General features: G+C 47.5%; 1 protein-coding gene across 1 annotated transcript; it reads right to left on the bottom strand.

The window, feature by feature from the left end:
* Window positions 1-37904: 37904 nt before the first annotated feature.
* Window positions 37905-142853, bottom strand: LOC135393793 (chorion peroxidase-like). Its single transcript, XM_064624065.1, has 15 exons — window positions 142608-142853; window positions 69524-69727; window positions 66254-66454; window positions 63904-64121; window positions 59326-59496; window positions 44132-44299; window positions 43458-43559; window positions 43246-43368; window positions 42914-43155; window positions 42666-42798; window positions 42455-42582; window positions 42131-42333; window positions 41649-41818; window positions 40434-40542; window positions 37905-40318 (listed from the first exon to the last, which is right to left on the bottom strand). Exons 1-15 carry the CDS (start codon window positions 142625-142627, stop codon window positions 40234-40236), a joined length of 2277 nt encoding a protein of 758 aa, XP_064480135.1. The 5' UTR covers window positions 142628-142853; the 3' UTR covers window positions 37905-40233.
* Window positions 142854-144179: the final 1326 nt, after the last annotated feature.

The raw sequence follows: 144179 nt of genomic DNA, 5'->3' as shown, positions 1-144179 counted from the left end.
TGCCTCTCGCAGGGTACGGTCGTGTGACTCCTCACTGGTGGGTGGTATGCGTTGATTCTGTATGTAGGAGTTTCATTGACATTAGGGGAAAACAGTAGCCTTGAGGCAATGGAACACAGGGCATTGGTATGCCCGTACCCTGTTCGCCTCTCGCAGGGAACGGGCGTGTTACTCGCCGCTGGACGGCGCGCGTTGATTCTGTCTGTACAATTCCCTTGTCTGCTAAATGAAAAACGGTGTAGCCTCGAGACAATGCGATGGCGTCACGACCAGTGAGCGATGCCAGTAAGCGGGTCCCAGGATTCAGTTAGAGTTTGCCTCTTGTAGGGCAAGGACATGTTACTCCCCATTGGTGGATGGACCACGTTGATTCTCTGCGCAGCAGTTGCATTTACCGTTAGGGGAAAAATAGCGTACCTTCGAGACAACGGAATGGCGTGACGACCAATTAGCGAGGCCAGCACGAGGGTGCGAAGATTCAGTTCTCTCTTTGCCTGTGGCAGGGTGCGGACGTGTTACTCCTCACTGGGGGATGGAGCATGTTGATTCTGTCCGTAGCAGTTGCGTTGACTGTTAGGAGAAAAAACAGTGTAGACTTGAGACAGTGGGATGACGTCAAGACCAATGAGCGAGGCCAGCATGGGGATGCCAGGATTCAGTTCTCTCTGCCCATCGCAAGGTATGGACGCGTTACTCCTCACGGGTAGACAGCGTGCGTTGATTCTGTCTAGCAGTTGCGTTGACCGTTAGAGGAACAATGTAGCCCCAAGACAATCGGATGACGTGACGATCAGGAGCGAGGCCAGCATCAGTGTGCCAGGATTCACTTCTTCCTTTGCCTCTTGCAGGATACGGACATGTGACTCCTCACTGGTGGATGGTATACGTTGATTCACTGTGTAGGAGTTTCATTGGCCATTAGGGGAAAACAGTAGCATTGAGGCAATAGAACAACGTCACGACCAATGAGCAAGGCCAGCATGAGTTCGCGAGGATTCAGTTCTCTCTTCGCCTCTCGCAAGGTATGGGCTGTTACTACTCACTGGTGGACGGCACGTGTTGATTCTGTCTATAGAGTTCCGTTGACTGTTAAGGGAAAAACAGTGTAGCCTCGAGACTTTGCGATGGCGTCACGACCAGTGAGCGATGCCAGTAAGCGGGTCCCAGGATTCAGTTCTCTGTTTGCCTCTCGTAGGGCAAGGTCGTGTTACTCCTCACTGGTGGATGAGCGCATTGACTCTGTCTGGACCAGTTGCGTTGACGGTTAGGGGAAAAACAATGTAGCCTCGAGACAATGGCGTCACGACCAATGAGCGATGCCAGCAAGTGGGTCCCAGGATTCAGTTCTGAAGGAAGTGGCAGGAATGCTTGATAGAGAGGTATACAACAATCAGTTCCAGTCCGAAGGTGCTGTAACGGGTTTCCGCGGGTTTTAGGGCCTTAGAAAAGAAACCGAGCGGCTGGACCTCCCCTTCGGGTGACTTGGTGGAGCACCGCACCCACAGCCTCGGAGGATGCATCGACAAGCAGGACAGTTGGTGTGTCTGGAATGGGATGGGCAAGTACCGCAAGTCTGCGATCGCCTTCTTAATGTCCAAGAAAACTTGTTCTACGGCGGGTGTCCAGTCAAGTGATTTCGACGGTCCGCCGGGGTCTGCAAGTAAGGCACAGAGCGGGTTGAGAAGCTGCGCACAATGAGGCATAAAACGGCGGTAAAAATTTGCCAAGCCCAGCAACTCTCAGAGCTAGCGTCGGGTAGCTGGATGCGGGTAGTAAGCTATAGCGGCGACCTTCTGACGGAGAAGGGTAATTCCGGATGTATCAATGCGATGGCCAAGGATGTCAATGGACGCTAAGCCAAGCTCACACTATGCAGGGTTGATCACGATGCCGTATTCTTGCAAGCGGCGAAACAGCTGTCGAAGGTGATCTTTATGTTCTTTCGCGGAGCAACTGGCAACAAGTATATCATCAAGGTATACAAAGCAGAAGTGACGGCCTCGAGTAACCTCATCAATAAAGCGCTAGAACGTCAAAAAGCATGCGAATGTACTCAAACAAGCTGAAGGGCGTTGTAATGGCGGTCTTGGGGACATCAGCAGGTTCTACCGGGATCTGATGGTAGGCCTTGATGAGGTCGATTTTTGAGAAGGTGTTTTCACCATGAAGGTTGGTGGCGAAATCGGGGAGATGAGGAATCTGATACCGGTCCAGGATAGTCGTAGCATTTAGGGCGCGGTAATCGCCACAAGGGCGCAAGTCCCCTGGTGCTTTCTTAGTGACGATATGGAGTGCCAAAAACCACGGACTGCTAGAAGGTCGAATATAGCCCAAAGAAAGTAGGTGCTCGAGCTCGCGACGAGCCGCTCAGGAAGTCTTCGGGGGCGCGAGTTAACTGGCGAGCCTTTGGTGATGATGTGGTGATTCGTGGTATGACAAGGTAGAGTCGTGATGACGTTGGAGAATTCATCGATGACGTTACGGAATTGCTGCGAGGAAGCGGGTCGGCAAGAGCAGGGCTTATCGGCTTCGTTAGGGCGCGGATACCTTTAACGGATAATCCAGTACAGTTGTCGATGAGCACGCACTTCTTCACATCGACCAGAAGGCCGAAATGCTGCAGGAGGTCGGCCCTGATAATGGCATCGGAAACGTCCGCAATCATGAATATCCATTGGAAATTTTGCCGCAGTCCAAGATTTAAGGTGAGGGAACGCTCTCCGTAGCATTTGTTTGGTGAAGAATTGACTGCTTGTAGTATGTGGGAGGACGATCGCCGGAGGACGAGGAGGAGGCCATGAAGGCGCCTTCAGTGGCTGGGCTGTAGTTTTCTGGCCACGCACAAGGCTGATGGAAGTGGTAGGCCTGTGCACCAAACATCTCATGATACCAGCAATACGATGATTGTACTGGAGAGGACAACGGTAGCGGCGTTTGCGACGCGGGTCATCCCGGTAATAAGGAGGAGAGTGGTGGGGCCTTGAGGTGGAATTGACAACAAGAGTTGTCAGGCCAGACACTAAGTCAGTGAGGTGGTCTACGCTGGACTCGAACGACGTGACGCTGGTAGAGAGGCCCGCGATGGTCGATGCTTGAGAGTAGCTGGCACCGAACTGGGCTGCTGAAGCTGGGTATGGTGGGAAAAAGGCAGGGTCGGGAGGAGCCGAGGCAGCTGGGTCGGTAAGCCCACGGGATCGGATGACGTTCGCCTCCGACAGTTGACGCCATTCGGCAATGCGGTCGGCGACGCCCGCCAAGTCGTTAAGTGACATCTCGCTAGAGGCCACGAGGACGATTAGAGCATCTTGGGGTAATCGTTGGAAGAAGAATGCGTGAAGTTCCTGCAGGAAGCCATCATCTAAATGGGTGTCGCCTGTGAGCTATCTCATGCGGGGCTCAGCTCTGAGGGCTTCTGGTCACCGAGCTCAAGTTGCTGAAGGCGCCGATGAGTGGAAAGGGTGGTACGTTCGAGAAGCTCACGCTTAAGGCTGTTATAGGGTGCTTCAGCTGGTGGATGCAAGATGATGTCGCGAATCTCAGCGTCTATGTCAGCTGGAAAGGCCCTGACAGCGTGCCCAAATTTGGCGGCCTGCGAAGTCACGCGTCGTGCGTCAAAGTGGCTTTCAACCTGGGTGAACCAGAGTTCAGGGTCCTGCGCCCAAAACGGTAGAAACCGGAGGGCGGCAGGAGAGTCTTCTGATGCAGCAGGCACAGCTGCTGTATTGGTGCCTGAGCATAGCAGGGGCATTGTAGGTGGTCCTCCATCAGAAGAGTCAGGCATTCAGCGTTCGGGTCAGCAGTTTGGGAGTGTGACTAAGAGAAAAAGTCAGGCGCGTAGCGGAGAGCAGATGAGTTTATTGGCTGGTGGCCAATGGCTCCCGGGTGGAGAGCGTGGATGGGAGCACGCGCTTCTTTGTTGGTGGAGGCCGCTACAAGGGTGCCAGTTTCCAGTTCACTCTTTGCCTCTCGCAGGGTACGGACACGTTACTCCACACTGGTGGATGGCGCGCCTTCATTCTAGTGTGTAGCAGTTGCGTTGACCGGGGGGAAAGAAACTGTAGCCTTGAGATAGTGGAATAACATGACAACCAATGAGCGAAGTCAGCATGAGTCCGCCAAGATTCAGTTCTCTCTCTGCCTCTTGCAGGGTACGGACACGTTACTCCACACTTGTGGATGGCCCGCCTTCATTCTAGTGTGTAGCAGTTGCGTTGACCGGGGGGGAAAGAAACTGTAGCCTTGAGACAGTGGAGTAACGTGACAACCAATGAGCGAAGTCAGCATGAGTCCGCCAAGATTCAGTTCTCTCTTTGCCTCTCGCAGGGTATGGGCGTGTTACTCCTCACTGGTGGATGGTGCGCGTTGCTTCTGTCTGTAGGAGTTCTGCTGACCGTTAGGGAAAAACAGTGTAGCCTCGCGACAGTCCGATGGCGTCACGACCAACGAGCGATGCCAGCAAGCGGGTCCGAGGATTCAGTTCTCTGTTTGCCTCTTGTAGGGCAAGGACATGTTACTCCTCATTGGTAGATGGAGCATGTTGATTCTGTCCGTAGCAGTTGCATTGACCGTTAGGGGGAAAAGAATGTAGCTTCGAGACAATGGGTTGACATCACTACCAATGAGAGAGGCCATCATGAGGGTCCCAGGATTCAATTCACTGTTTGCCTCTCGCAGCGTACGCACGTGTTACTCCTCACTGGTAGATGGAGCGTGTTGTGTGTAGCAGTTGCGTCGACCGTTACGGGAAAAAACAACGTAGACAGTGGGATGGCGTCACGAGCAATGAGCAAGGCCAGCATGAGGGTGCGAGGATTCAATTCTGTCTTTGCCTGTTGCTGGGTACGGACGTGTGACTCGTCACTGGGGGATGGAGCATGTTGATTCTGTCCATAGCAGTTGCCTTGGCCGTTAGGGGAAAAAGGCAGTGTGGCATCGAGACAGTGGGATGACGTCAATACCAATGAGCGACTCCAGCATGGAGATGCCAGGATTCAGTTCTCTCTGCCTATCACAGGGTACGGACATGTTACTACTCACTGGTGGACAGCGTACGTTGATTCCACCTCTAGGAGTTGCGTTGACCGTTAAGCGGAAAACAGTGTAGCCTCGTCGCAACCAATGAGTGAGGCCAGTATGAGTTCGCCAGGATTCAGTTCTCTCTTTGCCTCTTGGTGGGTATGGATGTGTTACCCTTCACTGGTGGACGGCGGCGGTGGGACGGCAGGAGTTGCGTTGCCTGTTAAGGGGAAAACTGTGTAGCCTCGAGACAATGCAAGGGCATCACGACCAATGAGCGATGCCAGCAAGCGGGTCCCAGGATTCACTTCTCTGTTTGCCTCTTGCTGGGCATAGACGTGTTACTCCTCGCTGGCGGATGGTGTGCATTCATTCTAGTCTGTACCATTAGCGTTGACCATTAGGGGGAGAAAGAGTGTAGCCTCGAGAAAACGGAATAACGTCGCAACCAATGAGTGAGGCCAGTATGAGTTCGCCAGGATTCAGTTCTCTCTTTGCCTCTCGGTGGGTACGGACGTGTTACCCTTCACTGGTGGACGGCGGCGATGGGACGGCAGGAGTTGCGTTGACTGTTAAGGGGAAAACGGTGTAGCCTCAAGACAATGTGCAAGGGCATCACGACCAATGAGCGATGCCAGCAAGCGGGTCCCAGGATTCACTTCTCTGTTTGCCTCTTGCTGGGCATGGACGTATTACTCCTCGTTGGCGGATGGTGCGCGTTCATTCTAGTCTGTACCATTAGTGTTGACCATTAGGGGGAGAAAGAGTGTAGCCTCGAGAAAACGGAATAACGTCGCAACCAATGAGTGAGGCCAGTATGAGTTCGCCGGGATTCAGTTCTCTCTTTGCCTCTCGGAGGGTACGGACGTGTTACCCTTCACTGGTGGACGGCGGCGGTGGGACAGCAGGAATTGCGTTGACTGTTAAGGGGAAAACAGTGTAGCCTCGAGACAATGCAAGGGCATCTCGACCAATGAGCGATGCCAGCAAGCGGGTCCCAGGATTCACTTCTCTGTTTGCCTCTTGCTGGGCATGGACGTATTACTCCTCGCTGGCGGATGGTGCGCGTTCATTCTAGTCTGTACCATTAGCGTTGACCATTAGGGGGAGAAAGAGTGTAGCCTCGAGAAAACGGAATAACGTCGCAACCAATGAGTGAGGCCAGTATGAGTTCGCCAGGATTCAGTTCTCTCTTTGCCTCTCGGAGGGTACGGACGTGTTACCCTTCACTGGTGGATGGCGGCGGTGGGACGGCAGGAGTTGCGTTGACTGTTAAGGGGAAAACAGTGTAGCCTCGAGACAATATGCAAGGGCATCACGCCCAATGAGTGATGCCAGCAAGCGGGTCCCAGGATTCACTTCTCTGTTTGCCTCTTGCTGGGCATAGACGTGTTACTCCTCGCTGGCGGATGGTGTGCATTCGTTCTAGTCTGTACCATTAGCGTTGACCATTAGGGGGAGAAAGAGTGTAGCCTCGAGAAAACGGAATAACGTCGCAACCAATGAGTGAGGCCAGTATGAGTTCGCCAGGATTCAGTTCTCTCTTTGCCTCTCGGTGGGTACGGACGTGTTACCCTTCACTGGTGGACGGCGGCGGTGGGACGGCAGGAGTTGCGTTGACTGTTAAGGGGAAAACGGTGTAGCCTCAAGACAATATGCAAGGGCATCACGACCAATGAGCGATGCCAGCAAGCGGGTCCCAGGATTCACTTCTCTGTTTGCCTCTTGCTGGGCATGGACGTATTACTCCTCGCTGGCGGATGGTGCGCGTTCATTCTAGTCTGTACCATTAGCGTTGACCATTAGGGGGAGAAAGAGTGTAGCCTCGAGAAAACGGAATAACGTCGCAACCAATGAGTGAGGCCAGTATGAGTTCGCCAGGATTCAGTTCTCTCTTTACCTCTCGGTGGGTACGGACGTGTTACCCTTCACTGGTGGACGGCGGCGGTGGGACGGCAGGAGTTGCGTTGACTGTTAAGGGGAAAACAGTGTAGCCTCGAGACAATATGCAAGGGCATCACGACAAATGAGCGATGCCAGCAAGCGGGTCCCAGGATTCACTTCTCTGTTTGCCTCTTGCTGGGCATAGACGTGTTACTCCTTGCTGGCGGATGGTGTGCATTCATTCTAGTCTGTACCATTAGCGTTGACCATTAGGGGGAGAAAGAGTGTAGCCTTGAGAAAACGGAATAACGTCGCAACCAATGAGTGAGGCGAGTATGAGTTCGCCAGGATTCAGTTCTCTCTTTGCCTCTCGGAGGGTACGGACGTGTTACCCTTCACTGGTGGACGGCGGCGGTGGGACGGCAGGAGTTGCGTTGACTGTTAAGGGGAAAACAGTGTAGCCTCGAGACAATGCAAGGGCATCACGCCCAATGAGCGATGCCAGCAAGCGGGTCCCAGGATTCACTTCTCTGTTTGCCTCTTGCTGGGCATAGACGTGTTACTCCTTGCTGGCGGCTGTTGTGCATTCATTCTAGTCTGTACCATTAGCGTTGACCATTAGGGGGAGAAAGAGTGTAGCCTCGAGAAAACGGAATAACGTCGCAACCAATGAGTGAGGCCAGTATGAGTTTGCCAGGTTTCAGTTCTCTCTTTGCCTCTCGGTGGGTACGGATGTGTTACCCTTCACTGGTGGACGGCGGCGGTGGGACGGCAGGAGTTGCGTTGACTGTTAAGGGGAAAACGGTGTAGCCTCAAGACAATATGCAAGGGCATCACGACCAATGAGCGATGCCAGCAAGCGGGAACAAGGATTCACTTCTCTGTTTGCCTCTTGCTGGGCATGGACGTATTACTCCTCGCTGGCGGATGGTGCGCGTTCATTCTAGTCTGTACCATTAGCGTTGACCATTAGGGGGAGAAAGAGTGTAGCCTCGAGAAAACGGAATAACGTCGCAACCAATGAGTGAGGCCAGTATGATTTCGCCAGGATTCAGTTCTCTCTTTGCCTCTCGGAGGGTACGGACGTGTTACCCTTCACTGGTGGACGGCGGCGGTGGGACGGCAGGAGTTGCGTTGACTGTTAAGGGGAAAACAGTGTAGACTCGAGACAATGCAAGGGCATCACGACCAATGAGCGATGCCAGCAAGCGGGTCCCAGGATTCACTTCTCTGTTTGCCTCTTGCTGGGCATAGACGTGTTACTCCTCGCTGGCGGATGGTGTGCATTCATTCTAGTCTGTACCATTAGCGTTGACCATGAGGGGGAGAAAGAGTGTAGCCTCGAGAAAACGGAATAACGTCGCAACCAATGAGTGAGACCAGTATGAGTTCGCCAGGATTCAGTTCTCTCTTTGCCTCTCGGTGGGTACGGATGTGTTACCCTTCACTGGTGGACGGCGGCGGTGGGACGGCAGGAGTTGCGTTGACTGTTAAGGGGAAAACTGTGTAGCCTCGAGACAATGCAAGGGCATCACGACCAATGAGCGATGCCAGCAAGCGGGTCCCAGGATTCACTTCTCTGATTGCCTCTTGCTGGGCATGGACGTGTTACTCCTTGCTGGCGGATGGTGCGCGTTCATTCTAGTCTGTACCATTAGCGTTGACCATTAGGGGGAGAAAGAGTGTAGCCTCGAGAAAACGGAATAACGTCGCAACCAATGGGTGAGGCCAGTATGAGTTCGCCAGGATTCAGTTCTCTCTTTGCCTCTCGGTGGGTACGGACGTGTTACCCTTCACTGGTGGACGGCGGCGGTGGGACGGCAGGAGTTGCGTTGACTGTTAAGGGGAAAACGGTGTAGCCTCAAGACAATGTGCAAGGGCATCACGACCAATGAGCGATGCCAGCAAGCGGGTCCCAGGATTCACTTCTCTGTTTGCCTCTTGCTGGGCATGGACGTATTACTCCTCGCTGGCGGATGGTGTGCATTCATTCTAGTCTGTACCATTAGCGTTGACCATTAGGGGCAGAAAGAGTGTAGCCTCGAGTAAACGGAATAACGTTGCAACCAATGAGTGAGGCCAGTATGAGTTCGCCAGGATTCAGTTCTCTCTTTGCCTCTCGGTGGGTACGGACGTGTTACCGTTCACTGGTGGATGGCGGCGGTGGGACGGCAGGAGTTGCGTTGACTGTTAAGGGGGAAACGGTGTAGCCTCAAGACAATATGCAAGGGCATCACGACCAATGAGCGATGCCAGCAAGCGGGTCCCAGGATTCACTTCTCTGTTTGCCTCTTGCTGGGCATGGACGTATTACTCCTCGCTGGCGGATGGTGCGCGTTCATTCTAGTCTGTACCATTAGCGTTGACTATTAGGGGGAGAAAGAGTGTAGCCTCGAGAAAACGGAATAACGTTGCAACCAATGAGTGAGGCCAGTATGAGTTCGCCAGGATTCAGTTCTCCCTTTGCCTCTCGGAGGGTACGGACGTGTTACCCTTCACTGGTGGATGGCGGCGGTGGGACGGCAGGAGTTGCGTTGACTGTTAAGGGGAAAACAGTGTAGCCTCGAGACAATATGCAAGGGCATCACGCCCAATGAGCGATGCCAGCAAGCGGGTCCCAGGATTCACTTCTCTGTTTGCCTCTTGCTGGGCATAGACATGTTACTCCTCGCTGGCGGATGGTGTGCATTCATTCTAGTCTGTACCATTAGCGTTGACCATTAGGGGGAGAAAGAGTGTAGCCTCGAGAAAACGGAATAACGTCGCAACCAATGAGTGAGGCCAGTATGAGTTCGCCAGGATTCAGTTCTCTCTTTGCCTCTCGGTGGGTACGGACGTGTTACCCTTCACTGGTGGGCGGCGGCGGTGGGACGGCAGGAGTTGCGTTGACTGTTAAGGGGAAAACGGTGTAGCCTCAAGACAGTATGCAAGGGCATCACGACCAATGAGCGATGCCAGCAAGCGGGTCCCAGGATTCACTTCTCTGTTTGCCTCTTGCTGGGCATGGACGTATTACTCCTCGCTGGCGGATGGTGCGCGTTCATTCTAGTCTGTACCATTAGCGTTGACCATTAGGGGGAGAAAGAGTGTAGCCTCGAGAAAACGGAATAACGTCGCAACCAATGAGTGAGGCCAGTATGAGTTCGCCAGGATTCAGTTCTCTCTTTGCCTCTCGGTGGGTACGGACGTGTTACCCTTCACTGGTGGACGGCGGCGGTGGGACGGCAGGAGTTGCATTGACTGTTAAGGGGAAAACAGTGTAGCCTCGAGACAATATGCAAGGGCATCACGACCAATGAGCGATGCCAGCAAGCGGGTCCCAGGATTCACTTCTCTGTTTGCCTCTTGCTGGGCATAGACGTGTTACTCCTTGCTGGCGGATGGTGTGCATTCATTCTAGTCTGTACCATTAGCGTTGACCATTAGGGGGAGAAAGAGTGTAGCCTTGAGAAAACGGAATAACGTCGCAACCAATGAGTGAGGCGAGTATGAGTTCGCCAGGATTCAGTTCTCTCTTTGCCTCTCGGAGGGTACGGACGTGTTACCCTTCACTGGTGGACGGCGGCGGTGGGACGGCAGGAGTTGCGTTGACTGTTAAGGGGAAAACAGTGTAGCCTCGAGACAATGCAAGGGCATCACGCCCAATGAGCGATGCCAGCAAGCGGGTCCCAGGATTCACTTCTCTGTTTGCCTCTTGCTGGACATAGACGTGTTACTCCTCGCTGGCGGCTGTTGTGCATTCATTCTAGTCTGTACCATTAGCGTTGACCATTAGGGGGAGAAAGAGTGTAGCCTCGAGAAAACGGAATAACGTCGCAACCAATGAGTGAGGCCAGTATGAGTTTGCCAGGTTTCAGTTCTCTCTTTGCCTCTCGGTGGGTACGGATGTGTTACCCTTCACTGGTGGACGGCGGTGGTGGGACGGCAGGAGTTGCGTTGACTGTTAAGGGGAAAACGGTGTAGCCTCAAGACAATATGCAAGGGCATCACGACCAATGAGCGATGCCAGCAAGCGGGTCCCAGGATTCACTTCTCTGTTTGCCTCTTGCTGGGCATGGACGTATTACTCCTCGCTGGCGGATGGTGCGCGTTCATTCTAGTCTGTACCATTAGCGTTGACCATTAGGGGGAGAAAGAGTGTAGCCTCGAGAAAACGGAATAACGTCGCAACCAATGAGTGAGACCAGTATCAGTTCGCCAGGATTCAGTTCTCTCTTTGCCTCTCGGAGGGTACGGACGTGTTACCCTTCACTGGTGGATGGCGGCGGTGGGACGGCAGGAGTTGCGTTGACTGTTAAGGGGAAAACAGTGTAGCCTCGAGACAATATGCAAGGGCATCACGCCCAATGAGCGATGCCAGCAAGCGGGTCCCAGGATTCACTTCTCTGTTTGCCTCTTGCTGGGCATAGACGTGTTACTCCTCGCTGGCGGATGGTGCGCGTTCATTCTAGCCTGTACCATTAGCGTTGACTATTAGGGGGAGAAAGAGTGTAGCCTCGAGAAAACGGAATAACGTCGCAACCAATGAGTGAGGCCAGTATGAGTTCGCCAGGATTCAGTTCTCTCTTTGCCTCTCGGTGGGTACGGACGTGTTACCCTTCACTGGTGGATGGCGGCGGTGGGACGGCAGGAGTTGCGTTGACTGTTAAGGGGAAAACAGTGTAGCCTCGAGACAATATGCAAGGGCATCACGCCCAATGAGCGATGCCAGCAAGCGGGTCCCAGGATTCACTTCTCTGTTTGCCTCTTGCTGGGCATGGACGTATTACTCCTCGCTGGCGGATGGTGTGCATTCATTCTAGTCTCTACCATTAGCGTTGACCATTAGGGGGAGAAAGTGTAGCCTCGAGTAAACGGAATAACGTCGCAACCAATGAGTGAGGCCAGTATGAGTTCGCCAGGATTCAGTTCTCTCTTTGCCTCTCGGTGGGTACGGACGTGTTACCGTTCACTGGTGGATGGCGGCGGTGGGACGGCAGGAGTTGCGTTGACTGTTAAGGGGAAAACGGTGTAGCCTCAAGACAATATGCAAGGGCATCACGACCAATGAGCGATGCCAGCAAGCGGGTCCCAGGATTCACTTCTCTGTTTGCCTCTTGCTGGGCATAGACGTATTACTCCTCGCTGGCGGATGGTGCGCGTTCATTCTAGTCTGTACCATTAGCGTTGACTATTAGGGGGAGAAAGAGTGTAGCCTCGAGAAAACGGAATAACGTTGCAACCAATGAGTGAGGCCAGTATGAGTTCGCCAGGATTCAGTTCTCTCTTTGCCTCTCGGAGGGTACGGACGTGTTACCCTTCACTGGTGGATGGCGGCGGTGGGACGGCAGGAGTTGCGTTGACTGTTAAGGGGAAAACTGTGTAGCCTCGAGACAATGCAAGGGCATCACGACCAATGAGCGATGCCAGCAAGCGGGTCCCAGGATTCACTTCTCTGTTTGCCTCTTGCTGGGCATGGACGTGTTACTCCTTGCTGGCGGATGGTGTGCATTCATTCTAGTCTGTACCATTAGCGTTGACCATTAGGGGGAGAAAGAGTGTAGCCTTGAGAAAACGGAATAACGTCGCAACCAATGAGTGAGGCGAGTATGAGTTCGCCAGGATTCAGTTCTCTCTTTGCCTCTCGGAGGGTACGGACGTGTTACCCTTCACTGGTGGACGGCGGCGGTGGGACGGCAGGAGTTGCGTTGACTGTTAAGGGGAAAACGGTGTAGCCTCGAGACAATGCAAGGGCATCACGCCCAATGAGCGATGCCAGTAAGCGGGTCCCAGGATTCACTTCTCTGTTTGCCTCTTGCTGGGCATGGACGTATTACTCCTCGCTGGCGGATGGTGCGCGTTCATTCTAGTCTGTACCATTAGCGTTGACCATTAGGGGGAGAAAGAGTGTAGCCTCGAGAAAACGGAATAACGTCGCAACCAATGAGTGAGGCCAGTATGAGTTCGCCAGGATTCAGTTCTCTCTTTACCTCTCGGTGGGTACGGACGTGTTACCCTTCACTGGTGGACGGCGGCGGTGGGACGGCAGGAGTTGCGTTGACTGTTAAGGGGAAAACAGTGTAGCCTCGAGACAATATGCAAGGGCATCACGACCAATGAGCGATGCCAGCAAGCGGGTCCCAGGATTCACTTCTCTGTTTGCCTCTTGCTGGGCATAGACGTGTTACTCCTTGCTGGCGGATGGTGTGCATTCATTCTAGTCTGTACCATTAGCGTTGACCATTAGGGGGAGAAAGAGTGTAGCCTCGAGAAAACGGAATAACGTCGCAACCAATGAGTGAGGCCAGTATGAGTTCGCCAGGTTTCAGTTCTCTCTTTGCCTCTCGGTGGGTACGGATGTGTTACCCTTCACTGGTGGACGGCGGTGGTGGGACGGCAGGAGTTGCGTTGACTCTTAAGGGGAAAACGGTGTAGCCTCAAGACAATATGCAAGGGCATCACGACCAATGAGCGATGCCAGCAAGCGGGTCCCAGGATTCACTTCTCTGTTTGCCTCTTGCTGGGCATGGACGTATTACTCCTCGCTGGCGGATGGTGCGCGTTCATTCTAGTCTGTACCATTAGCGTTGACCATTAGGGGGAGAAAGAGTGTAGCCTCGAGAAAACGGAATAACGTCGCAACCAATGAGTGAGACCAGTATCAGTTCGCCAGGATTCAGTTCTCTCTTTGCCTCTCGGAGGGTACGGACGTGTTACCCTTCACTGGTGGATGGCGGCGGTGGGACGGCAGGAGTTGCGTTGACTGTTAAGGGGAAAACAGTGTAGCCTCGAGACAATATGCAAGGGCATCACGCCCAATGAGCGATGCCAGCAAGCGGGTCCCAGGATTCACTTCTCTGTTTGCCTCTTGCTGGGCATAGACGTGTTACTCCTCGCTGGCGGATGGTGTGCATTCATTCTAGTCTGTACCATTAGCGTTGACCATTAGGGGGAGAAAGAGTGTAGCCTCGAGAAAACGGAATAACGTCGCAACCAATGAGTGAGGCCAGTATGAGTTCGCCAGGATTCAGTTCTCTCTTTGCCTCTCGGTGGGTACGGATGTGTTACCCTTCACTGGTGGACGGCGGCGGTGGGACGGCAGGAGTTGCGTTGACTGTTAAGGGGAAAACGGTGTAGCCTCAAGACAATATGCAAGGGCATCACGACCAATGAGCGATGCCAGCAAGCGGGAACAAGGATTCACTTCTCTTTGCCTCTTGCTGGGCATGGACGTATTACTCCTCGCTGGCGGATGGTGCGCGTTCATTCTAGTCTGTACCATTAGCGTTGACCATTAGGGGGAGAAAGAGTGTAGCCTCGAGAAAACGGAATAACGTCGCAACCAATGAGTGAGGCCAGTATGAGTTCGCCAGGATTCAGTTCTCTCTTTGCCTCTCGGAGGGTACGGACGTGTTGCCCTTCACTGGTGGACGGCGGCGGTGGGACGGCAGGAGTTGCGTTGACTGTTAAGGGGAAAACAGTGTAGACTCGAGACAACGCAAGGGCATCACGACCAATGAGCGATGCCAGCAAGCGGGTCCCAGGATTCACTTCTCTGTTTGCCTCTTGCTGGGCATAGACGTGTTACTCCTCGCTGGCGGATGGTGTGCATTCATTCTAGTCTGTACCATTAGCGTTGACCATGAGGGGGAGAAAGAGTGTAGCCTCGAGAAAACGGAATAACGTCGCAACCAATGAGTGAGACCAGTATGAGTTCGCCAGGATTCAGTTCTCTCTTTGACTCTCGGTGGGTACGGATGTGTTACCCTTCACTGGTGAACGGCGGCGTTGGGGCGGCAGGAGTTGCGTTGACTGTTAAGGGGAAAACTGTGTAGCCTCGAGACAATGCAAGGGCATCACGACCAATGAGCGATGCCAGCAAGCGGGTCCCAGGATTCACTTCTCTGTTTGCCTCTTGCTGGGCATGGACGTGTTACTCCTTGCTGGCGGATGGTGCGCGTTCATTCTAGTCTGTACCATTAGCGTTGACCATTAGGGGGAGAAAGAGTGTAGCCTCGAGAAAACGGAATAACGTCGCAACCAATGAGTGAGGCCAGTATGAGTTCGCCAGGATTCAGTTCTCTCTTTGCCTCTCGGTGGGTACGGACGTGTTACCCTTCACTGGTGGACGGCGGCGGTGGGACGGCAGGAGTTGCGTTGACTGTTAAGGGGAAAACGGTGTAGCCTCAAGACAATGTGCAAGGGCATCACGACCAATGAGCGATGCCAGCAAGCGGGTCCCAGGATTCACTTCTCTGTTTGCCTCTTGCTGGGCATGGACGTATTACTCCTCGCTGGCGGATGGTGTGCATTCATTCTAGTCTGTACCATTAGCGTTGACCATTAGGGGGAGAAAGAGTGTAGCCTCGAGTAAACGGAATAACGTCGCAACCAATGAGTGAGGCCAGTATGAGTTCGCCAGGATTCAGTTCTCTCTTTGCCTCTCGGTGGGTACGGACGTGTTACCGTTCACTGGTGGATGGCGGCGGTGGGACGGCAGGAGTTGCGTTGACTGTTAAGGGGAAAACGGTGTAGCCTCAAGACAATATGCAAGGGCATCACGACCAATGAGCGATGCCAGCAAGCGGGTCCCAGGATTCACTTCTCTGTTTGCCTCTTGCTGGGCATGGACGTATTACTCCTCGCTGGCGGATGGTGCGCGTTCATTCTAGTCTGTACCATTAGCGTTGACTATTAGGGGGAGAAAGAGTGTAGCCTCGAGAAAACGGAATAACGTTGCAACCAATGAGTGAGGCCAGTATGAGTTCGCCAGGATTCAGTTCTCCCTTTGCCTCTCGGAGGGTACGGACGTGTTACCCTTCACTGGTGGATGGCGGCGGTGGGACGGCAGGAGTTGCGTTGACTGTTAAGGGGAAAACAGTGTAGCCTCGAGACAATATGCAAGGGCATCACGCCCAATGAGCGATGCCAGCAAGCGGGTCCCAGGATTCACTTCTCTGTTTGCCTCTTGCTGGGCATAGACATGTTACTCCTCGCTGGCGGATGGTGTGCATTCATTCTAGTCTGTACCATTAGCGTTGACCATTAGGGGGAGAAAGAGTGTAGCCTCGAGAAAACGGAATAACGTCGCAACCAATGAGTGAGGCCAGTATGAGTTCGCCAGGATTCAGTTCTCTCTTTGCCTCTCGGTGGGTACGGACGTGTTACCCTTCACTGGTGGACGGCGGCGGTGGGACGGCAGGAGTTGCGTTGACTGTTAAGGGGAAAACGGTGTAGCCTCAAGACAGTATGCAAGGGCATCACGACCAATGAGCGATGCCAGCAAGCGGGTCCCAGGATTCACTTCTCTGTTTGCCTCTTGCTGGGCATGGACGTATTACTCCTCGCTGGCGGATGGTGCGCGTTCATTCTAGTCTGTACCATTAGCGTTGACCATTAGGGGGAGAAAGAGTGTAGCCTCGAGAAAACGGAATAACGTCGCAACCAATGAGTGAGGCCAGTATGAGTTCGCCAGGATTCAGTTCTCTCTTTGCCTCTCGGTGGGTACGGACGTGTTACCCTTCACTGGTGGACGGCGGCGGTGGGACGGCAGGAGTTGCATTGACTGTTAAGGGGAAAACAGTGTAGCCTCGAGACAATATGCAAGGGCATCACGACCAATGAGCGATGCCAGCAAGCGGGTCCCAGGATTCACTTCTCTGTTTGCCTCTTGCTGGGCATAGACGTGTTACTCCTTGCTGGCGGATGGTGTGCATTCATTCTAGTCTGTACCATTAGCGTTGACCATTAGGGGGAGAAAGAGTGTAGCCTTGAGAAAACGGAATAACGTCGCAACCAATGAGTGAGGCGAGTATGAGTTCGCCAGGATTCAGTTCTCTCTTTGCCTCTCGGAGGGTACGGACGTGTTACCCTTCACTGGTGGACGGCGGCGGTGGGACGGCAGGAGTTGCGTTGACTGTTAAGGGGAAAACAGTGTAGCCTCGAGACAATGCAAGGGCATCACGCCCAATGAGCGATGCCAGCAAGCGGGTCCCAGGATTCACTTCTCTGTTTGCCTCTTGCTGGACATAGACGTGTTACTCCTCGCTGGCGGCTGTTGTGCATTCATTCTAGTCTGTACCATTAGCGTTGACCATTAGGGGGAGAAAGAGTGTAGCCTCGAGAAAACGGAATAACGTCGCAACCAATGAGTGAGGCCAGTATGAGTTTGCCAGGTTTCAGTTCTCTCTTTGCCTCTCGGTGGGTACGGATGTGTTACCCTTCACTGGTGGACGGCGGTGGTGGGACGGCAGGAGTTGCGTTGACTGTTAAGGGGAAAACGGTGTAGCCTCAAGACAATATGCAAGGGCATCACGACCAATGAGCGATGCCAGCAAGCGGGTCCCAGGATTCACTTCTCTGTTTGCCTCTTGCTGGGCATGGACGTATTACTCCTCGCTGGCGGATGGTGCGCGTTCATTCTAGTCTGTACCATTAGCGTTGACCATTAGGGGGAGAAAGAGTGTAGCCTCGAGAAAACGGAATAACGTCGCAACCAATGAGTGAGACCAGTATCAGTTCGCCAGGATTCAGTTCTCTCTTTGCCTCTCGGAGGGTACGGACGTGTTACCCTTCACTGGTGGATGGCGGCGGTGGGACGGCAGGAGTTGCGTTGACTGTTAAGGGGAAAACAGTGTAGCCTCGAGACAATATGCAAGGGCATCACGCCCAATGAGCGATGCCAGCAAGCGGGTCCCAGGATTCACTTCTCTGTTTGCCTCTTGCTGGGCATAGACGTGTTACTCCTCGCTGGCGGATGGTGTGCATTCATTCTAGTCTGTACCATTAGCGTTGACCATTAGGGGGAGAAAGAGTGTAGCCTCGAGAAAACGGAATAACGTCGCAACCAATGAGTGAGGCCAGTATGAGTTCGCCAGGATTCAGTTCTCTCTTTGCCTCTCGGTGGGTACGGATGTGTTACCCTTCACTGGTGGACGGCGGCGGTGGGACGGCAGGAGTTGCGTTGACTGTTAAGGGGAAAACGGTGTAGCCTCAAGACAATATGCAAGGGCATCACGACCAATGAGCGATGCCAGCAAGCGGGAACAAGGATTCACTTCTCTGTTTGCCTCTTGCTGGGCATGGACGTATTACTCCTCGCTGGCGGATGGTGCGCGTTCATTCTAGTCTGTACCATTAGCGTTGACCATTAGGGGGAGAAAGAGTGTAGCCTCGAGAAAACGGAATAACGTCGCAACCAATGAGTGAGGCCAGTATGAGTTCGCCAGGATTCAGTTCTCTCTTTGCCTCTCGGAGGGTACGGACGTGTTACCCTTCACTGGTGGACGGCGGCGGTGGGACGGCAGGAGTTGCGTTGACTGTTAAGGGGAAAACAGTGTAGACTCGAGACAATGCAAGGGCATCACGACCAATGAGCGATGCCAGCAAGCGGGTCCCAGGATTCACTTCTCTGTTTGCCTCTTGCTGGGCATAGACGTGTTACTCCTCGCTGGCGGATGGTGTGCATTCATTCTAGTCTGTACCATTAGCGTTGACCATGAGGGGGAGAAAGAGTGTAGCCTCGAGAAAACGGAATAACGTCGCAACCAATGAGTGAGACCAGTATGAGTTCGCCAGGATTCAGTTCTCTCTTTGCCTCTCGGTGGGTACGGATGTGTTACCCTTCACTGGTGGACGGCGGCGGTGGGACGGCAGGAGTTGCGTTGACTGTTAAGGGGAAAACTGTGTAGCCTCGAGACAATGCAAGGGCATCACGACCAATGAGCGATGCCAGCAAGCGGGTCCCAGGATTCACTTCTCTGTTTGCCTCTTGCTGGGCATGGACGTGTTACTCCTTGCTGGCGGATGGTGCGCGTTCATTCTAGTCTGTACCATTAGCGTTGACCATTAGGGGGAGAAAGAGTGTAGCCTCGAGAAAACGGAATAACGTCGCAACCAATGAGTGAGGCCAGTATGAGTTCGCCAGGATTCAGTTCTCTCTTTGCCTCTCGGTGGGTACGGACGTGTTACCCTTCACTGGTGGACGGCGGCGGTGGGACGGCAGGAGTTGCATTGACTGTTAAGGGGAAAACGGTGTAGCCTCAAGACAATGTGCAAGGGCATCACGACCAATGAGCGATGCCAGCAAGCGGGTCCCAGGATTCACTTCTCTGTTTGCCTCTTGCTGGGCATGGACGTATTACTCCTCGCTGGCGGATGGTGTGCATTCATTCTAGTCTCTACCATTAGCGTTGACCATTAGGGGGAGAAAGTGTAGCCTCGAGTAAACGGAATAACGTCGCAACCAATGAGTGAGGCCAGTATGAGTTCGCCAGGATTCAGTTCTCTCTTTGCCTCTCGGTGGGTACGGACGTGTTACCGTTCACTGGTGGATGGCGGCGGTGGGACGGCAGGAGTTGCGTTGACTGTTAAGGGGAAAACGGTGTAGCCTCAAGACAATATGCAAGGGCATCACGACCAATGAGCGATGCCAGCAAGCGGGTCCCAGGATTCACTTCTCTGTTTGCCTCTTGCTGGGCATAGACGTATTACTCCTCGCTGGCGGATGGTGCGCGTTCATTCTAGTCTGTACCATTAGCGTTGACTATTAGGGGGAGAAAGAGTGTAGCCTCGAGAAAACGGAATAACGTTGCAACCAATGAGTGAGGCCAGTATGAGTTCGCCAGGATTCAGTTCTCTCTTTGCCTCTCGGAGGGTACGGACGTGTTACCCTTCACTGGTGGATGGCGGCGGTGGGACGGCAGGAGTTGCGTTGACTGTTAAGGGGAAAACTGTGTAGCCTCGAGACAATGCAAGGGCATCACGACCAATGAGCGATGCCAGCAAGCGGGTCCCAGGATTCACTTCTCTGTTTGCCTCTTGCTGGGCATGGACGTGTTACTCCTTGCTGGCGGATGGTGTGCATTCATTCTAGTCTGTACCATTAGCGTTGACCATTAGGGGGAGAAAGAGTGTAGCCTTGAGAAAACGGAATAACGTCGCAACCAATGAGTGAGGCGAGTATGAGTTCGCCAGGATTCAGTTCTCTCTTTGCCTCTCGGAGGGTACGGACGTGTTACCCTTCACTGGTGGACGGCGGCGGTGGGACGGCAGGAGTTGCGTTGACTGTTAAGGGGAAAACGGTGTAGCCTCGAGACAATGCAAGGGCATCACGCCCAATGAGCGATGCCAGTAAGCGGGTCCCAGGATTCACTTCTCTGTTTGCCTCTTGCTGGGCATGGACGTATTACTCCTCGCTGGCGGATGGTGCGCGTTCATTCTAGTCTGTACCATTAGCGTTGACCATTAGGGGGAGAAAGAGTGTAGCCTCGAGAAAACGGAATAACGTCGCAACCAATGAGTGAGGCCAGTATGAGTTCGCCAGGATTCAGTTCTCTCTTTACCTCTCGGTGGGTACGGACGTGTTACCCTTCACTGGTGGACGGCGGCGGTGGGACGGCAGGAGTTGCGTTGACTGTTAAGGGGAAAACAGTGTAGCCTCGAGACAATATGCAAGGGCATCACGACCAATGAGCGATGCCAGCAAGCGGGTCCCAGGATTCACTTCTCTGTTTGCCTCTTGCTGGGCATAGACGTGTTACTCCTTGCTGGCGGATGGTGTGCATTCATTCTAGTCTGTACCATTAGCGTTGACCATTAGGGGGAGAAAGAGTGTAGCCTCGAGAAAACGGAATAACGTCGCAACCAATGAGTGAGGCCAGTATGAGTTCGCCAGGTTTCAGTTCTCTCTTTGCCTCTCGGTGGGTACGGATGTGTTACCCTTCACTGGTGGACGGCGGTGGTGGGACGGCAGGAGTTGCGTTGACTCTTAAGGGGAAAACGGTGTAGCCTCAAGACAATATGCAAGGGCATCACGACCAATGAGCGATGCCAGCAAGCGGGTCCCAGGATTCACTTCTCTGTTTGCCTCTTGCTGGGCATGGACGTATTACTCCTCGCTGGCGGATGGTGCGCGTTCATTCTAGTCTGTACCATTAGCGTTGACCATTAGGGGGAGAAAGAGTGTAGCCTCGAGAAAACGGAATAACGTCGCAACCAATGAGTGAGACCAGTATCAGTTCGCCAGGATTCAGTTCTCTCTTTGCCTCTCGGAGGGTACGGACGTGTTACCCTTCACTGGTGGATGGCGGCGGTGGGACGGCAGGAGTTGCGTTGACTGTTAAGGGGAAAACAGTGTAGCCTCGAGACAATATGCAAGGGCATCACGCCCAATGAGCGATGCCAGCAAGCGGGTCCCAGGATTCACTTCTCTGTTTGCCTCTTGCTGGGCATAGACGTGTTACTCCTCGCTGGCGGATGGTGTGCATTCATTCTAGTCTGTACCATTAGCGTTGACCATTAGGGGGAGAAAGAGTGTAGCCTCGAGAAAACGGAATAACGTCGCAACCAATGAGTGAGGCCAGTATGAGTTCGCCAGGATTCAGTTCTCTCTTTGCCTCTCGGTGGGTACGGATGTGTTACCCTTCACTGGTGGACGGCGGCGGTGGGACGGCAGGAGTTGCGTTGACTGTTAAGGGGAAAACGGTGTAGCCTCAAGACAATATGCAAGGGCATCACGACCAATGAGCGATGCCAGCAAGCGGGAACAAGGATTCACTTCTCTTTGCCTCTTGCTGGGCATGGACGTATTACTCCTCGCTGGCGGATGGTGCGCGTTCATTCTAGTCTGTACCATTAGCGTTGACCATTAGGGGGAGAAAGAGTGTAGCCTCGAGAAAACGGAATAACGTCGCAACCAATGAGTGAGGCCAGTATGAGTTCGCCAGGATTCAGTTCTCTCTTTGCCTCTCGGAGGGTACGGACGTGTTGCCCTTCACTGGTGGACGGCGGCGGTGGGACGGCAGGAGTTGCGTTGACTGTTAAGGGGAAAACAGTGTAGACTCGAGACAACGCAAGGGCATCACGACCAATGAGCGATGCCAGCAAGCGGGTCCCAGGATTCACTTCTCTGTTTGCCTCTTGCTGGGCATAGACGTGTTACTCCTCGCTGGCGGATGGTGTGCATTCATTCTAGTCTGTACCATTAGCGTTGACCATGAGGGGGAGAAAGAGTGTAGCCTCGAGAAAACGGAATAACGTCGCAACCAATGAGTGAGACCAGTATGAGTTCGCCAGGATTCAGTTCTCTCTTTGACTCTCGGTGGGTACGGATGTGTTACCCTTCACTGGTGAACGGCGGCGTTGGGGCGGCAGGAGTTGCGTTGACTGTTAAGGGGAAAACTGTGTAGCCTCGAGACAATGCAAGGGCATCACGACCAATGAGCGATGCCAGCAAGCGGGTCCCAGGATTCACTTCTCTGTTTGCCTCTTGCTGGGCATGGACGTGTTACTCCTTGCTGGCGGATGGTGCGCGTTCATTCTAGTCTGTACCATTAGCGTTGACCATTAGGGGGAGAAAGAGTGTAGCCTCGAGAAAACGGAATAACGTCGCAACCAATGAGTGAGGCCAGTATGAGTTCGCCAGGATTCAGTTCTCTCTTTGCCTCTCGGTGGGTACGGACGTGTTACCCTTCACTGGTGGACGGCGGCGGTGGGACGGCAGGAGTTGCGTTGACTGTTAAGGGGAAAACGGTGTAGCCTCAAGACAATGTGCAAGGGCATCACGACCAATGAGCGATGCCAGCAAGCGGGTCCCAGGATTCACTTCTCTGTTTGCCTCTTGCTGGGCATGGACGTATTACTCCTCGCTGGCGGATGGTGTGCATTCATTCTAGTCTGTACCATTAGCGTTGACCATTAGGGGGAGAAAGAGTGTAGCCTCGAGTAAACGGAATAACGTCGCAACCAATGAGTGAGGCCAGTATGAGTTCGCCAGGATTCAGTTCTCTCTTTGCCTCTCGGTGGGTACGGACGTGTTACCGTTCACTGGTGGATGGCGGCGGTGGGACGGCAGGAGTTGCGTTGACTGTTAAGGGGAAAACGGTGTAGCCTCAAGACAATATGCAAGGGCATCACGACCAATGAGCGATGCCAGCAAGCGGGTCCCAGGATTCACTTCTCTGTTTGCCTCTTGCTGGGCATGGACGTATTACTCCTCGCTGGCGGATGGTGCGCGTTCATTCTAGTCTGTACCATTAGCGTTGACTATTAGGGGGAGAAAGAGTGTAGCCTCGAGAAAACGGAATAACGTTGCAACCAATGAGTGAGGCCAGTATGAGTTCGCCAGGATTCAGTTCTCTCTTTGGCTCTCGGAGGGTACGGACGTGTTACCCTTCACTGGTGGATGGCGGCGGTGGGACGGCAGGAGTTGCGTTGACTGTTAAGGGGAAAACAGTGTAGCCTCGAGACAATATGCAAGGGCATCACGCCCAATGAGCGATGCCAGCAAGCGGGTCCCAGGATTCACTTCTCTGTTTGCCTCTTGCTGGGCATAGACGTGTTACTCCTCGCTGGCGGATGGTGTGCATTCATTCTAGTCTGTACCATTAGCGTTGACCATTAGGGGGAGAAAGAGTGTAGCCTCGAGAAAACGGAATAACGTCGCAACCAATGAGTGAGGCCAGTATGAGTTCGCCAGGATTCAGTTCTCTCTTTGCCTCTCGGTGGGTACGGACGTGTTACCCTTCACTGGTGGACGGCGGCGGTGGGACGGCAGGAGTTGCGTTGACTGTTAAGGGGAAAACGGTGAAGCCTCAAGACAATATGCAAGGGCATCACGACCAATGAGCGATGCCAGCAAGCGGGTCCCAGGATTCACTTCTCTGTTTGCCTCTTGCTGGGCATGGACGTATTACTCCTCGCTGGCGGATGGTGCGCGTTCATTCTAGTCTGTACCATTAGCGTTGACCATTAGGGGGAGAAAGAGTGTAGCCTCGAGAAAACGGAATAACGTCGCAACCAATGAGTGAGGCCAGTATGAGTTCGCCAGGATTCAGTTCTCTCTTTGCCTCTCGGAGGGTACGGACGTGTTACCCTTCACTGGTGGACGGCGGCGGTGGGACGGCAGGAGTTGCGTTGACTGTTAAGGGGAAAACAGTGTAGACTCGAGACAATGCAAGGGCATCACGACCAATGAGCGATGCCAGCAAGCGGGTCCCAGGATTCACTTCTCTGTTTGCCTCTTGCTGGGCATAGACGTGTTACTCCTCGCTGGCGGATGGTGTGCATTCATTCTAGTCTGTACCATTAGCGTTGACCATGAGGGGGAGAAAGAGTGTAGCCTCGAGAAAACGGAATAACGTCGCAACCAATGAGTGAGACCAGTATGAGTTCGCCAGGATTCAGTTCTCTCTTTGCCTCTCGGTGGGTACGGATGTGTTACCCTTCACTGGTGGACGGCGGCGGTGGGACGGCAGGAGTTGCGTTGACTGTTAAGGGGAAAACTGTGTAGCCTCGAGACAATGCAAGGGCATCACGACCAATGAGCGATGCCAGCAAGCGGGTCCCAGGATTCACTTCTCTGTTTGCCTCTTGCTGGGCATGGACGTGTTACTCCTCGCTGGCGGATGGTGTGCATTCATTCTAGTCTGTACCATTAGCGTTGACCATTAGGGGGAGAAAGAGTGTAGCCTCGAGAAAACGGAATAACGTCGCAACCAATGAGTGAGGCCAGTATGAGTTCGCCAGGATTCAGTTCTCTCTTTGCCTCTCGGAGGGTACGGACGTGTTACCTTTCACTGGTGGACGGCGGCGGTGGGACGGCAGGAGTTGCGTTGACTGTTAAGGGGAAGACGGTGTAGCCTCAAGACAATGTGCAAGGGCATCACGACCAATGAGCGATGCCAGCAAGCGGGTCCCAGGATTCACTTCTCTGTTTGCCTCTTGCTGGGCATGGACGTATTACTCCTCGCTGGCGGATGGTGTGCATTCATTCTAGTCTGTACCATTAGCGTTGACCATTAGGGGGAGAAAGAGTGTAGCCTCGAGTAAACGGAATAACGTCGCAACCAATGAGTGAGGTCAGTATGAGTTCGCCAGGATTCAGTTCTCTCTTTGCCTCTCGGTGGGTACGGACGTGTTACCGTTCACTGGTGGATGGCGGCGGTGGGACGGCAGGAGTTGTGTTGACTGTTAAGGGGAAAACGGTGTAGCCTCAAGACAATATGCAAGGGCATCACGACCAATGAGCGATGCCAGCAAGCGGGTCCCAGGATTCACTTCTCTGTTTGCCTCTTGCTGGGCATGGACGTATTACTCCTCGCTGGCGGATGGTGCGCGTTCATTCTAGTCTGTACCATTAGCGTTGACTATTAGGGGGAGAAAGAGTGTAGCCTCGAGAAAACGGAATAACGTTGCAACCAATGAGTGAGCCAGTATGAGTTCGCCAGGATTCAGTTCTCTCTTTGCCTCTCGGAGGGTACGGACGTGTTACCCTTCACTGGTGGATGGCGGCGGTGGGACGGCAGGAGTTGCGTTGACTGTTAAGGGGAAAACAGTGTAGCCTCGAGACAATATGCAAGGGCATCACGCCCAATGAGCGATGCCAGCAAGCGGGTCCCAGGATTCACTTCTCTGTTTGCCTCTTGCTGGGCATAGACGTGTTACTCCTCGCTGGCGGATGGTGTGCATTCATTCTAGTCTGTACCATTAGCGTTGACCATTAGGGGGAGAAAGAGTGTAGCCTCGAGAAAACGGAATAACGTCGCAACCAATGAGTGAGGCCAGTATGAGTTCGCCAGGATTCAGTTCTCTCTTTGCCTCTCGGTGGGTACGGACGTGTTACCCTTCACTGGTGGACGGCGGCGGTGGGACGGCAGGAGTTGCGTTGACTGTTAAGGGGAAAACGGTGTAGCCTCAAGGCAATATGCAAGGGCATCACGACCAATGAGCGATGCCAGCAAGCGGGTCCCAGGATTCACTTCTCTGTTTGCCTCTTGCTGGGCATAGACGTGTTACTCCTTGCTGGCGGATGGTGTGCATTCATTCTAGTCTGTACCATTAGCGTTGACCATTAGGGGGAGAAAGAGTGTAGCCTTGAGAAAACGGAATAACGTCGCAACCAATGAGTGAGGCGAGTATGAGTTCGCCAGGATTCAGTTCTTTCTTTGCCTCTCGGAGGGTACGGACGTGTTACCCTTCACTGGTGGACGGCGGCGGTGGGACGGCAGGAGTTGCGTTGACTGTTAAGGGGAAAACAGTGTAGCCTCGAGACAATGCAAGGGCATCACGCCCAATGAGCGATGCCAGCAAGCGGGTCCCAGGATTCACTTCTCTGTTTGCCTCTTGCTAGACATAGACATGTTACTCCTCGCTGGCGGCTGTTGTGCATTCATTCTAGTCTGTACCATTAGCGTTGACCATTAGGGGGAGAAAGAGTGTAGCCTCGAGAAAACGGAATAACGTCGCAACCAATGAGTGAGGCCAGTATGAGTTCGCCAGGATTCAGTTCTCTCTTTGCCTCTCGGTGGGTACGGACGTGTTACCCTTCACTGGTGGACGGCGGCGGTGGGACGGCAGGAGTTGCGTTGACTGTTAAGGGGAAAACAGTGTAGCCTCGAGACAATATGCAAGGGCATCACGACCAATGAGCGATGCCAGCAAGCGGGTCCCAGGATTCACTTCTCTGTTTGCCTCTTGCTGGGCACAGACGTGTTACTCCTTGCTGGCGGATGGTGTGCATTCATTCTAGTCTGTACCATTAGCGTTGACCATTAGGGGGAGAAAGAGTGTAGCCTTGAGAAAACGGAATAACGTCGCAACCAATGAGTGAGGCGAGTATGAGTTCGCCAGGATTCAGTTCTCTCTTTGCCTCTCGGAGGGTACGGACGTGTTACCCTTCACTGGTGGACGGCGGCGGTGGGACGGCAGGAGTTGCGTTGACTGTTAAGGGGAAAACAGTGTAGCCTCGAGACAATGCAAGGGCATCACGCCCAATGAGCGATGCCAGCAAGCGGGTCCCAGGATTCACTTCTCTGTTTGCCTCTTGCTGGACATAGACGTGTTACTCCTCGCTGGCGGCTGTTGTGCATTCATTCTAGTCTGTACCATTAGCGTTGACCATTAGGGGGAGAAAGAGTGTAGCCTCGAGAAAACGGAATAACGTCGCAACCAATGAGTGAGGCCAGTATGAGTTCGCCAGGATTCAGTTCTCTCTTTGCCTCTCGGTGGGTACGGACGTGTTCCCCTTACTGGTGGACGGCGGTGGTGGGACGGCAGGAGTTGCGTTGACTGTTAAGGGGAAAACGGTGTAGCCTCAAGACAATATGCAAGGGCATCACGACCAATGAGCGATGCCAGCAAGCGGGTCCCAGGATTCACTTCTCTGTTTGCCTCTTGCTGGGCATGGACGTATTACTCCTCGCTGGCGGATGGTGCGCGTTCATTCTAGTCTGTACCATTAGCGTTGACCATTAGGGGGAGAAAGAGTGTAGCCTCGAGAAAACGGAACGTCGCAACCAATGAGTGAGGCCAGTATGAGTTCGCCAGGATTCAGTTCTCTCTTTGCCTCTCGGAGGGTACGGACGTGTTACCCTTCACTGGTGGACGGCGGCGGTGGGACGGCAGGAGTTGCGTTGACTGTTAAGGGGAAAACAGTGTAGCCTCGAGACAATGCAAGGGCATCACGACCAATGAGCGATGCCAGCAAGCGGGTCCCAGGATTCACTTCTCTGTTTGCCTCTTGCTGGGCATAGACGTGTTACTCCTCGCTGGCGGATGGTGTGCATTCATTCTAGTCTGTACCATTAGCGTTGACCATTAGGGGGAGAAAGAGTGTAGCCTCGAGAAAACGGAATAACGTCGCAACCAATGAGTGAGGCCAGTATGAGTTCGCCAGGATTCAGTTCTCTCTTTGCCTCTGGGAGGGTACGGACGTGTTACCCTTCACTGGTGGACGGCGGTGGTGGGACGGCAGGAGTTGTGTTGACTGTTAAGGGGAAAACAGTGTAGCCTCGAGACAATGCAAGGGCATCACGCCCAATGAGCGATGCCAGCAAGCGGGTCCCAGGATTCACTTCTCTGTTTGCCTCTTGCTGGGCATGGACGTGTTACTCCTCTCTGGCGGATGGTGTGCGTTCATTCTAATCTGTACCATTAGCGTTGACCATTAGGGGGAGAAAGAGTGTAGCCTCGAGAAAACGGAATGACGTCGCAACCAATGAGCAAGGCCAGTATGAGTTTGTCAGGATTCAGTTCTCTCTTTGTCTCTCGCAGGGTACGCATGTGTTACTCTTCACTGGTGGAAGGCGAGCGTTGATTCCGTCTGTAGGAGTTCCGTTGACCGTTACGGGAAAAACAGTGTAGCCTCGGGACAATGCAATGGGGACACGACCAATGAGCGATGCCAGCAAGCGGGTCTCAGGATTCAGTTCTCTTTTTGCCTCTCGCAGGGCAGGAACATGTTACTCCTCACTGGTGGATGGAGCACGTTGATTTTGTTCGTAGCAGTTGCATTGACGTTCTGAAAAAATGGTGTAGCCCCCAAACAATGGAATGATGTCACGACCAATGAGCATGGTCAGCATGAGGGTCCCAGCATTCAGTTCTCTGTTTGCCTCTCGCAGGATACGCACATGTTATTCCTCCCTGGTGGATGGAGCGTGCTAATTATGTCTGTAGCAGTTCCGTTGACTGTTAGGGGGAAAAACAGTGTAGCCTTAAGACAACTTGATGTGACGACGCATGAGCGAGGCCAGCATGAGGCTGCCAGGATTCAGATATCTCTGTGCCTCTAGCAGGGTACAGATATGATACTTCTCACTGGTGGATGGCGCGTGTTGATTCTGTGTGTAGAAGTCGCGTTGACCGTTAGGGGAAACACGGTGTAGCCTCAGGATAGTGGGATGACATCACGAACAGTGAGCGAGAGCAACAAGAGGGTGCAGGCATTCCGTTCTGAACACTAAGCTGAACGTTAAACTAAACACTCGATTCTTTTGTAAAAAGTAATGCCATTAAAATTACTGGCTAAATGTAATTAAATTACATTACAAATTACATTATGATAAAGTAATGTATTACATTACAAATTACCAGAAAAAGTAATTCATTACTGTATTATCATTACAGTAATGAATTACTTTTTCTGGTAATTTGTAATGTGACATGTGGCATGTGTAATGACATTACTACCCAGGTATGGTGCAGGCATTCAGTTCTATGTTTGCCTCTTGTGGGTCACGGACATGTGGCTCCTCACTGGTGGATGGTGTGCGTAAATTCTCGTGGATTTTGTGTGGAGCGGACTCACGATATGGACTGTTTTTTATTAAGCACAGTGTATGTGAAAATAGTATGATGCTGAGTGTCCTTTCAACTTTGTTGAAGTTTATTTTTTTAGGCCTACTCTGCCGACGAGTGCTTTCTCTTCCTTTTGTGGTGCTTGATATCGTTTGTTATCTAGCAGTCATTCGATTTTTCCTCGCGTGACGTTATTCGTTGAGCAAGGTCCAGACGTGCCCATCCCATTCCGTCTTATGTTGAGTGTGTAGAGCGAGAAATGAGGCGACCAGGCTCTACTGAGGTTGATGGGTTTAATGACGGTTAATGGCGATGAACCGAAGACGAAAGCTCGGGTCACGCGCAGTGCTGCGCGTAACCGATGGCGGTGCTGGTGATGATTATGACGCTGCTGCTACAGGGCTCCCCCCCGTGGCGGATGACAAAGCTGGCGAGGAGGGCCGAGGTTGGCGGAAAGGTCGGGCGCCGAGGCGAAGGAGTGCAGGAGCCGGACCCGAGGCGGCGGGCGGCTCGTAGTGTGCGAGCTGCGGCGCCCAATGCACTCGACGTGGAGGGGGAGGAATGCTGGAGACAGGAGGTGAGGACGGACGTAGGGAGGGCTGGTCGGGCGATAGCAGAGGTGCCGACTCCAGGAATGCGGGCTTGAGCCTGTCGATGGCCACAGTGTCAGGTCCCCGCGGAAGATCGAGGCGGAAAAACTTCCCGGCTCGCGAGATGACCCTGTAGGGGCCGTCATAGGGAGGCTGCAAGCTGGAGCGCACAGAGTCCCGGCGGACGAAGACGTGGGTGGCTTGATTAAGGTCGGGGCTCACGAACACGCGTGTTGCGGGAGCGGAGCGGGTAGGCGAGGGCTTGAGGTCCCGGAAGAGCTGGCGGAGACGGTCGATGTAGGAGGAAGGGTCGTGCACGAGCGGGGCCGAGGGGGTGAAGAATGATCCGGGAAGGCGGAGCGGGCAGCCGTAGACCATGTGGGCCGCGCTGCAGTCATCCTGGCGGATCGCGGCGCGAAGGCCAAGCAGGACGAAGGGTAGACGCTCGGGCCAGGTTGTGTCGCCGTGGTCAGTGGCGCGGAGGGAAGCCTTGAGCTGCCGATGAAGGCGCTCGACCAGGCCGTTGGCAGCCGGATGGTAGGCCGTGGTTCGGATGTGATGGGTTCCGAGGGCGCTGCACAGGTGACCGAAGAGGGCCGATTCAAACTGGCGTCCTCTGTCCGTGGTTACAGTGGACGGGACGCCGAATCGGGAAACCCAGGAGAAGAGGAATGCGTGGGCCACCGTCTCTGCCGTGATGTCAGGGATCGGCGTTACCTCCGGCCAGCGGGTAAAGCGGTCGATGCACGAGAGCAGGTAGCGGTAGCCTTTGGCCGGAGGAAGCGGGCCGACCAAGTCGATGTGGACCTGGTCGAAACGTGCATCTGGCGGAAGGAACCGCGATGGAGGCGAGATGGTGTGGCGGTAGATTTTGGACCGCTGGCAGGCGAGGCAGGCCCGCGCCCAGTCACGGACATCGGCATTCATGCGAGGTCATATGTAGCGCTCTGCGACGATCTTTTGCGTGCCGCGCACGCCAGGGTGGGACAGCGAGTGGAGGGCGTTGAAAACATGCCGGCGGAAGGCCAGGGGAACGAAAGGGCGCGGGGTACCAGTAGAGGTGTCGCACCATAGACTTGCCGTCGAACCGGGGAGCGAGATCTCCCGAAAAGTGGTGGATGAGGCGGGGGAGGAACGAAGATTGGCGAGATCTTGATCAGCGTGTTGCGCCTGGGCGATGCCGTCCAAATCGACCGCGGGGGGCGGATGGAGAGCATTGACGTCCGGCCGCGAGAGTGCGTCGGCAGCGGCATTGTCTTCGCCTGCGACGTGTCGCACATCGGTCGTGAACTCCAAGAGGTAGCACATGTGGCGGGTTTCACGACCCAAGCAGCACGCCAATATTGGTCCAATATTGGACCCATATGGGCTGCCAAGATTGCCAATATTGGCCCAATATGGGCTGCCAATATTGGACCAATATGGGGAGTGCAACCAGGCTCCATATTGGACCAATATGGGCTGCCCATATTGGCAAGCCCATTTTGCGCCAATATTGCCAATATTTCTGTGATAACACCTACGGGGAGCCCGTGTAATAATAAAGCATTATGCTGTATAATATTCACTACTTTTGTATGATTTTTGCTTTTTTATATCTGCGGATCTAATTGATCCACGTTCACATCACTGCAAAAAAAAAAAGAACGAAAAAAAAGGAAAGAAACACGGCATTGCCCAAACACACAAAAAAAAACGAAGAACAGGTGCTACGCTCGCGTTGAAGATCACAAGCAGTCCCACAGAACTGCCAATACCTAAGATCCCTCAGAAGCCTTCATTGGGATCGCAATATTCGTGGACTAACAATTTCCACACCCGCTCCGAGAATACAAAGCAGCGAAACACTTTCGTGGCGGTGACGGACACACGCCAGAGCAATTTACACTGCTTGCAGCAACTTGAAATCACCTAACTTTACAGAATAGCCATCCCTTCTTATCAAACATTGTGTTTTTTACTTGACCTGCCGCAATTTCGTTACCATTACAGCACCCAGCGACATTTTAGCCCTATGAAACGTCCGTTCGGGCTGTCGCGCATGCGCATTAGTTGTGGGACGCGTGATTACGCTCAAACAACTCGCTTGCTCACAGTCGGCTCGACCGATTGGCATTGGCATCGCGAAGGAAGATGGCGGCGACTTTCAAGACGTGGAATGTTGAGGTGTCGAACTCTAGTGAACTTTACGTTGGGAATGCCAAGTACGTTGACTGTTTCGAACAATGTGTATCATCTGCGGGAAGTTGTTGAATGTAACGATGTAGTGAATAGGGTATTTCACACGCTTCAACGTTCAATCTTGCCGTGCTGCTTGGGCATTTGTGCAACACGGCTACGTACCCTGTTCAGTCAATATGGGGTGTACGCGTGCAATATGGGGCCCATATTCCCAAGATTTTCCCAATATTGGCTCAAAGTGGGCAATATGGGGCCCATATTGCCAGGATTTTCCCCATATTGGCTGAAACTGGGCAATATGGGGCCCATATTGCCCATTTTCAGCCAATATGGGGAAAATCTTGGCGAAACGGGTCCCATATTGGACCCGTATCGCCAATGACCAGCCAATATGGGTCCAATATTGTGTGCTGCTTGGGGAGGCGAGTGGTTGAGGGAGGGCGATCGCAGGGCGAACATGAGAGGCTTGTGGTCGGTGTACAGCACAAACGGGCGGCCCTCGAGAAAATGGCGGTAGTGTCTGCATGCCAGGTAGGCGGCGAGGAGCTCACGCCCGAAGGTGCTGTAGCGTGTTTCCGGACGTTCGGGTCACCAGTTGTAGAGCGAGAAATGAGGCGACCAGGCTCTACTGAGGTTGATGGGTTTAATGACGGTTAATGGCGATGAACCGAAAACGAAAGCTCGGGTCACGCGCAGTGCTGCGCGTAACCGATGGCGGTGCTGGTGATGATTATGACGCTGCTGCTACAAGTGCTTTCCTTTGTTGAGATGTCCAGAACAGAAGTAGTAAGGTGGCACCACCTGGTGTGATGTTTTGCAGCTAGATAGTCACCTTTCTCTGCTGACACTTACATTCTGACATCGACCCATTGATGTCAACGGCCGTTCAGTGCTGCTTTCTTCGAATATGGCATTTATTGTAAATTTAATTACCTCTTTCCACTCTATTTTGATATATTTTTTATGTCCACGACTAGCCCCACCACGTACAAACTCTCTGGACACGAGTTAGATGCTCCCCAATTAGTGTGGTGGCTCACTGAATGGTTCAAATTACTCTGACGGCCCTAATTGCTATTTAATTGCAGTTTAATGACGGGGTAAAGGGGTTGTGGGCTAGGTGTGGTCAGGGATTACTACTGGTCTCTGATGAATAACGATAATTGGAAAAATGTAGGAAAGAAGTCACTTCTTAACTGAAGCCAATGATTTAGTACACCTTGCGTGTGACAGACAAAAAGTAAATACAGAGGTAAGAAGTCTGAAGATTGAGGAGACAAAGGCTAATAGAGCACATGAACAGCACCAGGGTGCCTATATATATTTCCACACTAAGAATGTGCTATACGGAGTATGCTTCGCAACTATGTACTTACCTGTCCCTGAAACAATCGACCCAGCGATGTCAGCGGCCGTTCCGGGCCCCTTTATTTGGAGATAGTGTCATTCATTTTACTTTAAATCAAATTATCTCTTTCCACTCTGTTTCTATCTGGCCTGTTTATTTTTTATGACCACGACTAGCCTACAACGCACGAAGTCCACTGGGCGTGAGTGATATGCTCCCCAATTAATCTGGTGGTGATGCTCCCCAATCAGGACCGGTTCAGACTGGTGGAGCGCAAGAACTCCGCAAGACGACGAAGGCGTCATCTGGTGGGCAGCGTTCGACCACAGTCCGAGCATCTTCGCGATGTTCAACGACCGTTTGTCGATACGTTGCATAGCAAATTCAGTGAGTGTACACTTTTAGTGATATTGCCCATAGGTCAGGATTATGTGGTAAAGGTCGCTCTGCGCTCCACAAGTGGTGCAGAAGGAAGACGAGGTTGAGCCGAGACGGTGCTTAAAGGCAGGTTAAAATGCAACATTCAGCCTCATGCAGTGGGAGAGTGCAGTAAAAGGGCGTGGTAGTCGTGGAGAAATGTCGAGAGCAAGTGTGGGGTCTGCAACAGTGAGAAGGGAGTGGACAATGTCATGTTGCCATTGAGCCTGCATCTGGGGCTGGTGAGTGTCAGAACGAGGTGTCTACACGGTCGCCTGGGGGCGATATTACCGGACAAGGAGCCGCATGCTGATGGGCGCTCAAGGCAGCCCTGTCTGCTTCTTCATTATTGCTGATGCAGACACGTCTGGGGATCCACTGCAATGCGACAGTGTGCTCTGCAACGCCCGCCTTCTTCTAAACTTGCAAGATGTCAATGACAGCAAGACTGAGGACCCGCATATCCTCAAGCGTCCACATCGAAGGCAGGTCATGAGTGTGATGACCTAAGATGACCCAGGACTGAGCTGGGGACTGGCTGATATTCTTTGTAGAGCAAAGAGAATGGTGTAGAGCTCGGCACACGTGAGTGATGTTCTGTGCGGAAGATGGTAACCACAGGGGACTGACTGAGATGGACTGACAAGCGCTGAGGATGAGACATCCGTAATAGATGACCTGATGGTGAAAACTGATGTTGACGTCGTTTATCTATCATTTATCATGCCCAGGGTAACTGCTTGAAGACAAAGCGGGCTGTATCACTTTTCCTTCCGTGCAGGCAAGGAACAGTTAACGTGAAGACTGGGCTTTGCAGAGACTATGGATGTGTACTGGGAGCCACTGTCTTCACCGCAAAATACGGAGCGGCAGGCCTCAGCTAAGCAGTCATCAGATGGACCTTGCAGTGCTTGCGTCTCAAAAGCTTCGGTACGAGCGAGTGCCGCCGATTGATGGGTGAGATGCGGAGGAAAAGTCGGCAGGTCTCACCGTAGCGAAGAACGGCCAGTGGGGTCTCCTTCGCTTCACCAATAACTCCTCGGTTCTCTGCTGCTCGCTGGACTCTGAGGCACGCTCCAGGGGCACTGTAACTTATGGTCTGAAGATGTTGGGAGGCCATTCAGCACCAGCGAGCTATACGCGAGCGACTCTCGTACCTAAGCCCTGCGGACAGCAGCATCTCATGCCTGCCAAGTGACGGATCCCCACCATCCTGCGGTGGATCTTGATCTCCGAGCTCGCAATATTTTATCCGCCAAGAGAGCCCAGCACACTAAAACCGAGAAACCTGCGGTGAGATACGTATTTCAATTATATGCTAGCAACCGAAAATGGAAGAGCCGCATGTTCCCCCTCGTGAAATTGCTGTCTTTTTCGTCGAGACATCCAAGCCTGCCAGTGATAGGTACTGTTGGATAGCGTCGCGTGCAAGTTGGAGGCGCCGCTGGAGGGAAGCACGGAATTTGCCGCTGGTCCAGAGACAGATGTCATCAGCATAGAAGGAAATAGCCACTTTCCTGGCGACGCAACCCCGAAGACCACCAATAACAATGTTAAATAAGTTGGGGCTCAGAACGCTCCCCGAGAGCACACCATGGGTCAACCTGACAAGGTCTTATCACCCTGGCTTGTGCGGACAAACAGTTCGCGTCGATGAAGAAAATCAGTCAGCCTGGAAAGTGCTCTGGAGGCTAGAGCAGCTTCAACAAGACCATGGAGGACAGAAACGTGTCTTACAGTGTCGTACGCACAGTTAACATCGAGAAACGCTGCCAGCACTGTCTTCTTATGCACGTTGCCTTTTCCACAGACGTGATTAGTTCCAGAACCACATCTACTGCTGCTCTGTGCCAACGAAACCCTGACCTGACATTTCTTGCGGGAAAAAGCAGCTGCAGAGTAGGTGTTGTTCCTCCAAATGAGCCCCGACCAGCGATGATGGTATGCCACGGAGAGGCGATGACGGTGGCCTATCTTCATGGTGGAACTGAGGCCGATGCTCCAGGCGACTGGCCATCTTCGGGGTTGTCCACGGCCCGCTGCAGTGCTCCCCCCTTAGACGCGGAGCGGCGAGGAAGAAGAACGAAGAACCACGTCTGCACCGGAGGCAGAGAGCAAGAGCGACGGTGGATGACGCACACTGCTGTATATTTCCAAAGGCCCGGAACATCACAGTTTACTTGAAACTGTCGAAGAGTGGTGAGGAAGCTGCAGAGATTAGACTTGCTAGAGATGATCGGTGAAGTTGTCGGGTGTCGGAGTCGTGGCCTGGGGTGTCGCAACCGGCACGGGAGCGAGACTCCCTAGGGTCGATCCCAGGAATAGCGACCCCGGAACGATGGTATGCCGCGGAGAGGCGATGACGGCGGCTTATCTTCATGGCCGCGCCGGTGGAACTTGTTCTACTTCGTCTCCCTCCGGCATAACGTGGATCTTCTTCTTCTTCTTCTACCAATGAGATAATGGCCGTGAGCCACTAAGGGAGATTGGCCAGGACCATCGTGGCCAGGACAAAAGTGGCGTGAGATGTTTGTTTATGTCTGTGCAGTAATGATGGGGACTAAGGCCAAGTCGGATCCAAGTATCTTATGACATATATGACATGTGATGGCTAATGCAGGAACTGGATATGCACGTATGTAGAATATGCGTATGACGACTATGCAGGGCCAAAAGGATGGCTGTATGAATGTGTATGTGTACGTGAAAGTGTATGAGTGTAGGAAGGAAGTGACTAGAAGCGGTTGGAGAGCACGAGCGGATCTTCGGCGGTGCTCCAGGCGCGTGGCCGTCTTCGTCGTTGTCCACGGCCCACTACAGAGCGATGTTCGAGCCACCATTCCAGTCTGGCGAGTACATGCGCTCCATTAACTTGCCAAGGCAGTTAGTCAGGCTCACTGGTCTGAGAGCTACGGTGGCGATTTACCTGGCTTGAACAGCGGAATAACGCGTGCGCGCTTCCAACTGTCAGGTACTTTCCCTGGCCTCCATGACTTATTAAGTACCTCCAGCATATACTTCACACATTTCTAGTCGAGGTTGCGGAGTGAGGTTGCGCAGATGTGACGTTATCTGACCTGGAGAGGACCGAACCCGAGACAGCAGTAGTGCACTTCTGAACTCGGCTAGCCAGAAGTTCATATTCAGGCCCGGGTGATTGACTGTGGGCGCAGCTTGAACCCATTCGACTAAGGTAGTCACAGGGGCAGAAAAACACGGAGTACATGCAGCCTTCGAAGGAGCGGCAACGGTGTTGCAAAAATCCTGAGGCACCTCAGCTTCGGACTTGGAGGAGGATAACGCAAGCGCAACTAAGGGATGCTGATTCGTGGTAGGTTCGCTCAAACTTCTTGCCACAAGACATGTCTTCGCAGGGTTTTCAAAAGGTGACGACAACGATCCGCAGAACTGCCTCCGGCGTTTACGGTCAACCGCCGCCAGCTCCTTACTGCCTTGCTCGCGCAGCGAGCTTCTTGAATTATTTGAGCAACCCAGTTCGACTTGCTGCGCGCTCGGCACGTCGACTGTATGCCCGCAGCTGTTCAACCCTAGGGTTTGCGCCGAGATGTCCAAGCATCCTTACTTGATAAACGGAGGGCCTCCTCGATGCCTCCTACCATTTCGTCTGCCTAGAGGTTGTGTCGCGCGCTGGAGGAACACGAGGCGCGAATTGCTGACCAATTCGTAATCGTCACAACTTCATGGCGAGCCCAACAGTTTAAAGCAAGTATGAAAATAACGTACAAAATAGTGCATGTGCGCGTTCACCAACGTTTTAAACAATAGGATACCTCGTACTTGTCGTTTGTCCTTTTCACTATATGTTACCTCTGAAGCTGCTGTGCTTTAATTTTCGTTAAAGGGGCGCTTTAAAAATTTGCAAGCATGTCTTTACTGGTCTTGAGACAGACACCTCACATTGATGACAGTTGTACCATGTCTGATATACTTCCACGCCGAATAATTTTACGTATAATTGGCCCAAAGTATTTGATAACCTAAAATGTCTCTTGGGAACCACAACTTCTGACAGCCGAAGAAAACGCGAGACATTTCCACGCCGGCGAAACGCTATATCTCGCTATATTGTAGGCTGTGAACTAAGCGGTTGGTTCAATTTCTCCCGCAGGCGGCGCTGACTCCCAGTGATTGCAGCGCCTCCTGCCAGAGAGCTACAGGCCTATGGGTCCTTCGCGCGGGACACTGCCAATACGGGCCACGGGCTGGAGGTTCCAGAGGAATACGTCGCAAGCAGTATATACATACTTGTTGACACGGCCTACTGAGCATTCAATTGGCTCTCAAATATTGAAGGCCCATTCTGTAGCGGGCCATTTAAGAAGGCCCATTCAAGCATGTGCAGGGTATCTCTGTCTCCGAGGAACATAAATAGCATAACATCAATAGTCTCATTCATGAAAACATTTTTATTTCATAGTTAGTCAACAGAAAACCACACACTTCTCATTTTTCATACAAAAAAGAAAAAAAATTCCCAAGACACACGCTCTCACTCACACAAACAAACAAACAAACATAAAAGAACGGTTCTCTCAAAAAGAAACTTTAGTGCATCCATGAGGGGTCCAAGAAGAACTTGGCTTTCTCACATCCTATTGAAATCTATTACGATGATTTTCTAATCACAAACACTCTAGAGAAGTCCCTACCATTGTCAAAATCAAGGGGTAGACCCCAAACTGTGGCGCATTAAAAGTTCACATACTTTCAATACGGCCACATATAAATATAAAGACTGGAAATATGTACATTGGGGCATGATGCCAGAAACTATAGCAAAAAAAAGAAAAAAAGCACATCACGTGATCACATGAAGGCACATTTGCAAGCACCGAAGTGATTCTCAGTCTGCAGAATCTGGGACGTTTCATGCAGTTTGTAGTTTGGAAAGTTTAAATTGTTCCTTCTAGATACAGAAAATCAAAAGGAAAAGAAGCCTGAAAAGGGGCAGCAGAAGAGGAAACGTAATCTTTGGAACCAGTTCCGGGGAATTTGCTTGAAAATCTATGTACAAAACGTTCTTCGGTGTGATAGAGAGCCAAATACCATTTCATATTTAAAGGGGCTGTGACACATTGAGAGATGTGGTTGTTCACGCGAGCTACAGCAAACCAAAGTATTGAGGGAAATTTTCTACGTGCGTATTGGGTGCGAAGACACTTGAACACACGTACGCGTGAAGCTATGATGTCAGAGCAGCGAGAGCTACGGCCATTCCCTTTGGTAGTCGTAACCACGTGGCCTCTACCGCGCTTCCTCATTCATGGATACGTAAGGCCCCTGTGTTCTAGGGTAAAGACCGTTTTTACCCCCCTCCCTCCCCCATTGTGCATCATCGTTACTTCGGGTGAAACCCGAAAGCTGACTGGCAAGAGTACAATTTCAGCCACTAGAGGACGTTATATTCCGCAGGTCATGGTCATGTAAAACGCGAGAAGCACTCCTTTTCCTTTTTTTTTTTCACTCGAAAATCTGCTTTTCCACATGCTTTTGTCCGATTTTACCCTGTTTCACCGCCCCTGAAATGACACCCGATTTTTACCCCCGATTTAAAAAACAAACCCGAAAACACAGGGCCCTATCATGACACGCCTGCAGTAATATCAGAGCCCGATGACTTTCAGTATTCCCTGTGCCAGTTTTACACGCGTCTTATTTTGCTGTAAAAGTCGGAATGCAGGTTTGCATCGATGCAAATAACAGTCTTTGATTGTTTATCTGGGATAACACGGGACGAAGTGTGGCAACCCCTTTAACAGTTAGAGACGAAGCCTTCATTGCCAGAGAGACAAAACGAAACATAATGTCTATCGGTAAAAGTAAATCAGTCATCTGGATTGAGATTGGGAGGAGGATTTTGATGACTCATGGCATAGGTGGTCTTCATCCTCATAAGGATAGCTATGGTACCTTGACCTTTTGTGACCACGTTTACAGAAGGACACATGTTAGGTACAACTACAGGAAGTGAATCCTATAGTTCTTACACAGCACTGGTATCTTGACTACTTGCACTGTATCTATGGCACAGAATTCTGCATCCACGTCTTCGAGCTCTCATGCAATTCTACATTGGCCCCGAGCTCCAATTTAAGATTGTGTACAAAATGCAACAGTAGCACATGTGCTAGTTATGCAGCTTGCCTTTTTGTCATCATACGGGGTCACTGTAACAATCGTTATAAAGGTAAACATAACTTTATGTCACATTTTCATATTTCTTGCGTCTAAAATTATCATGTTGCACTCTCCTAGATAAACATTTTCTTACAGTTCCATTCACATCCGCATCCTGCTTTGGCAAAGGCAGAGCCCTGATATCTGTGAATACTGAAGGTATTAAAGGCACACAGAATGAGCCCCGCGTCGACGGCGACTCTTTGTTTTAGCATATTCTTCATTCGAAACGTCCAAGACCAAGAGACTCAATAGGCATTCCATCATGAAACACAAGAAACCCCTGATGGCCAGGCCTACATTGAATCATTACGCTTTTGTTTCCTAAATTGCATCCTCGGTACTACATAACCCCACATTCACCACCGACTTTGTTTCGAGCCGGCACTTAATTTCCAGGTTGATGTAGGCTCACCGGCCGCCACTTTGCAAGTTGGTCATTGGCTTGCCGGGGGCCATCTTGGGAATGGCAGGTTTTGTTGGACGTTAGAGGATGCTTCTTAGTTCTAACAATTTTGGTTGATTTGTTCTAGGTGTTGTAAATTACTTTTTAAGGTACGTTGTGTCTTTCCATTTGGTGAAGTCCATCTTGGGCATATCGTCGGACGTACAACCGATCCTTGGGTTTCTGAAAGGCAATAGCACGGAACGTGGTTAGATCTGATAGATACGGGCAGTTATTTTTTGCACTGCAGTCTTTTTTTTACCCACGTGACTCGTGGGTTTATGATTTATGCACTTACTGGTTGGGATCGTGGTTGATTAGAGCTGCAAACTGGATGTCGTTCATGTCGTCACTGTTGTCACAGATAATTCTGCAAAGTCGCATCTTGCGGATTTCGTGCAGTTGTTCTGCGGGAATACAAAACGTTACAAATTACTCTAAAATGCTTTACTTTACTTCAAATATCGCTTGTTGTCCTTCTGCTTGCAATATGTAGTCGTCTCTGTAGTTCTGCCAATCTGCGCACGATGTGCTAACAGACACCTGGGGCCGCTTGCACGGACGATTAAGAGCTTCCTCCGGTGATGTCTTCAGTAGCTTCGGTAATGCCGGCTACAGTCATCAACGCCACTCGCGCGTAAAGCACTACCAAAGCTGCTCAAGACGCCACTGAGGAACGTGTATGCAAGCTGGGGCCCAGAGTCGCCAAAATATTATTCTGGATAGGTACGCGAAAATAATTGCTGACGCGCTCAGCTAAATTACATTGCAACTTCCAATATCGTGGACATCCTTGCACTGTGTCGTTTGTGCAAACTCATTTGTCAACATCGAATGCTGGAATGTTTTAGTTCGGGGTTCGCTCTTCGGTATGTGTCAGGACCGTGTTAAGTAGTGCTGGCCGTGCACAGCGGGCGTGCCAGAGTTGGGGAAACTTGGCAGAGGAATTCCTTACATTGTGCATGTCTGTTACAGCCCCCTGTATTGTTGCTCGTAACTATCTCATGCCGGTGGATGTGTTCCGGACTTGCCCGTCTCTTGCAGGCTACCCCTTTTATCCCTTCCACTCACCCCCACACCGTTTCCATCATGTCACTAATCCCCCATGTGCTGATTTCTCAGCGCTAGTTCTCCTTAGGGCGTTCTGTAACCACCTCAACGGAAAAGAAAGAAGAAAAGGAGTGCCTTACACTCCAGTACATAATGCTGTTACTTTTTTTAAGTAGACGTAAACGAGGAGAACTGGTTGGGATACTGGTAGTGTAGTGGAGGTAAATTGGAGTAGGAGCGTTGAAATGGGGAAGAGGTGCATCACACGCAGTCATATGCTAAACACATTTACCTATTTTTGGACCGTGGGACATAGGTGTCCCACTTCAACTTTAGCATCTCGTTGTTCTTGTTGTCTACAATTGCGTAATCAATATGTACGACACGATCCTATTAGAAGTTTTCGGATAAGCTACGCTGTCGCTTATGCTGTATCTTATTCACACGCAAGAGAAATACTTACCGAGTGTAAAGGAAGATGGCCAGCCTGGGTTTTCGTACCAGAATCGATCTCCACGTCGAATATTGGCAAACTGTTCTGCAATTAGGCATGAGAGAGTAGGACCAAGAACTGCACCCGGTAGAGGGTGTTCTGCAACACCAGCACTCCACAAATCGATGTCGTCAACGTGCCTGCAAGAGGTGATAGTGCTATAGTCTTTCGTACCGCAAATCGCACACTATCACATTTCGAGGATTTCTTGTATTGTCTCCTAAACTATAACGGCACAGATTGCGCACCGTGCTGGTGGGGGAACATAACGTGGCACCGAGAGCAGAAATTATCGTGCCGCTTGTTTGTCGCAGTGTCTGTAATGTTAACGAGTGCTTCTTGTATTGTTCGATGTATGAAGCCATAGGATCTTGTCCGCTTCCTTCTACAAGCACTGCGCACTCTTTTAGAGAGACGCGTATTCTTTCCTCTATTGCTTCACTTGCACTTACTTGTAGACCTGAGTGTATCGATGAATAGTCTTATTCGGCAAAGCACCAGCAAGGTCCCAGAAACCATGAGCCCGAGGAAGGCCGCAGTATTCGCGGAAATCGTTGTAGCCGGGTACACCGGTTTCACGAGCACGTTGAACGTTCAGCGATACCAAGTCCATACCGAAACCATCGCCAGGCTTCTCGAACAGATGGTTCGTCACCTATCAAAGACAAGGGCACCGTAAGCAAGTGGCAAGGTGTGCACTGAATTGTCTGATGAGACGCCAGTGATAGATGATAGACGGAGGCGAAGGCATTGACCTGCCGTGAAAGTACACTTACCTCGGTAGTGATTTCAGGGTCCATCCTATTACACTGTTGGTTGATAAGTCCCATGATGAAAGTGTCCATGACTCCTGGCTTATACAAGTCGTATGGCTGACGCAACAGTCGAGACAGACGAATAGCCTCTGCAGGAAGCATGCGCAGATGCAACGAATAAGTCTCATACGCGTCAACTTTTTTTCTCGTCACGGCGGAAGGCATTTCTTACCGAGCTTCTCGTGGAACTTGTTGTAACGTTCCGTGACATCTGGCAGCAGACTGTGACCGAACCTAAATACAGCGGACTGGAAGGCTTGACGAATGCCAGCGTTCACCTTTGGACTGTAGCCAGTGTAGTAGCCCTGCAGTTATAGTGATATTCCCTGACTGTTACGACCAAGTTTCGTGACAGACTCGAAGCCAGTGAAATCGAGAAAGGTATCTACGAATTGACAATTCCCGACCACCTGGACTTACGTGTTCAACAGGTTCAAGCCCGTACTTCTTCACAGTGTCCGGACCAATGATCATGGGCAGCCATTCGTTTAGAGTGATGTGCTGCACTTCAGCAATGAGCAGATGCCTCGTCTCCTGGTAGAGGGTCTCGTCGTCCCAATGTGGGTTGAGAGCTCCGAATATGGAAGCGATCTTGTTATGCTCTCTCATCCACATGGTGTGCATCACAGTCAAAGCGAGCTGTTCGTTTACACGTTCGTCACCTGCGTATGTGTTAGAGGAACCCCATTTAATTTTCATTATCAAAAGATGCAATTCATATAGAAGGAACGTGCATCTAAACGAGTCCTCACCAGCGTCGAAACAATAGAGGTTTCTTGGCCGAGCCATGCAACCAACGTCGGCTTCGACAGTCTTCATTGGAAGCAAATCCTTCAGGCCGAGATCTCTGTAGAGGGGAGTGGTCTTGAGGCGACCTGAAAACGTTCGTTCAGTTAATGGGGAGTTCGTTGATGTTGCACCATAAAGGGCATGTGTGTAGAAATGTCTCTCATGGGGTGCTTACCTCCTCTGAACTCGCGAAGCCTGCTTGCGATCTCTTGGGTTCCACCGTAGACGAAACCGGCGTCAATGTACGAGGAGAGAGTGTTGATCTGCGAACGTGGGCCTGGAAGGCATTAAAGTGAATATGTTTAAAATGTCGAGATGTCTTATGCAATGCAGTGCGTCTACTGTTCGAACTTGCCCTGCCTCTTTCTATTTGCGACACATGCAGACACACTTGATGAGCAGGAAACCTTGTGGTACGATGTCGCCAGGGTTTTGGGAACATGCTTAGGCGCTATTAATTCGGCAGTGACGGTCCAGGATTGTATAGGACAGTTGTTTTCCAGCAGTGTGAGCGAAACATACAGGTTCTACAGTGTAGTGGGTATTAGCCAGTATAAAATTGAATTTTCGAACGCTCGCTGGAAACCAATGCTACTGTGGCGTCACGGCGCTCGGCCCCGCCACTGGAACAGCTGATTTGAAGCGGGTGGCATCCTTGGGAGACGTCCGCGTGCTCCAGACAACCAATTAGCATTTCGCTTTACTTTTTTTTTCTTTTGTTCGCATCATCGGATGAACGTACACTTGGACGTGAGCAGTGCGCAAGCGTTCGTCTTTTTTTTTTTAATATCATTTCTTGGGAACGTACTGTTCTTCGGCATCTTAGTGTTCACCTTCAGAAATACACACCGAGAGTACAGGAGGGCCGAAGTCCAGCCAGGATCCTGGCGAAGTCCAGACATTTCCGGTTGAAAAACTTGTAGAAAGGATCGTCGTGAGGAATGTCAATCACCATGCAGTTCGGGTGCCTGTGTTCCGGTGGGTACCGACAGCATTCGATATCTTGCCTTTCGTGGTCTGCATAGGTAAAAACAAAAGTATTGTAAAGCGACTGTAGATAGTAGTAGACAATAGATGTACCATCCGCTAAGCGCGCCTTATCTTACTGTTCTTTTTTGAAAAACACCTTAGAAGAAAGACACCTTCGATTACGTAGTAGATTTTTTTCCATTTATCTTATCTAAAAAAAAGTTAAGAAACCGATATAAGATACAGTGCTGGACAAAAGTTTACGGAACACGCTCCGGCGCATTCCTTCCTCAGAATGACACGGTTAGCAGCGAATGGGACCGTACGGGCTTTGAGACGCGTGCCTAGGTAACCCAGTCACCCTTTTGTAAGTCCGTACGATAGCGTTAGATGCCAGCGTTTCACTCTGAGGAAGGAATGCGCAGGAGCGTGTTCCATAAACTTTTGTCCAGCACTGTACAATTGGTGCATGTGTGTCTGTTCGACTCATACTTTTCTCTGCTTTTCACTCCTTTTGTTTTTTCCTCGTGCATGCAAAAACAAAACGGGGCCGGCTTTGGAGGTTCATCCTTCGGCTCTCTTGTTGGTGACCCTATTCGCGGAGGCGCTTACTGGCCCAAGGGCGTCAATATCTGCGTTTGTCTAGCTTACTCGAATGATGTGATCAGTGATGTTTCAGTGATGTTTGCCGCGGCCTAGACACGAAAAAGATGATGTATTGTGACAGTGTCTGTACGGAGCATTGCCGCGGTTGTTCTGCCCGCAACCGTGGATGATCCCCCTTGGCACGGTTCTCTCCTGAGCCCGCAAAAGCGGAACATCCAGAATCGTTACGGACATGTATTGATGCTTGTGATTTATAAAGTTTGTTTGCTAAACACCGGGTACAATGCAATCCGTCAAAGCTTACGCATATTTTGACATCGTTCACCTTTTTAGGTCGTATTGACCCTTGCAACAAGGAAGAATAATAACTCTAAGAGAGGAAAATTGGCGTGATCCATTATCGTTTCGCTTGTCTGTATATTTACGCCTGAGAAGCACTGCATATCGTTCATGTCCGACACATACATATCAAAGGGTAGACCTATACGTGCATGGGGTATTGTAAGCGTACAGGTTATACAGAGACTATAGGCTGAAAGTGCTCGGGGCTTTCCCAGTTGTAAGCTAGCAATTTGTGGTTAATGCCTGGCCCAAATAGTCGTTACCCCCGAATTAGCACCGCTCTCTATCACGTTTTTCTCCTCTCGTGCTGATGCAAATACGAACGGGCAGAAACCTGTTTCGTAGCATATAAAAAGCCCCGAACTCCAACACTGAATGTGTAAAATTGGAACTGGAACGACATCTGGCTAAAGATGTGAGCTTGTAATCGGGGACAGACAAAGGAATTAGCTATGGGAGGCCTCCCAGCGATTATCGCTATGTAGTGCACATCGGCTGTTTCAAGATGATGGCTTTCCTCTCAGGATTATTTTTTGTTCAAGTCGAGTGCGGAAGGAACGACTGCGGCTAGCATTCATCCTCCTAGTATACGACAGAATGACGTAGAAGCGAGTTGACAGAGGTGGCTCTAAAGCATGAGAGCCTAATCGATATGTATACCCATCACAAATATACGAATATCTATGCGAACCCACTCTGTAGACGACGAGGGGTCAACAAGTAATTGCAGAATTTCAAATGCACCGCTTTTACCTGTTGCAACACCACAAAACCCAATGGTGACATTTCCTCTTTCAGTTCGTTTCTCTTCTTTCTATTTAACATCCCCCCCAGTGTTGAAGGAGCAATGCAGACTCCCTCCATAAATTTTTCGTTTTTCGTTGTTGCGTTATTATGCAATATGTAGCATGCGCTCTTGCGCAAGAACGATGCTGTGCTTCGTAACAGGTCAACACCGTGTGACTGGCTTAGGCGATCGCATAACGCTTCCGAACCACAAAGTAGTCGCCCGCCACGATCTCGTACGCCGTACTCTCAATATGCGGACTACATCATCCGCAGGCGGAATCTGTAACTGCAGCTCTTGAACTGTCTCGAAGTATAGTAGCTGACGCTTAGCGCGCGCGACTGATTTGCACGCCTTCTAGATACCCTTCCACTCCTTCAGAGAGCCCTTAAGTGAATGAGGGATGCTGACGTCACTTTGTGACGTGGAGAGTACGCTGCGTCGTGCCCGTAGCAGAATTTCCAGTGGGAAACGCGACCTCGCGGCTGCTCGCTATGGCTGTGTTGTGTTACACGGACAGTAGACAGCACCGGGCCTCAAGTTCACGCAGCACCGCTCATGACTGCTTTCTTACGACGTTTCTGTAAATCCAATTGCGAAGTGATCAGGCACCGTATGTCGATATGGATGATGCGGGGTTCGAAGACTGCGAAACATCGCCTCCTGGCTCCTTCGTGTGACGTACTCAAGCTTAATTACTGTCACTGGCGGCACGGCCGGGATCTGGGCAGGGCGCAACAGTGCGGCTGATACTGAATCGGGAAAAGAAAGTACGACGGCAGAAACGCTAAGCACGATGAACTCACCTTAGGGTGGCTCATTTAAACAATAGAAAAACGAAAAGAAAAAGTAACGCAAGAGGTATAAGCACCCGTATATTATGTACGTGTTTTTACATCATTTCGTATCCGTAGGTATCTTGTTTCTCCTAAACGATGGTTAAACTAACAGAATGACACCAACACCAATAGCCAAAAGGCAACTTGGGCCAACACCACTAGGCCCAAGTTGCCTTTCTGATACACAAGTAAACTGCAGAAGAATCCAATGACAGGAAGTGACGGCATATCTTGCACGTCTTCTGGTACACAAGCAAGCCAGAACTGGCGGGTGCGTCTCCACAGGGGATGTTTACAACTTGGACTGTGTGAGAAGTAGGTTAAGCGACAAAGTGTCATCAATGTACAGCTCTTGCTGAATTGTAAAGGAAATTTCGTTTAATAACCGCGTAGTCGTCCTGTGACGCGATAATGGATGTGTTGTGTTCAACTTGTCACTCCTTCTTGGACGGCAAACGTTCATGTGACGTACGTTATGCGTAACACTTAACCGCGTTCAGGAACGTTAGACAGCATAATTGCGTCCCCTCGTCTCGAGGAACCCTAAGAAGCGAACGAACCTTGTCTTGACCCGAGCAATGGGGCTGGAGTATCGCCTTTGGCGGTGGAACACCCCACTCATTATGACCTCTCTCACGATCATAGTTGTGTCGCGACGTAGAGCCCCGAATTATTATTACCCATCTCGAAAATAAAGCTGTTGCTGCTGTTGTCTCGACCTATGCCTCGGCAATGGGCTCCGCCAATGGTGTGCCTGAGGCCCGCAGTCACCCTTAATCGTTTAAAACCGCCTTTTGAGCCCGTTGGTGCATCATTAATATTGGTAAAAGCGCTAAAAGACAAAGGCCGAACACCGAGCGCCAATCGGCCTTAATCGGAACATGTACTTTGTCTGCGTACAAGGAAGGGTGTCGTTCGCAATCATACCAGTGCATGGTTTGAGTACATGACTTGACGTACTTTGAACGCTCGTGATCGCGAATACTCCACCTTGATGACACTGGACATAGCAGTCATGACTATCGGTCTCTGCTACCGGTTATCTTATATTTTCGCCTGACAAAAAGTAGTGGGCAACCGTTTCTGCACATAGAACGATGTCGTAAAGTCCTCAGAGAAATCAAAATGATAATTCGGAGACCTTACTTCGCGACGTAGTTACCATTATGCGCTACGCCATAGGATTTGATCCGTGGTTTCAATTGACCCTCCAGAGGGCTTTCTAACGTGCGTTGCAAACCTCGTACTTAGCATCCCCTGCTGAAGACGATTTGTGTAAACAACTTGTGCCATGCTGCGAACTTGCTGGCGTCCTTGTCCGCGTTCGAACCCGCAACCTCTGGGTCATAAAGCAAGCACGAGGACATCTTAGAACTGATCTACCGAAGCCGGCAAAGTCCCCCAAGGAAACACTCAAAGGAACAACAGTCGTAGGTAGGATTGTAGGTAGGATCCGCGCTTTGTTTCATCATCATAGCTGACACCGTTTCTCAACAAAGGCAGGATCCAATTGGTATTCGTATAGCCCTTTGAACGTTGCCATATTCTTGCACGACCCGCGCTGACTGTGTCCACACGTGCAAGACCCACTTTTACGACATGCGAGCTGGACTTGTCTTTCACCTCTATATTTAGTTAATTGGCACAGGTGGCTGCGTTGGCACAATACATAACGGAGTCACCAGAACGTGTAATGCTAATTTAGCGTAGATTTACACGGAAGTTAGCACTGCTAATAATTTCCTCCACCCGATGTTCTATGACGGTGGAAGCAATCTTTCTTTTCCCCCACATTGGTGTCCGCCTCTGCCGAGAACGTACCCGAGATCTTACCCTCAGTAAGCCGGCACGCGATCGAGAACATCCTCTTAAGAACAAACACGTTCCTCTTGTCACTGCCATGTGATATGAAAGAAACAAAAGGAGCCACACGTGCGGCCGTGATGCATCCCGATCTTCCACGCTCTCTCCGCAACTTAAGCGGTAATGGGGTGAAGCTTACAAGCGCACTGCCGAGAAACCAGACCGATCGTGAGGGTACATCGGGCGTGCGAAAACAGTAACTTCCCGCCACGTTCCTTCCTGGTGCATAAATAATAATGTGCACGCATAGGCGAGACACACACACCTTTCTACCGGTCACGATACAAATTCATGCGAAGGATAGGGGCATTGTACGTTGATATTGGTTTCATTTGGTCTCTGTAGTGGATTATTGTGGGTTGTGCGCCGTGTAGAGCTTCAGTTGCCTTTGTGCTGTGTCGTGGTGGCTGTGAGGAAGGAAGGTGTATTGTAGCGAGGATTAATGTAAGGGCTATTATGGGCTAGAACGAGTAATGGCACTGTATAGTGCAACCCTTGAAAAGACAGCGAAGAAAGAAAGCAGGTTCAGTTTGTTTGTTTCTTTTTACAGTCTGTACTAGGCGTGTCATAGATTAGTCGTTCGAACAAAGCGATGAGGAAGTCTAATCAAATGACGTTGGCCAAGCTAATGAGATGAGTTTTGAGGCATACAGCCCTGGTTCCATTTTTTTCTCAATGGAATCTGCCTGTGTCGGTGGGTAACTAGTCCACATACAGTAAATGCCCTTTATAACGAAACCGCTTTATTCGAATTATAGATTCATTCGAAGTTATACACAGTCCCGGCCGATATACGTAAGTTTCGAAGCGGATTACTCGAATTGTACCCCGAGACCGTTCCGCTATAGAGTAACACAAGCCGGCCTGGCTAAATCCAGCCCATGTATTTTTCTGTTTTTTTTAAGATCTAAATTAAAAAGCAAGCTACAGAGGTGCTCATCACCAGGATATCCCTTGTTTGAAAACTTGTTTTCAGACTCCCGTGGCGTTACCGCGCGCTTCTGTGGCCACTGTCACTGTTTTTGTAGGACTTTCGCGTATGTCGAATTAGCGCTTATATGTTAAGGGAAGAGCCATAGGACGAGAGCCACCAATATTTCGAACAGGGACTGTTCTTTATCTTCTGCTCAGAAGAAGAAGAACAGTTTCTGTTCGAAATATCGGCGACTCTCGTCCTGTGGCACTACCCTTAATATTTCCTTACCCGTTCGCAGGATTTTTTACCTGTCTACGTACCACTTATATGGAATTTCTTCCGGTGGCGTTGACTTCGTTATAACGAGGATTACCTGTATTTAACTGTTTACTTATTTCATTGTTTCTGTGGGACTTCCGCTTATGTCAAACTAGCGCTTATATGAAGAAAGAAGGAAGTCACTGGAAAGGTTAGCCAGCTGTTAGTTGTGTAGCGCCTATATGTTAAGGGTAGAGAGCGCCGATATTTCGAACAGAGTCTGTACTTTATGCCTAGAAGAAGAACAGAACAGAACAAAAAACAGTTTCTGTTCGAAATATCGGCGGCTATTCTCCTGACGGTCTTCCCTTAACATCTCCTACCTGTCCGCTGGATTTTTCACCTCTCTACGCACCGCTTGTATGGAATTTTCTGCCGGTGCCGTTGACTTCGTTATGAGGAGGATTTACCGTATTTCTTTCGATTCATGCGCATCACTATTTCCCGTAGTTTCACACGAGACTCCATGTTGCCGACGATATTTCCTGTTAGAACAACGCCGACCGACCTGTTTGCGCGAGACTGGAAACGGTTATTTTAGGATATAGGTAAGGTACTCTATCATATATCTGACACTGGTATGGACATCTGATGGTTATGCGTTTCTGACTTCCTTTACCCCGATTATGCACAATTTCTTACACTCATCCAGGACGACTATAGCTATGGCGGATTCCCGCTTGCGGATGACTTCCGTTTCATTACGCTTAATGGCCAGAGCGAGGCCTTACTGTTCATTTGCACGGTGATTCCGTAGTATGTGATGCAACAGATAAACAAATATATGTAAAATCGGCCTGTGTTGGACACACAGATAAACTGTGTTGTGCCCATCCCAATCTGACACCTCACCATCTGTAGGCTCTTTGGAGTTCATTTAGCTTTAGTTTTTTCATTTTTATTTATTCTTTTCACTGATGGTAAGAGAGCCCAGTGTTGACGCAAGCCTGCCTATACACCTGAACACCTACGGGCTATAGGTCATGATGAATCGAACGCAGTCGTCCGAGCAGGCGCCGAGGCCTGTATCTTGTAAGACATTGAACCTTGCCTGCCATGCAACTTTAGTGCCGGTTTTGCCTGTAGTATGCAGATGCCGCCGCGATGAACGTAGCCGAAGCAAGCGCCCAAATAGACGCTGCGATACCGATTTTCTCGTTGTACGGCTTCGAAGTACTGTAGGGCGTCTGATAAATGATCTGCTACTCGGTTTTCTAGGCTTTCATTACATTGTAATTCCCGCGTAACCAGGCGGCCAGCCGTGAATAACATCCATGACTGTGATTCATGGATGCTGATTTCTAAATAAAGTGGGACAAAAAAAAAAAAAAGACCGTAAAATGACCCAGTTCCTGTCATTCTGTAAAGTAAGCTGTACATTTGTAACGACTTGTTAACGATGATGTTAGCACTGCTGTGTACTGTGAAAACAATGTAGAATAACATGTGGCAGGTGTACTAATATTTTACTATTTTACTGCTAATATTTTACAAAGAACCTCCTCTTTTTTTCCCATAGTGAGGGCCTGTAACCGCCCCTGCACTACATCGAGACGAAGAAACGGCTTAATATGAGGTATGTATCATTTAGGTTTAATACGAAATTAGATTATATGTCGTCCCATTACGGTACTTCACGGTGGACGACGGTACGAGTACTGTCATACGTATACGTAGTTGGTCGGTTATGCTGCTGACATATTGACAAAACGGAAGGGAAATAATATTATACCGCGACATTTGTCAAAAAAGAAAGTAAACGTGATCGCAGCCATGACTTGCTTAAACAAGTTCTGCTTAGCCTTAACTATCTGGTGGTCTAGATCTACAAATTGACCGGCATTTTTCGCCCTGTAATTAAATGTGACGGATTCACCTCCGTCAGGAACAGGACACTCCGAAACCAAAATGCGTGCCCCGCTTTAAACCTGCTTGGCTACATAGATGCGCCTCTTCACCCGGAAGGGCATACTTCGAAAGTTTTTCTATAGCTGTCTCTGGGGGGTCGGGCAGCAACCTAAGAACGTTGAAATGTCAGAAAGGGAGACGTTGAGTGTACGGAACGTTTCTTCGAGGAAGCTATGGTTAGCATGAAAGTCACGCATTTTGGAAGACTCGGTTGCGGTTTTGGCGTCAGCTCCGATAAATCGCCCGCGTTTCGACCGCCTTTTTTCCGCATGATCATCTGATAGGGGAGATTTAAATTGATTGCAGAATACTTATCTGATTTGGCGGGCTATGCGGTTGGCGCTTGGTGTGACTACACCCTATCTAAAAGGCGAGTGCATTGTATTTCGTTTCTGGGTGAAACCGTGATCCATTCTTCTAGACGTCGTAACCTTGTGACGATCTACATTTCCTCAATGATAGCGTTACTACCGTTCGTTACCGCAAGATAAATGTTCCCACCATTTTGCGGGAACGACGTAGTAACTGCAGGGAATGGCATTCCTGGCCATATGGCTCAGTTGACCGCGCATCCTTCCTGTGCGCCCCGAGGACAGAGGACCATCGCTGCTGGAGTCTTTCCCCTAAATATTCACCTGGAGATACCGGATTACAGCAATGTTCTGTAGGTTACAAGTAAAATTTTACATCTACGGGCATGCATCCCGGTGGTGAGAACTACCACGCCGCCAAAAATGTCACGGCGGTACCTCGGTGCCATGCTGCACGTATCACCCTCTCATAACACATGTCACGCCTCTAACTCTCCTCCGAGTCTCTGAAGAGGGTCAACGCACTTATCGGTTTCAAAACAGAACAAGACGTCACGCGTTGACAGGCGAGGAAGGGGTACTTAGGCTCAATTACGAATCGTGTTGCTTTTCCTTTTCACTTCTTCCACCGTCTGAGACAGCAAGTGGAGAGGTGTCAAGAGATTCAGAAAGGATCCAGTTCAGGCGAGTTGATCAGTGGCGTGTAGACGACGGGGGGCACTGCCTTCGAGGCGTCAACGTCTCTTTGAGACGCTGCATCTGAAGCACCATAGCCGAGAAACGATGCGGCCATACGCATTCAATCTGCAGTACGGTAATATAATTTTGCCATCCTTCAAAAGCCATCAGTGCCCGTGTATGCGTTAGCTCCAAATGAAGTCAGATCAGAGGAAAACTAAAAATGAAGTTTCTTTGGTCTCCTTTCGGTCCAGGCACACTGGACTTAAGTGCTGGAAGCAGCCCGGTCGGGATAACAAACGATGATGTGGTCTCATTGTAGCGAGCCTCGGATAAACCTTGACAAGCATTTCTTATACTCCATGAGCGACATGGGCGACTCTCGGCGAATTCGATCGGGGGCGGCATTTGTCCGCTCCGCGGTTTGAGGAGGCGTGCTTCACTGGATCTGACTGGTCGATCTTGATTGGATTCGCATGTTTCGCTTGTCGTTGTGAGCTAGACTCGCTTCGCGGCGGAGCACTCTTTCTTGCTGTGCCGAGAAAGCTATGATTCAACCGGAACTCCAACATTTCACCGTCGTCGCTTCCGGATCTTGTGAGGCCAAGCAACTTCGTGCGAGGTTGCCGGACGTGGTTGACCTGTAGCGGATACGGATGCTCGCTCCAGGTTGACAAGTCGGATTCACCAATCAATCAAACTATTGGAACGCGAAATATCCTGTGTAGTATAGCATCGTGCAGTGACACCGGTGTTCTCAAGACCTGCATGTACACGCTTTGTGCATTCGCGGGCTGCTTGACGTCGTCTGCTACGAGCCCACTTTTGCTACTGTTTTCATGATTTCAATACTTTTCGGTTGGCAACACAGGTATAAACGCAGCAACGCTGTCTGCGTTCCTGTTGACTTTACTATACAACAGGTAACAGAGGCAAGGGCCCAAGCACGCAGTACCGACCTGTAGTGGCGCCATTTCGGACGGTACTGTGCGGTTTTGTTTTCACTACTAATCGGACGCAATTACATATGAATAACTAACGTCTGCAAGCTATCTGCCGAACATAGTATTTTGGTGGGGCCCCTCGCTCTGCTTTGTGGACGTTACTGGCACCTGTATACCTAGTAGAACACTTCCATCGTAGGCCTTCTTCGACTTACGGGCCATGGTACCCAGCCTTTTGTTTTTCCTTCTTCCACCCCCATTTTGCTTAGCCATCCAGCCGGTTAATCACCGCAAGCCAGCTGTTCTAAGGAAGCGATAACTTTCGCAACATGACAGGCTGCCTGACTTCCTTCAAATCCTTCTTCGGTGTCCTTCCTCTATTGCTAGAGGCCAGAACAGACAGTGTTTCCTACACCTCCTACTACTGAAGTATACAGCAAGCTTGTCGAACAAAACACACGCGATGATGCTATGGATGATTAGCGCGTATATTCGGAACCCGTAATTGCTCGGAAGCGCTGCTCGCAGAAAACTCGCTCGAGGCATTTGAAATGGAACTGTGACAACGTGAAGGATGACGAGGGAGGGTGGGGCTGCTACTAGTTTTTTATTTTTTTTATTTATTCCCATTGTGTTATTTGCACGACCCCGTTTCTCTCGCTATTTTAGAGCAAGGTTTCTCGATTGCTAAACAGCAGACGCCTTCTTCGGGGACAGTTCTTCTTTCCATCTGGACTCGCGTGTTGAGGAAGTGTAAGAGTTAGAAAGTATGGAGAAGTTGCGTGTGGTGGAGGTTTTTTTTGTTTGTTTGTTCTGGTTCCGGTGTAATTTATGCGTTTTTGCGTCTTGCGGCGCGGCTGGTAGTAGAATGGAAGAATATTTAGAAAGGGAGATAGCGTGGCCGTGTGCTGCATGCTGAAGTGGGGGTCCTTTTATGTGAACGTCCTCACTTTCTGGGCGTCGTTTCGTGCGTTCTTGATGCGTTACTTTTGATACAGGCAATTTTAGAAGAAGAAAAAAAAGTATCCAAGCGCTGTGGATGCCTGATACAAAAATCAAGGGGTGCTGCTGCCCATACCCAGAACCGAAACTGTGTTTTGCGCAACGCGCAGAGACAGTTTCGTCTTTTTTTCAGAGCGCAAAAGTGCTCGGGTACCCTATTCTGAAAGTACCCATCGGCTTGTTGGCGAGACAGGCCATTCCTGTTCGTCTGGTAAAACTGGAGCCTAGAGTTTCCGCACGCTTTCATTAACATATTATTAAAAAAAAAGGAAAAAAAAAGAAGAAAGCATCGTTTTCCTTCTTCTTAACCATTTCGATGCCCAATCGTTTTCTTTTTTTTTTTTTTACGTTTTCGTAGGACAAGTATATTCGTACTTCTCACACATTGTTACTTTCTTGTGTGGGCGATATGTTATCACGCCCCACACTTGTTATAGATATTACTGTCCTATTTAAAGTTATTTCCAAGCAAATATTACCGTGACGTTTCTGCAATAATGTAATCTCTCCGTTGCTGTCCATCACGCCGAACACTGTGCTACAACGATGACATGTAAGTCGACTTAACTCACGCGTTCAACCTGTCAATATCTTTTTTTTTTTTAAAGTTCCGCTCTAGCACCACGGCGTACTGGCGTGCACAGATGTAGAGAGAACAGCGAAAATCAGTGAGAAACAGAGGATAATATATGCGTCCCGGACCGACTTTAGGAGGGACAGGTCCGACATCCGTCCGGAACGTCCGCAGGAAAACCGAGGGAAAAACTCATACCGAGCAGCTCGTGGACTGGATTCGAACCCTTCACCTCCAAGTCTTCAGCGTGAATTTAGAGCTATACCACCAACGAGCGAGTACAGTAAGCAATCGGCGATGCCGCCTCTGGTATCGTGCACTATGTAGGCCCACAACATAACGGAGAGAAAGAAAGCATTATTGACGGCGCTTATCAATCCAATTAAGCTACGCTCCATGAGCGACATAAAAGAGAAAAAAAAGAAGGAAGGAAAAGCAGCATGCACGTGGGAAGAGAACGCGAACACATTCCTCCAGTCATTAATTAATGCCAATTACCCGTATGCTGAGGCGGCTGCGGATTTCACGAAGGTCACTCTGATGCCACGTTTACGTCACGCATTAACTTGCATTATTTTTTCCTTCACGAGTTGTGCGCCCTATAGCAGCACACGTGGCGGTGAGCGATTTGACGACGAGGCCCCCGTTATCCGTTCTATCGTCGCCACCGCACTTACCAGGGCCCAAATGCGGCTGCCCGCAGCGAGTGGCTCTGGGCGAAGGAGTGGTCCGCTATAACGGTATCGCTATTTGCCTTGCCCCAGCACGGCCTTACGAGGTCTCACCAAGGTCGACCTGTTTCCTGTCTGGCGTTCCGGGAGGTCCGCGTTACGATTGACAGCTAGAGCGCAGTATGCGACTGCTAGAAGGTGAGGCCAGGGTGGTTCCATCGAGTCCTGATGAATGGTCTTGTGTGAATGTGCATGCAAGGGCGGGGAAAGTCCTGTTAAAGCGACGAAAGGGTTAAGGCTGGTGATGAACTGGGTGGGCTGTGGGGCAGTGTAGGGTGGATGTAATCGGAGACACGGAATTGGGGTCGAGGCAAGAAATGGTCATGAGGGTATGGGATGAGGGCTTCTTGTGTTTCTGAGAAGAACCATATCGCCGGTTATGCTGGCTGAGGCTTCTCCTGTAGGTTTTCCCGCAGGCTTTTCCCGCAGGCGCAGTAAATGTGAACATGTACACATTTCCAAGCTACAGCTTTCTACTGATATCAAGGAGATTTACGTTGTGGTATTCAGATGTTCCCACCTCTTTGCTGGTGCCATGTATAAGTTGCTCTGGAAGTTTGAGATCTCTGTGTAGTTCTGAAGGAACGGCATTGGGAACGAACTTCTATTACCAATACCGTCGTCGTTCATCACGCACAAAACGAATCTGTGACCTTGCAAACGCGACGAAATTAAAAACTAATCAGTAGAGCTTGTGCTTGATTGGTGTTGGTTCAGAAACGCGGTCGCAATCAGCTTTCGCGACCTTCTATGATCTACAGGTAATCGAACATCGGAACTTATTTATTCATTTTGTTTTACGTGAAAATAGTACTAAAGGTGTCTGGGCTTGTAGATTAGGCAAGATGAATGAAGCCGTGAAAGTGTTTTTATTCTTGACACATCATGGATACAGCGTATTATTTAGTGTCCGTTTTCTTGGGCGGGGCCCGGTACGACTCCGTGTTCGATTGCACGTAAGACAACTGTGTTTGTTAGGCGTTCACGTTCAGTGGGAAAATCCCGGTCGCTGAGGCAATGAAAAGGCAGCATTCCTGCACGTCCTCATTAATAATGCAGGCTGCTGCCTTTGACATGTTACAGGGAGGTGAATTCGAACCTCTTCTTTCGCTCGGAAAGGGAGAGGGTGCTTTTTCCATCGCCTGATCTAGATTCTATCTATGAAAACAAAGTCAGCACGTTGGAATGAAACAAGAGGTATATGTTATACCGACTCTTTGGCCGACGAAACTTTTCCTCTCGACCAAGGAGAATCGCTAAGCGAATATTTATTTAAATTGAAATCGTTTTATTGTCCAGTATAATGAGGGTCTCTGGAGCAAAAGCGTCAGTCTGACGAGGCTCTAGAGCACAGAGTCCGTACTATAAAAAAAAAAAAACTTATAAAAATGAATTGGTTAGTCTACTAGGTGTCGGAGAGATCTGCGACATACTTTTGTTGTATGTTAGGATGCGCGCACATGTTGTTTGTTCTTCACTTCGTGTATGATAGCTTTGACTACTATACTGTGCGGTAACTATACTATAGTTACCGCATCGCATCATAGTCTGATCGGAAGCAATGCCGGAAGCAATGTGAATTCGAAAGACGAGGCGATCTCTCCTCATTCTTTTTTTTTTAAATCTAATCCCATCCAACCCGCTATTCTAAGCCTTCTCGACGTGTTTTCCTCTCGTCATCCTCACTTAGCTGCGTATTAATCCAATTCGTTCCATAAAACGAGCCAGTATATCCGTTCAGCCTTTAAATGTCACTTGCTGCGTGGTGTGCTGCTGGAGGCCACGCGATGTCCTTGTCCAAGTCGAGCGACCTCCGTGTTGCGATGTAATGTGTGCTTTAAGCCAGTGATGTATCTCGAAATATTTTTGAACTTATGGCGTTCATTATATACATTTTATGCACATCATCGAAGATATTTTTGTAGTATAGTTATTGTCTTCACGACTGAGAGTGAAGTCTTTGGATGGATAAACATGACACGGTGTGCCTGGTGCTTAAAAATTTTCCCCCCGCATGAAGAGAACATAAATCCAGAGACAGCCCTGAAATGCGGGGCTGTCTCTGGGTTCAAAAAAACGGTAGAAGATGAGTAAGGAAAGTACTTGGGTAACTTTTCTGCTACTTGTGACTTCGTATTGTGTGCTTCTACATGGCGGTAGCTACTTTTCTACGGGTATCACTGGGAAAAGCAACGTTTTTTTTTTTCTTCTTGTCGTCCGCCTGTGACAAACTGCACGCAGAACTCGCCCATAAAGCTCTTCCGCAAATCAGGATATTTTTGTATTGGCTCCAATTAAATCATTAAGTGAGAATAATTACGGGGTAGTTAAACATCAGCTCTTTGGGGCGAAAAAGGAAAAAAAAAAAAGAAAAGCTAAGTCGTAAGGCAACCTCAGATACCACAGATTCAATTGTTTGCAATCAGGTACCTCTTTGTGGTTCCTTGTTTCCAGGCTCTAAAAAACGCGCGTGGCATTTGGAAAAATGCCACGGGAAGACATACATCCGAGACTCTAGGGCGCCGTGATACTAGCTCCCTCAAGCGTGCTGTGGATGAACGAGACCTGCTGATAGGTTGGGTGCGGAAGCGGAATGGAGGAGGACTGTTCATTTGTTCACAGCACGCTCGAGGGGGCTAGTGTCGCGGGACACTATTCAATTCAGTGCAATCCAATCCAATCCAATCCTTATTGTCTCCTTCGGTAGTGGCTAAGAGCCCGATGTGCTTGACATCCCAGATCCGCGTGATCACGTGGTAACATTTAAATTTCGCGCGTTTCTTACAAACGCACACACAGACACACACAGACACACACACAGAAGGTACTTGACTGCAAGCAACTGAATTCGGTGTTTCTGAAAGCGTTCAACGACTTTCCTGTTTTGTGTTGTTTTTTTTTTTTTCGCGACTCTATAAATTTAATATTTGAAAATTGCAGGATTTATCTAAAGCGATTAATTATTTGGAGCGAGACAAAATAGATACTGATTTGCGCGCGACGACTGCCAACCAAATTTCACCCTCGCACTGCACTTTTTGTTCTAAAAGCTTGGTTCAAGTGACGTGGAACATGACGAGGTAAACACGATGCAAAAGACAAAGAGACGGAGGAGCGGACAGGACGAGCGTCCCTTTGTCTTTTGCGCCGTGTTTACCTCATCATGCACTCACACCAACTAGCCCAATTGCTCGTCGTGACGTCGACCACCCTGTATATGACACGCGGGCTTTCGTGCCATCGATATCTACTTACCGAGTGTGGGAGCAGCGAGAGTGAGGTCGTGGTCCAACATTTGCCCATAGGCCACCAAAAGGTTTCTGACTCGGCGATCGTGTTCGCTCACGTCGTGGTGGATCAAGAAGCTGACCATACGAGGGTTGGGCAGAGGTCCTCCGTCCTTGGCACGACGTGGTTCGGCCAAACCTGTCGAAATTCAACATTATTCTCCTCCACTTCACACATCAACAGCATGCGCCATTAAACTCCTAATCATCATCATCATCACACATCAACAGCGATGCGAAGCTTGGGAAGAGATTGATAGCAATGGGAAAAGATGAAAACAATGAGAAGTAAAGCAAGGAGGAGACAATAAGTAAGCAAGCAAGAATAACTAATAAGCATAAGTACTAATAAGTTGTAAGTAATAAGTAAGAAGAAAACAATAAGAAAAGATGGTTTAGCAGGTTGCAGTTATCACAGCTACAAAACGTTAGAGTATACCGCAGTAAGCAAAAGTTACAAGGGACATTGGAAAGAAATGTCCGGGCTTTCTCAGAGTGCATTCGTCTGTCATGATATTTCTATCAGCATATATTTAACTTTCTCCGCTGGATTCATTAGCTAAAACGCGCGCGCGCACACACACAAACAAGAACTCCCTCGATACCTCTCTAGGTACCTTCCCATTCTCCATAGCATTTCTGAGAGTTTCTCACCGAAGTCTTTCAGTTTAGCCGACACGTTTCAGTTTAGTTTAGTTTCAGTTTCAGTTTAGCGAGACACGAGCCAAGTTCGTTGTAAAACTTTTACCATCAGTTTAGGAAATGACGTTTAACAGTGATTCCTATCGATTGACAGTGACTTCGGTTTTAATTTCGTTTATTTCACGACGAAAAAAAGAAATGAATAGGAAACGTTATACTTTCGTCACACTGACACTCTTCATATCATTGAAACCAATGACCATTGATCATGCGTTCAGGATCACACAGCGTGTAACGCGACAACCCGTAAGGTGTACTGGACCGTATGCTTCCTGAGAGGAGAACACGTTGTACTCTGGATGGCACGCTGGTTGACACGTTGCAGCTCCACGTAAAGCCACTAATCTAAAAGGTGCTTTTCAGTCTCTAGAACATTAATATTTTTAAGACGAGCCTTCTTAGTCTTACGTAAGAAGCCAAACTGTATAACCTATTCTCCAGGACGAGGGGGAAATATCGGTTCACTTAAAAAAACTTTGGAGCTCACTCTAAAGCGAAGCTCTCCAAACTGTAGGGTAACCGTCGACGGCCGGGGAGGTCGACGACCAGGACATGACGCACGCATCAAACACTTAAGGTAGTTGAGGTCACTCTCCTAGATACCGCATCATTATCGTCCAATGTAATTTTTCTTTCCGGGAAGCAGTAAGAGTATCGCTCAATCAATGGGGGAAAACGGCGTTCTTGGTGCCTATGGTCATCGTTCCAGAATCGCACGCAGAAAAGTGGTCAAGAACTGCCTTCAAAAGGGCGTTGAGTAATTGTGTCGCACTCTGCAAAGGACAGGGAAAGTTCCGCGTATTAAAAAGCATGACTTCTACGCAATAGTGGGGGCGAGAAGTGAAACGCGTAAAGGTGCCTTCCCACGTTCCTGGAGATCCGGTCTTTGGGCTCGAAGAATGGAGTGTGTGACCCGAAGAACGAAAATGAGACGTTTGCGTTGCTGTTGCGCTGAGAGCATGTGAGGGTGGACCAGTTATAGAGTTGCGCTTCAACGTATAGGTGTTTGTATCAGTTTTATATGGTGTAGAGAGGAGTGAAACTCGTACGGCGGGAAAGCCTAGCAAAATAAAGACAGTGTCTACGTTATCTGATTGCTGGTGTTTGTCGTAGTCACTGCAGTCTATGCTGCGTGGAGTGCGCACAGAACGCTCTCTTCAGAGGAGAGGGGTTAAGCCGTTTTCTATTTACGGAAGTTTATTCCAATTGGTCAAGAGCACGACGTCACATCCTGGTGCACATATTGTCTGCTCTGCTTTCGCGGTGTTCTACTCCTAGCGAGAACGGGATTTTGATATTGCAAATTTGAATTTCAGGAAGAATGCTGTCGATGATTGATGTTACATTTCTCAGTTTTGTGTTCCATTCTCGTCGTTTGCCGCAAAGACCGTCTGTTTTTGTTTTCTCCGATTCTCTGCCACCGACGTGTCGCATCTTCGTCACTGTCTCTGCACTCATGGGTCGTACCGAGGGAGCAGGCGATAGCTACTCCACCGGAAGCCGACGTTCTCCTACTTACGTCTTACTCTACTCTCTTACTCCTACTTACGTCTACTATAGACTTACGGTTGGCGTCGCGCAATCCCAGCAATGCTCAGTTCACGTAGTATAGAGGACCGGGCTATAGTTTGAAGGGAACGCCTCTTCATTTGCAGCGCATATCGTGCAGATTCAAGAATTTCAGCTGGATGTTGCTAGAGTAAATCGAGTTTCCTACTTCTTAGTCTGCATTTCATCGTAGACGGGTAGGATGAACAAAACTTCGCAGTTTTCAGTTCGGATGTATCAGGTGCTTTTCCATTAGGCTGATTTCCTAGAACCAAAATTTTCGTCCTAAAGGGTAATCTAAAGGCAATCGAGCTCCAATGGGTCCGATGGAAATTGATGGTCTGAGGCTGGAACACAAAAGAAAGGACAAAGCCTCAAGTGCCTAAGAACACTGCCGGGCGGGAGCCCGGAACGGCGTCCGCAACGGCAGAAACGTCACTTGGAGGACGCCGGAGACCCGTTCCCTGGCACCGTCCAAGTCACCAAATACGTCATTGACTAGAGAAAAGCTAAAAGAACACGCAGTACCAATGTTATGATGATCGTTTAGGGCGTTCTCGTGTCTTCTGCGAACAAAAATCGCCTATAGATTCCTGAAGAAGTGATTCCGCCTTAAGTCACAGTTTGCCTTTAGTCATTCTTTCTTTTTCCCGGCCCAGTTTCTTCTCATTGGTATTCATTTTCTTTTTGTTTTCGCCTTTACGGAGGACCATCTTACCCCGCAGTGATTAGATCGGAGTAAGGTCATGGAATTCGACGACCAACCGGAATAAGTGAGACCTTACGCCTAGTAACCGTCGTCCTTGAGCAAACACTCTCTGCATACGGTATGGCCATTGTGTAATCCATACAAAATGTTTGAGACTCTGTTACGATTCTTGTACATCGCGATACTCCGATAACTATGTGACTGAAATATATCCGTCGCTTTGCATGTAGGTGGCGGAAACCTGTAGGCATGCGACAAGATCTGCAGGTGCCATATAGGTCACTGATCGCATTGCTTTCTTTTCTTGCTTTCTCCCTTTTGCGTAGTCAAATCCCATAAAACCGTGAAGGATGGGATCACGCCTGACGTCAGCGAAAACGAGTTCGGAAGGGTTTGATAGGGTGCACATCGAGCATAACGAATGCGAACTGGAGCAGACATTCCTGGCGTGAATTCGTTATAGGTGGTCCCTTCTCTACATGCCAAAGAGTATGCCCCGTTTTACGATGTGATATATTTTGTTTGTTGCGCGCGTGTTATAGCGTTATCTGGTAAATACACGAGGATAAGTAAGGAAAGCACTTGGGTGATTTCACTTTTACGTAAGGTTCGGTAATAAAATTGATACGAAAGGCTATATGTCCTGCAAGCTGTGCTGGTGACTTTTATGGGCCTACTGTGTCTAACGGATTTCAATGAGTCATGAAAGCACAGACAGCGTCGTGGGTGGCGGTACCGCGGAGAAGCACCTTTGAAGCGACATTGTTTCGTCCTGAAGTTATCGTCAAAAATGGCGTTCTTTAGAAAATGATCGCTTCGTAAACCAAGAACCTGCGTGCATTAATCATATTTTTGACTGTCTTTCGAACGCCGTTCATTCGTTGTAATGTGTGGACAGACCGCCTGGTGTGGAATAGTGGAATACAGGAGCGGACTTCGTTCGTTCAGAGCACGCTTGACGGCGCTACAGTCAATACGGGCAGTAACGTGGGATATTCCGCGGGCTTTCTTTATACCTTGACAAAAGGCAGCGTAGGACTGATTAGTGAACTTTTAAAATATGAGCTTCAGGGTCGGGGCGTCAATTGAAAAGTTGTAGAGTGCTTTAAGAAGCAAAGGGCCGAGGAGCTCCCAACAAAGTACGCTTTAGGTGACCTTTATTATGTTGTCTGTTTTTTTGTTTTTGTTTTTTTTGTCTCAAAAGAAGCCAGCAAAATGCAAAAAAAAAAAAAATGCCATATGAAAACGCACCCGAACACCACTGCGTTCATGCGGCGTTCTTTCTTTGTTTTCCTTTTTATTTTTTTTTATTTTTTTTTTGCATTACGCAGCCTTTCTTTGTAGGCCGAAAAGAAAAATACACATACGACGAGGACACCCAGTATGTAGAGGGGGACAGAGATATATCCTAGGTATAAATATACATCTGTGCTATCCATGCAGCTACTTCGAGACCACGATGAAAAAAATGAATGAATGAAAGAGCTACGATGTCACGACGCCCACCGGCAGGTACAAAATACCAACAGTATGTTATCGAAGTCACTCTACTCTTCTTTTACGTTGGAGGAACAACAGTATACTTACCATCAGCGTAGGCGGGCGGGAGGTAGCGGACCATAGCGGCACGGACACTGCCCCACGATGGATTCTGGAGATTGTTGCACATTCCTGTCAGGGTGCGGTACCTGCTCAGCTCGCACTTGACAGGCCTCAGGAATGTGGGACAGATTTCATTGACCAGTGTCTTCGTGGTGTCGATTTGCGGGAGACCGTACACGATTGCGTGGTAGGACAAGGAGAACCTGCAAGGATGCGTCGTGTGAGACCGAAGTCTTGTGTCGGGTTTCGAGGTGTGTATGAGGTCCTACTGACTGCTGCATCTACTGCGATTGATATACATGTTTTTTATATTTTTATATAGTTTTTTTTAAATTTGGCACAGCTTTTTAAATAAAAAATGCTGCGAGAGCAGCGCTGAAGCTATCTTGGCTGGCTGGTTTTGCGGCCAGGCGGATATCCTGTAGAACAGCGTATGCAACTACTGGAAGTCTAATTAGCTAAAATTCATTAATCAACTTATTAATTAGATGTTTTCTGGGAAATGCGATATAGCAGAACTGGAGCCAGTCATTTTTTTTTTTTTTCAAATCCATCGTTCTTATTAAGCACCCTGAGCAGCGAACGTATGTTGAGATATAAATTGCCAAATTTCGCTATGCAAATGAGTCAAAACCAGAACAACGCACTACTGGAACGCAGAAAGAGCGACAGGCAATCCACGTGAGTGGGTCACCCCACGCCACGTGCTTTGGAGCGATGGAACTGATTGGAGTAGGCGCTAATCTGTTGGCCAGATAGACCGATCTCGGACCCAGATAAGGCGAAGGTCGCGTCGTTTCTGCATCTCGAAAAATGCGTACTTGTGGTTTCGACTCATTTGCATAAGGACGACGGACAAAAATAATGACTGGCTCCAATCCTATCTCTCATTTCCCAGAAAATATCTAATTAAGAAGTTAATTAATGAATTTTAGCCGATTAGTCTTCCAATAGTTGCATTCCCAGACTGTCCAACAGGATGTCCGCCTGTCCGCATATCCCGCCTGCCAATATGGCATCAGCGCTGGTCTCAGTCTTTTTAATAAAAAATGTGTCGGATAATAATAATATTTAAAAAACGCCCTGTATATTCGACGATGGATATTACCCACATGCTTGTTTCAGGATTATAAAAAAATGGAATGGCTTTCAACGAGGATTACCTCCCATTTTGCTATCTCGCTTTTTCCCGAAATCCCCTAATTAAGGGATTAATTAATGAATTTTTGCTAACTAGACATCTTGTATGGTCTTGTTCAACTTAAGAACGACATCCCCGGCGCTGAAGTAGAATTATATCATGTATCCTTATTACATTTAAATATGGAAATAAGATTTGTCATAAGTAAATATGACCCGAAGAAATTTTGCTAAAACGTTTCGAATGCTGTGTTGGCTCCTGGCTGTTCAATATAGGGAGAATGGCACCGCCAACGCCGTCCGCGTGGTCCTATAACTCAACTACCAATAAAATAAATAAAGAAATAAAAACCGGCATCTATGCTGTTCTCATGTAGCTTTAAAGAAAATCAGTAGAAAAAAAAAGTATAGTGTAGTTGCAGACGTGCTAACAACCCGGAGGTGTTCGTTTCTCGCTGCTTATTCGTACTACAAAGAGTACTTACTCCTGTGGTTTCATAGCATAGTTAAATTATAGTTCGAAGTGAGGGTAAGTGGACTTATTTGCACTAGCAGCGCCCCATTAGAACAACAAAAAGATGCAAGCACAATGCAAGGGTGCAAGGATGCAAGGGTGTCCAATATCAGGGTAAATTTAAGGGTTTCAAGGACCAGTGGGAACCATGCCATTTGCTAATTCCGACGTATCACATTTACGATTACGCGAAATTCGAGAAAATCAGAGCCCTCCATTGTATTAAACAATGTTACGTGCTGTGCTGTGATGTTCAACATTCAGAAGTCGTCAGTCACGTTTGTGAATGGATCACGATTGAGTAGTCCCCATGTGTTCTCTAGTGTGTCTAGTTCCCTAGTAGGTTGTCGCACACCACCCCCTGTTGGTTGGAAATGTTTTTGTGAATATTGTGAAATATATAAACTGTGTTTCACATCACACATAAAAATGACCATCAGCCTTACGAGGTCCTTGAAAGTCCCCTAAATTTTGGTTACAAAATTCAGTGGGAATCATGGATGGGTATGGAATGTAAATAATAATTATATATAATGATACGAATAATACATATTTGTACTCCGAAATTTGGATATTGAAGTACCCCCGGGTTTTCTCTCGTTTGGCACACCCATGAACCCCTCTCTCTGCTCACAGTGATAAAGTCAAAAACGTAAATGGTTGTCTTTAGAAGAGACTTACTTTCTGGCAAGGACCTTTGATGCCTCAAGGACGATCTCCGCAGGTACGGTGATGTGTTCTGATGTTGGCGAATCAGAGTTGAGCTCGTAGATTTCGTGAGGCACGTGACCGCCGAACTTTGCCTTGGCTACCACGACGGCTTGGTTTACGTCGTCGTAGGTTATGCACTGCTGACCTTCCGTCAACGCAACCGCTTTCAGCCTGAGCAGTGGAAGTGGAAGAAAATGGCTATGGTATCTGTGGTGGCGTTTTGGCGACGAGTTCATTTCTGTACAATGTCTTTCATTCTCAACAAGTTCAAACTGGTCGGACCTTTTGCTTTACCTGAGCTGTTTACGTGCTTCTACTCCAAGTTATTACATTGCAGTTGCAGGATTTGCAGCATCGATAGGGAGTGTTAACCGTGTTCTTAACATTGTCCATAACATTGTTTCTGCTTCTCACAGAAGCTGTACCATTGTTCCACTTGAGTGTTTGAAGCTACGGTGCTACGACACTAAACGCACAGTCCCACCACAGTGCTTCAATCTTTCCGGGTACCTTGCAAGCTGCTTTCCCCCTCACACGTCACTAACCTTATCAGTAATCTACGCGACAGAAACATACGCATAACACCGCAGGAGACCACGCACTCTATGTACCATCATTGTTCGCGCAATTTCGTGGCTAACAGTAAGCATTGCGCTAATTGTCGAGCGTCGCAATACTTATTGATGATTGATCGAAAGTATGACAAAGCTCGAAAGGTAGATAAATGTTCGATGCGATCATATTTGGAGCTTCAATTACTTCGCGCGGCAACATGCACTTACAACCCCATTACCATTATTGATTCATTCGGGCATCTCTTCTCACCTATTATCACTAGCACGTGTTATCACTAGCAGTCTTCAACCACAGTCCCAGTTTATCACGCTTCGATTAAACTTCTGCCATATTAGCCTCTCTTCACCAGCCTATTAAGTCACGCTGAATATCTCCGAGCGTCGGAAACGCGTGCAACGTACGTCACGTCCGTGTACACCAATTATCATTACCACGGCAATAAATGTCACTGAGGTCCTTAGAAAGGGGCTTTGGACACGAGGCCGCGTCTAAACAAGTTCACCCTTGACACGGCAGTGCTGATGAATTGCTCGAATTAATATCGATCGGCTGTTTTGTGCAAGCTGACGATTAGGACAAGTGACGCAAGACGTGATGCGCGCTCGTTTTCATAGCAATTAGGTCATGACAGGAAAGAAACGAAGAAATGAATGTGGGCTCGCCTCCGTCCGACCCGTTCTGTTGCTTCGGATGATTAATTACGAGAAATTAATGTCCTCGAATCGACGAGCTGAGACGACGAGTGAGCGGTGGTCACACGCGACCATTTCGTTTTTCTTTTTATGTGAGGCCACTTACATTTCTTCTTCTTCTTCTTCTTCTTTTTTTGAAGGGGAACACCAAAAAAATTTTATCGTGATGATAATGAGTGACGTGTTTCATCGCCACAGGCGACACTTTGCCTCATTACTCGAGGTAATTTTGTGAAAATATAATGATGAGATTCACAGTGAGGACCGGAGTCCTACAATGTCCAGAAGTGCTAGTAGTGCTTTTAGGACAATGCGATGGGGAAATGCACTTGATCATGGACCAAGCAATTTTATCATAGTGAAGGAGCGAGAGTCTAGCTGATTTAAGGACACTCTAAGTACATAGTCCTGGAAAGATTGTGGTGTGGGCAGTGGAGAAGGATGTGTTCCGGCGACATTCGTCAGTTTTATTGCGTCGTACGCTATCGCCTTTGCGTTATACGTAAGGGATAGTAATGAGCTTTAGTATATCGTACGCGAAGGCGACAGCGTACGATATGCTAAAAACTCACTGGTGTTTTTGATTCTACGCACTGTGCGAAGCCCTGTTTATTGTTTTGCGCGTGCGCAGAACCACCGACACTATCCGTTACGTACGCAAAGGTACGTTAGCGTACGATGCACTAAAGCCCACTATTCCCGAGTTTTATTATACCGTTGGTAACGCCACCGTCAAGTTACTAGTGATATATATGCTTTAGTATAGATATGATAGATATGGTTTAGTGTATATTTATATATCGTACGCTATCGCATTTGCGTACGTAGGGGATAGCGTTAGTGGTTCTGAGCACACGCAATACATAAAGAGAGCTTTGCGCATTGCGCAGAATCACGACGCTATTCCTTCCGAACGCAAAGGCGACAGCGTACGATACTGACCGTGTCTTCACATGAGGGACATTCCCCCAGAAGCGGAAGATGCAAAAAGCGGTATAGCTTTCTGCTGTCACGTGATCACGTGTCTTCACCTACACTGCTGACCGTGGGGAATATCTTGCTACACAGCCACACGATATTCCGTAGCAGACGACAGCAAAATACGCTGACGGTGTCGTCTGCTAAGTGTCGTCTGCTAAATGCCCAGTACGCCACTCCCGATATTCCGGCACCGTCTGAATGGTCAACATAACACGGGTCGGAACTTGGTCTATGTGAGCAGTGTTTTCGCTTTTTCTTCCACTAGAATATTCCGCGAGGATGTCGATCATGTGAATACACGGTCACTATCATAGCTACCGGAACCAATAACAGCGTGCGTGTCTCAGAGTCTTATCTGTTGATTGGGTGGTGTATTCGCGGTATCCTACCGGGCTTTCGGTAGCGGTATACTAAAACTCATTATTAGAGAGTTTTAGTATACCGGCCATAGGCTACCGGTGGGGCCGGTATTGACGTCATGCCTTCTCTGCGCGAGCGGAATACCGGCCTCCCGGTCCTACCGGCCGCCGGTCGGAGGGGCGAAATACCGCGCAGCCTACCGCCAGCGTACCGCTCGCTTCACCGGCGAGATCGACAGCAGCGCCGCCGCTCTCCTTCCCGTCTCCGTGCGTCGCTACCGGTGAAATGTCGCGGTAGAGTCACGCTATACTAAACGAGCCTGTTATACCGGAGCCGGGGACTGCGGTAAGCAAGTCCACCGGTAGCCGCGGTAGCCTACCGGGCACCGGTAGCGGTATACTAAAACTCTCATTATCCCATGCATCAACGCAGCATCCCGACGGGAGATATTCTGTGGTATCTAAAGAGCTAGCGTCGAATGCGCTCTAACGTGTCCTCCATGTATGACGTCAATAACGACACGCTAACGACAACCACCGCTGATGTAACTTCCCCGCATTATCACTCCGTACCGCTGGCAAGCACGCTTTAAGTTGCGTGTCGTTAGCCCCTTGACAAACACACGACTTACTGTGGCACGAAATTTGATATATACTGTAGACCCGCTGGAGATTCTAGACTCGGTTTCTGTATGATGGCGGCGTGAGGTTTCGTCGTCGTCACGATGAGAGCACACTCTGGAGCGTAGTCAGGGCTGTAAGGGGACGGCCTGCCGCCTTCATACACCAAGGAGCCGCCCATTGTTAACAGCGCAGCCGCTGTTAACAGCACCACCCTGCGGAGGAATAAAACGACGTGTCAAATTAGGTGTCCCGGAATGCAACATGTAGCTCGCGAAAAACACATGGAATGGACTGCACACATTTCTTTTGTGACTAACGGTGACCTGCCGTTTGAATCGTGACTTCGTGAGGTGATGACCAGATGACCAGGTTCAAGCCTTGTGGACATGTGTCCGTTTTGATTTTATTTGCGAGGAAATTAAACGAAGTATAGCAAATAAGCTGAAGGTCATAAGAAAGCACATAAAACTGAAGGGTCGGCAGTTCGCAATGTAAAGTGTCAGTACGGACCCGAATAAAGACTAGAACAAACTCTGTAATTAATATGCTTTCTTATGATGCTCATAGTCACCGAGCAAAATTGCTGTCCTGTCCTCTTCCTTTTTATTTATTTTCTATTTTTATATTTTTTAAAGGAATACCAAAACCGACTCTTTGCTTGGCTAACCTTTGTTCTCTTCTTCTTTCTTTTTTTAAATAAACATATCCCCCCTTTTTGCTGTCCTCTCTCCACCTGTCAACGTCTGTATGCCGCTTATAGCCACAGTTGCTTCGTGGCACTAACACGGAATGAAACACGTGCAAAATATTTCAGTTAAATTTGCAGCCAATGCCTTATAACTTAATTTTATAGCGAGCGGTGTCGCAGCCGTGACGCCATTGTGAGCAACTTCTCGTTTCTGTTCTACCAACCAATCAAGTCACTAATTAGAGATAAAACTTGCTGTATTAACTTACTATTACTATTAATTACTATTACTATTAAAACTTACGTATTAACCCATCTCAAAGCCATCGTTTATCATCGTTATTTTAGTCACGCATTCTTGTGAGTCAAAGCGCTGTAGCTCATGCTGACGTCAGCGTGAAACCGAAACCGAAACCACATGTGAACATGCTGTTCGCTTCTCTCGTTCATTTCGAAAACTACAACGCTGTGCTGGATGAAGTTTAGCAAGTGGCATCTGCGCGCAAGTTACAATGGAATACAGTTCTAATCTCGAAATCAGTTGGCAGCTACGGATTGTCCTTTCTAAGTGTCGGCTCACCTATTTGTTCCCGAAAAAAAAAGAAAAAGAAGAAGAGAAAGTGCAACCTTCTTTCGCGATTTCCTACAATAGTGCGCTAGTGAGGTAAAACTCCCCACAGCGAGCACTTTCTCTCAACACACGCTAGAAGCAGTTCAGCAGTCAAATAGACCATGAACACGAAAAGTGGTTGCTCGTAATAACGTGTGTCTTCCTGCTCCCATTTCTCTGCTGAACGGTAACTAGCTATTAGCTAATCACAATTCCGCACATGCACGCTCCTTCCTTATCACTCCTTTCTTAACGAGACCAGGAGCAGCGAAACATAGGTGTCGCGGCGTCTGTGTCACCCAATAACAGTCCGAGAATAGTTAACGCGTGCTAATGACTTTCCTGGATGAACTATGTAACTATCCATCCTGCTATAAAAAAAAACGTGCTTTCTTATCGCGCAGTGTCGCGTCAGTCTGTGCCGGAAGACGGTACAATGACGGAAGAGCCTGCACATTAATGGGGAGTAATTTTAATTGCTTAAGGCACTGCCTGTACATCTGCAATGCAAGACGGAAGCTCCGATAGCTTTTTTTATGCGATGTGCAAGGTACCACGTGTCATGACCTGCTCTTCATGGGCGTGGAGACAAATCTCAGTTTCCGCAGAGCCTCAGGACACTCATGAACTGCATGTGACGCGTCTCTCTTCTTCTTTCTTCCCTTTTCCTTTCTTTTTGTCCTCTTCCGTTTTTTTTTATATTTTTTTGTGGAATAGCAAGCCGAATCTTTGCCCGGTTAATCTATTCTTTCCTAACCCAACCTTCTTTATTTAATTAATACCCCCCAAGATATGCCCTAAGTTTAAAGAACGGCAGTCAATCACATTGACGTTTGCGCAAAAGGTTGTGTTCGTCCATTCTATGACCGTTGCTTAACGTACGGTTCGGCTGATCAAGCAACGGTGATTGGTGATGGCGTAGCCACGCTGTGAAAGGCGATGGCGACGACTTCTCACTGCACGGTTAGAAAGAAACTTTGCCCGTTTTCAAGGTGTTCAGTGCTGCACTATCACATGAAAATGAAACGAGTGTCATCGAATATAGAGTAGCGATTTCTCGACCTTCATGCATTTAATTTGTTAGGCTAGAGAGTGATGGATCACGACGTTACCCACTGATTTTAATATACGCAAGATACATAAGCCGCTCTTGAAAAAAAAAAAAAAAGAAACATCTAAGGCTGAGACACAAACTCGTGCAAAGAAAACCACACACACACACGCACACACACACAAAACTAACGGCAACGTAGGCCAAAAATATCGCTCGGTAAGGACTGCGTATCATTTCTTTTGTAGTACTTTTTAGTGGTACTTTAGTAGTACTGTAGGTACTTTAGTACTCTGAGTAGTACTTTTTTGAACCACCTCTAAGAAGAAAAATTTCACGAATGATGACGGTAGCAAAGAAAAAGTATGGAGAAATTTCAGACACTTTCATTGAACCATGACTTATTTACTTTACTACATTCATTGAAGTTGAGACGTTTTTACGTGAGTGCAAAATGAAGATAATGTGAATACAAGTATGCGGCAAGAGAAAATTAGTACAGGAATATAGGATCTCACAAGCCCCCGGTAAAATTCTCTGCTTACCTAATCAGACTCCTTACAGCTAACGTATTGCCCACAAAGGGACAGTTAATAATAGAGTCACAGCTTGTTGTCACTCGTGAGTGTGACTTAAAAACCAGGCTCGACTCGAGTGTTATGTGAAGTTGGATTTTGTTTGTGCAGATACCACTTCCGGCCATTGAACGATACACGTGCATGTTTAGCGATCGCATTCACCCACCTAATGTTTTTTTTGCACATATGACGATAATGGTTCCCAATTCCGCTTAAAACTGAACTACTTCATTTGTTGTTGGTCAGGTACAACAAACTTGAGACGGAAACGGAAAAGAAGTTGGATGTTAACGTCGAAGTTCGATCAGTGAATTCAAAGCAGATCACGTGATTGACGAGGGGCGACGAACAACATCCCTATTGGCGATAGTTAATGTGTTCGTGGATGTGTGCGCTAGTATTTCTCGTTGTAGAACGGAACTCTTCCTACCGGTTTCCACGGAGAGATTCCCCCACCTCAGAACATCGCTCCGAGGCACGAAATACCGTTTTTGCTCTCTTCGGGTGCTGATGAAGTGAAACCCGTTTTCTCCTTTCTTTCTTTCTTTTTTGTTTCCTTCTGGTCTGGTCTCATTCCATCGTTGCGGCAGTGAGAACATTTCGACCGCTGGGTTACTTCCGGAATCTTCTTTCTTCTTCTGTCACTGTGTTCTGTTTCTCGTTAGACTGACGTCACCGTGTTGACGCGCGACTTCAACACTGTCAGTCGTAATTGCGGCCTCGAAGAGATAATGTGTCGCGTTATGCCTTGCCCGATATAGCAAGGGAAGAGAAAATAGCGAACGCGGAACTGATGTTCTCGTTGTTGCACACACGAAGTATAGGTAATACCTGACCTGGTTAGAACAGGAACGGGTGTATTTCGTTGGGCTTGGACAAAAAAAAAAATAAAGAAGAAGAAGAAAAACTTGTTGGTATGACGTGACGTGTGCCTGGGTGTCTTCTGAGGTTGAGGACACACGGGAGTACAAAGACAGAACTGTCCACTTCTGTCCTGTCCAGTGTCCGTCTCCACTCTCATGTGTCCATGTGTGCTCCATTCTCAAGGAAATGCTGCTTTTTTCGCGTATACGGGGTGTTTGCTCTAACGTGTCCCGAAATTATATTTAAAGCGAGCGATCAAAGAAAAGCAAGTGGTACTTTTCTGCTTCTTGAGTAAGAAACAGGTACTGCTTGACTAGTAGCACCTGTTTCTTAGTTAAGTAGCTGAAAAGTAGCGCTCGTTTCTCTTTTATCGCTCGATTTAAATAAAATTTCTGGACACGTTAGAGGAAAAAACAGTCTCTGTACGAAATATCGGCGGCTCCATTACTGAGGCAAATCCCTCTACCGGTTCGCTGGATTTCTACCCATCTACCCTGTATACATGCATTTTACAAACACTAAAAGTTGGAAGAAATTAGTGCTGAAACCTTACACAGTCTGTGCGAAGCCAAGAAAGAATACGCGCAGGATTGGACGCTGTGCATATGATGGAAAGCAACTGATCCGGGACAAACAATCTGACGAACGCAACAACACGAGCCTCGAGGTGCCCAGCAACATTATGGTTAGCCCACCTGACCGGTAATTAAGATTTAGTTAATTTAGGTAATTAAGCGGATTCGATTCCTGCAGCTCTCTGGCTTGTTCGACGACTACTATTTTTCAATCTCACTGTATCAGTACAGGATGTGTTTTCGAGATGTGGCTAAAGAAAGGGTCATATATATAAGTGACGTGCAAATATGTGCGCATATGCGTACCAGCGACTATGTGCGCACTAGCAGTAGCATCAAAATGTCATCTGCCCGTTCATGCTCCGCAGTAAGTCCCATTTTACAGCTTGTCAGTAGCAGAATGTGCCCTTTCGTCGAAATGCTAATAATAATTACGCACGGCGGCCTGCTTTTGGGTCGAAAACAAGTCCCGTCCTAGTTTGAAATATAGGCGGCCCCTGTCCGCAGTAGTGTTTTCCTGAGTGGCCACGAAAATTACACAAACAGAAGAAAGAAAACCCACCAGAAGAGATTTGAGAGGCCATCAATAATTTGTTAAGGATTACTGGAAACGAACAAAGGCTGTTGTATTTAAGCCTAAAAATGCGCAAGTTATGAATTCAACAATAACGTAATTGAAACAGATTGCATAGAGGTTAAATACGGGGTAAAACTACTCGGGCGTTTATCCTAAAGGGGCACTATAATGCAAAAACAACTTGTTCTCAAGCGAAAGTCGGTGTTTCAGTTAGCATAAAGCAACCAAAAACAGTTCACACAGCGCCACCGTTTAGAAGAAAAACGAAGTGAAAACAGAGCCATCTTTGGTGGTGGTGGTGCTAATGAAAGAGCTCGCTGTTGTCGTCTTAACAGAGGTGGACAACGTCACAACTAACGCTCTGAGGGAATGTGCGTCCTGGGCCGACTTCCAAGGGAACTGTGGCGACATACGTCTGACAGCGTATGAGGAAAACCCAGTAACAACCTCAGACAGCTCAGCCGGCAACGGGATTCAAACCCGGGTACCTCCCAGTCTCGACATGACATGGCCAGTACGCTGACCACTGAGCCATGCGAGCTTGTGAGCCGTCTTTGGTGGTGGTGATGGTGGTGATGATGAAAGGGTGAAAGGGAAAGGGTGGTGATGACCTATCGTGAGTTTGTCTCTGTGTCTGTGCTGCAGAGGATGGCTGTAGGCTGGAGAGGTAGCGGAACCTGTCTTAGTTGTGCGATCTCGAGGACAGCTTTGTTAGGTTAAACATCCGGCCTATATTTATAAGCTTTATACCTATATAGGCTCTATCTCGTTACAGAGCTGATGTGATGTCTCATAACCATAGTTTTATTGATGTACTCAGACAAAAAATTTCTAAAAGTTCCTTATGATGCACGTGAAGCACCATTGTTGAAAATACCCTACTGCAGTGCTAAGTATAGTCGACAGAGCATCGGTTATCGTATTGCCAGTGGAGATATATAATAATGCTTCCATAATTAGTGTTAGAAAAAGGAGCTCGGAGAAGTGTTATTGTTTTAATTTTTCGTGTCTTTTCTGCTGTTTTCTGTTTTGTTTGGTTACTGTTTTTAAGTTTTGTCATTTTCTTTAGGTTGTCAAACGTGATGTATTTTCTTTACCGAGTCGGATTGTTAAAGTACCCCAGCTTTGGTTTTGTTTGCTACCAGAACTCCGACCACCTCTCTCCGTCCCCTTCGCGCTCACCATTAATTCACCCTCTCATATTAACCTATTTGAAGTGGGGTAGGGTACTGGGGCTATCACGGGGAAACATCCCATGTCCTCGTCACTTTTCCATCATTTATTGTTGTTGTACTGTACCTTGCTGCTGTCACTGCCATTTTCTGAGACCTGGGACCTTGTCAAGCTGCTCTGAGCAGCTTGCTTGTCCCGTGGTCCCACACTGTAGAAATATATTTACAGTTAAACCAAATAAATAAATTAAATAAATAAATCAAGAAGGCATTGTGCACGTATTAGAGCAATGTGCATGTGTCACTGCGCTTACATTTAGCTCTGTGGCCAGCAAGCGGGAGAGAAGGCACGGACCAACCTCCTTGGGCAGTACAAAGCTAGTTAGTTCGTTTAAAGAAATAAAAGAAAATTATTGGCAGGTAATATAAAGCTGTTCGCCACAGAAACTGGTGCTTTGTGGCTTCGCAGTGTAACACGTGGAACGGGGGATCACAATATAGCCGATATGCTTGCTGATATATAGCTGATAATATAGCTGATATGCTTAGAACGATATGATTTCTTCAATGAAAGCATATTCTGTCCATCGTGATGCATGTAGCTGTTGTTGTCGTTGTCCTATATATTCACGCATGTTGATTGTACTTTTTTCTCCATGCGTCGCATACGTTAAAGGTACTGTAAAGCAGCAGAGGCAGAATTTCATTTAGCGTGGCTATTCGATAGTCCAAGCCATCAGTACAAAAACGGCACAAATTTCATTCCAATCGGTGGTGCAGTTAATTAGAAAATTAAATCTAAAGATTACGGGCAACACTGTATTAGTATTCGGAAGGGATCCATACTCTCAGCCGCGTACGGCGGCAACCACGTTGCATGCGTACAACACTGGGCCCAACAGCCGAACAGCGCTGCGTTTCTTTTTGATTTTATTTCTAAAAAAAACACACTAAAAATGGGTCTCTGCATTCCTATTGAAATATGATACGAAATAATATAGCCACGAAAAGAACAAAACGCGACAAAATAGTGCTACATACATAATACATATTCGACAGTGTTGCCTGCTGCACAGGGGGTCGTTCGACACCAGGCGTCGCGCCGCTGCACAATGCCGGATTTTTAATGATAAATTAAAAATATTTAGAGAGCGTTGTCGGTCGTATGGTTCCGCATATGGGTTTTACAAGCAACAAAGTCTCAAGCCACGTCGCCAGCATATCCTGCTTGTGTACTGCTTTACAGTACCTTTAACAATCAGATGATTGTAGCTTGGATTTTGTTTCGCGTGACTTAGGCCCGGTTTCACCAGCTCCAGTTAACACCTAAATAGAGATTAAACTTCGCTAAAGTTTGTGTTAAACGACAACCCTGTTCTACGAACGGCTCTATGTGACCCTGTTTGACGGAAAATATCGCTGTCCCGCACTGGCGCAAGAGGATTGACAATTAACACCAAGTTTGAGGGAAGTCTAGCCTCGATTTAAGTGTTAACTGGCGTTGGTGAAACTGGGCCTTAATGGTTTGTTGGCAGCAACTGTTGAAGAGGCGTTCACTATTAAGCTGACCCACTCTCGGTGTGCCTCACCAATCTTATATAGGATCGCTCTCTCGTATCTTCGAAAGCGGAGAAGGAATTAACATTGTGAGTGGCCTCTGCAGTTGCCCAACATTTTTCAATTTATTACCTCGTCCTAAAATCCTTTTAAGCGGGAGGGTCACGTGAACGGGAGGAAACTTTTATTAGAATGCAGCCCAGGGGCTGCTGTCCAGCCAACATCCATTAGTCTGGCGAAAAAAGGCGGAATTGCATAATACGTGAGCGTTGAAACTTTAGAAAGTAGGTTATAAACGATCGACAAAAGGAGATCGGCATTGACCTTCGCGGCACAATCTAGGCCGAAATGTAGATCCGCAAATAGACCAGCCGTAGTATGGTTGCAAAAAAACTGGGACTGTGGGAAGAAAAAATATCTCAGTTGATGTTATCTCTCATTCTGTCTGGTGATTATCCGTTACGATGGTAGTTTCAGGTTTTCGTGTGTGTGTGTGTGTGTGCCTCCTTTCTGGCTCATTGCATAAGCAGCAAGCGAGAGCTTCTGCAGGTCCCGTCCCTGCTCGGAATCGTTAAAAGTGAGCACGGTTATAATCACGAGTTCCTTGATTTCATTTGCACTGTTACTATCAGGTTGTACGCTGATAATATAAGATTTGTCACCGTATCGTACATTCATCATCATTCGTTTTTCGTGAGCTCCTCCTTTCTTTTTCGGTCGTATCCTCGTGGTTGATTGGTGCGTTGCGCCACGTGATCGTCGACCAGTATTGAGTGCCGATATGACGACATGTTGCTCTGGGGAATCGTATACGTCATGACCTGGGTCGGTTTCTGTAGAGTCCTAGCTCCCACGGAGGCTATAACACCAGGGTTGTTTGTCACGACCATTCTTCATATTATTATTCCTTACCATTATTCTTATTTTCCTTATTTTGCTGACACCCCACCAAAGTTGTCGATGTTGTGGTGCTCAACATCAACATCATTATGGCGCCATCACTTACTTTCTCCACTGCGCTTCCCGAAGTTCACATGTCACCAGGCTTAGCTATAATCTCCAGACACGAGAGCGGAATAATAACACACTGTCACGCAGACCATGTCGTGCATGACTTGCGTCGACGTTCTTGCTTGCAGTTGTCCAAGCGAAACCTGGATCGGTCATGTTTCTACTTCCAATGGAGGCCTGTAATTTGAACGCAGACGCAGGATGCTAACGGCGCCTCTGTACGGAATGCCAGCACGCTCCGGTAGGGCGACCGATGGGGTCATGCCTTTTACTTTGGTTCCTGCGTTCAGGATGCGATGAGCGGGGCCGACCCGATGGTGCAAAAATTGGGACAGGAAGCCCAGATGATGAACCCCTTAGGGGATACTCTCTTCCAATCTCCGCAAATGCGCACGAAAGGGCGGTCGTTAAAAAGATAATGCTTGGACAAGGTAAGGTATGGAATAGACGTTTCGGACAAGGAAAGGTGTCCCGAGCGAGAGTAAAACTGGAAATATTGGTTGTTTTTGTAGTGGAATTTCACCGCGTGCTCTAGGTTCCTTTGCTGTCTTACAGTAGAGTCTCGCTTCAGAATGCCTGGCAGGCAAATCATTGTTGAAATGTGGAATGTCCTTCTACATGAGCGGCAGACGTCGCAGAATATTCCCCCTGACTTTCAAAGACATCAATGGTTCGTGCATGAGCTATGTCGCTTTGTTTACGTTGTCCGTGACATGGCGTTGTTTTTAGTTCGTTTGTTTATCTTATCGTTATTTCTATATACTTGACGTCGGTAAACTTTTTCAAAGCCCCACTGACTTCACCGTGTCGTGTGTGTTGCATTCTTTCTTGCTCGTTCAGCGGGACAACGGTGACGTTACAGATCTTCTCCTATCAGAGAGGAACAATCATCAAAATGAGGTGAAAACTACGCAGAGACCGAGAATTGTAATTCCTATCAGACGACGAGACCCTGCGGGAGGTATTCAAAGCAGATAAAATGCCGACAGCCAGTGCTCCAGTTCTTTCAATGGCAGGACATCGTGTCGTCTGCTTCAAACAGGAAACTTGAGAAAACATGTAACTTGCAGTGCCGTAGTTGAAATATTCCCCCGCAGTCGTAGGTTGGTATGTCACTACACGATAAGATCACCGCGACACGGAGAGACTAGAGACGTGCTTGGAGAGGCGCATGGCTAGCGAAGTTTCGCCCGTGTCCACGGAGTGGGCAATGGATTTCCGCAAGGTTATTGACGATGTAATGTCCGTGTGGGAGCTAGCGATTCGTCAGAGTGGTCACTGGTTCGGTTTCCGTTTCTTTCTTCCTTTTTTCTTCTTTTTCTTTTGATGCAGTTTGTGACGGTTCTGAGGACATTCGTAGTTTTCTCGAACGAAGTCTTGGACGCGCGTTGTGAAACTTTCAAGTCTCGTAATGATCGTGATACACTACCGCTGTTCCTCGCCTCTACTTTTTCTTTTCCGTACACCCCCTTATTTTTTTCGCGTTAGCAGATCACTTCAGGATATTTAGCCATAGCACAGACGACAATGTAGTTCGTCGGGTCAATGAACAAATACGTATTATAAATGTAAGCACTCGTTGGATATCCTCTATTTTTATTTCTCTGTGGTACTGTACACTGTTCGAACATAAGTTGACCGCGCAACATGCTCCCCCCCCTCCCCCCGCCTTTTTTTCTTCTTTTGAGTTGGAGAATTGGTCGGGTGCCGAATTCAATATCTCCATATTTTTTTTATATTTATGACGTTTTTCTCTCTCTCCCGATAAAAAATCGGGAAAACGGAACCCGTTTTAAACGGAAGCCGTACCCTTATTTCTTACACTGACGTATACTTTGAACAAGTGTCAGGAACAGACGTACGGCGCCGCGCTTTCCGCCAATTAGGAACGGTATCCTTCTGTGCAATGATCGGCCTTCAGCGTGCTACGTGGTAAAGCAGTTCACAAGGACACGGAAACAGCATCGACAACCGCAAACATTACCGGTCCAGATCGGAACGAAGCGCAGAAGTATGCAACTTAGTCAGTGGCGTAGCCAGACCTCCGAGGTAGGGGGGGCTCGATACGAAAACTCGCCCCACTCCCCCCCCCCCCGCTGATCCTTGGTGCGACAACACACACATACTCACGCACGCAGCAAAATGCGGTTCAAAAAAACAGAACGTAAATAATTGATTTGGACGTGCACAATACGATTACATGTACAGGCTGTCGTGTTCAGTGAGGTGGTGTCACGAAATTGGAAGGATTTTGAAAAGCTCATACTTTGAAAACCATTCAGGAGTGCTGCTTAGACGCCATGAACTGTAATAACTTTCGCGATCGTCACACTGCCCCCCCCCCTATATATTATTTTCTCCTCGGATTTACACGATTTTCGTGGGTCCGTCCGTGGCAGGTAGGGGGGGCTCGAGCCCCCCCTAGCCCCCCCGTGGCTACGCCACTGAACTTAGTAGTAAGCGGAGTCTATACCTACGCAGAATTGCTGGCATTGTCTGTCATTTCTCTTTTTGAAGGAAGCTAAAACTATCTTCCCTGTTTAGAACACAAGCACTGTCCTCACGCAATCTGTATTCCTCCAGCACCTATACCCACGAGGCCCAGTTATCCTCTGCCATCACCGCGTGACAATTGAAACCAATCCTCTTTCTAATGCACATTTTTTTACGGCCTTGTCTTCCTCCAACGCCTCTAAGTCTATACTTGGCAACGGCTGGCCATTGACTGCATGCAGGCGCCTCAACGTATACGCAGATGGATAAGAGCCGACTGGGCGGCAATGAGAGCAGTACAAACATGCTTAGGCGATTTGCAAAGCTGCAACACAGCATACGAAAGAGGCGATCTCCTGTGCAGATGTAACATTTACTTGAGGAAAAGCGCGAAAAAGAAAATTCTGGGTAGCGTTTCAGTAGGGTGATACAACGGTGCTTTCTCTGAGGGAATCCTTGGTTTCGAGGGCACGCTGTTTTGAACGTTGCACGTTGCATCTGATAGTACCAGCGGATATCCGATTTGGAATCGCTTAGAGGAAGCGAGTGCGCCCTCGTATTAGGCCCACTGGGGATTTAGATTCTTGTGACGGGTCGGTATTTCCTCTTTCGTGTCAGCTGCTCGATTCGAAATATTTGCGACGCTGTCGCCTCGGGGCCCCACGTGGGCTGTCTGTCTGCTGGTTGCTTAGCAGAGGAGAGGTACGATTTTCGAACATTCGGACTTCCGCTAAATGCCACTTCTGCATTTCGAACTTCTGCTAGAATTAGCAGGACGCCTGGTAATTGAAACAGTAGTGGCAAAAAGAGACAGGAAGAGAGAGAGAGAGAAATTATTAAAAAATGTTAATAATAAAATAATAAAAATATGAAAAATATGACGTGCGTACTCCGTTTGCAGGGGGGGGGGGATTTTAACGGCCATCGACACGGCACAGATGAAATATGAAAGTCACTGAAAAGGTTAGCCAGCTGTAGGGATCGAACCCACATCTTCTGGATTAGTGGATTCTGGATCTTCTGGATGTTTGTTCCAGCCTCAGAACATCAGTTTCTCTCTTGTACGGCACAGATCTTCAAGACGTACGAAGAATTACCAGCTACACTATTTTGGTGCGTGCATTTAATTCATATTTCTTGATTTTTTTTTCTCTTTCTGCTATATAGCCCGTTTACAATAAACTAGCAAGCTGGGTTAACGTTTCCGTAATGGAGTGGTATCATTCGGTGAAAACGAACGTATCAGCTTACGTATCAGCAAACGTATCAGCAGTAGGAGGTGCGCAATGAAAATACTGCAGCTGTTTATGCAGCTTCCTTCTGCAACCGATATGCTTTCGTTTATTTTATTTATTTTCATCTATTTATTTTCACAGATAAACTTTCATTTAGTGCAGAATGTGACACGAAATATAACAGAATCACAGCGGGACATGCAAATAATGCTGTACCTAAAAACTGGACAGGACGAAAAAAGAGATTACAAATATGTCCAGCGATCTGCACCCCATGCGCAGCGAGACACTGGCGAAAGGGGAAAAAATAACGTCATCCGTTATATCTGGTTACATCTCGTAACCAACTAGATCTGGAGTAGCTTGTCCAGCGGTGAGCGCGCCCACATCTCCACATTTTTTTTTCTCCTACCATCGTCATCATCATCATGTAGCCAGAGCTTGAGTACCGGTCATGTGCGCTAGCCATTACACCACACTGGCTCGAAGGCTTCATCAATACGTTCAGCTTCAGTTTCGAGGTTCGTTCCAGAATATCTCTGCACCCCATAAGTAGGGCTCGGTATACAATCCACATATCATGGTTTCTCGCGCTCTGAATTAATTAGGAGCACGTGTACACCACTGTCTGCTTACATAAAAAAAAGTAAGGAAATAATTAAAGCAATAAGCTGCCATCGATAGAAACCTCTTAAATTCCACGAAACCACAACAAAAGCCTCACTTACGACATGGTTTCTGTTCCTGCTCCAGCCAAACTCCCTTACAAAAGAATCCACTAATCCTTCTGGCACAGACTTGGACACGTACGACGAAGTAATCCAACGAACAGGTCCATGCACAATCACTCGCCGAGCACAATGCCTCCGTGTACAGTAATCCCACGGTCTTGAACGTCAAGCTCCTTCAAAGTCCAGGTCCTCTTCCCTGACGTCGCCCCGTTGAGGCGTCGTGTGTCTCACAAGCCCACCAAGTCCGTTAGTCGATTTCAATCGCGGAGGTTTTCTGTTTTTTTTTTTTTATTCGCCTTTCACTTCTTCGGTAGTAACGTCTTGAGTAGAGAGGGAGAAACCAGGCCAGTGGACGCTACGCGAGGTGCAAGAAAAATATGGAAGAGCGAAGACGAAAGTGGAAAGAGAGAAAGATGGTCTGTCGGCCGGTCAGATGGATCGGCCCTTTCCTGGCCAGACGGTGGGTGAAGAAAAATCCCAATTTGAACGTGGTTTGTAACGCGCCAGAAACTACGCGGTGTGGTTACCCAGGTGACGATGTAATTTGTTGGCCTTATACACCGATTCAGTTTTTCTGTAACAAGTGGTAATCATATGGATGAATGGTACCAAAGTCCCAAAATATTCGTGTGGTCAGTAGCTTTGTTTTACATGTCGTTTCGATACAGTTCGTTTTAAATGTAACGTGAAAGATACCTTGCCTGTTTAGGATTTTTATAGCATTCATTATATACGGTTTTTAAGAAAAATTACTAAGTAACATAAATATGATCACACGTAAACATGTCAGAACAATTTTATTTCAAAGTTGAAATTCGTGTAATTCGTAGACGTTTGACAACTTAACGAAGTTGTCGTTTAAAAATTTAAATGGGTTTCACGACGATAAAAGGGACGATAAAAATTACGCGACTTTTTCCCGGTAGCGCTGACACTTTCGTGCCACTTTTATGCAAGGCGCGGTATCGGCATTTCGATTTCCTTTCTGTGCCATTACTAAATTTGACCCCATTTGCCTTTGCCTAAATTTGCCTTCACTAAATTTTCGATGAAGACTATGTTTGAGGTGTTTCTCAGAGCCACAGGCGATACTCTACCCCATTATTCTCCGGCCATCCGTACGATTTGCAGGCGCAGAAAATACGCATAAAATGGGAGCAAGATGAGATCAGATTTCGTAGTTAGGCAAAAAGTAGAACATTGACAGCAGCCTGAACCCTCGAAATGGCCGCCGGCAGGTATACATGAACAGGTGGAAACGGGCCAGCAATTGGAAGATGGCAGGGAGGGGCCCCCCACCTATAAAAAGTGGGAGACGACTTATGTGGCTCCAGGAAAAAAAAGAAAGAAAAAAAGAAACTGCCCAAAGGTCCTTGAATATCCTTGAGGTTGCAAAGTAGGTAGGAAATTGTGGCGAGAATTGGTCCTTGAGTAATGAGCTTATAACGGAGTGGCTATTTATCGTGATAGGAATGCGTAACACTGTACCGTTATCTTTCGGCGTTTGCTTTACCGTTCTTCAGTAAGGGTGTGTTCGATCTCTCTCTTTTTTTTTTTTAGGAGCGTTTAGCAGATAGTTTTTGCTCGTTGGCAAAAATGGCTCTATGAATATGTAATGGGAAACAGTTCGGGGAGTACTTTTTATGATGAAGTGATCTATCACAGCCCATGTGCATACGTACCTTGTATGTGGTATGCGGACACTAGAAGTATTTTCTATGAGACGGAACTTAAAAGGGTCTATCACGTGTTGTGATCTACCTTCCGGTATTGGTATCCGCAGTATCGAGGTCTGAGTGAGGGCTTCTGTGGTGATAGAGGGGTTAATGAACGTGTACCCTATAGCTCTAACGCGCCTTAATGAGTACTATTCAGTTATGGACTCTTCGCATTCTGCTCTATTCTACATGAACACTTGACTCTCCTCTGTACTGGATTGGATGGGATGTATGACTTTAACACATGGAGATGAACGATACCATGAATATGGCCGGCTTGCTGTGCAGTTGACTTGCTGAACTCAAGAACGCAGGTTCAATCCCGACGGAGGACGGTATGGCAGTGTGAGGGACCCAAGCAGCACAACATCTTGGCTCAATATTGGCCCAGTATTGCCAATGTCGGTCCAATATTAGGCCAGTATTGGCAATATCGGTCAACATTGCGCCAGTATTGCCAATGTCGGCCCAATATTGGCCCAGTATTGCCAACATTGGACCAATATTGGCGCAGTATTGACAATGTCGGTCCAATATTGGGCCAAGATGGTGTGCTGCTTGGGGAGCTAAACATTGCTTCCAGTACCGTGTGTCGGAGATTTCCGGCGCACGTCAAAAGAACCGCAGGTCGAAATTTTCAGCATTCCTGCGGCATGTCGCCACACTAGGCTGACGCATCTTACTTTATTTATATATTGTTATTTATTTGAATACCCTGCATCGCCGGTAGGCATTAATAATGACACCTTACGTGTATACCTACTCCAATTTACTACACCACCAATATGGAGCCGGCTACTATAGTAAAAAAGCCTACGCTAGGCTATACGTTTTTTCTATACGTAGGTGTACTGGGGCAGTCAGTCCGATTTAGTCGTGACTCACCTCCTCATTTTTTTTCCTTTCTTCTATCCATCTGATGGTGATCATCAGCTTTAAAGCCGAGCGATCAGCAACCGATTGGAGTCCTTACAATCGGAGCAGGCATGAGAAGTGTATGTGTCCATTGTATTTAAAATATAAATACGTCTAGTTCTACGTATAATCTAAGATATTCATGTTCTATTCCTAGATATTTGTTTGCCTAAATACTTTGCAGGTGCATGTGAATACGCCAAATGCGCATATGTTTGGCACTTCTTTTCCTTTATGGTGACCCACACATCTACATATATTCGCCTCGAACTCTAGGCGAGACACCATACAGCGTTGGTGGTAGTCAAGGTCGTGCTGAAGACTCTGAGGTTGTGGGTTCGAATCCTACCGCCGGCTGTGGTTGTCTGGGGTTTTCCAAAGACTTTCCAGACAAATTTCGCCACCCCCTGAAGTCGGCGGAGGACGCATTCTAACCCCCCTGTCCCCTACTTCTTCCTTCTGTCCTCTCTCCATCTGCCCACGTCTGTACGCCTCTCCTAGCCACCGTTGCTTCGCAGCGCTAACACGGAATAATAAAAAAAGCAAATCTAAACGAGGCCTTGAAAGAAACCTTTGATTTCTCTCCTTCGTTCTAGCGGTTTCAAGACGGGATTAGTATGCATTCCGCATGTCGTAAAGCCGTTCACACACATATTCTCACTACGGCTGGAGTATTTGCGCACAGGTCAACGAGGTCGTACATTCGCCGTCTCGCCTTAGCACGCTGGTGAAGAAAAAAAATCATATGAAAGGATACAGGCTAGACACGATTTCGTTCGCTGCGAGGTCTGCTGGATTACGAGCGTCGCATTGTAAAGACAGGTCGTGAGCGAATATAGATATTGGAGTTGTGGGAAAAAAACGCGTTAGGTTTAACTGGGGCGAGATGTCTGGGCAAAGAACTGCACTGGAATGTGCTGACAGCTTGGGAATAAAGTTACTACAAAGGAGACGTTTTCGAGAAGATTTCGTGCATGGGGGTCACTTGGAGACTTACTTCGTGAGGTGTGGCACATATTGTTATTGGTATTTATATTCTTTTTACGCGAGTATTGTGTTAGAAGGAAATGGTGTGTTCACGTTCAACATTGTGTTCGTTCTCGCACAGCTGCACATTACGTAGAGATCCCCTAGTGGCAATCATAACGCTTGTAATCTCTTTTTTTTTTTTCATTTTTTAAAGCCCGTTTCTCTCAGTCTTACCTCTACGAAGTACTTTGTTTAGTATTTTTACTGCAGCTATAGACAAAGTGCAGCGGAAGCTAACTCTGCACCGATAAAATCGTATGAATGCGGCCGATTTTATTTGATTTTAAGAAAAAAATAAAATGGAGATTTTGGCGTCACTAGTGCAGACGAGATAGGAGAGAAACTGCATCTGTGCATGGTGCATGCTGGAGCATACTGAACGTGGGACCAGATAAACGAGAGTGGAAGAAAAAAATAGCGATAGAACAGAGTCGTCTGTGTTGTATCGTATCTTTCTTTTCTTTTTTTTTTCGTGTGTCTGCTCTCAGGTTTCTTCAATATGGACTTAACTCTGCCCCAACGTAATCGTTATATCTAGCCTTACTTATAGCATTCGTTAAGCGCGATAAATATTCCGAGCGAAACTTTCCGTGATTCACGTCACAAAAGAGAAATTCAAATAAGGCGTCCTCTAATCAAGACTACGCAGGTGCGTGGGAACTTTCCTGCACTTGTTGATTCATGCCGATGCAAGGCGTTCCGCCGACGACCTCCCTTGCGTTTTCGTTGTTGTCCTTATTTATGTATGTCCTATCGTGTTTAGCCTATCGTTTAGGGTTGAGGTTGCTAGGAGGTCAATGTGTGGCGTTCATTGTCTATGCACTTCCCCGGCGGTAGACGCGGTCGAAAATAGCTACAATTGGCATCGGGGTTAAAAGGTCTCTGCAGAGAGAAGGTTCCGGACTCGTTTTGCGGGATAGCTCTACTTCGCGGCCTATAATTGGCCACGTGTGTGTTACGAGGATTGTTTACTCGGCATTTGCCCCGCACTGCCCCGCCCTGGGAGGTACCCGGGTTCGAATCCCGGTGCTGGCCGTGCTGTCTGGTTTTTCTTTCCTGGGTTGTCCGCAGACGCTTTCAGACATATATGTCGGCACAATTCCCTTAGAAGTCGGCCCAGGACGCACATTCCCCAGGGCGTCAGTCGTGACGTTGCCCACCTCTGTAAGGCCGACAACGGCAAGCCCACTCGCCGTCACCCTTACCACCACTCGGCATTTTGTATCTGAAGACTTGGTTTTATCGCTGCAAAGCTATTGAGCAGTGCTCTGCGTGGAGGCGCCTAGGGGTGATGATGCGCGGGGCCAGCCAGGCCGTGTTGGTCCGTCCGTAGCTCAATATGACCACGTGACAGTGACAGCGTGACGAAAAATCTTCCGCCAGTGATTCCCCTATAAAGCTACCGTATTGAAACGCGTTAGGTATAACGACCAAAGACGCAGGTAAATATTGGTACGCAGCTTCTCTCACCGCGCCCTGCCACTCTGGTAGAGATTACGTGAGCTCTTCTACCACCAGTTGCTTGGCCGAGTGGGTTTAAGGCATCCTGCTCCTTGGTGGTAACCAAGGTCGTGCTGAAGACTGGGAGGTGCTGGGTTCGAATCCTCCCACCGGCTGTGCTGTCCGAGGCTTTCCCTGGGTTTTCCCGAACACTTTCCAGACGAATGTCGGTACAGTTCCCTCTGAAGCCGGCCCAGGATGCGTACTAACGGCAGAGTTTTACGGCTTGCCTATGATTACGCTGTCTGTGATGCACAAGTGGCAGTCCCAGGTACGCAAGTGAATGGAAGACGAGCGTTTTCCGGACTTGAATACGCACTGTCTCCGCGACGTGGCTCGTCCGTCACTCTAGATGTTATTATGGCACGCTTTTCTACGGCAGAATATTTTTTAGATTGTACATACAGCTTCATCGCACATATTTCATAGATTGAACCGGTTTTGAATCGGTTAACCACATTAACATCGGTTAACACTTCGCGAACCGGTTTGAACGGATACGTATGTCGCCCTGTAACTGAATCGGAACTCAACCTTCACGCCTGAACTCCAACTTGAACCGATAGAATATCCTGTTCGACATTGCGCCTACAACCGAGTAACCGGCTACTCCAAATCATCTTCGTGAGCTGAAGGGAAGAGCTGACTATTGTTTTAACCCCCGCCTATCGATCTGACGTAGTCTCACTCAAATGAATGTAGCGCATCGTCCTGGTTACTACAGCGGGGGAAACCAGTACTGATAGCGCTAAATAGTGTGATCATTTCCTGCTGTGCAGATAACCTTGGTTCGATTCTGTTGGGATGCTAACAGAATCCAGTGAACTGATTTACTTATCACTTTCCGCGTTTCCCAGATGCTGTTGCTAGAGAAACTGGAGCAGGTGGAGCTCTGCGTCCCACCCGAAAGAATAAATCGCAAGCGCGCGTTCCTACTGATACAGATGGGGACAGAAAAGTTAAATTTATTTTGCATCCGTGCTAGCGTCCTAGTTTATCCTTAAGAAGTAGGTTTGGTCTCTTAGAAGTTTCAATTAATGCAGCTTGTGTTTACAATACATACGTAGGCGAGCTTGCTTAGACAGTTCCCCCTATAGATAGCTCTTTCCGTATTCTGGGGATAGGACGCGATGACACATTCATGACTTCACAGATCCTCGAGGACTTCCTCGGTAATTTAGTTGTGTGTACGGGTTTTCCGCTATTTTCATCGCCTACAGCGCCCCCTTTTTACGTGTGTCCCATGTCGTAAGCACGGAAGCTCCTCTCTTCGAAACGCGGAACGTAACATCTACCGGAACATCTCGGAACGCCACGAAGCAAGTTGCACGGTTCAACGCTCACGATTTCACCGGGCACTTGTTTGTCATATGTGTACGTCGGATTGTTCCATAAATAAGGTGGTGGACGCATCGGGCTGAACAATTTACCGTGTCACTGACAGTTCTGGACGTGAACACACCCTTTCGGAGCACATCTGGTCCTACGGGTAGTGGGGGGTCTGCGTTTATTGCGACGTCTAAAGGAAGAGATCTGGGGCGAGAGCTAAAACGTGCTCATCGAGTAGAAGGCGTTTGTGGAGGGTCCGATGCTTTTCCCCAGCGATTCTCAACGGCTTGTCCGCTGGCTGGATGTCCTCTTGACAATGTGTGACGAATAAGAGGTTTTGTATGCCTGCCACAACGAAAGCGAGGGTGTAGAATTTAAAGAAGACGGGGAGTGATGTGTCCTGTTGTGCTGCTTTGTGGCGCGTTGGTCTTGAACAATGTTAAAGCACGATGCTGGGTAACTGCTATGGTGAAAGGACGTGAACCGTTCTTTGGATTTCGTATAGATCGGTTCCTCAGCACCTCTCCTACACTCTTTCGGCATTTCATGCTTTTAAGTTAACAATATGCCAGGCTTCAGACAGAGGAAAGAAAATGTAAGAGTTTCGATCGGTACGGAATATTTAGTATTTATATAAGTTTACAACTGGGACTGCTAGATGATCCTGCAATGCAGTCCCGACGTAACACTTCGTCACAAATTGTGCTTCTTCACATGTGTTCAGGCGAAGCAAGTAGCACATCATATTGTCAACTTTCCAACAACATTAACAAGTAAATAAACTATTTCTGGTCACATTTTGCTTACTCAGGTTTCTGTGCCTTCATCAAGAAAGAAAGAATTCGCGCAGTTCAAGTTTAAAAAAAATTGAACTGGCTGATGACGAAGCGGAGATTAAATGTCGTCATTCCATATTTTTGTACCATTAGTTGGAGGACATAACGCAGATTCGTTCTTATCCTTCTTTTGAGATAAGGTTTATTGGTGTTGTTATGCACGAAGATCATGTTGTTTTCCTGACGCCCACGACTTGAACAAAGGAAGAGAAAATGATCCTCTCAACTTCTTGAAACAAGCCTATGATGGTACACGTATCTCATCATGCAGTGATGCCATCAATTGCCTCAAGTTGCACCCTTTAATCGCATTTCATAACACCTAAGCTTGCCTGAGCTATATTTCGCGTAGCTTGTCCCAAATATTCACAGCCATCCTCAAGTCGAGTTCGAATTTCACGACCGTCTGTGCTGTCTGAAGTTTTTCCCTGGGTATTCCTCCAGATTTTTTTCGGACGGATGTCGGCACAGTTTCTCCCTGAAGTCTGCCCAGGACGCGTAGGAACCACCTCCCTCCCACTCCTCCCTTCTGTGCTCTCTCGAAATGTCTACGTCTGTACGCTGTTCATGGGAACAGTTGCTTCGCGGCGCTAACAAGGAATCAGAACAACCCCGTATCAAGTTCCTATATGGCTTGAATAAGGGTTAACCTATATTCCTATATGACTTGAATAAGGGTTTCCTATATTGCTATATGACTTACAGGGTTTACATTCATCGACTCCACAAAGAACTCAAAGCACCACTCGTGCCGTGCGGTCATCGAGCCCTTATCGAAGTCCAGTACACGACCTCATCATCATTGTACGCACGAAACGGCATGGCGGGCACGATACATCGAAATATCACGAAATCGCATTTTAAATGCGATCCATATTCAGCTACCCAATCTTCATGGTGGAAGCCTCGCACACTTCCGACTAGTTGTATCCTCCCCTTTCCTGGCCTTTCCCAGTTCCTACTCACTATAGGTGCCATATATAGAACTAAACTCCTTTTATCTCGGGTTACGAGTACAACCCTCGCGTTAATTAAGAGGTGGGGTAGGAAAGTGTCATTAGAAACTCCTGTTTGCTTACCCTGTTCCTGCTGAAAGCAAGTATTGAATACTGATGAGGCATCCCGGATGTTATAAGTCTGTCTCTCAGAAAGCGTTTTACCTTACATGTATAATACCTACTTATTTGCGGGTACAACCAATTATTGCGAAGCGTATAAGGTCGTAAGAAACCGGGATACGAGCTGAAGCCTGTTGTTAATATAAATGTCGAAGGGAGTCATGTATGATGCAGGCCCGCCTGTTTCTCAGTGCCAATGTCTCTGAGTGTTGTTATTAAGTGGTGTTCTTAACGGGTTGAAGGGGTTGTTAACGTATTGAGGTTATTGCATCTGGTATTCCTGCGAGGATTCTGATGGCGACATGCATACCTGATGAAGGATTAATGCGTAGGTTATGGTTCCTTCCGGTATACGCCGTGTCATACAAAGAAGTGTGCGCGAGCAGAGTAGTCTTGCTGCTGAAAATTGGTTTATGGCCGCGAGGTGCAGTTGAATTGATTGGTGTGTTGTGCAGTGACCGTTACGGGGCACGATATTGTCTGTGAGGAACGACGTCATCAATTTATCTGTTGTAGTTGCCTCAAAAGAAAGCGATTCAGATGCCTGTCTTTCACTGTGGTGCCGGCAAAATGTGCGGGGAGCATGATCGGGGTGAATTGGACTTGCTTCCGTGTAAGCTGGCTACAGTGCCGCGCTTGCGTCATAGCTGGCCGTACGATAGTTTCTACTTTTTTGGGAACGCATGGCAGATGGGGTCGCGTGCACCGCTACAGGGTTTTACCCTGTACCGTTAACCCCTGTACCGTGTACCGTGGCCACAGGTGCCGTCAACTCATGAAGTGCGTATAACTTATGTAGACAGAGATAAACGAAGTCCAGTCACCTATGGCTAAGGGCGTTACAATGCAAAGCTGATCGCAATGCAGGACACCAACGGCATAGGCGACTGCACTCAAGCAAAAAAAAGAAAAGAAAAGAAAAATGAGTAAATTTGTGTTAAGTTGCATCTTCTAGTCCCATAGATTGCAAATACTCCCTCCCAAGACCCTGAAATTTACTCCTCATCACTGCAAGTGGTTACTAAACTTTGCATAGTCTCGCATGCCATTAGTCCAGGAAAGGAATAGGGGTTGTGGCAATGGTCTCCAAAAATACTAAAATTACTCCTATTTTTCTTGTGTAAGTTTGTATAGAGTAAGCTAAGTAAGTATAGATGTGATTGGTGCTACCTCCGAGGTCGTGCTAAATCCTGCTTGTGGGTTCGAGCCCCTACCATCGGCTGTTCCTGTCTCAGGTTCTTCCTGGGTCTTCCGCGGACCGCCCACCTGACAGATGTTGTCGCAGTTCCTCTGCCCAGGACGCATATTAACTCCACCTCCATGTGTCCACCTCTGCGTTCCGCTCGTGGCCACAGGTGCATTTTGCGGTGCTGACCAGGAACGAAGAAAAAAGGCGGAAGAATACTTGCGATATCTCTCGTGTCCGCAATCACACGTGGGCGCGTCGAGAAATGCGGCGGCATGCGTGACAGATGGGCCTGTCGGGGAATTGTCCTGATTTGAGAGTGTTCAGTGATTCAGTCATGCAAAGGGAGACGGAAGCAATTTGACGCTCCCGGTGCTTTTGAGACACAGGCATTCCCCACAACAGATGGAATCGTTTTCAGAATGCACATGTCGTGCGCCACGCGCGGTGTCCGCGTTTCTATCTAGGTGGATGTATTGTGTTCGGGTATAGTCGCATGCGCCTAATGAGCTTCGTCGCTGCCAGCGTGTGACGCTGCTGGTCGGAGTTCCCTATGATCCGGGCTGGACGTACAAAGCAGAAAAAAAAAGGGGGGGGGGGCAAGATTCATACAGAAGGAAGTATAGTTGCGACGATGTTTTGAAGGATTCATCATAACAGTTCCTCTCAACGAGTTTCATACAGTCCCACGCATTTGGGCACACGCTTTGGTCGTGCATTTGGTCATACAATCCCACGAACTGGAAGTGTTGTAGATGGGTTGAACCGAACCGCCCTTCCATGATACTTACTGCCATGGTTGGAAGCTTCGAAGCTCTACTCCAGTGCGCTTCTATGAGAATGAGAAAGGAAAGTTGAAGGAAAGAAAACTCAGGAGAAACGTTAAGTATAAAGACAACAAGCTCATAAGCGAAAGAATAAGAGAAAGAAAGGTGGATTCGGGAAGTAGAGGTTGTAACGGCAACGACGGCTACATGAATGACGCTGGGGTGAGATGTTTCACCGCAACACTTGCGATACCATACCTCAGTGCATGTGGGCTAATATATGAGTGGGATGACGATGAAGGAGATGAGACGTACACACACATAACAGAACACACAGCGAGTGAGATATTACACGTGCAGAGGCGCCGTAACTGCCGGGGTTAACAGTTCATCCAGTCAGCCACACGTGATGTAGTACACGAGGAAGTCCCATAGGTCACATTTTCGAACTCATGCAAAAGTCACTGAGGCTAAAGGAGCTCAAGCAGATTGGTGGACGTCTCGAACCGGTGAAATGAGTGCAGGCATTGGCGGTGATGCGCAGGATTTGAGCAAGCGCCTAAGATTGTGGCCGAGCGCTTTCCTACTGAGGCCAGACAGTTGGGACAGGAATTGTGGCGGGGAAAACGACCTGGGGGTGAAAACGACAAAGTTGCATCCACGGAGTACAAGGACGAGCCCGATCTTCGACTCGTCGTCATCTCATCATAACGCGTTAAATGCATCACTTCGACCCGTGATTCGCCGCTATAGCTCTTGCGCGAGCCTACCACAGCGGCTTTGGAGCGCGTGAACTTTAAATACGACGATAACGGTCGCTATCTGAAAGTTCAAGAGAGGGGCGTAATGTCCCGCCATCGTTGCGCCGCCATCGGTTGGTTCATCGCCTACAAAAATGCCCTCCTGTCACCTCGGGTCTACATATTAGGTACAACCGCGTGCCATTGCCGGGCAGCGGCTTCCACTCCGTCAGCCGCTACATTTCCGCTTACGCAGTGACCTGGGATAGCGGTTGTAACGCGAAGAGACTAAGTTTAGGTTAACGGTTTGTGGCAGCGGACGAAGTTGTCACCGCTACGCGCCGCGCGACATGAGCTTCCCTGGCATTCTGTGCCAGTCAGTTTAGTCCTCTGGCAGCCATTGATCGCGCTGCCCCAATAAACTGTGGCTTCCTACTTTGCTGCCTGCCTTTCTTCACCACACGCCCACAGTTTTTGGGTGACCCGGTACTTGCAGCGTTCCATGGCGCACGTTCCCTCCACCGATGCATCAGCAGCGCCTCCCACTGAGCCTCCCAACGAAGGTGCCACAGCGTCGTTGAACCATCCATAGTAACCATCCCGAACAAAGTTGCCACAGGTTAAACGTTTCATAAATGCAAACTGCTAAGTGATAAAGCTAAATTAATAGTAGGCAAACACGCACTCCATAGCCAGCCATTCAGCCTAGGGTTCTGAAGAAATAAAAGAGAAAAACATCGTGGAAAGAAGACGTTTCTCCTCGTTATACATTCCAACCTACATCACGTTAACAAAACGAAGAGTTTCTGGCAAAAAGGGACGTTATGAAACGGAACACGACACTAGCCATAACCCCAAGTTGTCATCTCATATCATACCACTCATCTAGTGTCTCCCATGCTTTGGCAGTAGAGTACTGTCATCATCATCCCTTATCTACTAATGGTTGGGAGTATCTGTTATTTTTGTTGGTATTATCATCGAGGGATCATGTGTCATGGCATAGTTTTAGTCTCTCGGCAGAGCGTTGTCGCACTGTACTGGTAGCACGGAGTTATCCTCCAGGACATGGAGCACATTCTTGGCTTTTTCGAACTAACCATATGTGAGAAATCAACCTGTTCCTCGTGAGTGAGTCTCTCACATGGTAGCTGATCCAGTTCAACGGACGTTTGTCTTCCAACTCAAAGACGTCGTTTCCTTTTTTTTTTTTTTCGTGATTATATCCTAAGGATCTTTTTCTTCCTTTTTTTATTTTCACGAAATTAATACAGAAGGCGTTGGACCGGTTACAAAGGTACATATAACATCTCTCAGAATCGATACGACCTTGCGAAGGTGTTTCATAACATATCCCCTGGAAAAAGGCCTTCACTTCACATTCCTTCGTAGCACAAGGCTGCCGGAAGAGCTCATTTACGTTACAGGAGCGCCGCTATACCACCCGCGGGGATTACGGTTCGTACCGTGACTTTTAAATCTCTTGGAAACGCCTTCGTTCAACACTGTGTTAATGCCAGTTAACTGCTCGGTGTTGCTAGGTGCACTGTAGTCCGGCTATCAACGGTGATCCCAAAAGATCGAGCAGTACCCTTTCGCCATAGCTGGGAAGAAACCAGAAGTACACTGTGCCTCGAGGGAAGTCCATGTTGCCAATAGAGAAATAGTTAGGCGTTTCCTTCAGAATTAATTTACGGTATCCTTCTTTGGCGTGGGCCGTAATCTCAACACGTGGCACGCACGGTTTTATGTCTTACGCGGTAGATGGCGCCGCTATCCAATAGCTACGTAGCCAGGTGCACTCTAACAACAGAGCTTCACCGCACAGCACGCTCCTAGCCAACCATCATCCCCAGTGACATGGTTCGTTCCAATGATTTGCTGAAAACTTGGGGCGTACGCCATTATTTGTGGCATCATAGCCACGAAGGTGATGTGTACGCCCCCCCCCCCTTTTCATCCAATCAAGGGATAGAACGTTGTCGTTGGGGATGGTGGTTGGCTGGGAGCGTGCTATGCGGTGAAGCTCTTTTTTTTTTTTTAGAACATAGGAAGTTGGTAACTAGACGCCCAGTCGGATTCGAACCCGTTACCTCCGTATTAGGGATGGTACATATTCTCAGGCTATAAGAGAGAGAGAGGGGTATATCGTTCTTGGCGCACCATTCACCATGTTATTTTCTTCGTCTGCCGTTTTATTTTTTATGTTATTTTTGCTTTGTTTCAGTGTGTGAATGAATACGATTTTAGTACATAATATGTGAAAACCTTTCAGCTGCATGATCTGTCCATGATATGCCATTTGTTCTGTATTGTCCCTACATTCTGTGGGATATATAAAGCCGTTCCACATGATTAAAATCTCCTGTTAGAAGAAAAGGTATATAAAAGGTATAAATAAGGTCTAGAGTACGACATATATACCGCTGTCTGTACCTTGTTTAAACCATGTGTAAGGTATAGATCACTGATTCTATACCTTCCACGGCAGCTACGGCAGGGTATAAAAAAGTACTTCTATATTACGTTTATACCTTCAGCGTTTTGTATTCCTTTTCTTCCGCAACATCTGGGATCACATTAATTTGTGATGGCGACTATATCATCTCAGTTAAACAATAAGTTAATTTAAAAACATAGTCAGTAGTACTGTAGCATTCTAATTATATTGGGTAGTGACATCTGGAAGCCGATTATTTGATCCCAAAATAAATACATTTACACGCCCTCACTTCTTAAGTTGCTTCCCGGGCGAAGGATGGTCTCCACCATGTGTAGCCGCGGTGTGTTGTACGTATATGTATCTGTTCTCCAGCAAATGCCAACTGCTCCTGGAAATATTTTCCCTAATATTTGTTGGTGTTGCTTCTTGGTTTCCAATTTAATGCTAATTGTTACTTAATTTCTTTCCTCTCCGATTGACATCCATGCTTTGTGAGTTTGTGCGCGAGTGTCTCCAGGTTTTTTTTTTTATCGTTCCTTTGGTCCTTTTTTTCAATACTTCAAGCCGCCACTCGGATATGACGCTGAAACAAATCGAATATTACCGTTTTCTTCAATTATACCACAAGATCTTCAAAATATAGGATGTATATGTTTCCCTGAGGTGCAAATAATATACCTTCAAGGAGGTATAAAGATAGTATACCTAGAGGAAGGTGTAGCGTTTATACCTCAAAAGGTATGCGCCGTGGGACAAGCCGTTTATACCCCAAAATGTATTAATTTTTTCTAACAGTGTACCAGTGTAAAATTGTGTACAGTTCGACATCGGGTATCTGTGACAGGTCGTCTTCATCATAGAAGTAGTCCACTACGGTAAAGGACAGGAGACGTTACTGGCTTTGTTTATAAATATAAATACTGCACAGCACCAGGTCGACACTCACCACTAACTGCTTTGTATTGCACTGGCATGCTTCAAAAGGCACGCGGTGTTGCGTAAGCGATTGGTTTGTGATTTTCCGCTACGATGTGTGGATATGGTATCTCACTGGGAAGATCCAGGCTTGTGTGGCCTGTGACCTCATTGAAAAGAGACGACTACATTCGTACGCACTGCAATCCGATCTTGTTACACTTTGGAGGGTTTGTGTCGTATTAGGCGTGTATCCCGTGCTGTTCCAACGCTGTGCGTCAGTGAGGTTAGGTTGCATGTGGTCACGCGTAACGCTGCAGCAGCGCGGTCATATATGATCTTGAGTGCTTAGAGAAACTTGTGACTCTATGCAATTAGTTTTTTTTTTACCTAAACTTTCTTATTTCTCAGTCATTTCAGATCTGTATTTTTTTCTTTTTTATTATTCCTTAAAAAAACATGTCAGAATGCTGTTCTTCGATTTCAGTGAGTGAAAATTACCGGGAGCTTTGCATCTGAACATAACAGCTTTATGCGTTTGCTGGTTCTAGCCATGCCTCGTGCTAACTTTTGCATTGACCTAAACTTATATTTATCCATTTGTGTGCAAAATAAATAAAACACTATTATTTGCGCTCTAGTATTTGCCAATCAATCGATGTCGTGCGAGAGCGAGAATATCGTTTTCTTTTCGATTTTCCGAGAAATTCGTCAAACGAAACGTTTTCTCTCTCTCTTTTTTAAGGAGTTACAAATTTCCGGAAATTTCGCACTTCAAATTCTGACGGTATCAGGACTGCATGACTACTCCAATAGATGTGGTGGCGGAACATATCGGTCTCCGTACCTTACCCGACCGTAAGATGGTCTTCGTCGCTCTCAATACGTGCATTGTAGTCCGTCGCGCATTGGTATTGAATATGGACAAGCTTAAACAAGGGGACATATCTAGGAAACAGCGATGGTTCATGGTCGTACATGCACGTAGCATAGCACTGATCGAGTGTGGCATAAATCACTTATCGCTGCTATCTGTTAGTGGACGTATCACGGTTATGTTGCCAAGGGATACCAGAAGACGGCGCTATAAGTGCAAGGCGCACTTGTCTACGGTTCACCACGTCCATAATCGTCGGTGGGTCATCTCCGCGTAAAACAACTTTCCTCTAGGGAGTTGTGAGGTCTCAGTTGACCGTCGCTTCATCGCTCAAGGCCTCTGACCTTGTTTACTCCTTGCCGTAAACAAGATAATCTTCTTTCTTGCCCCGCATCAGGCTATGGGTTGCTTGCTAACCCACATTTATCTGGATGCGTGCTCGACTTTCCTCGAACCACATGGAAGACGTTATTCTGGACATTGCCCTTATGCTTGGCCCCCAGCATATCGGTGACGTGCTCTTGAGCGCGTACGTTTCGTGCGATAAGCACGCATACATATTACGGAAAGCCGGAACGTGCATTTCTTTTCCTCGAGCGTTTATTCAGAAGTGTTTTTCGCGAAATTACATTGGCGCCGATTTTCTGTCATGAGACATGACGAAATCTCGTGACAAAGCACGTCACGTGACACTTGAGGGCTTCGAGTCTACACGCAGTGCTCGGAAGTTACTCTGCGCAGGTGGTATACGTTATAAACATTGTGTACATTGCGTATAAAGCACTGAAAGAGACTCAATCCTGAAATTTTTCAAAATGATTGAGCATCGTCGCGTAGAGTTATAACGGGGAAACGTACGAATGCCGGACTCGAAGCAATCAAAATGGCACGAGTAGCCTTTCATAGGGTGCCACCTTGTAGTAACGTAGTTCTACAATCTAAAAATAGAACTTTGCCGCATAGCATGCTCCCAGCCAGCCATCATCCCAAATTATATCGTTATGAATTATTGATTCAATGCAAAAGAAAAAGAAATCGTTTTCTCTTTTTGCTTTCATTGGTTTCATCGTTTCATCGTTTGCAAATGAAACTACGGTTCACCTCCCAAATCAAGAGCGGTAATACTACCATTTCATGCAGCAATTCACCTTGAATGAGTGTGCTATGCAGTGAAGTTATGATTTAGAGGGCGGGAACCATAACGGGGTAGAGGGGGGGGGGGGATAATCTTCCTTTCACGATTTCCTGTCACTAATGAACACAGTTAATGTTATCCTTTTATGTAATTCAGTCAAAGGTATTTTTCTGATCGAACCACTTTTTCACGCGGGGTTCATTCGACGTCATTAGAATTGATGCTTTAATGGTAGAGGTTTTACCTTCAGGGTTGTAGGATTGTGATTTTGGAGGTCGGTATCATGTAATTTGGATGGATTGTTTCTATCGCGAGAGCACAGCAACGCCCAATCGATTCAGAAAGGAGGCAATGAGTGGTTTAGGGGCAATTTCCCTGCGGCAGTTCCATTTCGACGCTAGGAGGAACAAAAACGGGGAAAGAGACGGTCCCTCTCGTTCATGAAACGACTACGTCGTGGACGAAGCGCCCAGGAAACGGCATTTCGATTCGTAGTTGCGACTGTAAGGTTAGGACCTTGTAACACTAAAAGCAGGACAGGATGACATTACACGAATACATTCAGCAACAAACTTATTGTTTGACCAGTTATAATTCCCCATCATAATGCCCATCAGTTACGATGTTATTGAGTCTATAATTAAGCTGATTAATGACGCGACCACCAACTGACATGAACATTTAGGAGTTGCTTTACCATCAATATGTTACCATGCAGGACATGCCTTGCAGGACACTTACCATTCACCAATAAATTTGCATTCACAATGTCGTTTTTCTTGAAGCCTTTGATGTAACCCGCGCCGTATTCTATTTCGTAGACCACATGTAAAGGTCCACATGCGAAGTTTGCTGACGTACAGTAGCCGTCAAACTTAACCGTAATGCGGAAGGACGTGGCCTGCCCAGACATCAGCACCGCCGACCATTGGCCGCTGGGTTTCAGAGTGCGCCACAGCCGGTAGCGAGCGTGAATGCGAAGTAGATACTGATTGGAGGTGCGATAAGATCCCAACCCGACGTGCTCCAATCCGGTCTCGGACGCAGTCTCAAACCCAGAGGCTAACGCATCGCGGTGCTGGCGTATGAGCAGGCCCGTACAGGCCACGTGCTTGCGCGTTCGGCTACACTCTTTAAAAAAAAAAGGGGTGAACTTAACGCATTTCCTTGCCACATATATCACTCCCTTTTTGGAGAGTACAATTACTCTCAAAAAGGAGTATCCTCACTCCCTTCAGACCCTTTAACTCCCTACTGGAGAGTAATATTACCCCGCAGTAGAAAGTTAAAGGGACTGTAGGTCTGTAGGACTGCAATTGTACTCTCCAAAAAATGGAGTGATATATGTGGCAAGCAAATGAGTTAAAGTACACACTTTTTTTTAAAGGGGGGTAGATCTGACGGCGTCTGTATGTTCTAACGGGATATTGTTTGGTGGAACAACTGCATTTAAAACCATGCCAACGTTTCGCCGTACGGCATTGCAACGAAGGCCAAGTAAGAAAAACGCGAAGGTCGTTTCACGGAATGCAGTGCAGGATGCGCGCGATAACTACAATGCTGCGCCTGCGTCACCGCTTAGTATCTTTCAGGTTGGCGCGCCTCGAGACCACCTCTGTAGCGCTGTATGGTTAGGGGACGCACATGATATGACGATACTGAGAACGAGATTGGTAACGCTCGCCGGAAGAGTCAGTGTTGCTAGGTGGGGAGAAGAAAAAGTCTGGAGAACCATATAAGTAGGGAGTGACTTTTCCGGGTTAAATGCCTTTCTGAGATTCAGGGGGTAAAAATCGGGCGCTACTTTTAAATCTGTAATTCGGGGAGAAATCGGGCCCTAATTGTGTCTTCGGGTGTTTTTGTTTCTCATCTTGTCTAATAAGTCATTTCCTAATCTATATATATATATTTTTTTGCGGGATCGTGACCTTCCAGCGGTAATCCCCGAAGGCATAGACAGTGTTGACACACATGGGTGTATTGCTGGGAACGTAAGTGACCCATTCTTATATGTGTTACACGTGGCGACCTTTGTTCGTCCTCAGTGGAAACGTCACTTGAGGATTTCATAGCAAGTGGAATTCGGGGAGAAATCAGGTTTAACGCGAATAGACGAGTTCAGAAAATCCGAGAGTGCTGAGCGCCGCTTTGAACTGTGGGAGTTTACTAATACGAAAGAAACGGGTGGCCTCAAAACTGTTCCGATTTCTCTCCTACTGGCCCATTGTCCACGAAGTGTCAAGGTCAGCGAAAGCGAAATGCGAAAGATTATTCTTCATTCCTACGCTCAGCAAGCGCCCAGAATGCAATGCGTGCGTAAAGAGCACTGGGATTTTCTGAAGTCGTCAATTGGTCGGAGGTCAGTTTCGGGCGGGAATAACCGGGCGGAATCGGGTTTAACCCGAAAAAGTCACCCCCTACATATAAGTTGTTGGAAGCCGAGTCCATCTGTAGCGATGCTAGTATTGCGCCACGTTTGAGGTTAGTAATGGGAAGTGGTATTCTGTTACTTAGTTTTGGCAGCTTTTTTTTTTCGTCGTTTCATGTTAAAGAATGTGATGGGCTGTAAGGAGGCGGCAATCAATTACGCTTAAAGTCGTTATTGAGAAGTGGCTAAATATAAAAGTGTACAAAAGTGGCAAATAGTAAGATATATCAAGTTGACCGCGATATCTTGCTGAGTCACGGCGCATGTGCTCGAACTGACGTACGAACGTAAGTTTAAAAAGGGACGCAGTGATATCCGCGATTGAAATCAACTGAAAGTTGTTATTAAAATAATAAACGCCGTTGTTGGTATTGTTGTTAAATAAAATAAAGAAATGAATGCAGAGCGTATATCGTTCACAAACACAGCGAACGCAGTTCATAGGATTGGATTGGGTTGAAGACAAGAAACAACAATAAAACGCAGCTCATGTGCGACATCAAACGACTATTCTTTCTTCTTCTTTTTTCTTTTTTTTAAGACTCGACGCGCACTCGAATGAAACGATTTGAATGTTGTTAGCAGTCGTGTATCATATAGTCGACACCATGTTTTCCATTGAGCTTGATGAATTAATTTGATAGGACCAATCGGCTAACTTTTGATATATCGGTTCAAGGGTCGAGTTGTCAACTGGAAAGTTGTTTGTCGAGCGTCTGGGCGAAGTAACCGGCGGACGCACAAGGTTCAACAAGATAGGCTTTGTGTGACTTTCTTTTAGGCCTAAAAAAAAGAAAGGAAACACGCCACAGATAGCGTACTTTGTTGAAAACGCGTTGAGGTCGGTCGTTGCACTGTGATTTACTTTATTATCAGTTTCCACAAAAGGACTCTGGAACAAAAGGCATGTACCCATCGTGGATGCTTCGCAGTATCTTTGCGCTGACAATCGTGTGTTGTCTCTGCCGTCGAAATATTCCGCAAAACGTAGTTGACTGGAGCTACGTCCTTCATATTGTCCCGTTGTCTGGGCATCATGGTTTCTCGCGGACTATACAGCCATTTGCATACAAGGAAGCAGTGCTACCCTTCAGTATTTCTCTCAATATCTTCCTCGTCCAAATACGTGTGTTGTGTTTCAGTGCACGGACCGTGTAATGCTTTACGCAGGAAGGCTTCTCAATGATGGTGTTGTCCGAGCAGACGCGCCGACCGTATTGTTTGCGACGCACTAGACCGTAAAATAACCGCCCTTCGTTTTCGGTAGCTCGTGAATCAACCTTGGTTTATCTCTATCTGGGTATGTAGGGTAGTGCCTCGTCTGGAGGAGTCTGTGAACGAGTGGCACGCTTGGGATTCACCAACATTGTAAATGATCCTTCTGAAGAGTTTCACCCACAACGTCTACTTGGGTGTCGCTGATGAAAAGCAGCCGCTAATTTACACGAGTGTGACGTGCCTCTGCCGCTGAAACGGCTCGTTCTTTTTTTCTTTTTTTTTCTTTCTTTCTTTTTCATATTTTACATTCGTGAGGACACCATTCTTGTCAGAAAGTCGTGAGGCGTTTCGCCCGAGAGTTAACAACCTCGACTATGTTGACACAGGTCCATGCAGACGAAAGTGCTGTTTCGCCTTTCATGATCGAGCAACTGTTTTTGGAGATACTGCTTCGCCTCACTTTCAACACGGTCGACCCACATCAACACAGAACACCACTGCCTCGATTGTATGGTGTCTCTGCACCGAGCCTGCACGGAGCGGAGGTAGTCGATCCCCTTTACACCGACGGAAGCTCTATCTTACAAGTAACCTGGAGTAGTCATGTACCAACTTGCCCATTTAGCAATTTTAATTAATCCATCTTACAAATGGGATAACAATTAACTCTCCCAAGAGGAGATTGTATTTTGTACGTGCCATATACCACTCGAAGAATCCTGCGTCAGCCAGGTGTAGGACTCGAGCCCACATCTTCGGGATTAATGTCTTAGCAATTCTCTGGGTTAATTTCTTAAGCAATTTGTGGCCTTGTATGTATTTGTCCTTTCTACTTTGTTCCAGCCTCAGAACATCAGTTCTCTCAAATCTTGCGTCGCCATGTCAGTTTAGTGTCAGCAGCCAACACTAACGTGCTGGGTACCTGGGAACCGCAAGAGTCAGCACACCAGCACATCCTGAAGCTCCGCGTATGTATTGTCATCAAGTAGGGAACTTACCTATGGGTAGTGAGCCCATTTCCACGTATTATAACACTAACCTACGTTACTGGAGAACAACTCCACTCGAACGGGGATTGCTGCGCGTAGGCGGACCATGAAGAACAATCCAGTACTCAGGAAGAGTCGCTTTCTGTCTCGTCTTTCTGTCAAGTCTTACAGTAAACACACACAAAATCTCTCGGCCGTGAACGCGGAGCGTGTTCGTATCGTCTGTTTTTCTTTATGTGCGTGTTTGCTGCCCAAGCTCAGGTTTCACTCATGTGTACAAGTAGCATGTACCATGCCAGGTTGTCACGCAGTTACTGGGGTCCTCGGTCGCACGCGAACCTGTAACCCTGGTATCTGTAGGAGGGACGCAATATTCGTAGCCCCTGCTCCTTGTGTGTAGTACAATCGATCCAGGCACTAGTCAAGCAAGATACATGTCTGCCTATCAAACTGGAGCGGTTCGACGCAGTAAGATAACAGGTCATCCTTGTTGCACGCTAAGGACAAGATGCGCTTTGGGCGACAAAGATAGCGTATCGAGTTTGCTTCTGATCGTGACCGTTTAAGACATCTTTGAAGACGACATAGACTAAAAAGCGTGACGCGGGAACTATCCATAGGGCAGACTGGAGCACGTTGGCAACACTGCAAGCGCAGGTCGCCAGTTTTTTAGATGGGAAACCACGCCGATGGCCACGATTGCTATCTCCTCTGTCTCCTGCCGCTTTTTCTGATTATATATGTCTTCGAATGCTACCTTCTAGGGCGAAAATTATCCATTCGAAAAAGAAGGCAGTCGGGGGCACGAGAATAGCAAACAAAGGTGAATAGAGTGCGGCTTAGAATCGTCGGATCATTTGGAAAACTGTAACACGGAAAGTAAACCGACCATCCTAGCACGTAGGAGAGACGTCTGCAAAGGGGGGCTACTAGAGAGCAAATGCACGCTAATTCAGTCGCTTGTAGCAAGCACCGTGTGAGGTGATAATGGGACCGATTGTAATCTCACACGTTGTTGGCTATAAGCGACTAAATTAGCTTGCATTCGCGAAACAATTTTCCTCGCATTCTTTCCGACACATCATTTTGGCAATTTGTAATTTGTAGTCAAAATTGCGATAAAATCGGTTGGGGCGACGCCTGCTGTGAGACAGCCCTCATTTTAGCGGGCAACAGTGGCGCTCATGTATCCAGCACTTTCTTTGTGTGTGTTTTTTTCTTTCTTTTTTTTTTTTTTTTTTGTGGCGGTGGACCCAGTGTTATGCGCATGCAATGAAGCTTTTGCCGCTGTACTTGGCGGGCAATGTGAACTTAGTGTCTAGTCGGACACAGTGTTTCTCGGACGGAAATTATGACGTTACAGTCCTGAGTGCTTATGGTTGAATGAACACACTTTACGAGATTGCACTTCAGCTACGGTACCTTTAACTGCGCTGCGCAACCACACAATTTGCGTTATTTTGGCTACGGAGTTCGTATACATTTCGGATCATCTCTCACTCTGCGCTGCAAGACTGACTTACGAGGACTTAATTTACGAGGATTGATCCACTTTCAGAGTTTATTTGCGCCGTTACCTAGAGCTTTATCTGCATTGAGTGATTGCTGTCCACGATATGTCTGCACTGGACAACTATATCATCCAACCCTATGCAGTATATGCTGCAACCATGCGCTGTGTATTGCCATGCTGGCAGATAAAAAAGGAAAACAGTGTCACAGTTGTCGTTGGCCTGCGGTGTCCTTGGTGGATCACGTACACAGCAGATATATTTTGTTTTACGTAAGCCGAGTTAGTTATGCAAATTGTTCTCTTTGTTCTGTGTAAGACTGATTCAGTTCAGTACTGACGTCGGTACTTCGAGGGTGTGAGTGATCTATTTGCTGTGACCTCGCTCTAAATTGTTTTGAAGCCTTCGTGCTCGTCATCTGAATGAAAGCAACTTGGGGGGGGGGGGGCATGATATTTCAGCTGCTGTTCGTGGTCTTTGTTCTGGTGACGCAATTCATATATCTGATTTGAGCTGTACGCTGTACGATCTGATTTGAGCTGTTTATTCGACAGGGTATCCGCCCTGCCGTATAACTCAACTGCAATAGCAACGTCTATGCAGCTCTTTTTGGCTTCTTTGTGAAAATTCTGTAACGAATGAAAATGAACACCCTGTATAAGCTTATGTATATTCCTATAAGCAAAACAATTTGTTCTCTTCCGATAGGTAGTTTACGTGTAAAAAGACACTTCCGGGAGCATCTTCCACACCTTGGGGCACAGTTCGGCGCCCAGGATGAGATTTTTGCTTTCCCTTAGTGTTGACCTCAGATGTGTTGCGCGCCTCGGGAAACTTATAACGGCGGAACCAATATATCGTCACTGCCACGCGTAGTTCTACGGCAGCCGAAATTAGGACGTCACTGACAATAAATTCAAGCAGCGATGCCTCGTTAATGAGTTTCCGCGTCTGATCGCAGTGCACGTGATGTCGCGGCAGGAGACATCTTTGTCCCGATATCGAGATGTCCTTGTCCATTGCGATGGCACGCGAAGTTTCCTTTCATTTTTCCTTGTCGTCTCTTTGATTGAATTCTGGTAAGAGGTTTTAGTTGGGCTGTGGCGCCGAAGCAATGAGGTGAAATTTAACGTGGGTCGAAACGCTTTTTCATTCGTGAAGCTTTCCATCAAGAGCCTCAAAATCGTCGTATTGATGAATTTGAATAATGAAATGAAATGAATGAATGAATGAAAATGAAATGAATAATGAATTGATGAATATTTTTGGTATGCTGTGTATTGTGACTGCACAATTAAATTTACGAAAACACTCGGAGAGCAAAGCCTCAGACCCTTTCGAATTATCCGATACAGAACGCCCGCAAAGCGACAAAATATTCATCGCTATTTCGGACTCGTGCTCCGTCCTGTGACGCCTTGCCGACAGTAGCTAGTATACACTTAATTTTGGCGTAATAAGCACAGGAACAAGATGAGGATGTGAGAACGAGGCTGGACGTTGCGCCCCCAGTCACAATCCAGGACGCTTATGTATTAATTTATTACAGTATCGGGTAGTGAGGCAAATTTGAGACCATCGTCCACTTCGTTAGCAACTTAGCAACCTCCAACCGCACCAAAAGTCACCAATGTTTCATTTCACACGCGCACTACATTTTCGGTTCTGTATTTTTCCGCGGGCGGGGACGGTAAATGTTGTTTTGGCGAGCTCACCGCTGTGATCCCACATCCGGTACATACGGCGCGCCACAGCTTATCACAACGGGGCCAATGCATTGGCTGGAAGTCCGAAACAGTGCGAACGTTTGCGAGGAATGCGGCGTTGCGATACGTAGGAATTTCGTGACGTAGCCGAACGACGCAGCGAAGGAAGGACACACACACACACATACAAAGAAACGATGATGAAATGGGGCTGATGTCGGCCAGGTAGGTTGGCCGCTGTCCCATCGCGAAGGAAGATGATCACGCGAGTTATGCTTTTTGAAAAGCATTGTCTCTGGCTAGAGTCACATATCATATGCAAATACAAGTTGCAATTGCAGTAGTTGTATTCGTTACCCATGCTTGGATATTGTTAGCTCCGTTGTTTTATGGACCATCATAAACCCTCAGGTGGCAAAGTTACTTCGCGGAGCGACTACAGTATCATCCGTGATTTTTGTAGTTGCCCCACGACGTAAAGCCACGTATAATATTTTTATTAATAAAAGCGCCAGGAAAAAAAGATATAATAATAATTATTATCTTTATATCTTTGTTTTTGTTACGCTTTTCATCAAACACATGGGCGTTGGAGTGAAGAGAATGATATAAACAGAAAGAAAATATGATAACACAGAAAGAAAAAAAAAACGATTTGAGTTAATTGCTCGGCTGTATAATAGCCTAATGGCGTTGCGTACTTCCCAAGGCGGCCTTGATGTCAGCTTGAATGCTGGACACTCGAACGAAGGCGGATAATTATTTCTCCGGTTGCCTCGGAGCTGTACAGACCTGCTGCTGTTCTGTATGGTATAGAGTTCACCAGTATACTCACGCCTGTATACATAGGCGTACATCATATGAGACAACCTGAGCACTAATTTTCGCAGTCCAGGAGTTCTATGTTGGCTGAAATTTTCTCGGACAACCTGAGGCTTGTGTTATTTCGCCTGTTTGTGTGTTCCAGCCTCGGAACAGTTACCTCCATAGTGTTCCATCACATGTATACTGGTATCTCAACGCGCGTACGTCTTGAAAGGGCGGTCATCTAAAAACCAAGAAATAAAGAAAAGGAAGGGAAAAAACGAACCATATGAAAGAAACGTACGGAGAGAACACTCAATGAGGAATTTCAGTTCGAATGAGTGTTCCTGTAATGCAGCTAGTGATCTAAATTCCATTCAGTTGAATTTAGAGAAAAAAAGGGAGGAACTGAAAGCCTCGCTTTCAGGAATTACGCTGTTGTCGCACATACGAGTTTGCACAGTTGCCTCCATTCACTGCTGACCCACGAGGTCGAGCGCGAATGTTTGCAACGATATAGGAGATGACTTTTTCTTGTTCCGTCAGAAACGATTTATCCACCAGTACGAACACGCTGTCGCAAAATGGCGTCGGTACCTTCCCGAGAACCGAAAAAAAAAACGTTATTTTCTGACGAACCCGAACCGAACCGAACAATATTTTTTGCTTGTCCTGAACCGAAGCGGAATAGAACCGAAAAAAATTCATACGGTTACCTGTTCGGAAATCGGTTCAGAGGTGAAATAATTGTACTACTGACCGACATGTTTTTTTCTTTTTTCTTTTTGATTCACCTGAAACGGTTATCTCACAGCTTTCTCTTACAACCGTGTACGGTGAGCGTAAGCTCGCTTTCATGTAGCAGAATTACTGCCCATGAACCGGTTAAACCGGGACCAAAAAAAGGTATCTGTTCCAATCCCTGTAAATGTCCCGACCGCTGACCGAATTTTTTTTCTGCGTGTGTGCAGGAGGGGAGGGGGGGGGGTGCTCTTCCTGAGCCTCACCCGAACCGAACCGGTATACCCGAACCGAACCAATATGCCTGAACCCGAACCCGAACCGCACCGAAAAAAAAATACCGGTTACGATCCCTGGTCTGCGGTGCGGATACCACATTCCCACACGCGTCAGATCGTGCGAAGTGGCGCTGCAGTAATGCAGGCATTTATCGGCGCTTGAGGAATTATGTCAGGTGGAGAGGGGGACACGAGGTATCTCGGCTGAATGACGCTTGGCGGCGCTCCGCGCTGATTGTAGTGCGCCATCTGTGGTGAGAAGGGAGAAGTAGTATACCCCAATAGCCGCCTCTACTCTCCAATTGAGGGTGAAGAGACCAAATCAGATTGGGTACCAAAGAGATCGGATTAATCGACAACGACACTGTCTGTTGAGACTTCAGATATCCTCGAGATCGGCCTTGTATAGTCGAGCATTTTGCGTCCCGGCGAGATTAAAGCTGAAACAAGTCTGATTGGCGACGTCCAAGGTTCCGGGATCGAAATCGCCGAATGTGAATTTGAACGAAGATAAACGCACCACGGGGAGAGGAAGAAAAATAATGAAAGAAGGTTACGGCTTGCGGTCCCTTGCTGTCGCACTGTTTTAGTCGCGTGAATAGGAATGACAGACGTCTTAAAAAGGTGGGGATTAAAATCAGTGTTCGCCCGTAGTGTAAGTTGATAAACTTAGTGTGCCTGTTTGTGTTCATGACAAGCCTCTGCCTGGTGGTATGCAATATTTCGAGGAGATAATACGGAAACATAGCAAGTACGGAATTTTAAAAAAATGTGGCTGCATCTTTGAGCGTCGTGCCAAACGCGTTTAAAGGTACTGTAATACAGTAGACCGAGCTGCAATCTCAGAATTTTTTTAATTTTTTTACTCAAAATACCTCAAGGGCCCAAAGGGCATTGAGTGGGGGTGGGATAAGGAAGACAATACAACAGAACAGGCAATTATAAAGGAAACCGTACATACAGAAAATAAAATTATGACACTATTGCTGCGACCACGAAGAGCCATGAGCACAATCTTGACAGCGGAAAGATAAACGATTGGTTATCCTATATTTATATATTGGATACCTGGAGCCATCAGTACTCTTACATCACAGTTTCCGTCACAATTGCGCTCATAATGTTTCGATTCGAGCCGCAAATCTACAGCTCCATTAGGGATGCCAATTCAGGTAACAAGAAATTACTTGAGCAGAATGACGCGTTTACTATTTCATGTCTGCAGATATGCAGCCTGGATGTTCGCCCAAGCAGCACAATGTACTGAAAGTCGGGTGCAATAGGGGTGGCCGGTATGTGTCTTATCAATGTTCTTTAGTTTCACGAGTCTGTTCAAGGCCTTCCACCTACCCGTCCACCCCTATTGCACTCGACTTTCAGTACATTGTGCTGCTTGGGGATCCCTTCCAATTTTATCTTGCATTACTCACGCCGGTGCACCTTCTTCACTCTCACCTACGCGCTGCCGACTGTCATCATAAGGGGACTGGGTAGCGCTGCCGGAATCATTCTGAACGATGCGTGTTTCTCGCGCACACACAGGCCCGGTAATGCTCGAGTGAAGACACGCGCTTCTGCACGCTTTAGTGCGTTTGTGCAAGCTCCGGATTTCCTTACAACCCTGTAGACATATAGGCACGCGGGTATTGCGTACAGTGGTGACCGAACAGCGATACAAATGTATGTCCTTGTAAGGGCAAGGTCGGCTTTCAGAAACGCGGTTGAAATGAACGAATGACACACTGGTACATACATAGCCTCAGGACGAGGGCCGCCGATATTTCGAACAGAGACTGTCCTTTTTCTGGGCACCGTCCTGATCATTGGCACGGTATTTAAAGGGTTAGGGAAGACGCGTTTTAGGTTCATGGGCGTTATGGGGTCAACAGCGTGCGTGGCCTTTGTGACATCCATAAAACCTTTAACACGTCCCTCCCAGGAGGGTGCCAAGAGGAACAGCCTCTGTTCGAAATATCGCGGCGGCTCTCGTCCTGAGGGTATTTCCTTAACATTTCCTTACTGCATGGTTCGCTGGATTTTCTACCCTTCCACGCGGGTACATGGACGGAAGCAAAAGCTTCAGGTCCCGAGCCGCCGATATTTCGTGACCAGAACAACCTAAGACCAGAGACCGCTAATATTTTGGACATAGGATGTTCCTTTTCCGTCCGTCAATAGAGTGGATAGAACCTGTGCCTGTGTTTTCTAAACTTGGGTCTGGACTTCTGAACGAGTTAGGACTCAGTCAGGGTCTACCCTGTTGTTTATGCCTGGCACAAAGGACGGAGGAAACATTCAGATATTTGTGCAGCAAGACTGCAGCAATGAGCGCTGCTGCGAAATTAATAAATACCGACCTACAAAAGTTTACCCGGGCCGGCATGCCATGCTTAACGATTGCTCAGTGCAGGTAAAGTATTGAAAGTGAACATATTCGACACAAGTGTGTCTGGTTGGGTGAGAACTATGATAGTAACGAAAATCTCCAACCAAGTTACAGGACGGGGATACCCGACGTTTCGGAGCCAGTTCGGCTCCTTCCTCAGGGGTGACTGTAGTGGCCGTTGGCGGCAGCGTTCTTGCCGTGGTTCGAATTTCGTGATGCGCCGGATTGTTTTTCAGTCACGTGACGGAGGCCGTTGACGTATACGCTGGGTAACGCTCCAACAGATCGGTTAAGGTTTCCAGGTGTGGATTGTATATGCCAGGACTCTACAAACATTCTTTTGATTTGATTACCCTCAAGGTCGATTATGCAGGCGTTTTGAAAGTCGATAGGATGGTCTCGAACTTGACAGTGTTCAGCGAGAGCGCTTCGTTCGATGTCCGACTTCCGTACATCATTCTTATGTTGCCGTAGCCTTTCGGGGAAGTTCTTTGTCTCGCCGATATATGATGCGCTGCATTTGTTGCGTTGTGTAGTCTATAAAATTCCATGCAACAAATGCAGCGCATCATATATCGGCGAGACAAAGAACTTCCCCGAAAGGCTACGGCAACATAAGAATGATGTACGGAAGTCGGACATCGAACGAAGCGCTCTCGCTGAACACTGTCAAGTTCGAGACCATCCTATCGACTTTCAAAACGCCTGCATAATCGACCTTGAGGGTAATCAAATCAAAAGAATGTTTGTAGAGTCCTGGCATATACAATCCACACCTGGAAACCTTAACCGATCTGTTGGAGCGTTACCCAGCGTATACGTCAACGGCCTCCGTCACGTGACTGAAAAACAATCCGGCGCATCACGAAATTCGAACCACGGCAAGAACGCTGCCGCCAACGGCCACTACAGTCACCCCTGAGGAAGGAGCCGAACTGGCTCCGAAACGTCGGGTATCCCCGTCCTGTAACTTGGTTGGAGATTTTCGTTACTATCATAGGTAAAGTATTGTGTTATTATCATATAAAGCCCTGAAGGCGATTCAGTCCCGGTAAACTCCAGAGTGGTTGAGCATGTGTGAGAACTCGGCCGACAAAACAATCGAAATGGTGGCGTTGCGAAGAACAGCGGTGCTCCCTTGACGAACGGCACTGAAGTGGCTTGTATTGCAGAAGAGCTGGAGCTGCTGCAGTGTTGCAAACGGCCCTAGAGCGTTGCGCCACATCGCAGTCTAGCCAGCAATATCTCGTGATGTAGAGCAGCGTGGCAGCTCAGAATGTAAGACATCACACGGAAGATATAAGTGACAGAACCTTGCGAGAGAGATCCACTTTCACTCATTTAAAGTAGGGTTCCCCGTTTTCAGCATATGCCGAAAAATGCCGAGAAACACCCGGCGAATATATTTTTTTGAAACTTCTGCATGTTCCGAAAAACTCCGAATTATACTCCTGCATATGGTGCTACATGCCGAAAATGCCGCTACCCGATTGCACCTTTCTTTCTCCGGGGCACCACATTTTCGTTTTTCTTCACTTCATTTCCAGGTGGAATGCGGGAAAATTCCGCCCAGCAGAGCTGCTAGTTTCTAGTTCTGGGGAAAGAACCCTTCTCCCGTAACACGTTTGTTCCTGAGTCTAGGGGGACTCAAGTACATCTGGAACCCTCCAACAAAGAAAAGCAAATTCTCTGCGTTCTCAATGTCTTCCTACTAAGCTGCCCTGCTTCCATCAGTCATTATAGCTGCCGATTTTTCTGCATCGGTTTGGCGTAAACGTTTTATAATGCGGAAAGTATCAGAATTTGGGAAAACGTAGCAATGCTGCAAAACACCCGCCGAATCTCCCCAGGAATAAATGCCGCAAATGCGGAACCCAAATTATAAGGTGCAACATTACGTCTTCCATCCATCAGCGGTCCACAGTTCCACTGAAATAACCTATGCGAATCAACTTTAGGCGCACTGCTTGTATTTTGCATACATTTACACCGCTGTAGATACGTGAATTAGCGAAGGAACACTCAAAGTATGCATATCTTATCGTAATTTGTCGAATACTTTCCTTTTCCTAAAGCTTTTCGTAAATTTATTCGTCTTGAACGAGTTTCTACATTTGCTACAAGTGAAGGACATTTTCACATTTGAAGCGTAGAGTGCAGCGTGCGAGTGTTGCATTAGATGCGCTCTACTTCTCGAAGAACTTTCGAAGCACTGCGATTCACTGCAAACGTCACAAAAGTGAAGCCGTTGGACGTACCTGAAGTGTTCGACAGTCTGAACGACGTCTCATCGGTCCCCATAACGTCAGTGCGGTACCACGTCATATTTGCTTCTCGCTGACATGTTGTTAAAAGGTAGATCCTTTTTGATGGCACTCAACAACAACATTGATGATGATGATGATGATGATGTGGGATGTTTCCCTGCGTTGAGTGCAGGACCCTACCCCATTCCAAAAAGGTTTACATGAAAGGATGACGAGGGAAGGAAATCCCTACAGTTCGTGAAGGAGGCCGGTGGCCCTCAGAAATGAAAGAAAAGCGCCAAGTGCACGGCACTGATGTCCAGGGTTACTCCATGGGCCGAGAGCTTTGCAGATGTTGAATGGCCTCTGATCCAGCATTTCAAGTTGACGTGTAAAGGCCCGTCGCTCGCACACGTACTGGCTACTCAAAGAAAGCTGAATCGATTGGAAAATCAACAGGTTCCCCCTCCGAAACACTGTGACGAATACTGTGACAGCAATTACGTCACAATACCAAAGTGAAGGTAAATCGTTGAAAATAAACAATTCCGCCATTGCAAATAACGCAAGTTTAAAGCTTCGTGTATGCATAAGATGTATGAAGCTGACGCCGTCTACTCTGGCTTTCTCTATACGGGGCCACCACACGGTGTTGAGAGACAAACTGCACAACCGTTCGAGTTTGAGCGTCACAAAAAAATGAATTGGTCACTCTACGAATTATGCTAGTCCTGCTGTTCATTTGTGCTTCTTTTGCAATGCCAAGGCGAATTGGCAAAGCTCAGCAGATATCCGTGTGTCGTGCCCTCGTGTCGTAAGCGTTCGCGGTCGTTTCATTTTCCCCTACCGTGTCAACGAGTGCGATTTCGCAGCTATCCGTGCTTTCAAGACAATGCCACTGAAAAGATGCCACCGCTTCAGTGTCCACCTGGGTTTCCTCGAATTTAACGAAGAGGCGAAGCCACCTGTCTTCTGTTGACAGGTGACTTCTGTGACCCTCGGTGACTGCGACCTTCAGTAACTTCAGGTGACAGGTGGCAGACAATAGATTCTGTAGCAGACGACGCAATTGTCGTCTGCGTCGTTGCGACAATTCGCGGGAAATCCTCCCCTATCTGAGATGTCCAGGTGCAGCTGTATCGTTGGACATTTTCCCCCTTTTATCTGTCCAGTGACTGGAACTTTGCGCAGTGCATTCCGACGTGGCTCATTCTGCTTTAGACATGCAGCATTGGGGGTACAACGGCACCAACGCTTAAACGGGTGGTGTTCCTGAAGGGGCGGTACCACTGAAACAAAGCCTAATCGAAACCGGCACGGTGTTTTATGATCAACCGTCGTTACGTGCATTCAACTGTCTACGTGCTTCTCATACCAACAGGGAAAAGGACATTGCAGAACGAAGGGGCAAAAATGCCGTCTATTGTACAGTCACAGAAATTCTTTTTTCTAGTGCCAAGGACGCAACGGATAATAAAGTAATCTATGCTTTGCAGTAACAAGCAGCGATATCTAGGCCGGTGATAAACTGTATTCAATATTGGGAGCAGAATAACGAGGCAACACGCTTTTGTACGGGTATCTCAGCCACATTTTTTTTTTTTTACTACGACTTTGAGCTGTTGCGTCGTAAGCTCAAGCTTCGCACGAGAGCAGACAAAACCTGTGGAAGGTCTAAGGAAGGGCATTGTTTTATCTGTAATCAAAATAGAGCAATGCCTGAGTTGGTGCGCCCAGTGGAGCTGAGATGACGAAAGCGAAACCAGGCACAATGGCATGGGCGGCGAAGGGGCACGCACGACAAAATGCAAAGCGCATTCGGAACTGTGGCAATCAAGGGCAATTTTAGACTGTTCCAGGTCGCTCTCCCCAAAGCTTCATGGCGCGTTTTAACGGCATCGTAGCACGCAATGCGAAGGTCCTTAGGGGCAGAATTGTCGCGCCAAGAACGAGCAATTTTTGACTAATAGTGCTGGAAGAGAGAGATGTTGGGAGTGGAAGTACATTTCGGTCGGTTGCTTGTCAAGGTTAACCGTAATGTGCTTGCTTAAGATGGTGTGTCCGAGCCCGTTTCGAATGTCTTGTACGAAGTAAGAGAAAGGTATGCCGAGAGTCATTATGTAAGACTGGTACGAGGATATGTGGTTGAAAGTGCCACCGGCATTTCAGTTTATTTCAAAACCAACAACAAGTATAACGTTGAAAGATGGCCAGGTCCAGGCATGTTCCAGGCATCTCTCCTGGACAACGGAAGTAAGTATAACGTGTGGGGCTGGGGTCGGAAGCACGGTGCTAGTAGAAACCTCCAGTATCTCTCCAGACCTCCAGCTAGAGTATTCCTAAATGGGCATACTATTCCACGCAATGAGGCATCATAAAACATCAATGACCAGACGATAAAAAGCAAATCATCAAGCACGGTTATTGTACTGAAGGACTCAGGGACATGAAACTAGATGTGCCAATAACACTGGTGCAAAAATGCCTGTCAGTTTCGGGGCCACAGGAAGCACATTCCAGCGTTTGAATACATATCATTGCAGTCGACGACCCCCCATAGACGTTATTTGGACGAAATCTACAAGATTATCACGATGGAAATTGCCCAAGCAGCATAAGGTACTGAAAGTCGAGCGCAATAGGGGTGGTCGGGTAGGTGGAAGACCTTGAACAGACTCTTGAAACTAAGGAACATTGATAAGACACATACCGTCCACCCCTATTGCACTCGACTTTCAGTACATTGTGCTGCTTGGGTGATGTTCTGAGGCTGGAACACCGAAGAAAAGACACACACACAGAGCCTCAAATCCCTAAGAACAATGAACTAAGAAGGAATTCAGTGACTTCCCTCTTTCTCCGTACAAGGTTATCAACACTTCTGTTGTTCCTGCGGCGCAATCTAAGGTCTGAGGTACGAATACGTAGTTGTTATTGATTACACTATGCATTAGCCAAAGGTACCACAGGCGAACTAAGTCAGGAAAGGGTATTATGGAGCTTCATAAGTAAATCGGACGAAGGATGCAGTGTGTGTGGAAAACGTATCAATCTTAGTACCCTTTTCTGTAACTTCAACAGACCATCGAGGTATGCAGGAAATGAGTTGGCAGTTTGGGAATGCAGTTGTAGAGGAGGTGCTGACACTCTACATTGAGTCCCGATCGACGGTGATGTGATGCGCTGGGGTAGGTGGGAGCTCCTTAACCCGTCACCTCGGAGATTCCTTATTGCCATCCTCAACTTTGGCAGTGCTCCACACGCTAGCACACGAAAACTATCGCGCGTGCCCGAAACACTACCGAAGCTATGAGGACACCACTGAAGAATCACCTCAACGTTTGTACAAGTGGGCCGAGGCCTGCGTAGTTCTAGCTCGGCTAGCAGTGTATGGCTGGTGCGTTGGGGCGCGTCGGTAGTGGCGCGTCGTTGTCGTTGTCCACGGTGCGCTATGGATATATATACTCGTAGATTGATTAATTGCTAAAAGAAAAAAAAAATTGAGATGTTAGTCCGAATCTACTCGGGACTGGCTACCGCTATGGATACATTAGAGAGTGTTAACGTTGCTTTCGAAGAACCGTATCTACGAAACTCAATCAACGAATAGGATACTGAGTCATGCACGCTGTATTGGTGTCGGTATAGGTACAATAACTTCACGGTGACGTTACAAGCAGTCTACTTGCACTCTCTTACGATGACAGTGCCCGTACAGGAACAGACCTAACCACAGGGATGAGTTGTCATAACAACAAAAATGCTTCCGTTTCGTCTTAAATCCCGCAATCATTATGCCTATACCATCTTCTTAGCAAGGGTATGGACCACACACACCACCGTGCACACACCATGCATCTGTCTAGTGTTCTCATGCAAAGTATAGTATCAAATCCCACTGCTAGCACCTTTTCAACTGCCATTGTTCATTTCTGAACCTTCTCATTTTCTACGTTGTTTGTCCTCGAGGCCTACCGTCAATATGACGTACTTATTGTAAGGACGTGCGAACTTAATTTGACTGACGCCTGCACGCTACTTCACGCGTCCTTGTATCTTGTGTCGATGATGCTATCACTTTCACTTTTTGCATATTACCTTTTCAATCTTCTTGTTCACTGGCACCTTATAAAGCCGCTCTGCGCTTTCTCGGTGAAGTATGACTGCTGAGTGCTCAGGCAAGAGTGAGACAATATCCTTGAATCCGGCCCACCGTACACAAAATGAATGACTGGCGTTCCCGCTATATACTTCCTCGTACGCACCGGGGTTGAGAACGGTCTTATTTGCAAATTTACTCGCCGTGAGAGCGGTATGATGGCTCCCTGCTGGGCAGCTAACACTCCATCAGGGTTATATCCCCGGAAATACCCGTGGCCGTGACGGCCTGCTCCGTTTAATGGAGAGTTATTTGCGTTAAATCCCACGTCATTCCACGGAATGTACGATAGAGCTTGCAGGCCATTAAAAATATCATTTTCAATTACTGTCGTGTTCGATGTCAACTGTCGAGGTTCAATAATAGGGCGAAGCTTCAAATCCAAGGTAGCAGTGGCAGATTTTAGGCGAATTTATAATCTGCCGGGTCGTGTGTTCTTTACCGTAACTTTAGTCCAACACAGTAATTCTTTTGCGCCCTACAGTTTGTAAAAGGGATTGTCTTTTTCTTTTTGTAAATAAACACCCTTTTTTATTCCGCAGTCTCAACGGGAAGGTGTAATAAGCACCCATCTGGAAGAGAGTACTAAACGTAATATACTTCCGTGAAGTGTGTTCTACAGAATATGTTCTTTCAAATTGATCTTTTTGTGTAGAATGGTGTGGTATATCTCTGAAATCGGAAGGTGTTGGTTCGAGCGCCGCTACAGATGCCTATTCACCGGCTTCCATTCTGTAATCGAGTCATCATAAATTTCCACCACAAAAAAAAAATGTGTGGCAATATTGTCGCTGGCATGCAGTTAAGGTGCTACTATGCCGATACTCAGCCAGGTTCTGGTTCCTGTCTTTTTCTCTACTACATCTGGAGTAGCTTGTCCCGCGGTAAGCGGGCTCAGATCTCCATTTTTTTTTCTCCTACCACCACCACCATCAGCATCATCATCAGTAGGTAATGTCATCGACAGTTGACGCATCTCTCTCCCAGCAACAGAGCGAGCGTTTTAGCTCTTCATTCTACGTGTGGAAGTCCAGCTGCAGTAAAGCGGAAATCGACCTTCAGGTAGCAATGTTGCCAGATGCGTTGAAGGTAACGCACCGTATATAGCGTCAAAACTTCTCAAAACTAGAAATTAATTTTCTGATACTTTCGCTTCACATACAGAAACAATATTTTGGGGGAATACAGTGTGAGAAACGTGGATTACTATGACGTAAATGCGATAGGATTGTAAAGACAACGAGATTTAGTCCGCGGTGGCACTTCTAAGCGAATATACGACAAGCATCTCGTCATGTGTCCTTCATCTTCAATCATCCAACCCACTTGTGGAGGAAAGCCCTGCCAACATTCACTAATTACTGCGTAACGAAGAGCCTCATATTTTCGTTCACGCCCGAGGGATTTTCCCAAAGTAACACCATCCATCGTTTCCGCAACAGTAGCGGTCGCGCAGGAACAGCTGTAAACGTTATCGAACGGGAATGTATCCGTGTTCACGAGCGCGGTTATGTGCGAGTTTTAGGGTACTTGCTCCAGAATGTGAGCACTGAGCCAGCGCCGCTACTTAATTAGGGGTGTGGTTTGTCCTCGGGAGGGACTAGAAGGTTATAAAAGTAACATAAATACGGGTTTCAGAAACGGTAAGCCGAAGTACTTTCAGGAAATCGTACAATAGAGCTCTTTTTTAGGCGCGTAAAAAATAATGTTCGTCTTCCCGCCACTCGATAGCCTCCGAAGACGGACGAACTCAGGGTATTTTGAGATTGCAGATGAGATAAGATTTCAGCTCCTTCGTGGATATCATCCAGGAAGTCGCGTGGTGGACATAAAATTCTCGAGGTCGTTAATTCGCTGCTGCCGCAAGATAATGTATCTCGCACGTATACTGCTCGGCAGTGCGGATAATTTGAGGTACAGGACACTTGTGCGTTCGTTCGGGCGAATTGTAACCCAGAGATAGAACATGCACGTATTGTGTGTATATTTCAGAGATGAATGCCCCATGAATTCGGTAACCGCGAGTCACTGGACATATAGAAGGCATTTACTGTATACGTGAAGAAAGCTAACGAAAACGAAACATTATGCCGTATTTATGTCACCATGTATTTGTTATAACATGTATTCTTCTTTAAATGTTTTATTATCGTTGTATTGCTGCCTCACCTACTCACCCGTGTAATGCCCTTTTAGGGCCTTTGGGTTATGAATAAATGAAATGCAATGAAATGGAATGAAAAAAATATATTGTGCGCGAATGTAAAGCCAAGCAGAAATGAAGCTCCAGGTCGTTCCATTACATTCCATAGCCAATCATGTGGCAAATACCTCGAGCCACGGCAGGCTTTGGGAGTTTTTGATGGACGAGCTGCTGAGGCAGCGCAGTAAGCCAGTGCATGCAGCTGGATTTAATGTGCTATGTGAAGGAAAAAAAAAGAAAGAAGGAAGAAGAACTCCAACCCCTGAAGAAAGCATATTTCAAGATTCTTAAAAGCTCTGGTATTCCCCCAATGAAACACATTTCCGTCTCAATGTGAAGAAATGTGAAACATTTGTACAGCCGTCGTGCAGCGTGCGTCAAAAAGACGATTCTTCAATTCCAACCTGACATCAGCACACGTTCTTGCTTACATGTCAAGGGAACGCCCTCACAATAGCACTTTCGATCATGAACAGTATCTGTCTTGCGCGTTAAAGCTTAAATCTTCCGCTCCATTTACCTCATACGGAATGCATTTTTTTTAGCAGTAAAACATAACAAGAAAGAAAGTAAGCGGCTGACTAAAACAAGCGGTCTGAGCTGACCGTGAAGCAGTATTTGGAAATGGGAGCAAATCACACTGAGATTCAGGGATCCACAACGCTATACCTCAAATACACCAACAATTCGCGATGCCGTGTTTCTGATTGTTCGTTTCGCGTTCACCCGCTGGAACATGTGGTGCGTCAAGCGTGTCCGACCTTTGTACAAGGCGGCGTTTCAAGAATGTCTTCTTCCGTTCCCCATGTGTTACGCGAACAAACCTCAGAGTTCGCTCACGTTGCGTTTCTTTAGATGTCTGCATGATAACAAAGTTAATATATGGTCTGAAATGCAAAAAGGCGTCCAGTACAACGGCACCGCCCCCAGTCGCAGAACTTGTTTCATCCGGGGCCTTTCCATTTTGATAATTGAACGTTTTGTGAATGTTTCCAGAAAGGTACATTTCCTTTCAGCCGTCATTGGCCCATGGACAAAGCTTTCCCGCATGATCAGTTTCTGTCGAAACATGTTAGTTCTCTATATTGCTGTTTAATATATCGGGTGAACATTTTTCTCTTTGTTTCTTTTTTTTTTTTTTTATATAAAGTTGGCGTGCGCCCTTCGAGGCAGAATATTGAGGACCAAAGTTCATACCCTGCCTGTGGGAGTCTGTAAGTGGGTCAACATGGTTCGAAAGCGTTATGAGCTACAAATATAAGGTAGAGCTGAAGAAACATAAGCTGGAACGATCTCTTAGCGGGAGGAGCTCACGGTGCCTTCCGCCATGATCGTCTCTTGCACAATTGCAGCTTTCCTACGTTGTGCCAGATCATTTCTTCATTGCTGCCTCCACTACTTCAATAGTTTAATAATGCGCACTACTTCACTACTTCAATGTGCGGGTCATAAAGTGTGATTCATTATAGTAAAACCCCGAAAGTTGGTACTGTGGCAACAGACACACAGAGACAAAGTATAGACAGAGACGTGGTCCCTATAGTCTCAAGGTTTTTGCTATTTTGAATAATACTGAGTAGCTCGCTTGCTTTTCTGCACTTCTTTAATGTTCAAGTGTGAGGTTGTTACACCGAGGCGTTTGTCGACGTCGCCGCCATTCTGAGCTATTTAGCGAGTTCTATTACGGTAGATAAGTGCCTCTGGACGCAACGCTGGACCAACATCGTACACAAACAGCAACGTGAAGAAGAAGGGTCCTGCTGGGACGGCAGATGATAGACGTTCCTCCTTCGTCGTCTAGTCCTAACAGGAACCAGAAAGGAGGTCTGTAGCCGAGCCAAGGTCGCTCCGCTTGTTGGCCCCTCGTCCGTCGACCCGTAACGTACAGACCTTGTTGCAACGTCCTCGACCGTTTCTCCTATGTTATGCCGCATGCTTACATTTTTTTTTTCCTCGTCGCTGCCTGAACGTGCATCTTTCCCATGTTCTCTCACTGTTGCAAGGCGCCTCATATATTCAGGGCTTATCTATTTAGACGAATTCAGTGTCGAAGCACAACTTTCCTTTCTTTTTTCTTAATAAACATATCCTCCCCCACACACCGAGAGTGAGAATTTCCTGCGGCTCTCGTTCGAAGGGGTTGCTTTCGAGAACCCTGTAATTTAGCGACCCAAATTTTTCGCGTATCGGCTAATATGGGGAACACGTATTCGCTGCCTCTAAATTTCGCGAATTCCGGATGCTAAAATTATTGGCTCGGTTGACTTGATAAGCCCGACTATGTCCGTACCGCATTTGATTTGGTTTGATTTGACTTGAGCGTTATAAAAAAGAAAGGAGAATGTGAGTTTTAGTGATAAAAGCGACATTGCACGCGCTTGCGCAGAAAAGCAGTCCAAATACTTACCAGTATGTACGGCCAACTACGAGGAGTGCAAACTGTGAAGTTTGTAATTCCAGCATAGTTCCTTCTTTTTTCTTTTATTCTTCAATCCTTGTTAGACATTTTCGCGTGCCAGTAACAGTTGCTTATTTTTCAATTGTCGAAATTCGCGAAAATGAACGGCTCGCAAATATTAAGAACTTTACAGCACACGTTGTTTTGCGTTACTGCTGAATTGATTTCTGATCTGTAAATGGCAAAGATAAATGGTAATGGTAACGAAAAATATGGCTGGAACACACGAACAGACGAACACAACACAAGACTCAAGGTGCCGAAGAACATGAGCGATTCAGATGTGGCAGTGCGCTCGACCGACAGCTTTTTTTCGACGACTCTCATATGTCATTCGAAATGTATAAGTTTCACTTAGCGTGAGACCACTACACAAAGCGTTGTTACGTGCTTTGTTTAGAGCTACAGCTATTGTCTCAAAAGTAGTGCTGGATAATGATCAGGTTTCCAACGTGGCATTCACAGGCGGCTGTGCATTTCAAACCTACGATGCAGCAGTCGGCCACAGTGGGATTAGACGAAAAGACTAGATTTCGAAATAATTCGTCGGGCCCGTGTTTTGCCTGTGAAGTGCAAACGCGTTTTCTTCTCTCTCTTTTTTTTGTGGAAAAATTGCCAATAACGGTAGTTAATGAATTCATTACTACATTGAGAGACTTAATTATATATTCAAATTTATTAGTTCTACAGCTTCAGTGTGCTAACTAACTTACGTTTTCAATATAGATGGGTAGAAATCCAGCGAACCGGTAGAGATGTAGGAAGGAAGTTGCCTCAGGACAGAAGCCGCCGATAGGAAGAAGAACAGTCTCGCCCAGAAGAAGAACAGTCTCTGTTCGAAATATCGGCGGCTTCTGTCCTGAGGCAACTCCCTTCCTAACGTTTTCAATAGTTGGTTATATCAAAGAGTACCCTTCGAGCTCGTACGTCAGCACATGACTGAACATAATAAGACTCGAACACATATGTTTTTGCTCTCTTTCATCATTTCTCTCACAAAACGTACGAAAAAAGAAGTGAGAAAAGAAAGAAAATGAAACAAAGCAGTGCGGGAGCAGGCAGTGTCAATTAGGTATGTAGAACGACTACACGACCTCAAAGTTGGTACGCTCCATAATTGTTTGATTTTTCCCACCGATAAAAACGCCCTATAACAAATGCCGTTCAGTTGTGAGAAGTCGCTTTCCACCCGCGTTTCCACCATGTTTCACGCGAGCCTCAGCCCCACACGCTGGCATTTGCCTGCGGTGCGTGCATAAGTCCCCTTTATCTCTATGTCATCGCGTGTTTTTTTTTTCTTCTTCTTCCCTCGTTTTCTTTTGTTTACGGAAGTTTCGGCAAGCGGAAATGCTCTACAAGCTGCGGCGGCAGCACATTTATCTATTTTGTAACGATAAGCAACGGTACTTTCATTGGTTGATTGGGGGCGTTGGCGATCAAGCCTACGGAAGGCGTCCGTCGTCTGCATTGAAATGGCTTGGCTACACGTAACCTTGTTGTTAGGTGGCGCCTTCAGCGTACGGCCTTCTGTTTCCGCTGTTGAGCACGATGCGTACCGTATTCCGTATTACTGTATAGCTGACGAAAGCTAAGGTCAGTGTTACATAATACTATTTTTGTTTGAGTAGAAGCCTCGGGTAAATCTAGGAAACTGCGTACATTGCGTAACAAATGCGCCCTATTGAGATGTTCAGAGAACATTGACATGGACGTGAGCATTTCAGTGCTGGAAAAAGGACGGGTTCTCTCTAGGTGTTGCATTCCTTCCTTATTTTAACGATTTTTTCGTCTATCTATTTTTTTCTTCAGATGTTCCGTACCCTTCTGTGGCATTAGAGCATGCTACGAGGGCCAGCATAAAGAGAGCCTGTCCAATGAACATGGTACGGATAGGAAGGTAAGACACGTGAAGGTTTATGCATATAGCCTTACATGATCGCGTCTGCATTATTATTTTGGAGATAGCTTAAGTGTTCGCGGCCCTCCTTAAGTGTTTTTGTAAAACTCACGACATCAAATATTGTACAAGCGATCGTCATCAACATATCCTAAAGTTTACTGCGCTTTTCTTACTTTGGATTACGAAACGTTCTTCCTTACGGTTTCCGAGCCACGGGGCTTAATCGCTTGTACGCGTTACGAGCTAACGAGGGGCGGGGCACTCGTCGGGAAGGGCACATGATAAAACACCTGCGCGGTACGTGAAGGGCGTGGTATTACTTCACGCGCAATGTGTCAGAGGTACCCTTTTTGAATTTCCCGCCCGCCTTTTTCAATTTCCCGTCACTCGTTAGCTTGTAACGATCGTAACGACGCTGAAGCGATTAATTAAGCCCCCCACATTTGACTTCCACTGGTATAACTACACAGGGGCAACAAACAAAAACGTATTGGGGCTCTCGACCTTGTTATGAATTGAGAAAATTCCGAATTCGGATATCACCCGACACAACCGACCGCTTGAGACAAGTTGACTCTCCCAGGTGCTGTCACTGCGGTGCTCTAGAAGATCTATAGAGCGCATTTTTCTTCATTGCCCACACTACCCACCTTCCAGAACCGCACCCTCCGGGTCTCTTAATCAGCTGGACTCTCGCCCCACCCTCTGTCTCTCAAAAGTGCTGGGTCCCTGGTCAAATTCAACCGACCAAGGCTCTGCCCACAAAGCTCTTTTGACCTTCTTGGACACCATAAGACTTCGATCCTTATTGTGAAGGGTCTCATTATTCCATTCCCCGCATCACCACCAGCGATGGGGTAGAGTATCGCCCCCTGGCGGTGAAACTCCCCATTCATCATCTCGCAATAAAGTTGTTGTTGTTCTTCGCCACGTGCTGACTGTAGTGATATATAGTAACTATGCGGTTCTAAAATGACATTGAGATAACCAAGGTAGTCCGTCCAATTGACAAAAAAAAAAAAAAAGAACCATTATCTCTCGTTATCGCAACACGTTTCTTTGAATACTTTTGCACTAACTAATCAGGCCGGTTCTCACACTCAGCTGTGCCTCGCTGCATTAGTTTACATGCAAAGTGAAGGCGACCTTCGAAACTGATTGCGTAAAACGACATTTTAGGATTTACCGCGTTATTCCTTACTCTCTGTAATCTTTACTGTCACTAGACCGGCGCCTTTCATGAGACGTACCATTAGTAGCGTTCCCCTTTCTCTTTGGTCGTTTTTGTTGCGGTTTGTGGTAATGTATTCGGGCGAGGACTGCGTCCTACTTTTGGCCGCTCCGTGCGGTATGCATTCTGCATTTTGAAGCGACCACGCAGTGTACTACGCAGTCGACGTATGCAGGAAACATTTAGTAACTGAATATCGATAATGTTTTTGTTTTTTATCTTTGTCTGTCTTCGAGACCCAAAAACATAGACACGCACTCGTGTGCAAACTGTTTTGGTTTCCATAAGTGCATTCCAGTCGAAACATTGTGACTCTGGCAAACTTGAAGGGCTTTGAAAGGAAGTTGAATATGTTAGTTATTTGCAAGGGTATTCCATTCTCACATGCAATATCGTTATCGGTTATCGTTATCGAACGTATCGGTTCTTATCGACAGTGTACGCATTCACGCGTAGTTGTCCGTCCATGTGCTCTATTTTGTATTCGTACAAGATGGATATCTGTGGGTGTATATGACTCGTTGCATGGATGTAAAGTACTTAGTTTTGTTGTGGATGACATCCACACATCGTGACATCGTAGTTTTGTTGTGGATGACATGGATTTGGAAATTGGATGACAATACGAGGGTCCCGGCAACCGCTGTGCTCCCTAGCTGTTTTCCCGTGGGTTTTCCTCACACGGCTGTAAGGCAAATGTTGGCACAGTTTCCTGTGAAGTCGACCCAGAACGCACCATACCTCTCGAGTAACATGCCGCCACACCAGCAGGCGATCACTCGCAGTACAGGAGCAGGAGCGATATGAGGATGTCTTGCATGCTGTACCCTCTGCAAACATTTCTGGTACCCAGAATACGAAAATGTACAATTCACCACATAAGTAACACACGCAGAAAGAGTAGGCCATCCGTAGTGCGTTAATGTGCATCTAAAATCCAGCATAATTCAAGCACGCGTTCAGTTTGCCAGTATGTATTGCGCGGTACTTCAGCGGAGGGAAATTATACATTACTGGAACCAATAAATATATTCTGATCACGGCGACATATGGCAATACGTATGGGGGAATTTAGAATAATCAGAAATAGCAATATTTACATTTTGAAATCGTCGGATAAATCTGTAATGTATTGGCTATTTTTGAGTATTCATCGCCTTATGGGCACCCGTTGCACTTGAGTGAGCGGAAAGTGACGTGAGCATGTGCGCAGGGTTGGATGTGCACGTGCGACTTTAACGCCTTGGTGACTCCCAGAAAGCCATTCACAGCCCTGTTGTAGCGACACCTGCACCCCAGCAAAATGTTTGCTCTACTAAGATAAGGCTGGTGGCCCCGGGCTTTCGATCCGGTTTGGAGTTTGACGACCCACTTTTTCCTCTCTGCTGAATATGCCTCTGCTCACGCATTACCTTTCGTTTGTCGGTTTGAGTGAACGTTGGAACGGTGGTGATGACGATATCGTGTCCATCTATGTTTTTTTTTATTGATTGATTGACCTTTTTTAAACCGTCTCTTTCATCCTCCTATAGTTAAAGTATCTGTCCGAATCATCCGCGTAACTGCAGTGATAATACTTTATACAATAGTGTGACGGAGCCTATAGGAAGTAACTACGAGTCTTTTCAGCAATTGAAGAAAAATAATGTGCCTGGTTAGAGAACAAGTAGACATCAGGATGACCACTTCTATGTTTTGTCATGAGCAGCGCGGTCCGCTTCCATGAGAGCCATAGAGATATGCTCATCTGTCAAGGTTTTTTTGTAGCATTTGATAACTTAATATCGGCTTTCGCATTGTTATTAACAGTTGCTTCACTCCAGTAAAGAGCATAGAAAAGCAAAAAAAGCTTAGTAGTAGTGCCCGGAGAAGCTATCTGTTGCATATTCCTTCTTTTTTTTTTTTTTTCGTCGTTCTTTTTGGAAACAATATTGACGCGCATGCGAATGCGCCAACAACAACAATGTGTCAACGACAAACCCTGCGTTATCTCGCTTTAGTACTTTGTCTGTTTCATATGCTGCTGACAGTACCAACATTTACCATGGGTGTGTTTTTACAGAAGATTATTCTCGGATCTTCAGCCCAGTCCATCAATCAATCAATTAATCCAGGAGGGGCCTGTCAGACTCCTATTTCTGAAAGGAAGGTGAATTCAGAATTATGTAATGCTGATGATTTGGTGTTTAGTGACGAAAAAGCTACTCTGGTTATGGAGCGCCACGCACAGATGATGAGTTAAAAAAAAGAAGAATGTGGATGATCGAGGGGAAAACACGCTGGTTGGGAAGGTGAACTAATGAAACCTGTAGACCCTTTAAATAGCCATCTATATATACAGGGTGTTTCACAAAAAATGAGCCAAAGTAAAAAAAAAATGATTCATCGCACACCAAGAAAACGGACTGCATGATGTTACCAGTGGTGTGTGTATACTCAAACTATTTTTTGTTTTGCAATTTATTAATTAATTAAAGTAGATTGTAGTAGGTTAATGTAGAAAAAAGTAAATTTATGACCTTCTCTAGTGCGAAGACGCAATACTGTAATACCTACGTATTTTGTGATAATAATCTAGAGAAGGTCATGATATATAAGTACTTGGGGGTTCATTTGGCTCATAACTTGTCGTGGTCACATCACATTAATGAAATCTCTCACAAAGCAACTCATACTCTGGGGTTTTTACGACGTGTATTGCGCTTGGCATCTACAGATGTTAGATTAATGGCCTACAACACTTTGGTCCGCAGTAAATTGGAATATGCGTCCATTATTTGGAATTCCTTCCAGAAGTATTTAATTGAACAAATCGAGGCCGTTCAATATAGGGCAGTCCGTTCTATCTTTAAAAAATATGAGTGGACCAGCATTACTGAATTCAAGCAATCAAATTGTATCCCACTTCTTGCTAACAGAAGGGAGGTTAAAAGGCTGGTGAACATTTTTCGGCTTTTCCTCAATGGCTCTTGTATATTGAACCAGCCCACCACTTATCGGCCCGTCTTGACCACCATCATAAGCTTAAGAGGACATTTGGCATGATAGACTATTTTTATAATTCCCCCCCTTTAGACAGGCATCCGTGATTGGAATTCTTTGCCTGAAGATGTTGTCATGAATAGTAATATTGATTCCTTTACTGGGGCCTGCGAGAGATTCTACTTAGAGTACGTAACTGCTGTATGGTTGTGTTTTTCTTGTGATTGTCGTGCTTTTGATATGTGTTCTTTCCATATTGTTCCCCCCCTTATGTAATGCCATAGCTATGGCACTTAAGGTATATAAATAAATAAAAAAAATTAACAAATTATTTAGTAAGGTTTTGTATTATAAGGATTAGAGCCAAAATACGAATGAGAAAGTTGTCGTGTCGAAAAAAAAAAAAGATCCGTTGGAGGTACAAAATTGGAGTCAACAGGTTTCGTGTCGTTTTATCGCCCGCTACAACTTTCTCATTGACATTTTTGCTCTAATCCTTATTATAAACCTTATAATCCTGATAAATCCTTATCGTAAACTAATTAATTTCATTTGATTAGTTAGTCAATTACAAAACAAGAAATACTTGATAACGCTATGCAGTTCGTCTTTTTGGTGTGCGATGAACCTATGTTTAAACTTGGGCTCATTTTTCGTGAAACACCCGGTATATATAAAGTAATTTTTCGAAAGATACGATGGACTCACCATCCAGCAACAGTTTTGTTTGTTTCCTTGTTAACGCCGCGAAGCAACTGAGGCTACAAGTGACGTACAGGTGTAGACTGAAGGGAGGACAGTAGGCCGGCCAGCAATAGTTTCGAGCGCGGTTGTATAAAATATACTAAAGATGCGACGGAGACGTTAATGTGATGAGGATATGAATGATAGAGCTGCAGGTGGGGCATTGTAATGTTCTCGTAAATACCAAAAAGGAAAGAAGAGGAGGCGATAGCCTCGTCCTTCGCCCTTTCCTGTCGAATACACTTCGTTCATATCCTCCTCGTTAAAGTTTACGAGGTAAAGTACCCACGTAGAATATCACGACACACTGAAGGCCAAGAAAGTACATCCCCAAGTACCTCTTTCCTGACTGTCGTCCCGTTTCCCGTGTTATACATTCTACCCGATGTGCCCCGAACCATGCCAGGAAGTCACACCACATACGGTCCATCCAACATCCACCACTTCCCTCACTTGAAAACGCAGTGTTCAACGCGTGAAACTACCCTTCGTAAACGCGTCCACGCGAGGAATGCTTCCAGTGACTGATAGCAATAGGAACCGGAAGCACGGCCGAAAATTGAAAGAGAGCAGAGGAAGCGAAAGTTCTCCCTATACGCGTTTCACTTTTTTTCTAAGTTACGTTAGACTGAATATTTCTTGTCATAAAACCCTTCCTCTTTCTACGAGGAAGCTCCTTTAATTGCTGGCCTTCCTGCATTCCGACATCGTGAATCCGCGCTCGCAGTGTCAATGGCACCTCAACTTTCCTTCAGTTTGAAACACAGTTTGAGCTGTCCACGTCATTCGGACTGACACTAATGCTCGCTTCGTGAGGTCCACCCAGAAATTGCAAAGATAGACGGGGAATCAGAGTTTCGTCAGATGGAAGGTAAATCTGATGGTGTGACACCCCATGACTGAAGCGTCTGCTGGCGCGTGCCACTTCCCAGGAAAAGAGGTGCCGATATTTGGATTGCTAACCAGGGCAATGTAACTGTTTGCGGTTCGTGGTTTGCTCTGCTTGCTGAAAGCGCGCGTTGATGTGACGGCAGAGTTGTCTTGTCCTGGCTTGACGAATGGTCCAAGTTTCGTCGAAAAGGAGAGCACAGAGGGAAGGAAAGGGGAAAATGGCGCTAGGCTAGGCAGGCAGACCGCTGGTGTACCCACCGCCCCACCCCCCTTTCCCGAGATAGAAGAGAAAGATGAAATCGAGCAAGAGAAGTAGCATTGGTCAACACTGCATGCAGTAGAAGCTCCTGTGTACAGTAGAAGCTCCAGTACAGCTCCGGGCGTCAGTCGTGACGTTGCCCACCTACGTGAGGCCGACAACGGCAAGCCCTTTCACCACCCACCACCACCAGTACAGCTCCCGTGGCTCAGTGGTTAGCGTGTTGGCCATGTCACGTCGAGACTGGGAGGTACCCGGGTTCGAATCCCGGTGCCGGCTGTGCTGTCCGGGGTTTTTCCTGGGTTTTCCTCAGACGCTTTCAGACATATGTCGGCACAGTTCCCCTAGAAGTCGGCCCAGGACGCACATTTCCCCAGGGCGTCAGTCGTGACGTTGCCCACATACGCGAGGCCGACAACGGCAAGCCCTTTCAACATCACCGCCACCACCACCACCAGTAGAAGCTAAGGTATTAGTCGTGACTTTGCCCAGCTCTGTGAGACCGACAACGGCGAGCTGTTTCAGCACCACCACCACCACCACAACCACCGGTGCGTTGAATAGGGTGACACACCTTACGTGTAAATCTGCTACAAATACCTTTTTTCTTATAACCATATCCATTGAAAGAGCCTAGAGAAGATGTCGGAAGGGAGAAGGACGTGGTGCTTCAATTGGGGCAAGGACCCCCAGAAAAGAAGACTCGCTGCTGGTCGTGGACAGCGGTTCGGGGGCCACGAGTTTATTTAGTACTGCCTTGCACGTCTCGGTAAGTAGACGTTTATGGGGCATGAAGATGGTATTCGTGTACCTGGGCATCCACCGGAGATTCACAAAGACGTAGGCTTGAACCACATCCAGAAAAGCTTATATGCGCGTCGCGAGGACTTATCTACTAAAATTGTTTCCATTCCACGCAATGCAAGTACGCGTTAGCCGAGTGCTGCTACACACCCCGCACTCTTAGCGCATTCACCTAGACCTAATTCTGTGACATGTGTACTCCACGGCTTCTGTACGGGCAATTCACGGTGTTAACGGTGCTCCTGGACTTCCTGCCCGAACAACCGGCAGCGCCCGTTAGAGGTACGCCTTAGCCCCTTATTACATATGCGCTGTAATGATAGCCCTCGAGAATGCTCCCTCTTACCATGCTTACCGCTTGGCCACGTGTGCGAAAACGTGTGTACAGCAACGCAGGCGAGGACATCTATTGTGTTGTGCGTGTGACTGCACAGAAGTATCTTGTTCGATTTTTGTTTCGTTGATTTCCGTGTATTATGGTTCGAGCGATCAAGCGCGTTGGGAATGCTAGTCACTCGATATGCGCGCCACGTACGCAGTGATATGTTGTTTGGTGATATTAATTGGATTGTGGTATCTTTCAGTGTCTGTAACGTCCCATCCTCCTTTTCTGACTTTCGATGATTGCAGGTGGTCCAGTTTATGCCCACCGTCGGTTAGTCAGCATAAAGGACGCAATCAGTAAAGAAAATAATATTACTAAACTCATTGTAGCAATCAATAAAGAGAAAAAATATTCGTGCCATCAAATATTTACTGTTAGCCGTATTTCTTTCACTTTGGTTGACTGTACTTTTCTCCATATTTTTGGGGACTTATCAGGGGGAGCGCATTCGCATTAGAGGTTTGTGAACTTACGGCTACTCGATGTTCGACATTCAACGTCCAGTTTCTCAGCCTTTGTTAAAAAAAAAAAAAAAAGAACAGGAAAGACTTGCCTAATCTCAGCGATTGGTCAAACAAATGTTACAATTGTTTTACCAGGTCTACTTGATCTTATCAACTCGGGTCGCGTGGCCGAAACGCATGCAAGAAGCAACAGCATGGGTGTGTGTAGTCAGGGGAAGACAGTTACGCAAAAGGCCCAGCCGCACCCAACGGATCTCCGTCACCAAAGGGTGTCGGCGCCTTCTGTCCTCGTTTCGTTTTTTTTCTTTTTTCATAACCAAAACAAAAGGATAACAAAGGACTTCACTTTCTACCACACACTTGGCTACTCGGTCAAGTTACCTTCGCGTTTTCCGCAAACGACCACGCGAACTTCGTGTCAACTTCCTACGGGGAACAACCCTCTTTTATTTGCGTCTTTTTATTACGTGAGCGGGATTTTCACGCAGGAATCGTGAAATGCATAATGCTGAAAGAACGATGAACTGTGACGCATTGTCCGTTAGTTGTCATTGCTGTGCATCGCTCGTAGTTCACACTTGCACCTGTGTGAGCATGGGGCAGTTCCGGTAGTGCGTGCCGTTAGATCAGTGCATTTGGGCGGGAATAAATTTCCGTTCAACTTGGGGCGTTAACGACATGGAAGATTCACAAGACAGATAATGATACAGCGCGTTCGGCAAAACAATGGGCAGGAAAAATGTGCGACAGTTGCGCGCGTTGCATAGTGTCGTTTGTAGGTGAGTTCATATTTATTTGGTTATTCTTGACTTTTAGATTCCGTAGAGACCGTAGTGGCCCACATGGGCTTCAAGCTTGCTGCCAAGCATACATGTGGGCAAATAATTTAACAATAGTATTAACGAAGTAACACGCTGTTGCATCGTGACTTTTTCTTGCCTCACGTTTGCCCGTTGATAACACCAAATGCTTAGGGGTATAAACACCCCAATATTGTAGACTGATTAAATGAGTCACAAAACATTTACAATTTATTTATGGGGGATGGGACAAGACGCAATGCCTAACCGCATCGTATTTGCAACAACATTGCTGCCCTCGCGCTACAAACAAAATATTTGCATTTGTGTGTTGTAAACATTTTCGGTAACGTTCGATGGGAACTCTAACCTATACATACCGGATATGTCTTGTCCTCAAGTATAGGGAACCTACCCGCATAAATATACAGAAAAATTATTTCTCGGCATTGTTGACCGATTAGTAAATAAAAAAAAAATATGTACACGTGTTCGAATGGCTGAGTTGTATTGCCAACTGTAGGATGGGACAAGCGTAAGTCTTGCCCACATCACATAGCTGAGTTTTAATAAGAAAGTCTCCGGAGACCAGGAGTCTGGGAGACCAGGGACATGTACGTGAATTAATGTGAATGTATTACAGTTTCCAAGATACGATAGGATTTAAATAGGAGACAGGTTGGCGTCAACATTTTGTCATGGTTTAGTTTGGATGGTGTGCTCGATGACATTGGCTGATGTCTTTCGACATGCGTGTTCGGTGACTGAGGTATGTATGCACATCCCCTCTACCACTGCACTGCAGGCGTACTGCACTGCAGGGGTACGTATTTAGTGGAAAACGGGACGAATATGCCATCGATCAGTACATTGCAAATTAGAACGCGTTCCACTTGTTCATTCAGCAACGTATTTGTTGGAACATCTGTCCATTTACATGAAACGTCATAAGGTAGCTCGCGGTACACGCAGAACCACGACATTAGTGTACCACACATCTTGCTGCCTGTCAGATCGTGCGCTTTGCTTCTAGGGGAACAAAACGAATTCCCCTATTAGGTAAATCGATGCAAGCAAAGTCCTCGTGGATGATTAGAAGATGCTCAGATTTGCAAACGGGTAACCAAAAGAGGTCGTCTGTTCTGGTTGTTCGTTTCACGCAATGGCTCGTCGCAGCCTATTCAGCACACTAACTAGCTGCTTAGGTTTGTCGTTCATTGTCTGGTACTTTATCTATGTTGCAGTTGCACTTGGTTCATCTTCACATATAAGCTACACTCAAGCACGTGTTTCGTCGCGGTTTCCTACCTATCAGAACCACGACCATAACAAGTACCAAAAGGCATCACCGGCTTTCGCACAGGGGAACATGCGAAAACTAAGCGATGTAATTTCGGTATTTACGAAAGGAGGATGTTTGGTGCTTTCTGAATAAGGAAGTATTCTGCATCTCTGACGGGAGGTATTTGTTAGTTTAAGTAATACAACGTTTATTTTGAGCGCTTCGCGGAAGGGAATAAGTGTGTGTTGCATATTTCACACCTTTTTCGCGCATTTTAGTCGACACGTCGTTAACCGTGCACAGCGTAGTTAAGTGCTGGCTTACTAAATAAATGTAGGTTAGAAGCCTGCGGCATAAAAATTGAACATCAAGATAGTTTGTGCTCTTTAATTTCCTCGTGTTTCGCGAATCTGTTGCGAGTTGCTTGCGTTTCAGTAGATGGCACTTTGAGTGATCTCGGATTGTCACTTAGATGTGTGATAAGGTCCCCGTCCTATAATATCTGTAACACGTTTCCGTCCGGGCTATTTTTATGATAATTTTTCCGTCTTCCTCTTTCAATGATGTACTCTCTGTCTCTCGTAGAGATTCAGTGATAGTTACTAATGTGGAGTCTTAAGAAGCTTGAATGTAGAGGTGTACTGAGGGTATATAAGAGGCAAGCGCTAAGTAATGTGTGTGAGAGAGAGACGGGACATGCTTCTTCTACTGACATTCCTGGATGATTCTGGTTAGTGTGATTATCAGTGCTACTGCTGAGTATGGCCAATATTGTCTCTCTCGCAAACTTTCGTAAGAGGAACAAGGAAAACGCGTGGCTTTGAAGGAAGAGAAAGTCGGCGAAGAGTGCTTATAGGAGGTTGCCGCGGTAAGAGTGCCCTGACGAGGTTGATTCGTATGGAAGGTCGATGAACGTGATCGCCTCTGTACTCGTTATCTTTTTGTTTCTCTCAATGGATACGTTGGTTGCCTTTGAATGGGAGGAGATTGGAATGCTATGGAAAAATAGCTGCAGAAATGCGTTGCTACTGAATACTGAATTATTCAACAAACCTCCTGCCTGATTAGCAGAAGGTTTCTCTTTCTCCGAGACGCACGAAGGCAGTGATTCGTGTGATATGTGATTGGTGTGCGAAAGCGCGAGAAAAAAAAAAGTCACAAAATATTGCGTATATGTTTGACACAGGCTTCCCCGTACACATAATACGAATGCATACTGTGTGGATACGTTGACATTGTGTTTTTCGGTCGCTATAATACCTCCTAACACGTCATAACATCTTCAAGTCTAATCCTCCGATGTTTTGTTCTTCGTTAACATCGTGGTTGGGAGGTCCGTAGGTTTGTTTCTGCCACGGAGAAACTATCGGAAACCGGCGTGTTACAGCAGTTCCACGAACTCTAGGACATTGACACAACTGTTACCAGCAATAGCTCGCCGTGCAGATATGTACAGTGAGGGAATCCGTCTAGCTTATAGGTCTCCCTTCAAATCCGAGTACGCGGTGGTGGTGGGGGAGAGGTGCAAAAGCGGACCTGCTCTTCTTTTTTGGATGAGCGCACCTTTGTCAACGTAGTCTGCCTTGAGCGGTGTCTTGGAATACGGCCTATCGGTCGCGGAACAGTGTAGCTGGCAGTACTGTTCCCGGGAAGATTTCTTGAAAAAATATGTCTAGCTAAGCCGGACATGTCCTTAACTGTGCCCCTCCCCGCTCCCTCATGAGTACGCCATTGACGATGGATGCTACTAAGGCTACTAGATTATGGCCCGGATTCTCGGTTCGCCCTCAGTGTTAAGCGCACGCGAAGGGGCCCTTCTGTCCATGCTTCGTGAATGGACGAAAGGGTCCCTGCGCGTGCACTTAACCCTCAGGGCGGAGCGAGAATCCGGGCCTATTTGTTTTACAGCGTCAGCTGTTAAGGGCAGACATACCCATCCGAGATCGCGTCGTCGCGCGCAGAAAAACGCACGGCGGTCACGTGACCCATCACGCGAAAAGATAACGTCGTCGTCGTCGTCGTCTGTGGCGACCTATCTGCTGCTGCCACAGACGACAACGATGTGCAAGCCAGTCAGTTCTATACCGGCATCGTCCTAACGTGAAGCCGCAAACATCTGCCCGCTGGGACATTCCATCACCGTAATAATGGCGCACTTGTGAGCTCTTCCAATTCCCTTTGTCACATTGGAAGATATCCTGCACCCGCAAGGTCCTAGACACATCCGTCGGAGTGCACGTGATGCGCTGCTGGCCTTCGCTTCGTCCGTGGGACTGTCTTCATTACTTTTTTTTTTTTTCAGGAGTGAAACTTGTCACCTTGGCTGAGCAGGCAGACCTTACTTCTTTTTATTTTTATTATTATTATTGAACGTCATCCCCCCCCCCCCCAATCACCGCCGGCCAGAACTCGTGTGGAGGAAGACCATCTCCTCTACAATTGCTCGGTGTGTTATCCCATCACGTGATCCCCTGTGGTCGCCATTGCACTATAACAGCCATCAAAAATTGGTTCACGCACAGCTGACGCTGAAAATCGCGTTACAATTGCGTAACCGATCCTTGAATTTTTTTATATGGCGAGAAACATGTCAAATGTGGAAGAACACACGTATCAGATAAAAAAACATACGAAGATAAAAATCATGTCCATCCATCTCTTAAAAGAGGACGAGAGCATTAATGATACCGTCATATTAGAAATACGTTCATCCGTATCCCGACAGCACATTCATCGTTGTTGCCTTTAATTATCTGGTAAGTGTGTCAGTACTATCTGACATCGCCCGAGATATTTCGAGCCTGTGTATTGTACTGCACTCACCATTTATGCAACACAGAAGCAGCTTTGCGTCTGCTAGATTGCGGCTCTAAGCACGTGCCCTCGTTCTCTTTTGATCCTTGCCTGCGATGTCGGGCAGCCAGCCGAAGAATATTCCGATGAGGAAGCGTCCATTACACGTGAGTCCCATATCGTGCAACGTAAACATGTTGTGAAAGTTTCAGTACGTTGCTCTCTAAGCATTAAGCATTGGAACATGACATTGATTTCGAATGTTAGCTCTGCTTTCTACGCCTGTGTTATCTTGATATATGTGAGTGTTTAGGCAGGCCTGTTGGTGTACCATTCGTCCGATAATTTGTTGAACAACGCGTTCAAAGAACGAAGGCTGCTCAAGCGTACCGTAAGAAACATTTGGGCCTTCTAGGAATATCATATGGATACTGATGTAAGATGCGAACTGAGAGGCTGAACTGGCACAATGGTATCGACCACAGTGGCCTTGCCGGTCGTTGATAAATTCGTTGCTTGCGGAACTGTAGAACAGCGCCACCTCGCCGCACGGTAGCGTTCGTAGGCGATGGGACGTCGCATAACTTCTGCTGAGGATAATTCTGTGCGTTCACTCAAAAATCCTACGCATGCAAAGTGTCCCAGAAGAGCGTATACCCTCCCATAGTTCAACAAATCGCTGGATAAGACAAGAGAATTGGGAAAGATGGTTGGCTAGAAGCACTATATGTACGCGATCAACCTTACACAGATGCACCTGCTAACAACAAAAACAAATAAATCGTGACTATGGCATGGGGTGATTCACACTTAGGGAGGCCCCACCTCCCACCGGGAGGCCCCACCTCTAGCTATGCTACGGGGCCCCCCACTGTGTACTATGTATTGCAAATACTACTAATAAAATTGAATTGAATTGAATTGATAGTGTAGTAATGAACCATACAAAATACACACTTATTTACGAACGCCAGTTAGTGGCACGCTCTTGCGCTCCACTACAGCAGGACGTGCGGCCGGGATCTGCGCCCGTATGCACATTACGATATCGCTTATAGAGTGCGCTCATACACATTTTAAAGCTCAGTTACAAAGTCATTTATAAACGCAGTAGTCATTCTCCAAAATCTCAAATTTTGGACGTTTGTGGAACCTTCAACAACTTTCAATCTTTTCAACATTCAAGACATGTTTCCTCGATGTTACCAGGCAGTCTGTTGAGATACGCCTTGTGCAGCAAGTAAATACTGAATACCCCTTCGGGAACAAGTGAATGCTATCTTCATTTCAAACGAGGACTCTACGTAATAGTTGCTTGTGTTGAAGTTTGTTAGATCGCTAGAGCCTTACACTTTGCTCTCGAAGTCATTTCAGCGTCCACTTAGGAAGTGGAGGCACTCGTCTATTTCATGCACGCTTCTCACGTGATGTGCAGTCAGCTTGCTTATGGGAGTTGCCACGCTGCTGACCGTGAAAGCTGAAGGATAATTACAAGTCCAGCGTCATTATCGTCATGGTCTACATCGGGGATGTCCGTCAGACGGTCAAGTATGTTCCGTACGAAGCCCTTATTCTGCAACTGTCAAGCTTAACCGTTATACGTTACGTAGAAGAGAATTAAGTGCTTAGTAGTGCACTAATAAGAGATGATTTGCTTCAAATGTTTACGATGTTCCTGACGACCACGGGTTTGCTCCAGATGGTTTTAATGTTGTACTCCGAGCTCATATGATGCTCCAATGACTCGCGGTGCACCTTTCTGTTCTTATTCCTTTCTTTGATTTCATCCTCTTTTCACCCAAGGACACCTCATCTCTTCCGTGAAGGACTTCTACTCAACTAATTTCACTTCATCCTTCTATCAGTCATCAAATGCTTCACATGTCATGGGGTAGGCTACTGCACCCCAGCTGTGAATGATCCCATGTCATCGTCATCATGAACTTGCTGTTGTTGCTATTTGCTCTGCTATTCCGTGTGGGCTTTCTGTAACGCTCCGTGTATAGCTCTGACATGATGTCAGAATTGTCGTTTATCTTTTACGCTTTAAAGTTTAAGCGCAACCTACCTGTACAGGAGTCCCTGACGCTTCTTATCTGTGCTGGCATTTGCATGGTATCTGTATCGGCCTTGCGTGAAGGCTGCAGAAAAGCCGCATACGCCCACACCAGCGTCTTACCCGGCCACGTGCTTTGAATTAACGGCACCGGTGACTGTATTGTTCGCATTCTCTTGGCTAAGCTACCGGTGCAGCATGCATAACGACGCCAACCAATATCGCTATACATGCGACGTTCCACATAATGCAGAAGGCTGCTTCTCTTATTTGGACCAATGATTGGTCATGCGGCATTGCGGAAGGTAATGTCCTGGTAAAACTATGCTGTAACGGAAAATGGAATAGTGATTTAAATTCAGCAAATAATTAATTAATTAAAGCGGCTTCATTAAACACTGAAGCGGCTATTATCGCAGTGAGCTGTTCTGCGATAACAGCCGCCTCAGCACTGTGCGTCTGAGTAGCAGCGTCTCAACCGCCATTTTGATTGCTTTGACTATCGGGTTCGCACGATTCGTATTATAACTCCGCGTTGGGAAGCTCAACCGCTTTGAAATTTGCTAGGGTTGAATCACCTTCAGGCCTTTACATGTCAACGACACAATCTGCATTTAGGAATCACAGTGCACGGCTTGCTGTAATTGCTGCTAGGCACTATGCTGTATCTTTACTGTAAGCACGCGTGAATTTAGGGTATAGCCAGCAGCAATACAGCTATACCAAAGAAGTTTTCCACTTGGGGAACTTATGCCCTCCAACTGAGGAATCACCTGGACCGGAACGTGTACCTCCATCTTGCGATACCTCCTCCTTTTTTCTTTCGCTTTCTTTTTTCTTTTATCTGTCTGGGATTTCTTATTCAACGCAACTCCATTCATTTCACGTCGTGTGAAAGAATTCCATCACATTTTGTTATCCGTCTCGAACTATCGGACGCCAACAGCCTTGCCGTGATGTCGATCTGAAACACACGGAGAACAACGATACACGGATGCAGTAGTCGTCGATAACCCCCTTTTACGCTGGCCTCGAAATGCATCAGGGCTTGCCGCGTAGTGCAGAAAAGTGCCGTTACGTTGGAGAATCTCACTTGGGTTCCACGCAGGCGTTTGTTCGGCCCCTACAGGTTACGTCACCCGGAGTTCACGTGACCGCGACGGCGTGTGCAATGCGTCACTTACTTAGCGGAATGATGGACGACGCCAGAATCTGACCGGGATCTGTCGTGGATTTCCGTAAATATTATCATACGAGACAACTATTTCTTTTTTTGTTCGGAGGCGCTTCTTAGTGTTTTATTCCCTTTCTGTGTGTGTGCGATACGGTGAGAGATGATAAAAAAACGAAGGAAGAATAAAACGACGGAAAATGGAAAAAGGCTGCTTGTCTACTTCGTGCAGCCGTATCCACTTTACGAGATTTGACGGAATAGAGGGTTTACGGTATCATTGGTTCACGCATCCTATCGTGTCGTATCGCTTGCAGAAGGGCGGCCTGCCTGGCAGACACGATCCTTCTAAACTTACAGAGGATCTGGAGGAACAAACCTCGCAGGCAACTTGTGCACTGTTTGTCCTTTGTATATACGCAACGTTTGCCTTTCTTGCAATAGCAGGCAGGGAAAGTCATTGCTTACTGTAGCCGTTTAAGAACATGTGGCAATTTTGTTTCTCTACTAAAGTAACAAGAATAATGATTGCTGAGCCACAGCCATTGATGTACAAGACGGTTAGAAAACAGCTAAGGCGTCTTCCTCACGAGCTCCCACGTACGCTGCTCTGTGGAACGTTCAACTGCACTGTTCCTCTCAGAGGTTCCAGCGACAGTAGCCTTCTGCGGAAGACATTCTCGCGCTGATGCAATCAGTACTAGGTGTTCCTCTGCCAATGCCATAGCCATTCGCGTGATGCGCAATGACGCACATCGTTAACGCTAATAATGAACGTTGATAGGCTGAACGAAGGAATGAGTCGTCCTACAACATATTTAAAAAAAAGGGGGGGGGGGGAAGAAGAGCAACTTTAAGCCCTTTTTGGGACTAGATGCACTGGGATATCGACGGAAGTTTATTCGAAGTTTAGGAACTATTGACATCCATCCCTGAGGAGTAAATTTCAGGGTCAGGAAACTAAAATGGAGGAGCAATTGCAATCTAGAGGACTGCAAGCTGTAATTGTTCCTCAACCTACTTCTTTTCTTTCTTTCTTGTATATACGGAGGGTACGTTGCCTGCAGTTCTGCTCGAAAAATAGTAATGGTGTGACAACTAACGCACCTGGCGATGATTATTTTACTTAAGAACGCGTAATTCTTGTATGATTTCTCGTTTGCCTTGTAGGTCCGAAGAAGGCTAACAAACGTTCGATAAGAAGTGTCTCCTTCACATGTGACCGGTCTCCAGAAGTAGTCCCGCCACGTTTGGCGTCTTAAGCTGCATTGGAAATGGCGTTGGCCTCGGGTGTGCACGCTGCGAAGAAAGGATTTGCTTCCGTGCACGGGGAGGCTTTTTAGAGCGCTCGTTGGGATGGGGGTGCTAAAATTAGAGCGGTCGGCAGCTTTAATACGTGGTTGCTGAAGCGTTGCGCTTTCTTAATCCAGGCGGCGCTTAATGCGATCGCCGTCGTCTTTATACGATGGTTAGCACAGTTCACGAGGGAATGGGACTAGGAAACGAACCTAAGGAGAGGCTGCAAAATGGGGTGGAAGTCTTCCACCTGGAAGAGTGGCCAAAACATTGACGTAACCCGTCTAAAACCGGAACTGAAGGTTGGAAAATTGATAATCTGTCGGTGCAGCGGTTGGGGTTGTGAGGGGGCGGCAAATTCGTAAATTCGCGGTGCAAATCAGCATTTACTGATGTATCGAAAGATATTAGGGAGGTTTAGCCGATCGGAAGGAGTTCAAGACAAAGGTTCCGAAAACATGGTAATTCAATCGCCCTGTTTCTTCCAAGCGAGTGACATCACATTGCTAAGCTTGGATTTAATGACTTCCTTTGTCATATCGTTTTCATAGAGTTCTTCTGATGTACTGAAATAATAATAATAATAATAATAATTGGGGGTTTACGTCGCGAGACAACTGAGGTCATGAGCGACGCCACAGCGGTCGCTCTGTGGATTGTCTGATGTACTAAAACTCTTTATTGAAAGACGCGGGATGAAAAACATCGCTCTAAAATCGTTAAAACCTTAGTGCAGGGGAAGACGATGAAAGACAAATACGAGACAACACTCCACTTCCCCTGTACTGGGGTTTTAACGATTTTAGAATGTACCACCAACCCGCCCGGATTTTAACCTTGTTTCAGAAAAAGATCGGAGTCGAGTGAGGTAGGTAACGGACAGCGCTGCTCTTTGTCATCTGTATTTTTGTCTTCCCGTGTGTACGTTGACCAACTGTCCCGACTTGCAGCAGATAGTTTTATGTGGGGGCAATGACAGCGAAAAGTAAGTCAGGCCAAAAATACACAGTAATGGAAAGGTGATGCTGAGTTAACGGAGTATAGTGGTCGCTGAATTTATTCACGTTTGATTATTTCTTCTCCTTTTCGTTCCCGGTTTTATTTATTTGCTTTGCTAGACCAACAAGGTTGGTAGCCTGGTAGCTCTTTCACCGCGTTTATAATGCGGGATAAATTTACCATCATCTAAATATACCTGTACGATGTCACATCGAACCCAGAAAGATACCAAAAAGCAGTTCCCTTCGCATCACCTACCTCAATATCCACGCTGTCATGCCGTCTATTCACAGTTCCTTCCTTGTATATGGTAGTCCAAAACCGAAAGCAGGCAAGTGTCACCCAGGAATCCCACAACACCTCCAAACAAACACACCACGCAGTTGTCTCAACGCAGATGCACACGGTGGCCGTCGATGAAAGTAATCAACCCTGCCTGCAGATCCTGCAGGGTGGATGATGGACCACGTGCAGAATATGAACCACTATGCAGATGATGCTGCAAGAAACGTAGCAGCGGGCTAGTGGACTACATTCGCGTGAGAGACCTGTTTTTTGATATATATGATGGGTGAGGAGGATTGATCGGATGGCGGAGGGGTCAGAAGCGAAAGGGAGGAGACGGGGGGTCTCTCGGAGTAGTCGTCCAAGTGGGGGGAGGAGGCAATGGTGCTTTTGGCCCAGTTCCGCTGCTGTTTGTTTTTATGGCGGCGGCTAGTATGTGGTCCGAGAGGGCTTTCCCGATGCCTTAGAGGGTTTCCAAGGACGAGTAACGGAACGCGCTGTTACACCGCTGGAGGGGGGAAAGTTCGTGTGTGTGTGTATGTGCTTTTTTTCTTAGCGTGGATGATTGTGGGATGCGGGACCTGCGTGGATGGCGATGCGTGACGTTGTGTTGACTGATATGTTTGACCTATGTAATGTGTTTACTGTGAGAGGAAATTGATGGGACCAGGATACCGATACACATCCAGGGCTGTATGGATCACTTAAAGTGGCTTGGACGGAAGGTGTATCAAGGATCGAATGGAAACCGTGAGCAGCTCACGGCATGACGAAGGCATCTTGTCTGTTTGATTACGCTTTGGATAAATCACGCGTCCTTTTTTTTTGTCGTTTTGTGTTGACATGTAATGTAATGAATTATACCCATTAAAGTCGGTTAAACGGTGCAATAAGACTAAAAACTACGAGACACACTGAAGCACTGCTTGTAGAAATGCGATTAAATACTGCAGCAACGTGGCCCTGTTGGATATTCATCATTAAAATTTCAAGCAACTTGGGCCAACAGTGTAAGTGTAAGCTAACCAGCGGTAAGGACGCAGACAAAGAAGTAGGAGACAAACGCACAGCCCCATTTGGCATTTCTACAAATTTCTAGAAATGCTCGACATGAAGACCCACTTGATACTATTATGTTTCAGAATATTTCTTGCACTTTGAACATGTTTAATCAGTTTTCTTTTTTCAGGTAGCATAACTTATATTTTAGATAGCGAGTAGGCCGCATGGACATCCTGGCGTTTAATGTCATTGTCAATATCATGACTTCTAGTACGAGCATAGTAGATAATGTAATTTGAAACCCGAACGCCATTAAATGACGCCGGAGACCACCCTGTATAGATTAACCGAAACGCTCCTCTCCTTGATATTCTAATGGTGCACAAAAAAAAAAAAAAAAAAAACACGTTCCTGCTTTGGTTGTCATTTCGTCAAGTCTATTTCACTTCAACCGACGATTGATGTCAGCACTGTTTCTTATTAAGTAGCATCGAAGGCATTTTACGAAGAATCTCGCGTTCCTCTTAACGACAGCTTTTGCGT

Source organism: Ornithodoros turicata, chromosome 5 (assembly GCF_037126465.1).
Source record: "Ornithodoros turicata isolate Travis chromosome 5, ASM3712646v1, whole genome shotgun sequence".
NCBI classification, from domain to species: Eukaryota; Metazoa; Arthropoda; class Arachnida; order Ixodida; family Argasidae; genus Ornithodoros; species Ornithodoros turicata.
The sequence above is the reverse complement of the archived record's forward strand: the minus strand, read 5'-3'. Positions and strand labels throughout refer to the sequence as shown.

Excerpts from the sequence above, each read along its gene's own strand:
- LOC135393793 (XM_064624065.1), bottom strand. The coding sequence starts at position 142,627 with ATGACAGCGTGGATATTGAG. Across the intron at positions 43,156-43,245 it reads CCTCTATTGTTTCGACGCTG|GTGACGAACGTGTAAACGAA; the intron begins GTGAGGACTCGT and ends ACACATACGCAG. Across the intron at positions 40,543-41,648 it reads GCCATCTTCCTTTACACTCG|AACAACTGCACGAAATCCGC; the intron begins GTAAGTATTTCT and ends GTATTCCCGCAG.